At 44.1% G+C, this 141,943-nt stretch overlaps 6 protein-coding genes across 8 annotated transcripts; 3 read left to right on the top strand and 3 right to left on the bottom strand.

Annotated features, from left to right (window-relative positions):
• Positions 1 to 35,882: 35,882 nt before the first annotated feature.
• Positions 35,883 to 55,743, top strand: LOC115054223 (rho GTPase-activating protein 7). Of its 3 annotated transcripts, none has more exons than XM_029519319.1 (17): positions 35,893 to 36,179; positions 43,488 to 43,559; positions 43,633 to 43,711; positions 44,178 to 44,241; positions 44,713 to 45,242; positions 45,705 to 45,924; positions 46,298 to 46,702; positions 46,996 to 47,330; positions 48,430 to 48,606; positions 50,085 to 50,244; positions 50,331 to 50,529; positions 50,835 to 51,048; positions 51,962 to 52,076; positions 52,146 to 52,388; positions 52,828 to 53,057; positions 53,446 to 53,619; positions 54,649 to 55,743. In XM_029519319.1, the coding sequence occupies exons 1-17, from the start codon at positions 36,167 to 36,169 to the stop codon at positions 54,755 to 54,757; spliced, it is 3,339 nt and encodes a 1,112-aa protein (XP_029375179.1). In that variant the 5' UTR covers positions 35,893 to 36,166; the 3' UTR covers positions 54,758 to 55,743. The 3 variants fall into 3 exon arrangements, with proteins under 3 accessions (XP_029375180.1, XP_029375179.1, XP_029375178.1); XM_029519318.1 differs by having other exon boundaries at positions 35,894 to 36,179; positions 48,427 to 48,606; XM_029519320.1 differs by lacking the exons at positions 52,828 to 53,057; positions 53,446 to 53,619; positions 54,649 to 55,743 and having other exon boundaries at positions 35,883 to 36,179; positions 48,427 to 48,606; positions 52,146 to 52,821.
• Positions 55,744 to 57,152: 1,409 nt separating this feature from the next.
• On the bottom strand, positions 57,153 to 68,769 carry rars1 (arginyl-tRNA synthetase 1). Its single transcript, XM_029519142.1, has 15 exons — positions 68,611 to 68,769; positions 67,405 to 67,539; positions 67,033 to 67,221; positions 66,263 to 66,371; positions 65,979 to 66,079; positions 65,783 to 65,904; positions 65,581 to 65,701; positions 65,142 to 65,271; positions 64,955 to 65,059; positions 64,412 to 64,590; positions 63,138 to 63,247; positions 61,672 to 61,777; positions 59,401 to 59,573; positions 58,421 to 58,668; positions 57,153 to 57,419 (listed from the first exon to the last, which is right to left on the bottom strand). Exons 1-15 carry the CDS (start codon positions 68,755 to 68,757, stop codon positions 57,310 to 57,312), a joined length of 2,085 nt encoding a protein of 694 aa, XP_029375002.1. The 5' UTR covers positions 68,758 to 68,769; the 3' UTR covers positions 57,153 to 57,309.
• A 2,925-nt stretch (positions 68,770 to 71,694) lies between these two features.
• On the bottom strand, positions 71,695 to 99,456 carry wwc1 (WW and C2 domain containing 1). Its single transcript, XM_029519549.1, has 22 exons — positions 98,456 to 99,456; positions 89,608 to 89,717; positions 89,291 to 89,494; positions 88,930 to 89,006; positions 88,366 to 88,445; positions 84,804 to 84,933; positions 82,587 to 82,733; positions 82,317 to 82,387; positions 81,988 to 82,233; positions 80,648 to 80,737; positions 78,711 to 79,399; positions 77,470 to 77,587; positions 77,117 to 77,287; positions 76,620 to 76,812; positions 76,086 to 76,229; positions 75,931 to 75,980; positions 75,382 to 75,568; positions 75,123 to 75,293; positions 74,931 to 75,023; positions 74,029 to 74,259; positions 73,814 to 73,932; positions 71,695 to 73,390 (listed from the first exon to the last, which is right to left on the bottom strand). Exons 1-22 carry the CDS (start codon positions 98,572 to 98,574, stop codon positions 73,324 to 73,326), a joined length of 3,507 nt encoding a protein of 1,168 aa, XP_029375409.1. The 5' UTR covers positions 98,575 to 99,456; the 3' UTR covers positions 71,695 to 73,323.
• A 2,983-nt stretch (positions 99,457 to 102,439) lies between these two features.
• Positions 102,440 to 110,203, top strand: arl10 (ADP-ribosylation factor-like 10). Its single transcript, XM_029519871.1, has 4 exons — positions 102,440 to 102,649; positions 104,738 to 104,921; positions 107,838 to 108,013; positions 109,922 to 110,203. The coding sequence occupies exons 1-4, from the start codon at positions 102,512 to 102,514 to the stop codon at positions 110,093 to 110,095; spliced, it is 672 nt and encodes a 223-aa protein (XP_029375731.1). The 5' UTR covers positions 102,440 to 102,511; the 3' UTR covers positions 110,096 to 110,203.
• Positions 110,204 to 113,565: 3,362 nt separating this feature from the next.
• Positions 113,566 to 117,793, bottom strand: nop16 (NOP16 nucleolar protein homolog (yeast)). The gene is made up of 5 exons (XM_029519571.1): positions 117,613 to 117,793; positions 117,245 to 117,353; positions 116,548 to 116,614; positions 115,391 to 115,497; positions 113,566 to 114,009 (listed from the first exon to the last, which is right to left on the bottom strand). Exons 1-5 carry the CDS (start codon positions 117,717 to 117,719, stop codon positions 113,866 to 113,868), a joined length of 534 nt encoding a protein of 177 aa, XP_029375431.1. The 5' UTR covers positions 117,720 to 117,793; the 3' UTR covers positions 113,566 to 113,865.
• A 2,364-nt stretch (positions 117,794 to 120,157) lies between these two features.
• Positions 120,158 to 141,461, top strand: grk6 (G protein-coupled receptor kinase 6). Its single transcript, XM_029518667.1, has 16 exons — positions 120,158 to 120,438; positions 124,116 to 124,211; positions 132,325 to 132,437; positions 134,183 to 134,260; positions 134,811 to 134,911; positions 136,815 to 136,907; positions 138,216 to 138,279; positions 138,443 to 138,583; positions 139,193 to 139,383; positions 139,473 to 139,510; positions 140,095 to 140,184; positions 140,258 to 140,466; positions 140,552 to 140,689; positions 140,775 to 140,912; positions 141,062 to 141,196; positions 141,273 to 141,461. The coding sequence occupies exons 1-16, from the start codon at positions 120,387 to 120,389 to the stop codon at positions 141,321 to 141,323; spliced, it is 1,728 nt and encodes a 575-aa protein (XP_029374527.1). The 5' UTR covers positions 120,158 to 120,386; the 3' UTR covers positions 141,324 to 141,461.
• The last annotated feature ends 482 nt before the right edge of the window (positions 141,462 to 141,943 follow it).

The raw sequence follows: 141,943 nt of genomic DNA, 5'->3' as shown, positions 1-141,943 counted from the left end.
TCAGCCGTGTGGTCTGATCCAACAGGAGAGTTACTGGAACGTTCATGCTGGTTCTGACAGAAAGCTGCCAGAACACACAGAGATCACAGTTTGTTGAGGACTGAAGGATCTGCTGCCAACGTCTTCGTCCGGATCCCCCAGCTCACCTCCAGCCCTCCGGGGACAGGACTAGGAGACTTAGGCAGGTGGCAGTTTTTATTCCAGCTCTGTTTGCAGATAGCTTTGCATTTGAAAGCCAAATAAAAACTCCACTGAGTCCACTGAGACCTTATAGGGATAAATGAGTTTCCACCTTAGGGCTGAACTGTACAACTTTTCTGCAGGTAAATTCTTTTGCCAGATGGGAAAAGTCAGACTCCATTAATGGTCTGAACAGACAAAGAGAAGAAGGCCAAAGTACAGTCGCAGCTGTTTCATGGTTCAAAACCCTCAAATTTTTGATGTGTGTGAAATTTTGGCTCCTCAAAAATCCTTCTGGACGCACTGACCCTGCTGCTTTTTCACCTGATTTTGTTTTTACTTCAGATTCAGCCGTCAGATTACCAAACTTTAGGACTGAAGCCAAACAGAAACAATGTGCCACTGTCCAAATAGTTACTCTGTGACTCTGTGTGCTGACGTCATTCCTGCAATCCCAGCATGCTCCACGTGAAAGTGAGGTGAGCGAAGCTTTTAATAAATCAGTGAGTCTGAGTGAGGCAGCGCTGCGGTGGTAGATAAATGTCGTTTGCGGGCTTGTTAGGTGAGTTTGTGACTAGAAGGTTAATTCGCTGAACTGGCTGGGAAAATGTCAGGCTGACCCCGAGCGCGACCCCTCACCTCCACCGACCGCCGCTGGGAAACCTGAGCGACTGTGTGAATGTCAAGCAGCGAGCCACAGACTGACGTCACCGCAGCGGCTAAAAATATCCGCCGGTGGAGTTTTGACAGCCTGCAGAGGTAAAGAGGAAAGTTTAGAGCTGAATCAGCTTTTCTATCGTGTCTTTCAAACTGGATTCAGAGTTAATCCGTCCGGATTCACGAGTTAGAAAGCTTAAGACAGAATACGATGAAGTTTTATCTCCAAGGAAGCAGCTCATGTCTGCGCTGCTTATTATCTTATTCCATCTTTGTATTTTATATATCATCTTATCTCCAAAGCCACAACCTGGGAGCAGCTGTGATTCTTTTATCTGGGCCGTCATCACGCTGAGTGTGTGTAAACATGTTGGTGACTCTACAAACTGCACTTTCCCAGGCGGTTAAAAAGGTTTCTGGACCTTCAGCGGTGTAAAAGGCCCGCAGAGATGCAGTCCAGACTCACCCGGCGCTGCTGAAAGCTCAGGGAATAATTCTTTGTGTGTTTGTGTGTGTGTGGGTCTGTATTTTGTTCATGTGTGTGACACCTGGCTCCAGCTGTGTGTACGTTTATATCCATGTGTGTTTGGATGAAGTCAGTGAGTGATGTCAGAGCCGCCGTGCTCACTGATTGGCTGAGACACTTTCACTCTGTGAAACCTGCAGCTCCTGATACGAAAACCAACTTATTCCCAACATCAACCCCTGAAATCGCTCATTCTCTGCACTCTGTCCTGATTGGGTGGTTCAGTCTGTCAGTCACACAGTAGCCCCGCCCAATGAACATCATGTTGTATTTCAGACTGAGACCGTAAACTCATCAGGGAAACATTTACGGAGGAGGAGGGACATTTTCCCATAGACTTCAATATAAGGGAGGAGGAGAGACATTTTCCTACTCTGATCCTTTCCTTTCACCGTCTCCGTCTCCTCCCCGTCCGTCCTCATCATCGGCCCGTCCTAATATTTATGCTGCCGTAAGTCACGGCCCAAATATGGTCGTCCACTCGGACCCGGCAGGCGGCCGCTCGTCCAAACACGGCCTCGGCCAGAGGAGCTCTGTAAACTTCAGACGGATCCATCGCTGATATGAACCGCTGACGGTGTCCAGAAGCCGTCCAGAGCTGGAGACATCTGACCAACGTGTGTGAGCGAAGACATTCCTGAAGCCGTGATGATTCCAGAGACTTCAGGAGGAACCGGTTCATGGTTTACGAGGCCACGTAGCGTCTGAGCTGGTTTTTAGAGTTTAAGTCCAATAAAATGTGCCGTTAACCTTTGATCTGCAGCGGACGCTTTCATGGAGTCGGCCTGAATTCACTTTATGTGGTGATTACGTTTAACTGCTCACACGTAGAAACTGTACGACGTTAACAACAACAACAACAACAACAACTGAGATTTTAATGAACAACATAAACTCAGACTGCAGATTTCAGACAACATGGACTTTTTCTGTGAAACGCTCACATTTCTGATGAGAAGGAAGAAATGCCAATTAACAATCTTCTCAACAGCCATTTTGCTTAATATTGTTTCATCTTTTCCTCACTTTTATGGCACCAAACAAATCGCCACGTCGCTCTCTGCTCCTGGAGACAAATTAACAACGACAATACAGATTACTTTCCTTCCAGTTTTAATGAGGTTTTTAATTTGTAAACAGAAGCCGAAATCATGATGATGTGATTTCTCTGGGGGCCTTTAGCGTCTACCTTTTTAGACTGTGTGGACCTTTAAACCTTTAGACTGTTTGGACCTTTTCTATCAGAGCATTTGTCTCTCTAAATCAGACTCAGACAACAAATTGCTGAGTGATTTTACAGTGAAGAGGTTCTCGAGGATAAAGATGATTAAAGCTGAAAATGAGTAAGCGGAGAGACGCCAGGGCTCCGAGCCAAAAACGAGAGGGAGAATCAATGCGAAGGCTGGTGTTTATTCTGCAGGGATCAGACGGGCCGAACTAAGAAGAAGAAGAAGAAGAAGAGGGGGAAAGAGCCCCGCAGAGTTCACACAAACACAAAAACACCATCACAGATACGAGTAAAGACAACGTTGTTGTGTTGAGTTGATGTAATCACAGTCAGCTCCCGCTCTCAGGCTGCAGACCTGCTAAGACCTGCAGACATCTGGCTTTTGTTTCAGTGGAAACAGCTCCGATCAGCAATGAGACCCGGCTCATATTCCTTTTAAATGGAGAGCATACCGGAATAACTGCACTTGTCTGTTTGTGTCATTGCCTCCACTAATGTACCACCTTTTGCAGCTGATGAATGAGGTTTCTTGGCGGATCTTTGTTTTTCATTGGACGTCCTCTTTCAGTCCGGTTCAGGTTTCAGTCAGAGACTCTGGAGTTCACCAGGTGGCAACGACAAATACAGGCATGTGGACAGAAATACGACGTGAGCACGAGCCAAGTTTTGATTATTTCCCAGCTGCTTTCTGTCCTATAGACACTGTCGGCTCCTGGACTTCATCAGTCCTATTACCTCATGCTTTCTTTCTTCAGGAACCCTCTTCTCCCTTTTTCCTGCTGGTTCCTTCTCTGTATTCATGGCAGTCCTGGGGGAGTGCTGAGGGCGTTTAACTATTCTGATTAAAACTACATTAGTGACATAAAAATCCTTCCAGATGTGAAGTTGGAATAAAAAGTTAGAGGATTCATATTTCTCCACTCCAACATGGCCAAAGAGAATATTTCAGAAATGGGTCATTTACAGAAAGGTTCCTCCTTCTGAATGTGTTCTTTCAGATTTCATGAATATTTCAACGCAAATCATTTTTATCAGAAAAAAACAGTTTGATTCCTGAAGATGCAATCAGAGTGGGAGAAGATGAGAATGAAAAGGAAGCAAGCCTTCCTGCCCAGACTGAAAATGAAATAAAAAATGCCTCTTGGTCTGGAAGTGGCTTGGTTTGTTGAGGAAATTCATCAGCTGCGTGCTCCTGCTTCGATATTGATATTATTATTTTTATTATTATATTATATTGATTGATTGATATTCCTATATTCCTCCAGTTGGTGATGTCACAGCCCTGAAAGTGGGGGTGGGTGACTGGAAAGATGCAAAGTGTGCCAGAGTTCGCCCCCCCCCAGCATGTATTGAGTTGGGTTTATAATCTGAATGCGCTCCAGCTGAGATCCAAAATGGCTGCTTTTCTCATCGCCTTGCTGTGGCGTTTTCAGGTGGGGGGGCAGTAAACCAGAGCAGCAGAGCAAAAGGAGCTTATCTGAAATGACTCTGCTCTGTGGGAGCGGCGGGGCGTCCGAAGGGCTTAGGGAAGCCTGTTTGTTAAAGGTGCAACATGATGCTTTTCATCTGGAGGCTCCGACTGTTTTCTCGACTTAAAACCGAGCAAACTGAGACGATCTGTGAGGCTTGTTGAGCTGGTTTGTGTAAAAGCTGCTTCAGACGTATTCAGAAAAGAAAAAGTCCTCTGCTGTGGTGATATTTTGTTGAGTGCGGCTGTTTTGCTTTTGTTGAAGATGAGGATGAAGTCCAGAAGAGTCGGCGTGATTAGCGTAGTTAGCATCTTTTATTTGTTAATTTTTGTCAGCTTTTAACCAAATAAACATATAAATATAAAAATGGATATAAAAAGGAATGTAGATGTGTTGACAGTAAAGTTCTAAATAATCGCCATCAACCTTGATGCGATTTGGGTAATTGTTGGCTTGAAGTCTATGGGAAAATGGCTGTGGTTCTCTTGTGATTAACTACCTCAGTAAACATTTAGCCCAAATCATGATGGTGACCAGAAAAATGTAAGAACTCACAAACTGGGTTTTTCACTTACAACTGTGCAGTTCAGTTTGTTTGTGTTTTTTTTTGTAAAAATACTTTTTTTATTTGATTTAACCTTTCCATTTTAGACACTCATGAATACGTATGACCTTCCACTTCCTCCTCACTTTGCTCTGCTCTTGTACACAGTTGTTTTTCCCTCTTGTACAAAAGTGGAAAGAAAACATTGAAATGTTGAAAGGCTGATTGTCTCCCGACATTCCAAATCAATTCCTGGTGCAGAAGGTGAGCGAGTCATAATCCCAGAACAAACAGAAACCCTTTAAGCTTGAAGAAAAACTTTTTTTAAGTCTTAAGCACAATGCTAAAACTTCTATCTAAATAAATCTCTGTGTCCATAATTAGTTGAGTTTCATCAGAATGAAGGTTATTCTGCGGTCACATGCTTTTATTTGCAGATTTTTGTTTTCAATTTGCACCAAAAAAAAGTGAAGTCCCAAACTGGACGACCTTAAAGCTGGACTGATGATGTGTATTGGGAACATATCAAATCTGCAGTGTGGAAGCTGATGATGAATCAGAGCAGAGAGTAATTTGGAAACACTCTCATCTTATTTTGGGTTGAAAAATGACAAACAAGTTGTTGGAAGTATTTTTTATTTTTTTTTGGAGGCAGACAGAAAGCAGCTGATTCACAATAAACCAGCTCAATACTTTCTGATGCCGAGTAAGAGAACGTATTTGTATTGCTCAAGCAAAGATACAGAAAGAGAAGAGGGAACATTCAAAGGATTAACTGGGAAATGATGCGTCTGTGTGTTTAATATTTGAAGTTTAAGGTCAAACAGTCCAGCTGTTGACCCGTTGACCTGCCAGGAGCGGAGCTAAAGGCGAACAGAAAAATGCATAGACGCCGACGTTTAGCTGCAAGAAAGAGAAGCTAGGCCACAATTTCAAGAGAGGAAAGGATGGAAACATGCAGCACTGTTGGTCATTTAAAAGTTTGAAGACTTTTCACTTTTCACTTTTGATAATGAAATTCTTTATGTCCGCTTCCATTGGAAGGTTTATCCACATCATGTAGCTGCAGCTTTACAGTGCACACACACACACACACATATATATAATTATAGTTATATTCCTAAACAAAACTGCTCTAAGTTAAATGGCTTATAATTTAAATGGTAATGAACAATTCCATCTAGATAATAAAAACTAAATGCCGATGAAATGTGGGAAATGTATTTATGTGGGGTTGAAGCAACAGAAGGGAGATGGAGGTCTGTTCAGGGGCAGCGCTGAGCGAGATGACTGCCGAACCAACACAATGCTGCTGTCCTGCATTGTCACAGCCAATTTGTTGGCTGCGCCGTTATCATGTGTCCTGCAACAAGATTGGAAAAGTAGCAAGAAAAGAATTTTCAGTACAAAAAGTTATTCAACCACAAATATAGAAATGACAGGAGGGCCCGGGGAGTTTTTATATGAAAATGAGCATAACCTCCATTCAGGTAGGCTGCACACGCTGGAGGAAGACTTCACTGAGTGAGCAGAAAGGTGGAGAGCGCTTTCTCTTTTTTTAGCTCCTCTCTCATACCGCACACACAAACAGCGAATTAAACATCCAGACATTCTGTGGACATTGAAACAGGCAGCACACTTCAGCAGGAAGTAGAACGACAACATCACAACAAGATGTGCTAAAGGCAGCCCGAAAAACGATGCTGAATATTCTTCTGCAAAGCAGCAACAAAGAAAAACTGCAGGTCACTTGTATCAGCTAACACAATGATATACAACAATTGTTGCCTTCATAAAGTGTCGTTTTCTGACGGACTTCACTTCAATCTGACTTAGAACCAGTGGAGTCCAGATGGTCATCAGACAGAGTTAAGGTTTGAGGCTCTTCGGCGTTGGAGACACTTGGACTTCACTTTTAGAGTTAGCATTAGCACAACTAGCACCGTGCCAGTGAAACAAATCAAAGATGCTAACTACGCTAATCGTCTCAACAGGTCACATGTGAGCCTGTTTCCTCCTCCCACCATCTTGATACTTTCATCTGTTGGCACGCTGCTGTTTGCTAATTAGCTCTAAACGTGGGGCACAACAGCAGAGGCTGATGGGATTGTGTTTTTCTGCCCCAGCTGACCACAGAAAGTCAGCCATAAGATTCAGTTTAGTTCGCTGTTTCTTGTTTTTGTGCAACGGGTTAATTTAGAGATGTTGACAGTCCAAGAAGCAATAAATGTGGTTATCGTTCCCATAAAGCGTCACCGCTGCGAGTTCCTGTCTTTTGGATTTGTGTAGACTCGTTTCGGCAGCTGACACTCCCACTCCCCAAGGAAGATCTGCACTCTGGCGGTTTGGTGGCTTCTACCTGCCTGTGTCGCTGTCGTTCCCATTATCACAGGACAAAGTGCTTTGTCTGCTCTAATGGCTTCATTCTGAAGCTGCTAACTGATGAGCAGATGCTAAATGGCTCTTAGAAACAGTAAGTGAGCGTCTATATTCACTCTGCGTCTACTGTGTGTGTGTGAGTGAGTGAATGACTGTGAGGGTTGGCTGCCTGACAAGCCGGCCTGTTGTTGAGGAACGTCTTTGCTCGAGTACAAAAGAGCCAGGAGCCTTTTTGGCCCTAAAAGGAGTCATCACGTCGCGGCGAAGATGAACGTCTGTGGTACGGTTTGTGTCTGGATGAGAAGCTCCCACGCGGAACATGGCATCTTCAAAACAAAAGCTTTCCCCGCCATCATTTCTCTGCTGCAGGGTGACAGACGTGTCTGATGTGTTCACTGCGGCTTGTTGAAATGAGTCACATGTAATGAAGGCTGATCGCTATCTGTTTACTTTTTGGAGCCGCATTTTAGACCTTTCTGTTTTTCTCCACATACAGTATTCAGAGTCAGCTCAACTGAATTTTCCTGAGAAAAACAGTGTAAAGCAGACTCACCAAAGAAAAGTTCCTCTTGTGTGTTTGGGTTGTTTCTATCTTTTTCTGATCAGGAGTTCTGCTCATTAAGGATGAAAAACCAGCTCCACAGAAGTAAAGCAGCAGACTGATCCAGATCTGACGACAAATCAGGCTGTTAGAGCTGATTCTGAAGCTTAAGGAGGCTCAAACCATTCCAGAGCTGCTGATTCTTCAACAAATGCAAAAAGAAAGAGAACAAACGAGATCTGACGCTTTTTTCCTCATCTTTTATTTTCTGCGCTTCAAAGTTTGAGAAGCAGAGCTCTTTCATTCATCACCATGTTGTTCTCTTCCCTTCTCTTGGCGTCTCTAAGGGGATCTTCAGGAGTACAGAGACTTTTCTCAGCTCCACAAAAATCTATTCTGAGCTGTCCTCCCCACCGGTGTTCAACACGACAAAACAATAACTTATGGCACAATCCCAAATGCACAAACTCTGGTGGGAGAAACTCTTCAGTCCACAAATTTCTCGGATGGCTGTAAAAAAATATATAGTGTTAAAAGATCCATCTCAGCTTTGGAAGTTATTATAATATTTGCCATTTTTAGCAGCTATTACTCAAACAGGATATTGTGCATTTGTTGGGGACTATTTTCAGCAGCAGATTAATCCACATGTGCTGCTCTGATGAGTATTTGGGAGCTGGGTGATTTATGAGCAATTGAGGTACAACACTGTGGCTCATTGTGTTTTTTTATTGCTTTTGAAAACAATGGAGCTCTATTGCTCAGAGGAACAAGATTTATTAGGGTGTGGATACACACAGTACTTTATATTAGGATTCATGGTTGATAGTTTCGGCCTTTTGGGTTGACTGAGAATTAATAAAAGCAGAATATAGTCAATTTATCCTTTAACCACTTTCAGCAACCGCCACAACAAAGAAAAGTTGAATGAGAATCACTAAAAGTTTGCAACAACAAAAATTCACGCAGCTCATCAGATGATGACTGAAACAAACGCGTTAATTAAAGGCAAACTTTCATTTCATGATTTATTACGGCAGCAAAAAGCAAAGCCAAAAACCTCCGTTGACGAGGCCGCCATCTTTGTTCCCTAAAACACTCCACTGACCGCTGAATTCATTCCAGGCTTCTGAACACCAAATCTCAGGAACTGTTTAAGGGATTCTTTTTAATTTGGCACAAATGTTCACCTGGATTCAAAGATGATTGATTAGATTCTGAGGTTTAGAGGTCAAAACTCAGACTTCACACTTTAATTAATCAATTAATCTAAGAGCTGGAACCTGGAAATAGTCGGTCTAATTCAACCCAACTTTAAAGACAAATCAAGAAATCAACTCCAAGTTACTTTAATTAAATCAATTAATCAAATCAGATCAGATACCGGACAAGTAAAAGTTTGGATTCTGACACAGAATGAATGAAAAGAACTTTAAAATAGTTTCCAGTGACGTAAAAAAAGCAGGATTATTTTCATCGTGAAATCATTAAGTATATTACATCATAAATCTTTCTAACTCCTCCGTGTTCGCTGCTCAGCGTTAAAGAAGACAGATGATCATTTCCTCCATTACATCACATCCTTAATCCTGAAACTGCTGGTTTCGTAACTCTTCATCGCCCAAACCGTCAGTCATCCATAATGAGTTTACTTTGACGGCGGCGGCTGATTAGTCAGAGTTGATCTCTCTGGAAATGACGCAGTAGTTCCTTCCTCTACCTCTATATGTGTGTAATTCCTGCTCTTTGGTTCATTCACAGTAATTCAGGACTTCTGATAAAAGGAGCAGCCAGGAAACTAAAAAATAAATAAATGAAGTGGAGGTCTCTGTAGACCAGGCGAGTCTGGCTCCCACATCAATCCCGGTCCTGATCCTGGAGTCCCTTTAATACGACAGGCGGTGGATTACTCGTTTCTTGCAGCACCGTTGGCTCGTCAGTGTGGCTGGGAACCCCACCGCCGATTCATCTTCAGGCAGCGTGCATGTGGCCTCGGCTGATAAAATGGCGACGTGGCGCTGGTTGTTGCACCTCCGCCACTCGGCGATCAGATGGAGTTTCCTCAGTCACTTGTATTCTTTCTGCCGTCCATCACGCATCGCTGACTCTCCTTCCACGGCCGGCCTTTCTCTTCTTTTCCACTGCTCCTGCTTCTATTTCCTGCCGTCGCTCTCTGCTCCAAAAGGCCGAGGAAGGACCCAAGAGGGGTTTCAGTGAACCCAAAAATATTCCAGTTAAATGGATATAAACCAGATAAAATGGAGTGTTCATCCTGTTTCATGAAGTTTGTTATCTCAGCTTTTTCAAAGATGAGCAAATGTATCTCTGTAGACCAAAGAATGAATTTCTTCACGGAGCCGATATCTTTGGGACAGAAACAGTCGAAATGTAAAACACATACATGAGCAAATAAATAAATGAGGACTAGCGTTGTAAAGGATTTATAATGCATATGTATACGACATTTGCCCCTCATTGCTTCCACTGACGACAACAGTCACTAAAAGTTGGCCAACGAAGAACCAACGGAGGATCAGTTTTACGGCTCTTAAAAGTGGCTCAATAGGCTTTCGCTCAGAAGTCACTTCTTATTTGAAAGTGGCCACTGTTGGGGGCAAGAAGGAGTACGGGGGGGCAGATGGGTGTCTTAGTGGCTGTCTGGTTTCAGTCGGCTGACAGCGAAGTGCTGGAAGATGAACGCAGCTTCAGGACTGCATGACAGCTTCATTAAAAACAAAACAAGATGTACAGCTGAGTTGTGTGTGTGTGCGTCTGTTTGCCATTGCGTGTCCGTTAATGGCATGATATTGTTTTATGGGTTTGTTTTGGATTGTGTGTGTGTTTGTTTGTGGTTACCAACACCAGGCCTGGAGCGATTGAAATGTTCGGGAGGAAAGAAGAGAGAGAAAATTCAGCCAAGACGCTGAATCTGCCAGGGAGGGGATGGAAACAGAGAACACACTGCAGCCAAACACACACACACACACACACACACAGTGTTGCAGTGCTTCGTTACAGACTCACCTCTAATGAACTCTCTGAGCCACAAGAAAAAAGAAAAACAAGGATCTGTGACTGAGGTTTTATCGAAGCGCTGAAGAGGACAGACACACACCTTCTCCTGCAGATTATTCTCAAATCATGAACTAATAAAGATGTCGCCCTTGCATCTTCCTTTTGGGGCGTTGGGATGTTGGAGGAAGACTTCCACCTGCTCCTCGTGGCGTCGCTCACGTCTCCGGACCCCCTCTGTTCGCCAACATTCAATTTGCAGTTAGCCCGTTTTCTATTTGCAGTTAGTTGGCTAAATGTGAGTCTCCGGGGATCTGAGGAGCCGAGTGAGGCTTCATTACTTAACTTCCCCCCTCGCCGAGTCAAAACTTCTGAAGTCAGTGGAGACAATCAGGCCGTGAAAGTTTGAGGTCTGTCTGAACGGTGACCTTCCCACAGGTGGTGTCAATGTTACGGGCTCAGGTCTTCACCCTGTGGCCGCGGTTGTCATGACAAATCCACTCAGCAGAAATCCTGTTCTGCTGAGGAGAGCGAAGAGATTAATAAGCTGCAGCAGAAATTATGTTGAGTTTCAAGAAAAGATGTTATTGTCCTGGTCCAACTCAGTTCGAGGTCCCATGTCGTCTAAAGGTGGGGTTCGTGGTCTTTAACTTCACTGTGTTATTGTCGGACCTGGACTCAGAAACTGAGCCTTAAAACAGTCGGCCATCTTGGTTTGAAAAAACAAACAAACAAACAAAAAAAAGATTGCTGACTGCCTAATAACAAACTAGAGGCTTTAAAATCAGAGGTTGACAAACCAACAGGCCACATTTCATCACATTTGTCTCATTAGACAAATCAGAGGCCCTTTCTTCTTGCTGATCTGTGATTTCTATAATTTTATGGACTAATTCAACAAATAATTTGAACATAAACAGTTCTAGAGAACCAGAGGAACATAACTGCAGCTCTCAGATTCTTGCTTTGTGTGTTTGCGTCTGTTCTCACTTCTGACTTCAGAACTGGCAGCTTATTAAACCATCGCACAAACTCCACCCGGCTGCTCCATCACCACCTGGCCGGGAGCCCTTCGACAACACAACCTATCACTGTGTGTGTGTTCACATCTGTCTCTCTGTTTCTGCATCTTTTAGAGTCTAAGCAGTCGTACTTGTGTGTGTTTTCGTGTTGGAGTGTCCCATTAATTAGAATTATAAATAACTTGGCTCCGTCAAGTGAGGTCAGAGCGTAGAGCTCATCTTGGACGGCGTTCAACGACTCATCATCATCTGCTTTGTGCTTTTACTCCAAATTGAGACATCCAAATTTATAAAAACGTGACAGCACCATTGACAAATTGATTGCTGGTGCTAAAAGCTGGTCTCGTTACCGCAGACACAATTATAACTTCCAGATTTTGGGTTTTTTTGTGTGTGAGTGTGATTTTGCGGGCGGCTTCTGAAAGGATGCAGCCATCTTCATAATCACCGTCATTATCATCCATCTCATCTCTGTCATCTCCGTCTCCAACGTGCGGCAGCTCCTCTCCTCAATGGATGGAGACATTCAATGTAAAATTACCCCAAACGTTGTCCGCCATCTGTTACATCCCCGACTGTCGTCATCATCATCACAATCATCATCGTCAGTGAATAATGGAACTACAAAACAGAGTTGGCCTCTGCCCAGCAGAGCTCCTGTTTTTAAAACACAGACAGAGCTTCACTGAGTCAGAGCAACAACCTGACGAATAAAGGAAGAAAAAAAAATGAACAAACCAAAAAACATAACTAACATCGTGTTGTGTTGAAGACTGTAAACTACAGACTGAGACCATAAACTCATCAGGGAGGAGGAGGGACATTTTCCCATAGACTTCAATACAATCTGATTTCTGCTTATAACCAGTCCCCCTTTTTCTTGATAAATAAATCAATATATATAAATGATGTATGTATAAATAAATTGGGTAACTAATGTACAAATATATGAACAAATCTCTTTATTTTAAAAATAGGATTTTAATTTATTTCTTATATTTTAGTTTCATCTGTTATATTCAAATAGTGGGTGTGGTTATCTCACTTGCTCCGCCCACATATCATAACATAAATCTTAAAAACTAAAAAACATTAATGCATCCATTAGAGCATTTCAGGGGTCTCATTTGATTTGATTCCACCTATTTGTGTGTTATATTATATTATATATTATGATATTATGTAGATATTAACATTTGCCTTTTTTAATTGATTATTTCTACTTTTAATATCAAATTAATTTCATGGCAGTATTCATTTTGTTCTATTTCTGTCATCCTGTTAATAAAACAAAAGCCTCCACTTTGTGAAGACGTGATCATCATCTTCATCATGATAATCATTAGCTTCGCCGCCTCTGGCTGCTGTTCGTCTGTCGCCATGATGAACTCCGGGTGGTAAAACCCTCGGGGGGGCGGCAAACACACGTTAGACACCAAACATATGGCATCATGGGTAATGTGTCTGGTATTTCTTAAAGCAGAGCTCCAGCCTGCTGATGGAGTGAGCGAAGGGAGGTGGAGCGTTTCCAGAGCTGGCTCATATTTGTTGTCTCCTTTTTACAGTTAATAAATTAAGAGAGAATGATCAATTTCCAATTGATTTCAAGGCAGTCTGTGAAGGTTTAAAGGTCTTCAGTGTGGATTCTACTCCGTTTGTTTTAAAGGTGGAACTGAAGCTGAGGCCTCTCAGGGCGGCACAGTGGACCAGCGGTTAAGCTCAAGTCAAGAAGGTTCTAGTTTTGATCCTCTAAAGGTGAGCCCTCTGATTGGCTGGCGACTTGCAGGCTCCTCCCCAACACGCTGTTGGAGGATCCAGTCTGGTTGTAGGAACTGCTTCCTGTTTAATCTGAGCAGCTGTGGCTGACTTTACATTTTCTTCTCACTAATTCAAAAGGCGCTGAAGTGCATTCATTTCTGTGATTATCTGAAAATCCATCAGCAGAAGTTTGCTGTGTGGGTAAAAGATTCACATTAAAACAGCCTCCAAACTGAAAATTTATATCATGAAGCACATAAAAGAGCGAATATAATGTATACAAGCAATGAAGCAGTTGTGTTTTTGTTTCTTTGTGGTCGTCCCCAAATGGTTTCCCCAGTTTGGTGATGAAGGAGCAGGTCCCTGTTCTGGTTTCTGACTTTGAAAGTCAGCTTCAGCTTAGATTTGATATTTGTAAGTGAAGTCCGTGGAGACCACCGCCGGGGTGAGTCCATGTTTCATGGAGGCCGTCCGCCGTCCTGGTTCTCATCGCATTATGACGTGGCCCAGTGAAACCTCGGCGGCGGCTGCAGGGACAGATGTGACAGGCGAGGCGGGAGGCTGGAAAACAATCTGTCTGTGTCTGACTCAGTGACTCGGTGCTCGGCGGGAGCTCGCCGTCTGAGGATCAGAGTTAGAGGCGTGCTGGTGTGAATAATAAATCATACAAATGAGGTTTGTTTTTGTTTTAAGGTTGTCTTTTTTACTTTGGAGACGCCATTTGATTTGCTGCTTGCTTTGTTTCTCTTTCCAGGAAATGTTGCAGTACTGATAGAAAGATTTTATTTAAAGGTACAAATATCTTCTACGTTTTCACACCAGCCAATAATAACACTTACTTACGAGAATATTAGCACACACACAAACATTAAAAGGATTCAGCTGCTTTGGAAATCATTTTGTTTTTCTATTGAACCCTTCCTGCCCAATAACACATATAATACAAAGAAAAGAAAAACTGAATACCAAGATATATTTTTTCAGTTTTGTTACAGCCAAAGATATTTAGAGCATGAGAGGCTTTGGAACTGATTGTTCATCATTGCTGCTCCAAAGAATGAGCAGAACTCCTGATGAGATAAAGATAGAAACAACCCAAACACAAGAGAGGAACTTTTCTTTGGTTATTCTGCTTTACACTTTTATACAGTATATATATATAATTATTATTATTATTTCATTTTCAGAGTTTACAGTAGAGTGCCAGTATGTGTATCAAAACATCAGACCTTCGCCAGCACAGCTTCTGTTCACTCTTTGCTTTACACTTTCTTTATCTAGAAAATAAGGAAACATTCCATTTAAAAATTCGCTGAGGTTGTTCCAGTTCTGTGCAGATTTGGACTTTACCAGGAAATGCACAAAGATGGAAAAACTTATGAAACATTTTCCCATTTGAACTTTTATTGAAAACACTGAAACTCAATCTTTTGGTTAATATGTGAAAAAAATATGGGGAAAAAAAAACAAACTGCAACAACCCAAAATGTTCTATTCTATTCTAATCTAATTCTAATTCTAATTTATTTTTTTACTTTTTACTGAACAAATGACGCCTGCTGTCACGTCATTGAACAACTTTACTGAAACTGCAGGATGAAAGTTAAAACATGATTTAGTTCTGTTGAGTCACATCACAGCTCTGCCACATTTCTGAGTGTCCCAGGCTGAAATCTTTGAGTCATTTTAAAATTTTTCTGCCGCTGCAGTTCATGCGTCAGTGCGGCAGAATGAAGATCTCTGCGGTGTTGACAGCACATGGCCCCCAGCCGTGAAGGAATCAGGCAGCTTTCACTCTCCGTCTTCATCTCAGCTGCTCATGCTGAAGCAGAAACTCAAAAAAATAGCTCTCGTAAAAATAACAGTAGAAAAAAAAGGGTGTTTTTGTTAATACGACACAACCGTATGCTTATTTTTACACCCATGATTCTGTCTTGGTTCCTTCTGAACTGTCAGGGTTAGATTTAAGTCTGACGGGTGGTGTCACAGAGGGCCGATTACAGACTGCTGTCACTGTCTGACATCTGCAACAAATAAAAAACTGCACGTTTCGTAGATTTTCCGTTTACTCGTTAATTGGTTGGTTCTCAGTCGCTCCACCAGTTTTTGGCAGCAGTTTGGGTTTTTTATTTCCGTTTCAGTTTACAGACTTCTGCACGAGAAACAGCATGAACTGTGTTTCCAGGGTGACGCGTTTGCTGCTGAGTTGATACCCTCAAATACAGAAAATAGGCTAAAGCCATTCAAAATAAACTCTTAGTTTTGAGTTTTGTTTACATTTTCCATATTTTCTGACATTTACAGGACTTTGTTGGATTTCACTTTTTCTTTCCTCTTTCTGTTCTGATGAGTCTTCTGTGACTTTATCTTTTTTGAGAGGATGCTGCAGACAGACAATTATAAATCAGGATGCTCTGCCCAAAATGAGTTCATTGATTTTAAACTCTGCATGCTGATATTGACGTGTTGGTGATGATAGGTAACTATCAGGCTGACGGCTTTATCCGTCTGGCTCCAGTTATTCCTCTGAAGATTCACACTGTTGAGTCAAAGCAGATGTTGCATCCATCCAGCTGTTTGTCAGCTCTTTTCGGCCTGTACGTTCACAGGAAGTCATATCTAATGAAGGATGACGTTTTCACTGCGGATTTGCCAAAATGTAAATAAGTTCAGTTAAGAAGCTGTGAGTCTGTAAGTGAGCGAACAGAAAAGAAACCCATAAATCTGAGAATCAGAGTCTCTTTATTTTCAGTGAACAATGAAATTCATAAACAGCTGATAGATCGATAAAAAAGATGACATCACATTCTATAAATATTCTTCAGTTAATTTCATGGTGTTTCAGAAGAAATAAGTGTGTTGGTATGGAAGTTTAAACGAGTTCATTTCGATTGTCAGCGGGTACATGACAAAGGGGCGGGGCTTAGACTAAAGACGTCACCTGAGGGAAACACACCTGAGCTTGAGGACAGGACTGAGAGAAGCTGTGTGACCGGCTGGATGTCTGAGAGGTAAATATATGTTCTGTGTGATGTTTTACAGACTCTGACTGCCCGTTTTAGCGCTAAATGAATGCAGTAGCTTGCTAGCTGTGCAGGTTGTGGACGTTGCAGCTCAGGTGATCCGGAAAGCCCTCCGGACGTTTCCGTCCATTACCATGACGGTCTGAAGGTGTCACGAGCAGCCGGGCATCCATTGTGTTTTAGGGGTGTACCAAGAGTTCATGTGAGTGGCGATTCTCATTAACTACGTTTCAGAAGAGACTTAAAATGTCCCAAAATCAGAAAAAAAAAAAAAAAATCTGCAGGCTGTCTGCCTCCATGTTGTATGCGGGACGTTCTGACGTCACCACGGAGCCGGTTCTGGGTCATACGCATGCGCGATATTCAACCGGTCTTTTTTTTGTTTGTTTGTTTGTTTTTAATTTTGCTATTTATGCAAATGTAACCCCGAGACTGCGTTAAGGTAATGAAATATAGACAATTTCTTCATTTATAATTGAAAACTTTCATGCTTCCACACATTTAAGCAAAAACATAACAATAAAACAATGAAACTTACATTCACAACGTTGGTGGAAAATATCAAATCTACTGTAAACTTCCATTTCTCTTTGGCTACTGACGTTAGCTCAACGTGTCTGAGCTTACTGAGTGAGTGACTCTCGTTTGACTCTCGTCTCTGGTCTAATCTGGTCTGGTCTATTCTCTGGTGAGGTCCCGTCTCTGGTCTGGTGGTCCCGTCTCTGGTCTGGTCTATTCTCTGGTCTGGTGGTCCCGTCTCTGGTCTGGTCTATTCTCTGGTCTGGTGAGGTCCCGTCTCTGGTCTGGTGGTCCTGTCTCTGGTCTACCTTGTTCTCTAGTACCTTGCTTGTTAACCAATTGGTGTTCAGGTGCCCTTCTTATTGCGGGGGGGACAGTGTTTACCACAACACCACTGTGCTGCTCAGGTCACTATACACATTTACATCACCAGTTAACCTAAATAGGTTCAGGTGCCCCCACTGGGATCAGACCACACCCACTACATTCATACGTTCACCATATTCCTTCATTCATTCATTGGTAGGGGGGTGTGTATTATTAGTGACCCCCCAGCTTTTATAGGGCCCTATTTACCGAATGCCCGGGAAGACCAAGCTTTGCAGTGTGCAAGGTTTGCAAAATGAGGAGCCCATGTTTAATGTCACAATGTTTTTTATATGTACAGGCTTTTGTGAGCGTTCAGGTAGTTGTAGATTGTGTAGAGTTCAGTGCGATGACAGCTCTGGGGTAAAAGCTGTTTTTCAGGAAATGCAGTCTCTGCTCTGCCTTTCTCAGCGGTGCCATGGTGTTTGTAGTCCAGGACAGGTTCACCTGGATGTAGGTGCCCAGGAACCTGAGGTCCAAGACCGTCTCCACTCTGACCCAGTTGATGACACGAGGCTGAATGTCTGATTTCCTCCTCCTGAAGTGGACTATCAGCTCTTTTGTCTCGGGGGTGTTGAGGATGAGATTGTTTGTGGCTCACCATGCTGACAGGCTTTCTACCTCCAGATGTTGTCCTGCTCTCTTCCTTCACCTCTAATTCCTCTCGTCCTCTGTGTCTCTCCTGCAGTTTACCTGGCATTTTATCGATCTCCTGCACCTCTCCACGCTTCCTAACCTGGCCGTAAACCTGTAAGCCAGTCTGTTGCTCTTTATCGTCCACATTTCTTTCTCCATCACGAGGAAACTCTGCAAGGTGCCAAACTCTCCGCACCAGCGCCTCCGAGGCATATTCCTGCACATTTATCATACTTGTCGGATAAAGTGATTGTGATTTAGATCTCCCTCTGCACTTTCCTCTTTCTTTCTCAGAGCTTTTCACATGGAAATGGCTTATTGTGCCGAAACCCGCCCCATCTGCACTGCACACACACACAAAGAAAAAGAGACACATTTATCTCCGGGTGGCCAAGCTTTTGCTCCCCTTATTGCTTCTTGTCAGCTGTTTTCTCTCTGTACACACAAGCTCCATCTGACCTGCTTATCCAGCACTATCCGGTGCCGCCGTGCCCAGGGAGCACAGCATTCCTGGCCCCACTGAAATCCATCATGACACCTGGGCTCCTTATCACGTGAAGAGGAGGATAGGGGGAAGAATCAGGGGTGGTCCTGACACAAAGGGTGGCCGGAGGAGGGAGGTGGAGAGGAGGAGATAAAAAGGAAGGAGAGGTCCTGCTGGACGAAGGGGAGACACGACAGTCGGCGAGGACGTGATGCAGATAAGATAGACGACACACTACGAGCATCACGGGGCAAATAAGCCGAGGCAGGGCAGGTTGAGAGATAATGTTAATAACAGGTGAGGGGGAGGTGGGGGGGCAAACCTTTAAAACTGCACCCGTCAGCAGAGAGGAGGGAAAACACTCCGGGATATGAGTCCACGGATCAGAGCAACTCGTTCAGGGATCTTTTTGTGCTCAGCAGCATCGAAACAGAGGAGGGAACAAAATCAATGTGATAAATATCAAAATTAACATATTAATGTGCAGTTACAGCCAGACAGAGTTTTCTACTTCGAGTCAGACCTTCTGTAACTTGGATGCCGCAACAGAGCACTCGGCAATGCACCCTAACCCAACACCTGTTAGGAGCCAGCTTTCACTGCTGAGCCACGTCTTGTCGTCAGTGTTCTGCCTACCCCAACCCTCTCTGCAGTGTGGCTGGGGTCTCCCTGAGAGGGGGTGAGAAGCTCAGTCATCCGTGACGGAGTAGGAATAGATCTGCTGCTCCTTCGAGTGGAAAGTAGCCAGTTGAAGCGGTTCGGGCAGCTGATAAGGATGTCACCATGGCGCCTCTCGAAGGAGGTGCTCCTGGCACGTCCAACTGAGACCTCGGGGCAGACCCAGGACCAGGTGGAGAAGTTTTATCTCCTCTCTGGCCTGGGAGCGCCTCGGGATCCCCCGGTCAGAGTTAGAGGCCCGGGAGTTATACTAAAGCTGCCATCCCCTCCACCTGACTTTGGACAAACAATGTAGGATGGGTGGATGCTTGGATGGAATTTCACTGCATTCAGAAACTGAGCCTGAAAACGAGCTGTCAGGGTGTTGTGATGTCACAGTGATGTCACTGCTCTGACATCCTGGACCCTTAAATTTCCTGACATTGGAGGTCTGACTAACAACATGGACAGTCTGTTGATTGACATCCATTAATTCCACGTGTACACACACACGCATACACATGTAAAAAGACTTAACAGTGTATGGTTGACTGTGCTCATTTGTCTTTTACACATGCACGCGCGCGCACACACACACACACACACAGTGTCAGTGATTTTTCTGCACACACACACTCATGGATTCCAGCCTTTTCCTCTCTCACAGTCATTTAAAGTCCCAGCAGTCCTGATCAGATTTCAGTCAGCCGACTGTGATGATACAGACGAGCTGCAGCACAGTAAAACTGTGTGTGTGTGTGTGTGTGTGTGTGTGTGTGTGTGTGTGTGTGTGTGTGTTTCAGAAAAAAGCTCACATGCCAGCAAAAGTGCCCTCCACCTGAGATGGGAAGCATTAAGCTGTTTAACAGAGCATCAGGGTCAAAACTCCACGCTGCTCTCGGACTTTCAGGTTTTCCATTCAAGAAGTTTTTCTTTTTTTGACAGAACAATGTCAGATTAGAAAATTTTCTGACGGTTTAGGTCGTCGGCATCAAAGAGGTGAATTTACGTGGAGCAGAACAGAAGAGAGTTCTTGATGATAGATTTAACAGACCAGATTTACTGTTGTTGTGTTTTGACGAAGGCGCAGCACTGCAGCATAATGACCAACAAGAAGGTTGTGGGTTCGGTTCCTGGGGCCTTTCTGTGTGGAATCTCCATGTTCTCGCTGCGCCTGCATGGGTTCCCTCCTCCCACCATCCAAAGACATCATGTTTGGGTTCATTGGTGACTCTAAATTGTGAATGTGAGTGGTTGTTGGTCTCTGTGTGTTTCTGTGTGTTGGCCCTATCCAGGGTGACCCCGCCCTGTGACCTGGAAACAGAACAGAGGTAGAAAATGGATGCATCATCTAGTTTTGTCTCCTTTTCTTTGGCTGGGAAAAAAAGCCCACCCACATTTTCAGTGTGCATACTTATATCAGTTTTATTCTTCTTTCTCTTTTTTCGCTGTTATTCTCCAGCGGGGCTAAAACTGACCCGTTTTAAATCGAATGGGCTCTCAGCAGACAATCTGGGACATGACTGAGTGTCTCTGGGACGACGAACAGCAGCTGAGTCAGTGGAACTATTGTTCCTGCTCTCAGCTTCAGCTGAACTGACAGATGACTTCATTCATTTCATTCTGTCTCCGAACATAAACGCTTAAATGAATCGTGGAAGGTCTTCATCTGACCAGACGCTCTGAAAGCCTTCTCAAGCATCAGATGAACTGAATTTTGACCCGATGATGGCGTTTGTTCTGTCCCCAGGAGGACAGGGGGGGACCGGGGCTGGAGCAGGGAAGGAGTCGGGGAAATAAAACTACAAATAAACATATTGATTACCAAAATAGATTAGAAAGTTAAAGAGTTACAATAGAAGCTCCAATAAACAAAAATGAGCGGATCCATATTCTGTCAAATTAGACAAATTAGGTTAAATTAAATACTAATCAAACAGAAAAACGACTAATAATCCAGGGACAACACAACTTCAACCCAGACCCACAACCTGCAGCCACTGCTACTAACACAACAAGAAAAACCCAGCACTAAAACTGAGTGCAGAAGTCAGTATGGCTGGTGATTCATCCAGCGAGAATGTCTTTTAATTTGTACAATATTCAATTTAAGATGACAAACATCACCTGAGGAGCATGAATGTTTGGATGAAATTTCACGGTGTTGGTGAATCCAGTGACGGATTGATGCTACAGTGATGTTTGTAATTAGAGTTAAGCTCAGACTTAAAATCAGCTGTATAAATTGATTTATTATTATTAGAAGTATTACTAATTTTATTTATTAGTGTTATCACATCACTTTTTCTGTGTGATTGCTAAAAACCGGTTTAATTCCAGAAAACAGACTTCTGATTTAATTCTGAGGGACCGATGCAGGAAGCCGACCTTTAATGCTGATTATTTAGATTTCTGAAGCTTTTCGGACGTCAGAAATATCAAAACTGTTTTCTCATGTGAATCCAATTCCAATTTCCTTTAGTCTGTATTTTTCTTTGCTTTGCTGTAGAAAGACGTTGGTAACTAAAGCTGATGGTGAAATGAGGGAGAAAAAATACAGGCGTTAGTGCAGAAACCTCCGTCTGCTAAAACAGTAAACTGTTGGTCCATCTGAGTCTCCAGCCGGATTAAAAACACATGAACCGCTCTTCACATCTTCAGACTCACAGCTCAGCATCACGGTGCAGTGAAGGTCTGCTGCCACTGGGGGGCACGTTAGATTTAAACTGAGAGAATCAGGCAGGAAGAGAGAAGCTGGTGTGACACACACACATTTACAACACACGTGCAATAATGCTCAAAACAATGTGTGTTGTTGAGGCTTCTTTGTGTTTTTACACTTTGTAATGAAACAGACTGAACAGATTGATGCTAATAATGCTAGTCATAAAAAATAGGCCTAATTATATAAGTGATTTGTATATAAAGATATTTTTTGTGGGTTTGGTCCTGAGTCTACGGTTCGGCTCTGTGATTAGTCAGCTGCCCTTGTGTTCGCCGTATTGATTCTTTAATGTTTGGTTGATGGAGCTGCTTCGAGCCCGTCAGCGTTTTCACCAACTGCTGATGGCGTCCGGCCACTTAACTCCGAAACGACATGTGAGAACTGAAATGGGAAAATGGAATTCCTTTTATTTATTTATTTATTTATTTTTGCACACTTGTGTGAAAACTCACTGGAACTGTGTGTTCAACCGGATCTGTGTTTTATTTCATCAGCACAAAGCCACCTACATTTCCCCTTCAGAAGAGCAAACGTCTTTGTCTGCAAAAAGATGCATGAAATTTCCCTCATCGAGCTCCCTGAAGCCACCAAACAGACCTGTGGATGCTGTCTGTAATTATTCCCAGGAATGGTTACAGTAATTACACACCAGCAGGCTCTTATATACTGCAGGAAAACACAATCGGCTGCTGCCGACACGTTTGTGCAGTTATCCAAACTGTCTTTGCAAAAGATTTTGTATGCAAGGCAAGTGTTTGAGTCTCTGAGAGACGTTGGAGCAGACCTGGGCATTTCACGGCCCACAACATATTTTCTTATTTTACCTCATGCATGGACTGAATGTGCAGTGCTTTTATTTTTAAGTTGTGTTTACAGGTACAGGTACGTAAGGCAATGTGCGTTTACTGAACTGATGTTGTCACAAGCAAGTCAAACGACAACTTTAGCCCCCAGAATGTCGACTAAAAAAAGAAAGGTGCATGCTGAATGCTGAATTCAAAACATGGACTGCCAGGCATTTATTTACTGAAGTCAGAGGTAAAGGTGTGTTTGGTTTGTGGAGACCAGATTGCTGCGTTTATGGATTACGAGACAAAACATGCAGAGAATTATAAAAACTTGAGTGATGCTGAAATGGTGCGGATATCGGAGGCTTTGGTAGCTCATCTATAAAAGCAGCAACATTTTTTTTTTGTTGTTTTTTTTAAATCAAGCTTCACACATCCAGGAATGCTAATCTTCATATTAGATTTTTTTAATTGATATATATTTCACAATGAACCTCTGGAGAAGATGAGCTGCTCCAGCAGAGGCCATGATACAGAAAACAAAAACTAAGGAGGAGACATCCAGTACAGAATGAGTTTTAACTGGCAGCCAAACGTCCTTGTGGTTCTTTTTTTTTCTGGCAGTTTGTTGAGTTTGTTTCATCAGTAGACAGAAATATTCTGTTAGCTGCTTTATTGATGAAAATGGAGAGTCAGTCACAGGAAATCAAAGGTTCATTTAGAGAACTTAACACCGCAGACCTTCACCACACAACATTCAATCACCGGTCGACTCTGTGCATGCAGATGTGCTCTGAGTTTACTTTGGTGACCGCCCACATCGATCTGATGGGTTTTCAGCCAGCAGGAGGGGGAGAAAGTTCTTCTTCTTCTTTCTGTGAAGGAAGAACGAGACACCACGTTTTAAATTTCGTGAGTAACAGTCATGGCATGGCAAGTAGGACAATGTGAGGTGTCCCTAATAAACTGGCAATTTAGCGTTCATATAAACTATATTATCACATATGCACAAAATCAGAGTCCCATTACATTTTTATAGAAATATGTAAATTGACAGGTTTTATTCCATATCCCATTTTTTAATTCAGAGTTCAGCTCCCTACAGTCATGAAGGATTTCATCCAAAAGAAACTCAAATCGTTTGCTGAAAATTGAATGATATTCGTAATGAGACGGCTGATCTTTAAGGAAATCCAACGGTTCCATCAGGTTTTCTGCCTCTCATTAAAACTTCAGCTGCAGAAGCTGCAGTGACGGGTTCTGACCCACTTCCTCCTTCGGAGGCAGAAAAATAAAATCCCCATCCATCCAGAGGAGCGTTTGCTCTGAACGCTGCAGGAAAAGAAAACTGGGTCCACATCAGTGACAGGCAGGACAACTTCTTCGCTTCTGGCGCTGCAGTTTGTCTGCTGCTGTCATCATCTGTCGTTAGCCACCGCCGTCAGCACGCCGGCCTCGTTTCACCGACGCTTCACAACCGATTTCATGGCAAGACATGATACTCCAACACACCAAACAGTAAACACAGCTGGGCTCTTCAATGAAGCAGATATACAGATGTTTCATATTGATACAGATATCCAGATGTTTTTGGAAACTGATTTCCAAGGACTGATTTTCTTCTGTTTCATCGGCTTGTGAAGCTCAAATGTATTTTCGTTTACGTTTTCTGATTACTGCGTTTTTTGACTCTCGCCTGTAGCTGAGACGAGTAGCTGCAGCGGATTAAAGAATTGTCCTAATTTCATTCAAATGGAAAGTGTTGGCAGAGTTATTATTGGGGTTATCACAGCTGGGGGGGGGCTGTCTGTGATGTGATGATGAAAACCAAAATGTTTTGTCTGTATAACAATAATCACTGTACTTATTCTAATCCATTATGTTTACATAGATTTGCTTAAGCCTCATTCTGCATTTATTTTTCTGTTGAAGTGTATTTTCGTTGCGTCTCCTCGTTTCTCCTCCCATTATCCCTCCATCCATCTGTTCTCCCCACTGCTGCTCTCTTATGGCCTCTCTGCTCGTACCTTTAATGTCATGATCTTTAGCAGCCAATGATTTTCAATAGTGAAAGGTGGCCTGACCTTTTCGTCAAAGGCTTCTTTCCGAACCCTCCTAATACGAGGAGGCAGGCTGCAGTGAGGACTCCTGGCTTCGGCCCCGGCAGGATGTGAACTGTATACCAAGATGTTATATGAAGTCAACTTTTTATGAAAAGAGGAAGAAAAGTTAGTGGGCTGCTGGTGAGGAAGGTTAAAACCTGCTGCAGCTAAGAGAGACAGACGTTCTGGTCCAACATATGCCCACGTCTGGCCCGTATACTTCCACATCTGGGCACATTTCGCCTGCTATCTTGCTGTTGGCCGACAACCAGAAGATATTTTATGTGCGTCGTGCTGCATATGGGCCAGAAACACACAGATGAAAGCTATAAAATCACCCGTGTCCTCTAAAAGCTGCTGTGGCCTCCATGAAGCGGGCCTGAAGTCGGACCTGATTGGATCTCTGAATGAAACCACGATGAACCACGATGCTTCTGAAACATCCTTTGAAGTTTTTACTTGTGATGCTCAGTCTTGTTAAAGGAAGTATTGTTTGGCTTCAGAGAGATTCAACGGAGCCATTAAAGAGCAGTTAAATGAACCTTTTAGAACAACCACCAGCAGCCTGACCCTTTTATGTTATTGGCTTCATGAAAACACAGACGGCTGACAGATAAATGACAAATCGCAGGCTTCACAATCTAACGGCTGACACCTTGTGTGACAAACCTGACTGGTTGCCTCAGCAGCAAGTGTGATTTTTGCCACAAAAAAAGATCTGTTTGCTGACCAAAAGCCACATTTTCGTCCTGCTGGCGTTTCTGTCTGTGGAAGCTTGGACTCCAGTGACGAATGTCATTTCAATCCATTCAAGCTGCAATTAAATGTCCACGGCTTCGTAATGGAGCCGTTCATGCTCACAAATATTGATCAGGCTACCACAGACTGCAGAAATAAGATGGGACTGTAAATCAAAGGATAAGTCACCATTAAATGATGTTTATTTTTCAGGTATGATCACATTCCACGGGGAGTTCTGAACTTTTTAAAGGTTGTAAATTTGCAAACTCCATTGATCCATTAGCAGCGTGTGAGGGTCCATATTATTGAGTCTGGCATTAAAGGCAAATGTCAGAGGGTTTACAGCACCAAAGCTCCGGTTCTGACTCAGCTTAGCAATCAGGATCGAAATGAATGTATTTTACTGTTCCTCCGAGCCGGACCCTTCAGGTTTCCTGGTCTCATCAGTCTCACAGCAGCTTATTATCCTATCATGCAAAATGGACGACAGCACTAAGACACACTCACAGCGGCATCTGAGGCATCTGAGCCACGTACCAGAGCATGATTGACAGTTTTTATACAAAAGCTTGTGCCTAAATCACCCACAATGCAAAGAATTGACGAGAAGTTTTCTATTCTCAGGCAATCAAACTTAACTTTAAAACATTCAAAGAAATCATCAGGAAAAGGCAGCAAACTTCTCGGAGACGGCTTTTGACTCCATAGAAAGAAGATTTTGGTGCCTTTTTCCTCCAACGGTCCACCGAGCAGGGGAAAAGAGACGAGAAACTGAATCAGAGAGAAAGAAAGAGCCAAGAATTAGACACAGACGGATAGCGATGCTGAATAAAGGGGGGGGGGAGTAAAACCCTAAAGGGAGAGAGATGAAAATAGAGATTGGGAGTGAAAGAGTTATCCACCTGCTGTACATCCAGGTCACTTCAAAATGCTGAGAAAACCCCCAAAACCAAAGCTCCGTCCTGGGCAGATGGCCAAGTCCGACCTGCTCCTCCACTCCTTCCATTAACACCCCCCCCCCACCCACGCCTAAAAAAAAGAAGGCCAAAGCTCAGGAGATTTAGTGCGACTGCAGAAAGTGTATATTAAACATTGGCAGCTTAAATACTGCTCCCCATTAACACCTCAGGAGTGCATTATGAATCACCAATAACGAAGCTGCCTCATTTTTTTCTTGTTCCGAAGTTATCAGTCATCGTTCCCATTAAGAGGTTTACAGGCCCTGAGAGGGAACGCCGGCGCAGAAGTCCGGCTGGAAGTTGGAACCTGAATGTGAAGCAGAATTAAATTAAATTATGGAAAAAGCATGAGTGAGTTGTAGCGAGAGCTTTGTGACGTCCAATCAGAAGAGCAGGATGATTACTTCCACTTACCTTCAGTTTGTTGGTTAATCTGTATTTATCATTATTTCAGGAGATTTTGGATGATTTAGCAGAAAATCTAAACCTCGTTTGATTTGCTGTTTTGAATTTTCTCACTTTAATGTCAAGGTGAAACGCCGACTTCCTCTTTTATCAGCGAATAAAAGCCTCTAAATTAATCGTTCCTAACTGTCCTTCGCAGTGAAGAGGAGAGGAGAGACAAAGTCCACGTCAACAAAATGTGCTGTTCATTTACCATTTCCTGTCAACGCTGGTTTCTTTTGACAAATTTCACTCCCCGACCTTCACCAAGTGATTCTTATTCTGTGACAATTAAAGCCCCTTTAAAATCAGAAATCACTTTGTGTTCGCATTTAAATCTGAAGGAACTTTTTCTTAAAGTTTTTAAGCGTTAAATATATTGAATGTTCAAAAACCACCTCAGTGGAGTTTTACACCTCCTCTCTCGGGCTGCTCTTTGGAGCTCCAGTCAGCCAATCAGAAGAGACATCACCTGTGACATCACAAAGAAGCTCAGCTGGTTTTAGGAGTTAATTAGCTGACCGTCTCGGAGAAAATCCTGTTTGGCTGGGTTCAGGTGGGGGGGCGGTGTCTGCTTCGTTGTGACATCACAAAGTGAGCTGGTTGTGGAGCAGTGAGCATTTCTCTGAGTATTCAGAGCTGATTTATAATCACTTTGCACAACCTTGGAGCGTTAGTGAACCAACAGTTCGGCTTAAAAAATTAAAAACTGTTTGTGTCACTTCCTTTCTGGCTCCCTTCCAGCGGCCATAGATGGCACCTGAATCAATACCTGATGCTGCTCTGCTCTTTTTCACGGACCAAACTCTAGTTCTCAGATTTAGGAAAGGGTTAGGAAAGAAAATATCAAAAATGTATGATAAAAAGGTTTTACGTTTTTGAAGCCCAGAAGACGTTGATGTTATTGACTCGAGCTGATCGACTTACTTTTGGCTCCTTTTATAGCAAAGAAGAGCGAGGCTGGATGAGGAAGGTCATCAGGCAGGAATGCAGAGATGGGCAGACGGGTAATCAGACGGTCGGGTTCAGTTCAGATGGCCGCTCAGGAAGGTCCGGTTAATCACGGGGGGATTTCCTGAGCGGGTGAACAGGATGGAGCGGTCAGAGCGGCGTGCCTTTAAAAGGCCGGGACGCCCCGGTGGATCGCAGTGTGCTGGGCGGGGACTTCCTGCTGTCACGCCACGGTGACAAAGACCCCGAGGTGTGGATGCTGCTGCCTTCACTGAAGGCTGAGAGGCAGTTTTCTTTAGATCGACAAAACGAAAAGACACTTTTGTGTTTTTCCAAAAAGCTTCAATGATCAAAGTTTCAATTAATTCTTAAAATTTTTACCCAAACAAAAACTGTATGGAGCTTTTTAGCATCTATTAGCTTGAAGATGTAGTTCATTTGAACAACAGTTGAAGAACCAGACGTACGTTTATGGAGAACAAAATGGAGGTAAAAGGAGAGGGAGCTTTGAAACACAACTAAATATATCGCTGATTAACAATCTGGGATTGTTGGATGTAAAGCAGAATGTACATTTTACACGTCTTTGGACTTGTAGATACTTTAAAGTTGATAGTTTCATTTGTCACTTTGGCCTCATTTTCTCAACATCAGTTAGACACTTGAACTCCAGTTGGCCAAATGAACGTGTGTGTGTGTGTGTGTGTGTGTGTGTGTGTCTGTGTGTCTGTGTGTCTGTGTGTGTGTGTGTGTGTGTGTGTGATTCCCAGAAGGAGTTTTACGGCCAGTTTGATGGGTATTTTGTTTTCAGGCAACTTCCTTAGTGATGACACACACTCATTCCCTGAAACACGTTTTGTGCAGACAACACTGTGTGTGTGTGTGTGTGTGTGTGTGTGGAGGGGGGTCTTGGCTCTTCTCAGGAACTTTTTTCCAGAAATGTGTAGCTTGATATTTGACCTATTTTAGCAACAAGTTACTGCAGCGAGTAACATTCGAAGCCAGAGAAACTAATTTCTGTGTCTGAACTGGAGAAACCCAAAGCAAACAAAACTGATCTGTTTAAAAAAGACGAGCTTTACGCTAACATTGACACAATAGATTAGATAAATAGATAAATATCAGTATTTATGTTTGAGAGCAGGACGTCCAAATATGTCCCTTGTCCCTCCCTGTCCGTCCCACAACAAAATGCCATTAATTGCCTCTTTGTTTAAAATAAGTTATTTTTGTTCTTGTTATGTCCGTCATTAAGTAAACTTCAGTGAACTTTCAGGATTGTTTGAAAAGAGATTAATTTTCGGATTAAATGATGAAAGCGAAGGCGCACTTTCCTCCACTTTGTCCACGTCTCTCCCTAAAGTCTGAGAACTTTAAGGAGATTTTTTTTATTTTTATTTTTTTTATGGCTGCATTTCAACAAAAACAATTCCAGGATTAACGTTGACCTGATGACCAGTGAGAGGACAGACCTGAGTCTGTGCTGGCATCAGTAAATACTGATAGGTGGAGCGACAGATCTGACCCCAACATAACGAAGCTTCCTGCGCCGTGGCGGGCGGCGGTCTGCTTGTTGTTGGACACGACGTTCCAGCTGAAGAGTGATGATGGAGTCTGGGCATCAGATGGTGAAGCTGCTGGTGGACTGGGACTTCCTGATGGGAATGTTCAGATCTTCGTGACCCTGATCGTGTTTCTATTTGTGGATCTGAAGTGAAAAACAAGCTGCAGTTTGTTTCGAGCAACAATAGCCTGTTTCTATTTGTGACCGTCGCTGTGGATGTTTTTCTCTAATAATATTAATAATATTAGAGGTGACGGTGTCACTAATAATATTGAGGGCAGCTGATGTTAATGGAGTTACAAGTTTGAAGAGAGGTACCATTTAGTGAGGTTTGTAAGTCATTAGCTGGAAAAGACGGTTTTGTTTCTGATGCTGCATTTGGAAAACGCGCTGAATGAATTATTATCCGGATCTATACCTGTATTCAGAATATATTTTTGCAAAGTGCAAAGAAAACACCCAAACTTGTGAAACAGCCCGACAGCACTTGGTGATAAATGAATTTATTGGTCACCTGTGGTGGTAAATAATCCATTCTCATTAACTCCAGATGAACTCCAGAGGAACTAGGCTGACTGTTTGAGGCGTTTCTGGGCGTTTTTACGGCCGTTCTGTTTACTGGGGACAGACAGAACAGCTCCAGGTCTGAGCTGGTGTCCCTCAGCGGTCCTGGACTTCTGTCAGAGGACGATCTCAAACATCACAGCAGCGCCGGGCAGCTGTCACACTGGGTGTTTAGAGGAATTGTGGAACAATAATGGCAGTGAAAGGCTGATAATAACATCTGAACGCGGTGCCAGAGGCTGTGCTGACCCTTGGCAGTGTCTCCGGGTTTCCATCCATTGCCCAGAACAAAACAACACACAACACTTTATTTATAGCGTGGCGTCAACAAGTACAGTTGGACGGCTCAGCCAGGGGGCGTCCCAGTGACTCAGCAGGACGAGGCGTTAGAGAATAAGTAGAGTTTCATGTCTGTTGTCCACTTTTATCATCTCTATTTCCATCACATTTATCTGTCATTGTTTCTTTCAGTCACATTTGTGCATTGAACATCTCACCCATACGGTAATCTCCAGCTGAAAGCAGTAAAATTTCAGCAAACGAATTTTCACATGTACATTTTCGTAATTGTTTTCCTTTTTGTCTTAAATGATCTGTGGAAGTGCAGATATTTACATCTGCCCCAGCTTTAATACACCCACCTGGCTGTTCGTCAGGAAGACAGATGGCTGACAGGATGGTAATGTTCAGGTTTCAGCATGGAAATAAGGGTGAACTCTATAAGAAGATAACAAGATGGCATGAAGAAAGTAATCCATCATGAAAATCCCCAAACAGCCGTTTCTGCTTATATCAACAACTGTGGAAATGAAGCTGAATGGAGCATTTTATACCAACTGCTGCTGCACTGACTCTTTTTATCATTTCATTTTCTTTGTCTTGTTTATTTCGATCATTTTCTCCCAGTTTGGACTTAACGTCACAGCGGAGTGGCAAATAGAGTCAAAGGTATTTTAAAGCCCATAGCAAGTTTTATGTTTTGAAGGTTTTCTCATTTTTTGCTTTCTCTTAGTCTTAGTTTTTATGCACAAAGCTTTTTCTTTTTAAAGTCATATTTTTGGCCATTTTTGCCTTTACTATAGTAGGAAAAGTGAAAATAAAGCACATTATGATAAAATAGGTGACAGCAGTTAAAGTTATAATAGCATCAGTGAAAGTAGTAGCAGTGATGACAGCACAGGTGTGAATAGTAAAAATTTGGAAAGGCATAGATGAAACTAATGAAAGTGACGATATTGTTTAAGTAGTAAGAGTGATGGCAGAACAGGTGAACACAGTAAAAGCAACAATGGGCCAAAAGTTGTGATTCAAAATTTCATAGTTGTAAAGGTGTTATATTAGAACAGGTGAGAGCAGCTAAACTTATCATCAAAGATGACCGCCACAATGAGAGAGAGAGAGAGAGGCGGGACGAGCTGCAGCTGAGGGTCAAAGGTCAGATTTGAACCCAGGCGGCCTTCTCTGTATTTATTCTACCTGATGAGCCACTGCCTGAGCAAACTTCAGGTAATTGGAGTTTCATTTTACATTCTTGTCAATCACACAGTGTCATCAGAGCGCCCCCCCCCCCCCCTTACCCTAACTCCTTACCTTTTAAATATTATCGTTTTATATTGTGTTTCCATTTGATCTTAGTTTTTTAGATCTGTTTCTGATTCTTATATCATTTTACGCCTTCCCCCTGCTGCTCCATCCAACTGGACGATCGGCTGTTCAGTGACGGTCAAAGTCCTGATTCCATTAAAAACAGTCCCAAACTGCACGCATCATTGTAGAGTTCGATAAGAACGGAGCAGACTGACAAAAAGCTCATGTGACCGCGCTCTGATTACACGCACGCACCCGCACTACAAAATGGTTTCTACTTTAAAAAGAAAAATAAGAACGGAGGCATCACCGGTGTTGTCAAGTCAAAGCTGGAAGAGCTCCAGCTCAACATTTCACTGTTTTTGTACAAGTCTGCTTTTGTTCAAAATACCTGAATACAGCTTTATACCTTTTGCTGTTTCATCCGTTTTGCTAAAGTGAAGGCTTCTCATTCATGAATAACAAACCAAAGTCTGAACTTCAAACCTCTGACATTTTCCTTCAGTCCTGGAGAAACGAAGGCTGTTTGCACTTCGCCCCTTTTGGGCAATTGTGAATTCAGATAAACAATATGTTGGGTTTTGTATCACAGGAAGACGTGCCGGTTTTGTAATATTTTCTCCACGATAACTCAAAGATATAGCTGAAATCCTTTTTCTTGCAGATGCAAACTGGAGGGATGTGCAAATGTAACAAATTTTATTCCCCGTCGAAGCCCACAGACGCCTCTGAATCCAGATACGGATCATTTGGCAAAAACAAACAGCAGGTTTTGAATATGACACAACAACACTGGCGCGGAAATAAGGGCCCAGAAAGTCTGCTGTGTTTCCAACCATTGGTTTTAGGAGGTCTCGTCCTCATAAAGGCGGCTTCCAAATGAACTGTGTGTGGACGGCCCATTACTTCAGCCTCTTGGATCATTCCTAAGTGCTAATAAAGAGCATCTCTAATCAGATTCCCAATAAAGTCAGTGAAGACCAGGGGAGTTCAAATCTGCCCCGGCAAAGTCAAACAACACAATGATCCACCAAAGAAGAAGAAAGCAAGAGTCGGCCGGTTTTCTCACAGGAATGTGTTGATTAAATCTTTTGGTTTTCTTCTGATGGCCGTAACGTTCGTACTGTCACTTAAATTACACGGACAGACAGAAGGGGATTCATTACGATGCGTGAATGAAGTCATACGTCCTTATTTATAGGGAGAAAATGGCATCATTCTAATTCGGAGACGTAGCAGATGTGTGTCGGGCTGGCAGCAAAGAGATTTATTTAATTACCTCAGTCTGCTTCCCTGGAAGAGAAACAAAATGACTCAGTGCTGCTTTCTCTGCATAGTTTTAGAGGCTGAAGTGGATTTAGGAGGAAAAAGGATAGTTAATAATAAATATCCTGGTTACGTCTCAGCCGAGCCGCCACACACGTCTTTTTAGAGACTGGAATCATTTTCCTCAAGTTTCCTGGATGAACCCAAACAAAACAAACTTTATAATTTCTTCTCGTCTGCCATGCTACGGCTGATGTTTAGGTGAAAATATTATCTGATCAAGCTTCCTTAAATCTGTATTCTGTATAATGGTTGAATTGAAGTGTATAGGAAAATGTCCCTCCTTCTCCCTGACTTATTAGCTGGGTAAATGTTTTCCTGATGAGTTTATGGTCGACCATTTATAGTAAATTTAGTGTTCAAGAACTTCCACAAACAAGCTAACATCAAATCCACCTATACTGATTTAAAGGACTGTGCAAAATCCACTTTAGATGTTTAGATGCCACAAGAGGATGGATGAAGATAACAAGAATGAAGTAATCCATCAAGTAAGTCCCCAAACAGAAATTTCTGCTTGTTATTTCAGCAACAGTGGAGATGTAGCTGATCTTCATCTATCAGTTAACTGATCAGCAGTCAGTGATCCCATTCTCACGCTTTATTTCGTCTTCAGATGTCTTTTCTCCAAACAGAGAATATTTAAGTTCCACTCAGACATGATTTATCTCCAGTTTGGACAATTTCGGATTTTTGTGGCTGTTTGCATGCTCGAGAATCTGCAGATTTCAGACGTGCACCCTCTGTAATGCCTCCATTGTAGGTGTAAACAGAAAGGCTAACTCTGACGGGTTGTGCAGAGTTTGAGAGGAGAGGTCACTTCCTGTCCTGCTGCATCGGAAATACCAGCCGTGCAGCCTCCGAAGCAGCGCTCAGATCAGACCACAAACACATTCACGTATAAAGTAAACTCGGCCACGTACACGCCCCAGAGCAAACACGCAAACTGCAGCGAACATGCAGCAGGGCGAAGCTCGTGGAGAGTAAACACAACACATCACATCTCCACCGACTGTAGCTGCACGCACATACACACACTCAGGCACACAAAGTCCCATCCGCTGGGAGTATTGTTGGATTCTTCCTCCTCTGACGCCTGTGAGGCTCATGTTTGGGAAAAGGAAACGCAGTCTTGTGTAACCTTTATACACAGAAGAGACAGAGAGAGTCTTTTTGTTGGCAGCGCCAGAGGTCCTGCCCCCAGCTCGGCTTTAATCCTCATTTCTACAGTCGACATCTCGTCAGCTCCAGAGACTGGAGGCCTTTCTCCTGCATGACTTTGGGAGGAGCGTTTGGCCGCTTGCAGATGAATACATTAAGTTTGAGTGCAATCAAAACACTCCGGAGAGAAATGCAAAGGCCGGGAGGTTCTTTTTAAATAGTTTTCTGTTTCACCAGAAGCCTGGAGCCGACGAGAGTTTCCTGCGTTTATTGAATCAAGAATAGGCGATACGGCTGTGTGATGTCAAAGGCGTCAGTTGTGGTTGTTGTAAACAAAGAAGATTATCCAGAAACTGCAGTTTATACTGAGTCTGGGCTATTTGATGTCCGTATTCTGGTGAAAGATGTACCCAAACTTAAAAGTCCACTCTGAAGGTGGACCTCCACTTGGTCTTTCATTTGAGTTTTATTTTAGTAGCTTTGTAGTTGAAGAATTTTAATTTTTTTTTTTTAGAAACGAATTTATGCGGTTGAACATCAAAATGTCACACCTTTACCACTCATGCATGCCTGTTGGTACCTTCGTGGTTTCTCTGCCTTTCCCATGAGTCCCTCTGTCAGACACCTCCATCTGTATTTTCTCAGGCTCTGTTGGTGCCAAATGTCCCAAATGTTTCCATGAATCGCAGACGTTGTAAAATATAATCACAAAGCGAGCATCGGACCTGATAGAGGGGGAAGCTGCTGGCCGGTCTGTTCAGAACAGCTGCTGCTCGATCATTCACAAACGCACACAAACACAAGTCCTCGTTCTTCTGTCTTTGTCAGGAAGGTCATTGACGTCACTTCAATTCTGACTCTCACCCTGAGACCAAGTCTGAACCCAAAGTGGCCTTTAAAGGTAGGACAAAACAAAATGTCCTCTGTCAGGAAAATACTTTCCTTGTTATTTAGCATTTACAAGCACACACAAATTATAATGTGCTTATCATAATTAAATGGAGCTAATTAGATTCATTACGTCAGTATTATTCTTTTGATTGCAGTAAAATGTGGGAAGAACTCGTTGTTGAGGAACTACATCGCGTGCTTGCTGGGTTTCTTTTGACGTTTAAAGCAACTAAATCGTGAATCTGAAGTGGCCTTTCCTCTGAAAACTTCCTTTTACTCTTTTCTATCACTTTCTCCTCTTCCTCTTTGCAGACAGTGGAAAAGTCCATTAGCTGTTTACATACTCCCACTTTCTCCTCCTGCACTTGTGAATTAATGGAGCGGATCGTGCCGACCGCTCACTTCTCCTTTCCCATCCTCTTCTCCGAGGGAGTTATTCACATTTAAAAGCCCATAATCAAACACCTACGCCTTAAATGGAAGGCCATTAATGCTAATGGCATACCTTGGACTGAGCCGAGATGAAACCTTTAAGAACTACACACTGTCGGGGGGGACACTCCAACTTGCTCGATTCGAATACGTCTTCCATTTCATCTGAGGTGATGAGGAGGTCACAGATTGGAGCTGGTGGAAAGTTTTCAATCTCAAAGTGGGGAGAAGTTCATCTTGTTAATTTCCTCTCTTGTCTCTTTGCAAATTTAGCCTCTGAGTGTCGTGATGTGGGGCCTGAGCAGAGGAGGGTATTGATTTGTATTGTCATTTCACTCTCAGAGCAGCCAATTGTGAGGGGGAAGTTGTGTAGTGGGGGGCGGGGGGTTACAAATTGCCGGGTTCGAAGCTGCCCTGTGGAAATCCGTAGTCACTGCTGTGGGAAACCATCATTTCCTCCCAGGGACGGCCGACTGCACTCACCCTTTGCAGATCAAATTTCTAATTTCAAATTTTTTTAGCAGCTTGTCCGTGATTTCTTCCACATCTGAAGTGATTTCAGCCCCCCACCCTCCTCCAACACTCCCACCCCTCAGGCAGGCAGGCAGGCGCTCCAGTGTCTGAAGTGTTTCCCTTTGGGTTATTTTTAGGACATCCCCCTCCTGGAGCTCAGATGGTCCGGTCTGGGCCAGAGGAAGGGGAGTGGCAGGGGAGAGGGGAAATCTCCAACAATGACTTCATTAACACGGTGCCCAACATGAGCAGCACAACTGGACTTCACTGCTCCGACACCACACTGGATATGTGACTTCTCCTTTTGGATTTAAACGTTTAAAAGTCTCTGTTTCTATCTGCACCTACATCAAATCTAAAGGCTGACATGGAAGTCTGCTAAAGTCCAAACCATCTGAGACCTCAGACCTGAGAAGCATGTTGATCACAAGTGAGTCCACGTTCAGTTAAATCTCTGCTGTAATGTTTTATGACGGATGAGGAAAAATGGGATTCTCATGATCTCCCTCTTTTCTTTTTGATGACGATTGATAAATGATGTTTGATGGCATCCATTAAGTTGATGCGATGCCAATTAGCCTATTGAGTCGTTATTAATGAGGACCTAATTGAGCCTTGATTAGAGCGGGTATGGATTCTGAACAGCTGCTGTGTTGGGGGAGATCAAACGTATTCTTTCAGTAAATACAGTAAGAGCGGCGAAGATCGACATGCACTTGGCTCGTTCTCGTTCTGTGACGCAAAAAAAGAATAAAAAAAAGGAATTTGAAGCATCCTGGTATCGACTGAGAGTTCTTTATCGTTTGAAAGTCGTGGGCCTGAAGCGCGATTTTGAACTCTGGCAGAATAAAAGCTTTTTCTCTGGCAGGAAGAGCGTAGGACTCGCTCTGAATGTGTGTGGGTTACTTTTCAAATTTGGCATATAAGACAGAACCAATCACCTGCCAAATACAACAGCAGAAACTCCAACTTTGTTGAATAAATTTGTGTGCCTTAAACTTTAGAAATACACACGTGTGTGTAGATATCCACCTCTGGATATTGAGCAACCTAATTTGAAAGCATTTATTCATCGTTTGAATGATTGACAGATGAAACACTTTCAGATTTCAGCTTCCCAAATGTGAACATTTCATGCTTTTCTCTGTTTTATGTCATTTAAAAAATTATTCAGTCACCTGAATGCTGATTTTGGCTATTTATAGTTTATATTTCATAGTAAATATGATATTTAGGTTAGGAAGGTTTAGGGTTAAAAAATATCAGTCAGTGAGACACAAATAAGACTTTTTTACGTTCAATAGATTGTATTTTTAGTGACTCGTACATAAATTCAATGAAAAAAAAAACCTTTATGGAACCACTTCATCTTAATAGTACATGAGTGGACTTTTGGCCTTCATAAACAGCTTAACTTTGGTGATTCTCCCTCAGCCCCACGCTCATCATGAGCTCTAAAGACGTTTGTTTCTCCTGAAGGGTTAATGAGCTGCAGTTCGTTCTACCTAAAAGCACAAATGGTCCATCATGAAAAATTTAAAACGTCCCCCACCGGGAGAAATTAAACTTTCAGATTGTAGAGGTGAGATATTTACATTGTTGGTGTTTTTTGTTTTTTTCTTTTCTTTTCTGAATTATTTAGCAACGCTTGATTAATAGCATCAAGTTGTTCTTGTTTTGTGCTTTAAAGTTACCTGAGAAAGTTGTGGGGAGAAAACATGACCATCACATTTTTACTTTCAAAGATAACAAAACAAATTAACATTAGAATAATTTTTAAATCATTTAAATCTGTTCTTCACCAAAATACAGAGGAAGCTTCTCATGCTAATGCTAGCTGATGTAATTTTACTAACATGTAGCTCTGCAAGTTGACCAAAGGAAAATAAAACTTGTTCAAACCGCAAACCAGCTTTAAGTCTTTGAAGAAAAATATAGCATAACATTATTAACATTATTATGCTACTGTGGCTAATGTAGCGTCTGTAAACTTCCTTTTTTTTAATACTTAGATATATAACATGGAGGGCAAGTTGAGAAAACCGACAGCTCAGATCTGGCCATTTATTATGAAAGTGCCAGCTAATCTTAAAGGTGCTGTTTGGAGGTTAAAGCTACAGTTAGCATCAATAGCTGCTTGCTTATCACTCCAGCTAAGAGTGGGTTCAGTTTGTTTGTCTGTTTGTTAGTTTTGCATTTAAAATAAAGGAAGTTCTAGCTGCGACTTACGGTGAGCTGCTATCACTTTGAATATGTTTCTACTCACCTTGAGTCTTACTAAACACAAATGCTAACCCTCAGCTTCAGTCTCCACCCTGAAACTAGTGAGCTGAAGGAAACCTTCAGCTGTAGTCACCACAGATGGATAATACTGTGATTTCTTTCCCAGTTTAGTTGCTGTGCTTTTCCAGCTGAACACTAACCTGGTTTTAGAAAACTTTCTGAATAAAATGATGCCAGTTAAATCATCCGAAAGGCGACCACAGTCAACTGCTGAGTCATTTCGTCCGTTTCCTTACTGATGACGTCTGAATTGGAGCTTTCCTGCAGCCAGATTAGTAAAGCAGAACTTATCTGTGAGTCTCTTTCCTAAAAGTTCAGATAATTTGGGCTGAACAAACTTTTTCTTGGCCCAATCCTCAGCAGCTGTTGACAGATGACCTGAGATAGGAAGAGCGGAGTAGCTGAAGTGCTCCGAGATGAAAGAAAATGCCAAAACCTTGGTCTCGCTCTGTGTTTGGCCTGGCCTGCTGACAGCTGGTTTGCTGTGCGTCAGAATGTCGCTGGTCCGTCTCATGTCTGTTTCTACAAAATGCTCCTAAAGTCCGTCCAGTTTGCCTCAGGCTAACCTGAGTGTGATCTGTCGGTTCCTTCCACTGGCACCGTGACGCACCGGGACTGTTGTTAGCAACGGAGGGCAACAGTGTTCAGGAATTATTACAGTGAAGCAAGCGATGAGCTAATGCAGCTCTACAGCCAGCTGAGGGCGAGGCCGTACTCTGTGTGTGTGTGTGTGTGTGTGTGTGTGTGTGTGTGTGTGTGTGTGTGTGTGTGTGTGAGAGACCTGGTCCTATGAAATTTGATGAAAACGCTGAAATCAATTCAAATTCTTTGTGTCGCAGCTAAACCAAAAAAAAAAAAAAAAACCTTGTTGAGTCACTTAAACAAAAAGCTCAAAGCAGAACCAGAACTGTTTGGCTGGAATGTAAATGGACAAGAAGCATTTATATATGATAAGCAGCTCATATTGATGCTGATTTTAAGTGTAAAAGGAAAGTTTAACATTGATAAAAGCCCTCAAACTTTGCTTCCCCTCCGTTTAAAATGTTCTAATTAAATGACTTTAGTAGTTTGATTCAGCAGAAATGTTTTTCTTTCGAATCCGTAAGTTTGCAGACACGTTCAGGCCTTCTGCGGTTCAGAGTTTCGCTCCTGTTCACGTCTTTGCTCGGTGGTGGACGTGAAGCTGTGTGTTACAGTTAGAGTGAAGATGAACTGCACCTTCGGTTCACTTTTCTACGTGACCAACAGGTTGATGTTTCACCTTCCCGTTTCCTCGCTGATGGCTCTCCGTCGGGCGTTTTCTCGTAGCTGTGGAGTTTCTCCGGCTGATCCCGGTCTGCTCGGGTCAAGCTGGGTGACCCGTCGCTCATTTAAAGTCGTCACTTCAGTCAAATTCATCACCGTGTTCGGCCTCATGCTAGATTGCAGTTTTATTTATTCCACTGGGCCGTTTGAGATGGTGAGGAAACTGCAATGACTTTGGATTCATTCGGCTACCAGCCCGGCCCTGTATTGTCTTTTTTTGCCCTTCCATTATTTGGTCTGAGTCTCTGTAGCCTTTTTTCCGAGTGCTTAATGAAATCTGTCCACTCTTGTGTTTGTCTTGGAAAAAAAAGAGAAAGAAATGGCAGCATTTGCAGCACAAACCCAAAAAACTCTCATCATCTGCAGGAATCAAAAGTTATTGGACCTTATGTAATCCCAAGTATGTTTAACCCTTTAACGCCGAAGATTCTAACATTCCACCTGGACCTTTTGTTTATTTTGTCCTGTCAGTGAGCGCTTTTTAGGCCGCTGTTCCCTCCGGTGGACAGGAAGACAGGTAGTTTTGAGGGCTGACCTCTGATCTTCACAGAAGGTCTCAGGCCTCCTCCTGAACTGCAACCAGAGCGGCTCCAGAAAGCCTCCAGAAACCGACATTATTATATTATTATTGATGATAAATCATAACTTAAATCAACTTTAGCCATTTAAACCATTTGATGCAGATGAACATAAACACCCAAACACAAACGGTCCACCGAGCACGTAACCCCCGCTCCCCCACCAACCGTGCCCCGTTCCTCCCAGCATCCAGGTCCAGCGCAGTCCGGCTTCCTGGCACTCACAGGGTGGAGCGGCCCAATCGCACATCCACATCTCTTATCGGTGCCCCGAGGGGCCAAATCACAACTTCCTCAGAGACAAAGTGATTTGGAAAAGGGAAGAGGCTGCTGCCAGCTGCGGTCCGGCTCAGACCCGGACTGATACCATCACTTACGTAAATGCAGAGAGGCCCCCGAATGTGGCGGCTGAAGTCAGAGGCTAGATTGTTGGCCATTGTTGGCCATGATGGATCCAAAGTGTTCACTTCTGTAACGACATCAGGTATTTATTGGGTCTTTGTTGTTTCCCGAAGAAGACTGATTTAATTAAGTCAGTTGTCCTTCAAACTGGACCAGCATTTCATTCCTTAACACTTTTTTTGTGAGGCCTTTGTTGTCAGATAATTACATATCCGACAGTTCTGATGTCACTTTGCTCGTTTGCAGACCTTCAAAGAGCAAAAAGATTTCACTAAAACTAAATGATCCAAAGCGGAAGATGAAATAACTTTTCCACATTTAGTTTGCATTGAAATCATTTTGATAACAGAAAGAAAACTGCTGACACTAATAACCCCAAAAATAAGGAACAACAACAGGATAATATTGTGTTCAAAGTGTGTGCTTTGAGGGTTATTCATGCTATCATGTTTTACAACACAGAAAACTACAAATTAAAGCTAGAAAAGTCAGAAAGCGTTCAGCGTTTATGCACCAACATCCAGAACCAGTAAAAACCTGCAGAGATGTTTCCGTTAAGTCGGCAGGTCTCTGACGGGGAAGAATCCCTCGCTCTGTTTGAACCTCCCGTCGTCTCCTGACATGGACGGAGTCTCCCGTAGAGAAATGTGGGATTCAAATATTTGCTCATTTTCCCTCCGAACTTGTTGATATGCAGCTGGATGTTCGAGCGCTCGTAGGTGAAGGTCGCTCGGTAAACACGGGCACGCTGTGTGACGTTTACTGATCGTGACTTCTCTGACTTCTGCGTTTCAAGGTCTAAATTTCTAATTTGTCCTGGTTGGAGGAAGAAAAAAAATCAACTTTTCTTTTCTTTGGATCTATTGACTCCCCTGCTTTGAACACAGTCCAACGCTTCCAGCTAAACTGTAATCCATTTTTATCCACAGCTGCCCTCCAGTGAATTCTGTACTCAGATAATTCTGTTAACAACAATTATTCTGTTTCCCTGCTCAGATGTTTCCTGCAGGCGTTAACCTCTCTGAGCTCTGCTGCCTCTGATATTGGGCCTTTTAAAGTGGAGAGCTGGTTTAAATGGCAGGATGCTTTTTAACCTCTGACCCCCACGAAGTTGTGAACTGGGAGGTTAAACCCAGTAGTTGAAGAAGGCGGCAGGATTTCTTTGCTTAAAGTTCAGGGCTCTGCCTCACATCCCTCTCTGGATTTTCAGAAGCCAGTCCGCCGGTCTTCAAACGTACTTGATTCTTTTTCTGTCGCAGATGTCACATCGCCATGGTGACGCCGGAGTGCGGGATCGGCGCTCTGATGTTTAACCAGCAGCTGAATGTTCATTCCTCCGAGTTTAACGTCCTCCGCCTGGCTTCCTGACTTTTGGTCAATTCCTTTTTCAGGTTTTTCTTTCTGTCATTCTGAAGAAACACACAGTGTTTACATATCTCGGCCATCTGCTTTGTGTCATCCCAACCCCCCCTCGCCCCCAGGATAAGTTTCCATCCTGCTGTCAAGTGAATATCAGGCCAACTTTTGAGAAGTTTAAACGTGAATTAAGCATCCCTCATTCGTCTGAGATGAATGAATAAACACACAACAGAGAAACAGACAAGGAAGCGTTTGAAGAACCGATCGGTCACGGTCAAACTGCTGCTGTTGTTCTTTAGCGGCAGCTACTGTTGGCCTTATTTAACGCCGTCTTAATATGAAAACAAGAAATGCCCTTGGCGATATTCTACCCACGACGGGCCTCTTCTGCACGCAGAGAAAGAAAGTTTAACATTTCAGGGAGGGCTGGACAAATATTTTGAGACCCGTCAGAAAAATCCACTTCCTCTTTCTGAGCTCTGCAGCCCGACTTCAGTTGCTGCTGAATTTTAATGTCCTGAATCTACAAAACTCCTTTTTATGCTTCAGTGCTCCATATTTTGTTTTGTTTTCCTCCATCCAGCCTTTTTGAAAACTGCTTCTTCGTGTATCCACTGCACTAGAACAAGCGTGAGTTCATCCTGTGTGAAGCACGTCTTTAAAGGTGCTATTAGTAAGGTTTGCTGTCGCTACATAGCCAACGCTGGCGTCAAGATAAGTTAACTTACCAGCTGTTGTTTTGAACTCTATGGATAATTTTCATGGGCCACTTTTTGCGTAAAGGAATTTGAACTAAATTGATACAGAAATTTAACGTACAACTTTTCAAAACCATCATGTTTGTGGAAATCGGAGCCTGTGTTCCCCATGGCAACGAGCGAGGGACACAGTTGCTAGGATACATGCTGGCAGTTTTGGTGATGCCCAACCAGCCAGGGTGTGCCGCAGTCACTCATTATGTTGTTTTAAACAACCAAACAGGTTTCTGTCAGACACTGAATTTGGGTTTGGAAATGAAGCAAAATACATTTAAAGATTTAGACAAAATCAATCTGCAGGAACGGTCTGAACCAAACTGTCCGTCATGGTTGTAATGTGGCGGGAAAATAAGCTTTTATGTAAGCTTTTATATGCAACCTGGAATAAATTACAACAATATATTTATATTATATATTCTTATTTATATGTTCCACATAAATACAAAAGTCTTATTATATTTTAATAAACTGGGTTAGGGTTAGGGTTAGGGTTAGGGTTAGGGATCCAAAGTCGGAGAAACTTTTCCCACAATGTGCAGATTGTATAGAAAGTACAAAAAACGTCACATGTATGTTGATTAATATATCATAAAAACGTACATCTTTACATCAAACATAAATCCAGAGATGGGTAACGTGATGGTAAGATAAGTGATGTCTTTGGTCCTGTCGTAGGGAGTCATTCAAATCAAACACATACACTGTGTGTGTTTGTGTTCAAAGTAAAAACCCCCTTTTTCATCAGCTTCACTCTGAAATGTTAAAACTGAGGAGGGGCAGATGGATCGAAGATGAAGAGGAGACGACATGAAAAAAGCCTCTCTTCCTGTCAGCCAATTAGCAGTAATTAAAATGGCCTCTTTGGCCTCAAAGATAATTAAAAGCCTGAATTCTTTTTCTTTTCTTCTCTTTTTTTTTTACACAAATGCAAATTTAATTAAACTCCATAAACAGGCGACTGATGAAGTGCAAATATTTGGCCTCTCGAAGTGGCCGGAGCATGAAATGACTTTTAATTGAATCAAATTCTGTTTTCCTTCTCTCTGTTTGCAGAGATCGAAGCCAAGGAGGCCCGTGATTGGCTGCGAGCGGCCGGATTCCCTCAGTATGTGCAGTTATTCAAAGGTAAACACCAAGCTTTGTGTGTCCGTCAGCCTGCAGAGTCCGAGCTGTTGTCATCCGTCTGTTTGTGTGTCAGACTGCAGGTCCGTGGACATCGAGCGGGCGAAGGCCGACCACCGCTTCCTGGATAAGGACGCCATTGATTCGCTCTGCAGGTAACTCGTCCTCCACGACGGGCAGTGAACGCAGCACACATGCGTGAGCTTGTCGTGTTAGATTAGACCTTTAACGTGGTCAAGTCCAGCTGACCTGGAATCGAACCTGAGTCTAGTGGGTTTGTTTTATACCCCAGCTCAACAGCTCCACACATTACTGACTCCAAACCTCATTTAAATTAAATCATTTTGAATGTCAGAAATACAGATAATCGGAAAATAATTGAATTTCACTTGAAATAACAGAAGAAGAAGAGGAGGAGGCTAATTTCTCCTGCTGGTCCAGAGTTCTGGTCTCAAAGGCCACAGCTGGAGTTCAAAACCCAAAAACGTATAAAAAAAAGAGATAATGCCGTTTATAGAAAGTCTCAATCATGCACAAACCTCCACGTGATGATGATAATAATCATAGGACGGGGTTACTAACCGCCATGCTTCTTTCTTCTTCTCCTGCTTCCTGTCACAGGAGGTTAAGCACTTTAAACAAATGTTTGGAAATGAGGCTGGAACTGCGACGATCCAAACGGCGGGTGAGTGTTGACACGCCATGAAGTGTGCCTTGAAAACATCAGATGTTTCCAACAGATGATCAGGGTTAGTTAGTGTTAGGTCATTTAAAATTTAAATTCAATTGTTATTTATTTCGGTTCATTTCATACTTTTGCCACGTTATTTCCATTTAACGCCTCAAAGTAGAAACAGTAAAAACAAAAGTTCATTACAGCAGCTTCTCGAATGTGTCATCAACTTAGATATTGAAGAATACCCTCTTACCCTTCAAAATAAAAGACTGGAGACATTATAATACTGACCTTTAACTTTGTAAAAACATTTTGATGTTTGAAATCAATAAAAATAAAATAATTATTTAATCCAACAAACAAACGACTCCATATGAAACCTGTTTGTTTAAATGATGGAAAACACTTCTGTGTGTTTGTTTGAGAGGCTGGTTGTGTTCGCAGACTGTGTTGATGTTGTGTTGTTGTTGTTTCCTGTAGGGGGGGGCCAGTGATGAGGAGGACCTGTGCGCCATCAGCCCCCTCTGGACCTTTGACCGGTCTTCCCGCCAGTGGAGGCGCCTGGACTCCGCGGCTCAGGTGCTCTGTTTGGGCGACGCCCCCGTGGGCGTGTCTCTGTGTGACGTCAGCGAACGCCATGATCTCCACTCCAGCCGCAGCTCCAGCAGCACCGACAGCGAAGGCCAGGACGGACCCCAGAAGGGCCGCAGGGAGGCCGCCGAAGACCGGGAGACCAGCAGGAGCTCCTCCTGCTGCTCCCCCTCCCCGGACACCTCCCTCAGCGGACCCCCCTCCCCCGGAGAGAGCGGCGGGGGCTCCCCCTCCACCGTCAGCCTGGAGACCGAAGGCCGCCACCCGGACAAACCGCCCAGGAGGAAGTCCGGCAGCCTGCTGAAGAGGATGGAGAACCTGAGGCTGAGATCTGGACCCACCCGGACCCGCCACCTTATCAGTGGACCGGTCCTGATCCAGGAGGAGGAGGGGCTGGAGAGGCTGCACTGCCCATCAAGGTGAGGACCAGGACCAGGACCAGGACCAGGATCAGAATCAGGGCCAGGACCAGGATCAGGATCAGGATCAGAATTAGGGCCAGGACCGGGATCAGGATCAGGGCCAGGACCAGGATCAGAATCAGAATCAGGGCCAGGACCAGGATCAGGATCAGGATCAGGATCAGAATTAGGGCCAGGACCGGGATCAGGATCAGGGCTATGGGAAAATGTCCCTCCTCCTCCTCAGTAAACGTTTTCCTGATGAGTTTATGGTCTCAGTCTGAAATACAACATTTTTTAGATGAAGATAAGCCAATCAGAAGAGAGCCTCAGATCATCTCTTCCGATTGGCTGACTGACCTTTTGCTCCCAGATAGAGGCCTGAAAAAGGAAATACGAAACTACACTGAGAAGGTTTTTCTTTCTTAAACCACAAATATATCTTCTTATGGACATTAACCCTTTTGTCTCTGATCTCAGGCTGGACGTCCCCAGTCGTCCCGACAGGCGGACGTCCTCCTCGCCGTCAACTCCTCACACCATCAGCAGCAGCAGCAGCAGCAGCAGTAACAGCCAATCAGAGAGCAGCAGCACCGTCAGCACGCCCAGCCCAATCACCCGCGTCAGGAGCAACTGCAAACGCTCCAACAGCGGCGCCGGGGTCGGCGGTGGACCGCGTTACAACCAGAACCACACAGAGGTCAGTCCAGAAGGTCTGATCCAATGATGACGTCATATGACGCAGCAGTTCCATCTGAGAAACACCTGAGAGGGATGTGAAGAGTTTCTGTTTTTTTCTGTTAGTGACAGACTGTTGCTTCGTCACTTTGGCCTGTCGGTGTAAGAGTCTGTGACACGGAACATTAAAGCGCAGCGTACAGTGAACGCATCAGAAACAGCCTTAAAAGCAGCCGTTAGGACTTCATGAACTTTGTGATCTCACAGCGAAGCAGTCAGCTCCCCCTGAGAGAGATGTACAAATAAATCTTCTTCATGATCTCAACCAGAAAAGTATAGTTCACTTCTACTCTGTATTTGTTTTACATCTTGTTTTTGTTTATTTTCCCGTAAAGGATTACAGCAACCAGGTCAACAACAACAACAGCAACAGCAGCAGCAGCAGCAGCCATGAGACTCAGATCTTCCACATCCCCCACGGACACAAACCGGGGACCTTCCCCACCTCCTTGGCGCACAAACACCCCCTCCTGTCGCCCGTCATCGACGACTCCTCCGTCAACTGGAGGACCGGGAGCTTCCACGGCTGCCGGGGGCGGAGTAGCTGCCGCCGCGGTGTGTCATCACTGGCCTCCGGCAACCAGGAGCCACCGGACTCGTCTTCCTGCGGCCCCAGCACGCTCGCCGTGCTGGATCATCGGTTGAGCATCTACGACAACGTGCCCAACAGCCAGCAGCTGTCAGGAAGTGAAGGAGGCGGCAGCGGGCGCAACGTAGAACGGATGGGGGAGGAGTCTCAGGTAGGCCCACGGCCTTCTTTCACTCTGTTGTAAATGTATTTTCTTTTCAGGGATTTTTTTCTCCTTCTTTACAAATTAGATAACCTGTGAGCCACGATTACAGGTCAAAGGGGGAAATTAAAGGTCCACAAGGGTCAAAGGTCATGATGGCTGATCAGAGGTTTTTTTTTTTTTTTAATTTAAGTTCGTCCACAGAAACCAAAATTCAATCACTTCGACCAGAAAAGATCAAAGTAACCGCGTCCTGCCTGGAAAGTTTTCGCTGTCTCACACGTGATTTTTCTGTCTCTCAGGTGAGTCGGCTGCTGGCGAACGAGGATGTCTTCTCCGCTCTGGACAGCGTCTTGGAGACAATCAGCAACCTCCAACAGATGGTCTCTGCCTGGTCAGAGAACCTGTCCGAGGACGACCGTCAGAGAGGCTCCTCCTCCTCGTCTTCGTCTTCCTCCACCCGGGACTCCCCGGCCCACTGCCCCTCGGCTGCCTCCCTCTGCCCGTCCTCCCCCAGCCACATTCACCTGGAGATGCAGCATCCAGAGGCGGAGGAGGCGGAGGAGGAGGAGAGCTGTGAGAAGGCACCAGCGAACAGGAAGGAGGTGAAGTCCAGATCACCGCAGCCGAGGAGCAGGTGAGAGAGTCAGGAGAACAAGAGGAATGAAAACTGAACATTCATATATCAGAACAAATATAATTTAAAGTGCTGGTTAAGAATAACTCAAAGTTATGAGAACGATAATTCAAAATCCAGTCTGACAAATAAAACCCATTTACAGTGAAAGCAGCTCTGGACATTTGGAAGTGTAAGCAGGACACTAAAGGGGCTTTTATTCCCAAAGAAAGACTGAAGTTATTGGGAAGCACTTAAGATGAAGTGTTGTGTAGTTTAGATTGCTTTTTTTTAATAATGCTGCTCTAATAACTGTTAGTTGTTGCACATTTGTTCTCAGATATGAGCAATAAAAAGTTATGAAGCTTCTTCTTCGGTGTAAAAAGCAGCCACATCATCACTGTTCGCTGCTGCAGGTTGCTCTTTAATATAAACACACAATTATGTGTATTTATATGAACTGTTCGCACACCCTGGTTCATCAAAATGATCAGAGGCATTAATACTGTATAATTTAAATGCAGATGAAGGATTCATCTTAATTATTAGTTGGCTTCTAAAGCTCAAACTGCTTCATTTCAAATCTGACAGTGCTAAAGCTTCGTGTTTAACATCTGAATATTTTTATTTTTGAAATGTAAATATTGTGGGTGACAATACCAAAGAGAAGATCGATAAAAATCAGAAATATTAACGAGGATCAATCAGGCGTCCAATAATTTAGCCATATTTCCTGAGTGGATTTAATGTGTGCGGCTGAATACTCAGCAGACTGGCCTGTTTGGCAAACATCACATTCAACAGGGTTTGAACTCACTGCTCTTTGTGAACGTCTGTTTCAGATGATAAACTCTTTGGATCCAGGCAGCAAACGACTTTCAGACAAACGCTCCACATTAGGAGGGAAAACGGTTGAATGGATAAAAAAGAAAAAGTGAAGCACATTAGAATCTTCCGTCAGTCAGCACTTTAATAGATCTGTTTGTTGGAGGCGTCTAAACAGATCAGAAGAGTTTGATGGTTTCTGAATGAATTCATTGACAAGCAGCGCTCAGATGAACCGTCCGTATTCACATCGGTGTGTTGCGCTCAAACGTCCCGGTTGTGTGTCGTCCAGCAGGGTGAGCCAGCAGCCACACTGGTGCAGCGAGCAGAGCCTGCCCCCCCGGCCGCCCGGCGGTCCGGGGGTGGACAACCAGACCGTCTCCCAGTTCCTGCTGCTGCAGAAGCTCTCGCTGCTGAAGCTCACCGCTCTGATGGACAGATACTCCCCGTCCAGCAAGCAGGGCTGGAACTGGTAAGAACTGTTGTGCGTTTGTGTGTCTCTGTTTTGAAGGATGAAAATCATAGTGAAGGCTCAGCAGAGGTTGAGCTGCAGAAACAAAACAACGGTGCTCTGCGATTATTTTCCTCCTGGAGAAAAACCTCTTCAAGGAAAGGAGGGCAGGTTGGGGGGTAATTCATTCATTGTTCATGAACTTTAAAAGGTGTACCTTAAATAAAAAAGAGCTCCAGCAGCAAACCATGAGGGCCGCCTTCTTTAATAAACCGACTGAAGCTTGCCGGATGTTTTCGCTCATTATCGACACACATCGATTTAACGAGATCACCGTTTTGCTTTTTTAAATTCTTTTCAGAATAAGCTCTACAGCAAAATGGAGCCAAATTCATTTTTAAGAGAAAGGTAACATTGATATTATATATTCTGCCCGTTTACGCTGCGGATGATTTGTGTTCTTATTGTGCTCCATGTAAACACACAACCTGCTAGTTTTATGCTTTGCTAGAAAAACCAATTAGATTTTTTGCCAAGCGTGTTCCACTCAGAGAGGTCAGGCCACGCAGCGAACAGAAAACCATCCTAATGAAATTATCCTTCGTGGATATTTTCGGATTTAATTTTCAAACGCCTGCTCTGCAGCAGCAGCAGCTTCCTGTTTTTTTTAGGATTTCAAACTGCACCGTTTGACAGTCAGACTTCAGTGAGCCCCGATGAAAGCGAGGGAACGTTCAGCTTCTGACGGGAAAAAAGGAGAGAAAGGCCGACGCTCGCTGGACAGAGCCGGAGTTTGGAAAGAGCACAAAGTGTGAAGTGCAAATGATCTTTTTGTGAACAGTGTCCTCGCCTCAACACGATGACGACAACGTCCTCGTCCTCTGGCTGAGCGGCAGGTCGAGTCTCAATTTAAGACCTACAGCTGGTTTTTCTGACAGACACACTTAAAAGTTTAATAAATAACGTGATCACGAGCTAACTGAGTTCATGTACGGTGGCTGTGAAGGACAAATGGGGAAACAACAGAAACACAAAAGACAATCAACGTGGAAAAACACAAACACAACAGTGATCTGAATTATAATCTGTTCTTTTGGCTGAAAAGGTCATTTTCATATTTTTTATCTACAAGGAAAAAGAAACGGAGAATCCGGATCTCTTGTATTTGGAAAGGAAATAAAAAAGAACTCAATCAGTGATGTCGTTTCAGAAACGTGAACAAGCTTTCCGTTTTCCTGCAGTGTTGATTTGAGCACGTCTGAGCGATCACTGGGGATTTATGTAATCAGAAAATGTTTATTTGGCTCTTCCTTCAAAAGAAACCAGATCCAGCAGCAGCCAAATGGAGCGTTACAAATTCCCAAGATGTTTGTGGAAAAAAAAAAAGAAAAAAAAAAGCACTTTTTGAGCAAACATCCATCTCCAGAACTTTCCCCTCCGTGACAGTCGCCTGAAATAAAACATCAGCCGAGCAGATTCTGAAAGTCTGTCTCCTGCAGGACGGTTCCTAAACCTCGGAGGAAGACCAAGGTGACGGACACGAAGGACCGGCGGGTGTTCGGGGTTCCTCTGCTCCTCAACGTCCAGCAGACGGGAGAGCCGCTTCCTCCCAGCATCCTCCGGGCCCTGGTCTACCTGAAGACCGAATGTCTGGACCAGGTGAAGACTAAAAAAACAACACAACAACACACAATTAAGCCCCAACATCCAAACTTCTTCAACTTATCTGTCGTGTTTTCTCTCAGGTGGGACTTTTCCGGAAGTCCGGGGTGAAGTCTCGGATCCAGAACCTCCGTGAGCTGGTGGAGTCCGACCCCGACGGCGTCTCGTACGGCGGCCAGCCCGCCTTCGACGTCGCCGACATGGTGAAGCAGTACTTCCGAGACCTGCCGGAACCGATCTTCACCAGCAGGCTCTGCGAGTCCTTCCTCCACATTTACCAATGTGAGCAGCTCGAGCACCCAGAAAACAAACGGCAACCTTTGATGTTTGATTGTTAAAGTGTCGTCTTTATTTCATGGAAACACAACTTTTTTCTTTTTGCTCTTCTAAAACAACTCACTAAAAATGTGTTAGGATTGGTGTGAATATTAGTGTGTCTCCTAACACACAAACAAAAGGCGAGTTTTTAGAATTAGCCTCCATCTTAGCTGAAGAACGGGTAGGAATGTTGAGGACTTATTTGCTTGGAGGCTTTTTGATCTCTCAGCGACGTCACGAAAAATCTCTGGTTTCTTTGCCGTCTGTAGATTTTCCCAAAGATCAGCAGCTGGTGGCGGCCCAGGCGGCCATCTTGCTGCTTCCTGACGAGAACAGGGAGGCGCTGCGGATGCTGCTCCTCTTCCTGCGGGACGTGGTGGCCTGCGTGGACGAGAACCAGATGACGCCGACCAACATCGCCGTCTGCCTGGCGCCGTCGCTCTTCCACCTCAACACCCTGAAGAGGGACGCCAACGCGGCCAGGTGAGTTTCACGTAACAGCCGCTTCGATGTCAGACTCCGGTTCAGCTTGGCTTCCTGGTCATCCGGATGTGTGTGTGCGTTAGTCGCTATCCGCCACTCGCTGCCATTAAGGTGCCACGCAAACATATTTTTCTTCCTCCTTTTGTTGCTTCAGTGGACGTTTCGTTTCCAGAGTTTCCAGTTTCACACATGACATCAGCTCTGGATCAGACCCAGCTGCCCCCCCAACACACACACACACACACATTTGTGTGTGTGTGTTATGAAACGCTGTCAGCACAGTTTACTCAACGACCGCATTACATAACTTCTACCAATCTGCATCTGGCCTCGGCTCAACTCCCCGATCTGACAGATAGTTTCTGGCAGCTTGTTTGGACAGGAAGTCCAAAAAAAAAAACGGTTGGGGGGAATTAGAGACGGGTCAGATAACCGCAGAGGACAGTAACGCTTCTACAGCTGCTGGTTTGGATCATTACGATATCAACTTAATTATTTGGGGACGCTCCGTCCCATCAGCCATTAATCCGAGCTCCAAGTTTGAATTAAAGGGGACGTTCAGGAACAGAAAGGACAGCTTAGTCTGTCTCACCTGCCTCAAGTACAACGGCTGTCTCAGATACTGAAGAACGGGGCCGTCCCTCCTTTGTCGTGCTGCAGTGGCAGCGATGCTGTTCGGCTCCTCTTTGAGGGTGAACATGATTCTAAAACAACAGATATCAAATATAATCGTCAGGAAATCAGCTTCTAGCTGCAGTAATTCTGATTCCTGTCAGCGGACGCTGAATTTATTCGGTTCTCTCGTGTGAAGTTCCAGAAAATAATCAAAGGTTTCGTCAAAATGCACCTGATGATTCTGCTAATTAGAGGAAACAAAAGAGCTGAACTTGTTGTGGTGTTGTTGTTGCTGCAGGTCCAATCACAGGAAGTACAGCTTGGGCTGCCCGGATCAGCGGGACCTGAGTGAGAACCTGGCAGCCACTCAGGGTTTGGCCAACATGATCACCGAAGCCGAGAGCCTCTTCCAGGTCCAGAAACCAGATCAGGTTTTCATGTTCTGCTGTCGGGAACCGGGTTTGTAACGCTCTTCTCTGCAGCTTCCAGAGTTCTGGCCCGGACAGAGTCTCAGTCCGACCAGCCCCAACGAGGACTCCTTGTCTGAAGAAGGGTGGAGCCCTGCGTCCCCCGGCCTGGGTGGGGGTGAGGAGGAGCAGCAGCAGGAGGACAGACGGACCAAACTGCAGCAGATCACCCAGCAGCTGCTGAAGGAGGCCAGAGAGAAGAGCCGAGGCTGGGAGAGCCAGCCGGCGCCGGAGCACCTGGAGCTGGCCTTCAAAAAGGTTCCTGATCCTGAGGAAGGCATGATGAAAAGAGAAAATATAGGAAGAAGGAGGGAAAATACCACACTATATAAAAAACAGTAAAAAAAATAATGACCGTGAACTTATAAAACCAGAATACGACCAATTATTGAGACGGAGATAAAGAAAAAATAATGAGGGGGTTTTTTTAGGGCGGTTGTCCAATAAAGAAGTGATGAAAAAGAACATAAAAAGAAGTAAAAGAGACATTCAGACTTTTTTAAGAGTCTGTTTTATACAGAGCCGAGCAGAGACGGGACAGACGTCCACGTGAACTGAGACAGACCTGTGAAAAGACATCTTTTATATTTATGGTCGCAGCTTTTAGTTTCAAGTTTTTAAATGATGTTGAGTTCAGGACTCAGGACTCGGTCATGGTGATATAAGCTCCCAACCGTCCTTCTCCTCGTGTCTTCAGATGGACGACGGCTGCCCGCTGTGGATGTGGCGAGCCTCGGCGGAGGTGGACGCCCCCCAGAAGGAGCTGCTGCACCGGCTGCTGAGGGAGCCGGAGCTGTGGGAGGGAAGCCTGCGCCGGGCCGCCGTCATCCAGACCTTGTCCAAGGACAGCGAAGTCTACCAGTACCTCCTACAGAGCCGAGGCCACGGCCTGGACTCCCGGCCCCCCCAGGAGCACCTGCTGCTGAGGTAAGAGGCAAGGCGAGCCCCAGGCTTCCAGCAGGCCTCTGGGTCTCCTGAGGACGCAGGAGGCGGGCGTGTCGGTCGGTTCATGTTAGCAAACAACCGAAAACTGTCCCTATAGTCACTTCCTGAAACAGCTTCGAGCTGCCTTTTCCCTCTGTGAGGCGGATTAATCCACATTAGGTGTTTTGGTCCGAGAACCCTGAAGGCTTTTATCCTCAGTAGAGACCCCAGACCTGATTCACGAAGCTTCGGCATCTGTTGTGATCATTTATCTTTAATGCACATATTCGTCTTCGTGGACGTAACTTTTGTTTCAGGACATTTCAGGATTTTACTGCCGTCTCTGAGTAAGCTGGTCTGGTTTTGTTCCCCCCCCCCCCTCCCGGTTTAGGACCTGGCAGGCCGACCCGTCCTCCGGTCCCCTGTACGTCTCATCTGTATCCACCGAGCAACCCGAAGTCCTGATGGAGGGGATCCGGGCTCAGGTCCACTCGTGTCTCTACCTGCTAGAGCCCACAGGAACCAGGAAGACGCGGCTGACGCACCTCTGTCGAACCGACACCAGGTGAGGACAGACACCCCCCTTATTAAAGAACAAGGTGCTTTAAGATGAGACGGGAGTGAAAACAGGGAAGTGAGACCGTGAGAAGAATATTGAGAGAAATATTGACCTCTTTGACCTCTGCGGCGCCATTACAGCCGCCCTGTAGGTGAGCGTTGAAGCCCTTTTCAGGAGAAGCTGCGTTTTCTGCAGCTGACGTGATCCATTTGTCTCAGCTGATTAAACCAAACGAACCTCGATGCCACGAAAACAGGTGGCAGCCAGCGCTGGCACGGCGGCCTGGGCTCTGCCATCAACACACTGGAGGGGCTTTTTTCTTTTTAAGCCCCGCCCCACCCCGACCATGAGCAGGAAAAGACTGTAGGTTTGGTGATTTATAACAGAGGCATCCTCGAAAAACTGACTTAGATACGAGTAAAAAATGTGACATCAGCAGTAGAAGGAGGGAAGGAAACCTTCCTAAAAGCTTTCATTTGTACAGTATCTTCTAATCTGAATGTTTCTCACTTAGAAAATAAAAAAATATGCTAGAACAAGTTTGTGAAACTGTGTTTTACGTTCAGTTTTCGTTGTGTATTGAAGCTGAAATCAGTTTGATGTGATGGTGACGAAGGAAAAGACCCAAAATGAGAGCTCGCTCTTTGTTTCCGCGTCGCTTCTTCTCTTCTTTAATTTCCTCTCCCGACAGCGCTCCGGCTGATCGTCCGTCAGCGTCTCGCCGCCTTATTTGCTGTGACGTTAATTTTAAGTGCTTGTTAGATCTCGAGGCAAAACAACAGATCCACAGCAGGAAGGTCAACCAGCTCTTTACAGTACAGGCCTGAAAACGATCCTATCGCCCGCAGAGGAAATGAAATACGTTCGTCAGACAGGAAGTTCAGTTTGGACTGAATGTGCAGAGAAAAATCCAGTTAAAGGGCCGCACGGGCCAAAGTTAGACATTATGGATATCAACCCTTCAAAATAAAAGCCTGGCCCTGTTAACATATGGGATGTTTATGTTGAAAAGTTTGAACTTTTCTTCTTCCTCAGGGGTCGCTCTCAGGAATGGCACTGCAAAGTGAGCGGACATCTTCTGGTTTCCAGCCTTCAGTCCATCAGGGACTCCTTCAGTCCGGGCTACAAAGAGACCAAGATCTGAGGGCAGCAGAAGCTGAGGCTTTGGATGAAGTTCATTGGACTGCCGGCTGAGGACCAGGATGCAGCGGGCAGACAGGGTGACCTCCGGCGAGGATTTTTCATCTCTTCTTTTGGAGCCCCTCTCTGCTTTTTTTTTTTTTTTTTTTAAAGCAACCTTGTGGATTTCCAGCAGCGATTGTTGAACGCTTCACAATAAGAAACACAACTGACGTTGACGAGCCGCGGCCTGATGTGACCTCTGGTCAGGATGAGGCGAGTGGACAGTGAAGGAGGAAAAGTATTTCCTGTATCTGCAGCAGGGAGGAAACACATGGCAGAAAAAAGAGACAGGAAACAGGCTTTTCAGCTTCGACAGAGAAAAGAGAAAACCGTGCTGCATCAAACCTGCAACCAGAAACAAAGGGAGACACGGCGCCGCGTTGACAAACAGAACTGAACTCAAATCCAGCCGCCCTCCGTTTAGACGAGGCCGGATCCAGCCGTGACGAGGAATTAGCACGCCGCCTGCCCTTTTTTTGTTTTTGTCGGTGTGAATTCGACGCGCTCTGCAACAAAACGCACGAGTGAGACAGTAGAAAGGCGGCCGATATCTACCTCTCCACAGGACGGCTCCACGGTTGCATGACTTTGAAGAAGCGCGTCAAAGTTGTGAATTGATGGAGGCCTCACTGCACGGCGGGAGGACGACGACGGCTTCCTTTTCATGACTGTGCGTTGGAAGCTGTGACGGATGCCCGAGCAGAACTTCGAAGGTTTTGTATTTATTCTTCCGTGATGTCTCGGGGCGTCGCTTCATTTCCAACGTTAATGTTGATTTAATCCATCACATTTCAGATTATTTAATGTTTATCTAAAGACAAATTTCTTATATAACAGATACGTTTATTTAATTTTGAGCTTTCAGAAAATCTTATTTTGTGCGTGTATGTGTGTGAAATCTAAATTTATCAGTTGCCAAACACCTAATTAAAGCGTTTATTTTGCTCAGACTGTTTCCTGTTGTTTTTCCCAGTGACTGTGCCCCCCCCCGGCTCCTCGTCTCTGCCAAACAGATTACTGACTGTAATTTGTGAGGAAGCCGTGGAGGGGGGGGGCAGCAGCCAGTGTGAGGATGAGGAGCCACACTGTGCCTCTGAAACACAAGAGATTAATAACGCCCACCGCCGACGCCACGACTCCCACTTGTGTGTGATTTGCTTAAGACTGATTTGCATGACTTATCGATTCATCTCCGAGATCGACTAAAATCACTCAGCGGCAAATTGTGAGGTGAAAATACTTCCTGTGGCGAGGACGATGTACCGCCATCTAAACAGGATTTGAAGAAAGTGGAATTAATTTATGCAAATTAGAAAGAACAGAAGCACATCAAAGAGCCTGCAGGCAGCTTTAATTCCTACAAGTCTGTTCTTCCCATATGCTGCGAAAACAGCGTGAACTGAACTCGGGATGAATTTGAGGTCAAAGGTCAAAGCCACATAGTCTTATGTAAACGTTTGACTCCCGCCGCTCGTCTTTCTGTTTCTGGTCATTATTCAACGCAACGCAACGCCGCCATCTTTGTTTCCTGAAACCAGGTGAGGCTGAGGAAGACTGAAGTTTGCACACTTTTACAGGAAAAACGAAGAAGGCTTTCACTTTCCGGAGTCTCTCCGGAGCTCCACGTTTGTTTAACACTTTGGGTCGTTTTCCTCGGATCCATTTTGGAGCAGGTCCAAATCTGTGGACCGGTGAAGACCTCTTCTGTTTGTTTCTGCATCAGGACCCCCCCCCCCACTGTGCAAACAAATTGGCCTCACTGAAATTAATGAGAAAGCAACAAAGCGCTGCAGTGTTCCCTACAAACAATCCGTTTGGAAGAAGCCTTCCTCAAAGATGGCGACAGTTTCAGCCTTCGCCTTCCGTGACTTGCGAGAGAAGACGGGTTCTGTGCGAGGCAAACAAAGCCATCTGATGAAGTTAATTATAGATCGCACACTCGCAGGCAGCCTGTAATTGTTCAGGCTGCCTTCACCCATCAGACAGTTGTGTACTTGCTCCCATATTAAAGTTGCATGACTCCAGAAATCACAAGTCGTACAGTTGGGGAAGACGCGTGTGTGATCCGTCTCATCTCCAGTCCTCTTCCTGCTCTTGTTGAAGGACGCCACCTCAATGACACGGATGGATTTCATCACCCCCTTCCTTCTTCTGTCTCCGTTTGGGAAAGACCAGATGTAGGTCAGCACACATCCAGAATCAGTGTCAGCTGTCCGATGCTGCACTGATCAATGTTTGATATGAAAATTGATTCAGCTCGTCATTTTAACTCTGACTCTTCCTCCAAATACGGTTTCAGAAAACAAAGATGGCCGACAGATGTGACTTCAAACAGCTTCTGTCACACAAAGACAAGGTTTTGGTTTCACGTTGGTTCTTTAATAAAAAGATCCTTCACATGAGCTGAATGAGAATAAAGTCCAGGAGTTTTGGCTTCAACCTGAGAGACTCAGGAGCATCATCATCATCATCATCCTCTTCATCACCTGGAGGGAGGTGGGGCGCGCCGTGACTTCACATCCTCTGGACGGGGTTGATGCCCAGGATTTCAAAGCCTTTAGCCATGATGATGGCCGTGGCCTCGCAGAGCAGCATCCTCCACATGTTCACCTTGATCACCTCACCTGACAGAGAATCGCATCTCAGATTAACAAGAAATAACAACCAGAGACACACAAAGAACCAACCTGGCAACGAATAAGTGACAAATACGAAATTAGACATCGAGATTGGAACTGATTTCTGACAAATTCACAGGTAAACATAAAGCTGACAGAAAAGTGAGGGGAAAACAACAAAAGGTCAAAGGGCACATTTAATCATGACAACATGAAAAAAGTTATTCTGTTAAAAGTCTGATTATACTCCGACATGTGAGTCTACTTTAAAGGTCCATCTGGTCTCTGATCCTGGATCAGATCCAGGTTCTGTATTAATCCAGTTAAAGTCTCAACGCTCACAGTCTGGACTCAGAAACTGAAAAAACCAGCCATCAGGACTTCTGGGACTTTGTGATGTCACAACAAAGTAGGCCCCACCCAAGCCCCATCTACCTAGACCTCAAACCTTCATTCTATCTAATGACCATCAGTGGAACTCTGAGAAATGGTCTCTAAACAAACCTGGACCACTGCAGTCTGGACAGCAGTGCGCAAAGCACCATGTGGGTGAAAGTGGACGGATGATTTTTGTGTTGTGGAGGAGACGGAGAAAACAAACAACCCTCTTCCTCTGAAACATCAATGTGTCGCTTTAATCATCTGAGTGAAGGCTGCGTTTGATTTATTCTGACTCACTTTCCAACAGTCTGAACTGTAACTTTCTAAAAATGACATTCGAATAATAACCTCCAGCTGAGGTTAGTGCTGCAGTGCTAACCGCGCATTAGCATAATTAAACTCGAAGCCTGAAGTGGCACCGCAGGGATAAAACGCTCACACTAACAAGTGGAGGGCTAATGGCGACCCTCTCAGAGTCTGACTTCCTGTTGACTCCTGCTTATTTTGCAGCTTTGGCCTGGATGTCTCTCAAAACCGAGAGCAGCATCTTTTTTCTGCACGAGTCTGTGAGCCTCAGGTTACTTTACAGTTCAGTCTGTCAATCATCAGTAGCCCCGCCTCGTTACCTGTCTGCCTGTCCTTCTCCACGCAGTAGCAGCTGTCGTAGAACTCGGTGAAGGTGGTGGCGAGTTCGTACAGGTAGTCGCAGAGCGTGTGCAGCAGCAGGTCGTCCAGGATCTTCTGCAGGATCTCAGGGAAGCGCAGGATGCACTTCCCCAGCTTCCACTCCTTCTCGTGGTCCAGGATGACCTCCGTGGTCTCCGCCGCCTTCTTCAGCATGGCCTCATCGATGTTCGCCAGACGAGCGATGGACCTGCGAGAGGCATCCATTATGGCATTAAAAAGGATGCAACGCTGTTCCTGCTCGCTTTTAATCAGAAGCACCAAATTCAAAACAAACATGCAAAATTAAGAAGAGGAAGAGCAGGATTAACAGAAACTAACTGAGGTCTGATGGGCTGATTGAGCCACATTTAGAAAATGATTAGAAAATAATGAAACAAATCAACTGAGGATCATTTTTCTTCACAGTGGCTGCTTCACTTATTGTGTTAGGACGGCCCCCCAGGAGAGAACACCACAGCGATGAGGTCGCTGCTCTACTGACTGAGTGCAGTGACATCCAGTCTTCTCACCCCCCCACCAACTCCCAGGCGCCATTCAAATCCTCCCTCCATGCTGAAAATGGACAAGATCAATCTCTGCCGGGCTCTGTGCCACCCGAGTCCAACTCAGACGAAGAAGAGAGAGAGATGCTCACTTGATACGGAGGATAAGGGGTGAGAATATCCCCCAGACTAATCCTGCACCACAGATGTGATAAAGGGTAACAGAAGTGTATCGTGCTGCTGGTTAGGGGGGCTCGATTTAACTTTAAAGATTTTTATTTTTTAGCATCAGACGTGACTTTGAAACTCAGCATTGATGAGTCTGGACTGTTTTTGGGACATTTGAAGGTTTGCTCGCTCTCAAAACAAAACCTATGAGAGTCCCTTAAAGTCCGTTTCGAAGCCTTATTTCTCTTCGAGAAGCTGAACGTCCTCACCTGATGCGGGTGAAGGCGTAGAGGAGGTACGCTGCTGTGTTGCCTCGGTCGTCCAGCATCTTGTCGAAGGAGAAGATGTAGTCGTTGATCCGGTTGTGGGAAAGGTCAGCATATTTGATGCAGCCGAAGGCGACGGCCCTCTGGGCCTTCACCAGCTCCTCGGGGGTCAAGGCCTGAGGAAACACAGTCGAGCCTCATTAAGAACAGGTGTGGAGGGAACAATCGCCCATCATCACTTCCTCTAAAAACTCTTTAAGGCGTTAAAGCTTTTGATAAGTGCGGCCTCAGTCGGACTGTAATTACTGCAGGCGGCTCGTGAACTTCTGCCTCCATCGGTGAAAGCAGTCGGTTGAATTTAATCTGAATAATGAATCAAATTTTCTAACCTCAGGCGAAAGATTAAATTGACTTATTAAGTCGTAACGTTCCCTTAAATCTGCTGTGACGTGTCCGACACCACAGGGAGCGAACAGAGTTTAAAAAAAAAAAAAAAAAAAGGCTGAGGGAGTGATGAGACAAGACAAGTGAACATTAATGGTTTGGAATGAGACGTATGCTAACAAACAAAAAGACAAAGCACCAAAATGGTGGCAGGATGATTTATTACTTCATATTAAAATCTCCAACCTGCTCCGCCGCAGCAGAATCAGGAATTTATTCAGACAAAAAGAGCTCCAAAAAAATGAAAGAAAAAGAAACCTAAAATAAAACCGAAAGATCTTAAACTTGTTTAAGACCGAGCAGCCGCACTGAAGGTCCGAAGAGCTCGGCTGTGGAGAAACAGAAAACACCTTTAGTCAGATTATCAGCCCGAAAGACTTCAGATCGATGATCATCAGCTACAGACGCACAACAGACTAAAGAAGAGCGGCGGCGAGGATCAAAGTGGGCGGGGACTCGTCAAGAGAGCAGAGCGGCCGGCTGGAGGCGCCTGCAGGAAAACCACGCTGGCACCGATTTCCCACAATCCCCTGCTACATGAAAATCAGGTCAGGTTCTCCTGCTTTCTCTGCCTCAACACGAGCTGGTGGAGACTAAGACTTCTAACATGCTGCACCCGAGCCGTGACAGAGAACCGACATCATGAGTTTGTGTTTGCTGCCGAGAAAACACGGCTCATCAAAAGATTTCCAGAGCAAAGGAAGGTGGTGGGATCTCACAAGAGAAACAGCTTCCACCTTACCGACGCTTCTCTCACATTTCTGAGGCTCATCTGTGAAACTGCTGTTGGTCCAAATCAAGACAGCCTTTAAAATTTGAGCTTTCCTGCAACTCAACAGATTCTGATTGGCAGCAGGAGATCGAATTGATGGCTGGCTTAAAGGTTCGGAGGAGCAAAAGTCCTGATGAGATTAATGAAACCAGCTCCTGAACAACACAAACAAACTTCCTTTATCGGAGCTCAAACTGTGATTAAAGACCTGGATGTTTATTTCACTGTTTAATCGTCAGCTTATGAATTAAAACTCATCTCTGGATCGAATCGACAGTTTGCTGAAATAAAGTTTCATCTTAAAGCGTCTCAGGGGAAATGTTAGCATAGCTGCTAACCTGCTAAAAGGCCGCTGACCAGAACAGGATGAACTGAGGGAGGAAGAGCGGAAAGTCTGGTGGGGCCTCCAGTCTCGGTCCAGGATTTGGCTCGTGGAGATTTAATGGAGACTGCAGAGGAGGGCGGTCGTTACTGTAAAATCAGCCTTGTCAGGGTGAATGGAAAGCCGGCGTAAAGTGGAATAATGAGCTGCTCTCCGGACTAAAGACTCCTCAAAGATTAAACATCAAACACTAAATATTTATATAAAATGACTCTGAAACTAGTTGAAATATTTGTGCTATATTCTGCCAAAAATGATTCTAGTAGGGTGTAATGGAGGAAAGTTTCTGAGGAGAAATTAGAGAAATAAAACTGATGATTAAATATTAAACAGCAGCAAACTGGATATAAATAAAGAGCTCAGAGTTAAATATTCACAGCAGCCACGTAGAGCATAAAAGGCTTAACATAAAACCGCAGAACCCCCCGAGGTGCTGCAGTCAGGTTTGACTTTGGTGTTTCATTGTTGTTTGGTCCTTTAGCAACTTCCTCCTCTGCAAGAACCAAAACACACATTCATTTTTCCTGATTTAAATCCTCCAGCGTCATCTGAAGCTCAGAGGGTCAAACGATCATCTCCACCTGGAGGACTGTTAAACTGGATGTGGTTTATATTCAGCTGAACGGAAGCAGCTGGTTTAAGGCGCCATCTCCCCCCAAAAACAAAGACGCCTCACCTTGTCTCTCTCCTTCTCCTTCAGCTTGTCCATGGACCTCTTCAGTCCCTCCTCCAGCAGGTCCATCAGCCTCACCGTGTCCCCGGACCGGGTCTTAAACTTCTTCCTGAGTGAGACGAAGCAGAAAATCATTGAGAGGACGTCACTTCCGACCGGGACAAGAAACAGAAACTTTGCATTTTCATTAGCATGACAACAATCAGGTTATTTCTGTTTGCTGTTGCCTCGGGCAGGCAACATTTGTACAATCAAGCAAATCAGATGAGAATTGCAAACAGAACATGAACCACAAATTTAATCACACCTCCCAGTCGCCTTTAGTTCCTGTTTACTTTCAGCTATAACCTTCTTCTTCTCCTGACAATGGACACGTGAAACAGAAATCTCTGCTCACTATCAGAGGAAATAAATAAGACAGAGGAGGCCATGAACAGACTGCAGGTACAGACGAGACAAGCAGAGATTGTGGGAATAAAAACGATATAAAGCGTCTCACCAAGTGATGAGGAGGAGAGGGAGATGAAGAAAAGGATGTAAAAGAGGAGCTACTGTAGGAGGCAGAGGGAGGAAGAGGAGGACGCAAGTCCAACAGATCCCACGAGTCATTGTGAAGCAAAAAAAACAACAGATACCCAGAAGATTCTTCCCTTAAAGGTCAGCGTTGAGTTTCAGCTGTTAAACCCCCCCCCCAAAAAAAAAACAAAAAAAACAATGTGATGTGACGGAGTTGACAAAGGACCAGACCTTTGTAGACCGCTAAGATGGCCGACAGCCAAATTTAAACCTGGTGGCTTCAAAAATGGCAGATCACAAACCTCACGGAGGTTTGGCCTCCTCAGCCCCCCCTCCGCCGTTTGTGGAGCAGCGGCTCTATATTTTCCTTTTCTATTCGTGGATGCAGGTTTTATTGTTTAATAGTAAATGTGATAAAACATGAAGCAGGTTGGACGTGCTGAGGGAGGCTGGGGTGATTACAGCGTGGTGGCCGAGGCTTCAGGGGGCCCCGATGGTTCCGAGTTAACTCTTATTCTGCACGAGTCCGGACTCAACGGGCAGCTTCTGAGCCGCTGCCTGAAATGTCTGATATCTGAGGAGCCAAAAATTAAATAAGAATGAAGAATTACAGATTATCAGCTCTGCTGAGCATAAAGACGAGGAACAAGTGGCCTAAAATTACGCTTACAGAGAAACCTCATGGCCAGCTTTCATGCTAAACTGAGCGAACCAGCTACAGACAGTCAGGCCCCGCCCCCCGCCGGTCTGAAGGTGGACCGCTGTCGGGTCTCTGGTTCTAAATCAGGTTAAAGTATCAGAGAAATGCTCACAGCCTGGATTCAGTAATTGAACTGCCATCAGGACTTTTGTGATGTCACAACGAAGCAGTCACTGCGCCCAGCCCTTCCATCCATCTGATTTGGTTGCTCTGAAACGGAGAATGTGTGGATGTTTCTGTTAAGTGGACTCACTTGTCCTCTCCCAGCACCACTCCAAAGCCGGCGTGCTCCACCCGGGTCACCTGGGGATCGTACCAGCCAATCATCTGAGCCGCAGCGAACACCACCTGGAAATGTGTGGCCTGAAAAACACAAACACAAAACGTGTCTGACAGGAACACTTGTTTACGTCATGGAGCCGAGCATCATGGGTCGCCGTAAGATGTCATCCATGTCTTTGTATGTTGAAGAGGCGGTCACCTTGGAGATGCTGTGATGCATTTACTGCTCGTGGTAAATAAAGTTTCATCAGACTAAAGTTTTGGTGAACCTGTCTGCCCCCCCCCTCCCATCTGCTGAGGACGATGATGTCTGTCTCTTCATAACAACCTGCATAACATTTTAAAGCCCAGCCTGCTGTCTGCGACACAGACGGCGACTTCTCAAAGTTTTCAGCCTCCAACTTCAGTGAGAAGAACCGACGGCTGATTTAAAAAAATAAATAAATGAAGAAATAAAATTTAATTTACAGCTTACTGACGTCCTGAAGCTTTTCATGTACGTGAGGGTTTTTTTATCTGCAGGAGACCAGACAATGATTCATCTGAGCTGTCGCTGCATCAGTGCTGAAGTTCTTCTGGCTGAGTTCGGCTGAATTAGAGCGAGGAAGAGGAAGTTTTAGTGCTCCTCTGTGATTGGACGAGAAACAGGAAACACTGCTGGAAGTTGAGCAAGTTTATAGAAGAGGAGTGAGAGAATCTCCAACTCCAATGGTTGGAAAAAAGAAGTCAGAGGATCGTATTGAAGTCTACGGGAAAATGTCCCTCCTCCTCCCTGATGAGTTTATGGTTTGAGTCTGAAATACAACATGATTTTTAAATGATGCTCCATTTAGAGGAGAGGTTAGGGGGCGGGGCTACTGTGTGACTGACAGACTGGACCCCCCAATCAGGATAGCAGGTCAGATCCACCTTCTGCTCCAAATACGGTTTATACTACTACTACTAAAAAACCAAGATGGTGACATAAGTGACGCCATGTTGGCTACATTTTCCTCAGAGCTAAAGCTGAATTAACTTTTTTGGGAAAAACTGTCTCCTCCCCCGGAAAGGGAAACAGGGACAGAAAAAAAAGCTTCGTGTAAAAATCCTGTCTTTCCGTTGACCTAATTTGCTGAATTACAGGATACATACTGATAAAGTGTCCATCAGCTGTTCGTCCTTGTTGCCTTCTTACCAGTTTAGAGTTTGATTAAAAATGCGAGCTTAAAGATTCAGTGAGTTTTATTTTGACGGTCTCTCTCTCACCTGTCCGCTGTCTGTGACGTAGATGATGATGTCGGCCTTCTCCTCAAAGAGCCGCTGGCGAATGGCGGCGAGGTCCGACGTGTCGTAGGTGTAGCCGCCGTCCGACTTGACGATTGTGAGGGGGATGGACTGACCTGGGACGAAGACGAGCTTACGGCCTTCGTCCATCTGCGTCAGGCCTGAGAGGGAGACGACAAAGGCGGGAAAGAAGGCAGAGAGGAGATCATGAGTGAAATGGTGACGAATCAAAGTGCTGAAGCAGAGATTTGAGAGTTAAAAGGAAAATAGTCAACCACAAAAAGACAAGAAGAAGAAACAGGTAACTGAGTGTGATGGGGACATTTATGGTGAAATGCTGCCCCCAAGTGGTCACATCAGGATGTGTATCAGGGACAGAAATTACATAAAAGATCTGAATCATCTTCATACCCAAGGACACCAGTTATTCTCAAACAGACCAGAATCCTTTTAGTTCAGAGCAAAATAGGTTTCTGCATTTTACTGTTAAAAGATCCTGAAACAGATTTAGAGGCCTTTCCCGACCTTTCCCATCAAACTCCTTCACCACCTCGGTCATCAGTTCCTGATAGTAGGACTCTCCCCTCTCGATGAGCTTGATGTCCAGACAGTCGTAGACCTTCTGAAACTCTGCAGCACAAAGAGGAGCGTCAGGTTTTAAGGCGGAACGGCCCTTTAAGGCCAACCCCAGGCGAAGACAGATCTGGTCTACCTCTCCTGGACACGTCACAGATCAGGTTCCAGCCTTTGATGAAGTCCGGCTCTTTGCTCTGCAGCCTGACGACACACTGGTACGCTCGTTTCTTGAAGTCCTCGTCCTCGTCAAAGCGCTTCTTCGACTCCTGAGGAGGAGGAGGAGGAGGAAGGAGGGAAACAAGCAGAGAGGACAGACAGCAGCCATGAAGGCTTTTTCTCATCATCTGCCATTTTCTACTTTTCCGAGTGCAGCGGTTGATTTTAAACTGTGAATATAAATTGTATCAGGAGACGTAAAATGAAGCAAGATCGACATCAATAGAACAAAAATCCTTCACTCTGGCCGGAACAGACAGAAAAGATCTGATGAAGTCATTTTGATTTGTCACACAAAGCAGACTCTTTTTCAACGGCTGCATTTACTGTCCAAATAAATCCAACACAGACAGACAGACCTTGTAGAAGGCCTGCAGGTCGCTGATGGGCGGAGACACCGTCAGGTAGTCCGGGAATTTATCCTGCAGGTGAGCGATCAGCATCCCGAACTGAGTCCCCCAGTCGCCCACGTGGTTCAACCTGCAAAGGTTCATACGAGAGTTCACCGCAGCGGGAAACTAAACAGAGCTCTTTCCCATGATTCCCTCCCCCGGCGCTGACCTGAGGACGTCGTAGCCGAGGAACTCGAACAGGCGGCTCATGCTCTCTCCGATGATGGTGGAGCGTAGGTGACCTACGTGCATCTCTTTGGCGATGTTTGGGGAGGAGAAGTCCACCACCACCTGAGCACACAGGTCTCACTTCAGACTCCAGGAACCACAAAAACATGACAAAAACACGACAAATAGCGACAAACCTTCTTCCTGGCGGCCAGCGGCGGCGGCTGAGCCCCGTTGATCAGGAGGTGACTCAGCAGTTTGGACACAAACGTCTTCTTCAGATGGATGTTGATGAAACCTGAAGACAGAAAAGGCTCCTGTTAGAAAAACATCTATTCAAACAGACTGACGGGAAGAAAAATGCATTTAAAGTTTTTTAAAGTGTTCTACGGATGTAATAAAAGATTTAGAGTCCAGGTGTTAAACCAGGCTCAGTCTCCTAAGAAATCATTCTCTGATTATTTTCGATGATTCTGTCTACCTGGTCCTGCGATCTCAGTTTTCTGGACCAGTTCGTTGTCTGGAAGGTTCTGGATGATCTTCTCAGCGATTTCACGGGGGCTGACTTTGAGGCCCTTCGCCTTCAGCATCTGGAAAACGAGACAAAGACAGTTGGTTTTGTTCGGTCCAACAACAAATCGAGATGTGTGAAATGTGATTAGGTTAAAGCCTTTTGATGTTTTGTGGCTGGCTGCCATTTTTATTCCTGACAGCTGCAGTTTGAGGACAAACACCTGTTATTTATCTGTGTGTTGTAACGGCCGCTCGGGGAGACATTAAACCTGGAATCACACAGCTGACGGCGTGAGGAGAGACACCTTCATCAGACCAGCTCGTTTCTGAAATCTTTTTTTTTTTTATAAAACGGACCGATCGTCACACGTCAGAATCACAAACTGATTCATGACGAGACGTGAAGAGAAAAATCCAGATACAAACAGAAAGTGGGATGAAATTAAAGAAAATGAGGGGTTTACTTCCTCAGTCAGCTGTTGGCTTGCGACATGCTGTTTTTGAAGCCATCCTGGTTTTGGGAAACCAGAAGAAACCATTTTGGATCTGACCTGCTCTTTAGCCCCGCCCCTAAATCCACGCCTTGCTTTCTAGTCTTGACCATAAAATCATCAGGAAAACATTTACTGAGCTGAAAAATCAGGGAGGAGAAGGGCCATTTTCCCACAGCCTTCAAGTTTTTGGCTTTACTTTACAGGCCCAGAATCTCAACGTGTCTGGGTCTGACTGTGGTCTCACCTGAGCCATCGCCATGGCGCTGTTGCACTGGTAGTCTCCGAACTTTGGCTGCTGGTTTGGCGTGACGGCCAGCGGAGGGTTCTCCAGCTCGGGGCAGGAAGTCCTGATGGCCTCGCCGAAAATCTCCTGGAGCTGCTGGTTGATGTTCATCGTGGATTTCCCGCAGTGAGTTTTCTCCTCCTGCAGACTCTGAGGACGCACGACAGACAGTTTTAGATTTCAACTAAATCTTTTTACTTTATCTTTTGTAAAATGTCAGCTGATTTTTTTTCTCAGCCTGGATGTGTTTGTTGTTCTCGTAGAGTTCTGATAGCTGATGTATGAACTCTGTGATTAAATTTAAAGAGAATTCTTTGCTGCTGTGTCGCTTACCCTCTTGAGGATGTTGAGACGATATTTCAGCCGGGTGTTTTCCTCACGCAGCTCATCCAGACGTGGAGACGGATTCAGGTTCTGTGGGTTCTTCAGACTCTCAATCTCTGCCGACAGATTCCGGATTTCCCGCTCCTGGAAAAGCAATTCTTTAGTAGCTTGATGGAGAAAATTCAAGAAGGAGATTTGTAACGAACTAAGGATTCACGTCTAAATGACTCGAGGACTGGAATAGAAAAAACAACTAACTATCTTGCTCATTTATGTTAACTTACAGAATTTAGATACATCATAAGCCGAGTTTTCCCATTTAGACCTGACAAAGAGACAACCTGTGAGCTTTTACAGAAACGGTCGCTGTCTAAGAGCTTACTGATTATTTTATCAACCTTCCTCGATTATATATGATTTAAGAAAGTAAGTCAAATTTTGTTAAGCTCAAATTGATGCCAATTTTTCTGATCCAATTCACACCACAAATTAAATAATCTAACTCATTATTAAATAATAATTACTGTTAGACCAAAGAAACTTAACAGATGAACATAATGTTCAACATCTGCTTTAAGAATTAAAATAAATGTTCAGAAGTTAAACCAGGAGGTCTTCACTTCACTTTAATACCCACTGATTACACTTTAAACTGTAAAATTAACATAATATGAAGGAACGTTTAGTGTAAGAGTCACACACACATTATAATTCAGTGTTTAAACATATAGTTTAGTGTTAATAGAAACTCTCTTCATACCAGATTCCATTTCAATATCTTCACATTTAGCATTAACTTCTGTTATCGTCCAACTCTAAACTCTCACAAGTTGTAATGAAACAAAACAGACAGAAAAAGTCGCAAAATCATCAACTTCAACTAAAAACACTTTCATGAATAATAAAAATGAAAATTCAGATAAGTCACATTTAAATATTTGTCGTCAGTGAACCGATCAGTCTGATGTGCGACGACCTGCCGAGTAAGAAGAACCCAAAAGAAAACTTCGTTTTTTTTAAATAACGATAATAAAGCTGTTATATCAATTAGCCGAACTTCATAGACATTATTACCAAATTGAAAAATATTAATACTTTTATCGGCTTGTGCCGGATTGAGTTAATTTCAGTCCAAAACGCCTTTAATTGGCAGATTTCTCGGGGAGGGTCGGGTTAGCCTGGTAGCCGAGGTTAGCCTCTCCACCGGGTGGTCACCTGCTGCTGCAGCCGGGCAGTGTAATCTGTCACCGGGTCTCCCATCTCCTGAAGCTCCGCAGAGAGGCAGCTGATCTGTGGAGAAGACGTGAATCTGCTGGATGATGAAACGAACTGAGAAGGAGGAAGAGACGCCAACGTCCACATGCGGTTCCGGTGCCTTCTTCTTCTTCTGCTGCTACTTCCGCCTCCTCCTCTTCTTCTTCGCCTTTAATGTGGGCGCAGCGCCGACGGCAGTTTGGAGACTTAACTCTTTTTGGAAAGTTTAGTTGGTTTTGTTTTTTTGGTTTATTTACATATTTGTAAGCCAGAAAAAATAAAACACTCGTGAGCTTCTAAAAAAAGAAAACGTTATAAATGTCCAGTCCAAATAAATTAGACAAAAAAAGTAGAAGAGAAGAACTTTTTTTTATTTGTTGTGAAACTACAAAACATATTGTTGTTTGTTTTGTGCTGGTGAAATATTTACAACTCTGGTTGACAGTACAGTGTCTGAGAATTCAATTCACAGCTTTTCGGGACTTTCGCGATAAAAAAGAAAAAAAAAAAACAAAACAAAAAACAGGAAAAGCACACCCAAATCACAAAAGTGCAATAAATACAAGCTGTATGTTTGTCATATCCGTCTCCGTAGACATTACCAGGTTCATCAGCAGTCAGAATACAAACAAGATTCATTAGAATAAAAAATAATAATCAAAACGAGGAAAAAAATGTACTTAAAAACAAACGAACAAGAATTGTATCACAACCTACACGATGAAAAAATAATAAAAATCAGCATTTGTTTTTTTCTCTGAATGATTTGTGATTTTTCTCGTAACAAAAAATCCTGCATCCCTTCATCCAGACGGTGATGAAGGTCGAGTGGACGTCCTCTTCCTCAGAGTCTGACCTCCTACTCTACTCTCTACAGCTTCTCAGCTCAGAAACTGACGCCAAGAAAAGAAAAAGCACAAGTTCCTCTCCAAAGGCTCTCTCTGTTTTCGTTCATTCGTTTCACAGTCATCCTGCTACAGTAAAACTCCCAGAGTGCACCGCTCCTCTTTCAGGAATAAAGTGTCGAGATGTTTTACTTTCCTCAGTCTGAACAGTCGGATCGAAATTCTGCTGCTCAAGTTTGACACGATGCTTCATGTTAGCAGGAAATTTAAGTTTGGAGCGTCAAAGAGACGACATCAACATCTGTGTTTGACTCTCTCTCCTCCTGTTTTATGACACTTTGGAAATAAAAGGCACAAAGAAGAAGAAGAAGCTCTGATAGAACGGAAGTTGTTTTGTTTTTCTTTGGGAAGTTCCTGATGGAGTGAAATCAGGAGGGAGTATCTAGTCAGCTGATGAACGTGATGGTCAAATCCTCAAAACGATAAGGAAAGGAGCTTCATTGCTTCCTATTTTATGTCCTTCAGCTCGACCCTTCCTTTATGAAAGGAAAGAAGGAACAGCATTTACAGTGACGGCCAGAAGGGAGCCTTAAAACAAGCCCTAAAGACTTCCGGAACTTTGTGATGTCACAACGAAGCAGCCAATAAACACGTTAACCAGAAAACCAGAAAACCACAAAACCGACAACTCAGTGAAATCAGAGAGAGAGAGGGAGGGGAGAGAGAGAGACAGAGAGAGAGAGAGAGAGAGAGAGAGAGAGAGAGGGAGGAGGGAGGAGTAGAAGAGAGAGAGGAGGAGAGAGAGAGAGAGGAGAGGGAGGGAGAGAGAGAAGAGAAGGGGAGAGAGAGAGAGGGAGAGAGAAGGAGAGAGAGAGAGAGAGAGGAGAGAGGAGAGAAGGGAGGAGGAGGGAAGAGAGAGAGAGAGAGGAGAGAGGAGACAAGAGAGAGAGAGAGAGGGAGAGGGAGGAGGGGAGGAAGAGAGAGGGAGGAGGGGAGGAAGAGAGAGAGGGAGAGAGAAGAGAGAGGAGAGAGAGAGAGGAGAGAGAGGGAGAGGGGAGAGAGAGAGAGAGAGGGGAGAGAGGGGGAGAGAGGAGCGAGAGAGAGGGAGAGAGAGGACGAGAGAGGAGAGGAGAGAGGAGAGCAGAGGGAGAGAGGGAGAGGAGAGAGGAGAGAGGGAGGGAGAGGAGAGAGAGAGGAGAGGAGGGAGGGAGGAGAGGGAGGGAGAGGGGAGGAGACAGAGAGAGGGGGAGAGAGGGAGAGAGAGAGAGAGAGAGAGAGGAGGGAGAGAGAGAGAGAGGAGAGGAGAGGAGAGAGAGAGAGAGAGAGAGAGGGGGAGAGAGAGACAGAGAGAGAGAGGGAGGGAGCAAAAAGAGGAGGAGACAGAGAGCTGAGAGAGAGCGAGAGGGAGGGAAGGACAGACAGACAGACAGACAGACAGAGAGAGGGGGACGTCGGGATGATGCGTAAGCGTGTCCGTCATCCGTTCCGGCGGTTGGATGTTGGTCCCTGATCTGGACTGTTCAGACTGAGCTCAGGTGTAAAATCATCACGACCCTTCAGCCTCAGCATCAGATTATTTTCCGGCAGCTTTCACCGTCTTCGGTATAAAATCTGTTTTTCCTCCGTTGGAGGCAGATGAATCTTGGTGTTGTCTGATTGTTACATTTGAGGGATTTTCATCATTTCTCAATACGACATTTGTGCAAAATATTCCTACAGCTACCTGAATGTGTCCTGACACCAAACTTTACACTTGTTATTTCCTGGGAAACAACTGATTCTGACTGTTGGGACGTTTTGGAGGTGAGTGACAGTCGGCCATGGGGCAAAAGAAAAAGGAAAAAGGAATCAAAAGGGCGACACCACAGAGACCCAGCAGCAACAATCTCCTGAATGAACGTTGTGACTTCCTGCCTCGGACACAGCAGGTCATCTGTAAAATCTGTTTAACCAAAGCGATAATTCTCAGGCTGAGTTTGGTCTCCACCAGCTGCTGGAGGAGACATTTGGCTCTTGAACGTTTTGGTCCGGACAGATAATTAAAAACAAAGAGGTGACAGTAGGTGCAGTTTTGCTGGGTCACCACGTTAATGAGATTCAAGGTCCAGTTACAGGAAAAAGAAAAAAACTGACTACTCATAATTTACATGGGGGGGTATTTTAACCAGCCAATCAGAGTGAAGCTCAGGAATAAGGGGACTTTTTTTTTTTTAACACTTCCAGTCTCACAGCCATACAATCAGTAATAAGCTCACAGTTGTCAAAAATACATTTGAGCTCTGCTTCCTGTGTGTGTTTCAACAATCAGTAATCATTCCAGCACGAGGCAAAGGTTCCAAGAAACCCACATCAAACTTTTGCCTCAAGTTTCTTAAAGTGCAGACTATCCTATCAACTACCTGAGTGTTAGTGCTGTTTCTACAACTGTGTGTGATGAGAGACAATAACGACGACTTGTAAAACGAGGGGAGTCTCATCTCAGACCTGCTGGTAAAAATCAGATCCAGTTCACGTAGGAACGTTTGTGAAGACACAATCTGAGTCGGACAGAAGGAAGTTCTAATCCTTCAAGTCTCAGTCCGGATTCATTTGGCGTCACTGAGTGTACCATCCACCAGGGGGCAGCAAACACTGCCAGGAAAACTACCAAAGAGGAAGAGCTGATAAAAACAGATCATATTCTGGGTCTGAAAAATGAAGTCTCTTAAATCTGCTTTTTATCTAATGACCAAGTCAGACTGTGTTGAAGTCTATGGGAAAATGTCCCTCCTCCTCCTCAGTAAACGTTTTCCTGATGAGTTTATGGTCTCAGTCTGAAATACAACATGATGTTCATTTTTTAAATGATGACTTTCAAAGAAATCTTAAAGTGGGCCAATTAAAGCTTCTGAAAATCACCGACCATAAAGGTTGAACATTTTCTGTACAAAGATTAACCTCAGATGTCACAGCTTCACCTTTTATGACCTCAGACTCGAACCTTTGACCTTTTTGAACTGAAGCGCCACATGTTCTAATTAGACATCAACATCATGACGGCCAAAACATACGACCTCACAACATCACACATCACATCTGCTGCTGTCAGACTGTCGCCATGATTAGTATAAACGTGGGTTTGAACGTACAACTGTCTGAAGGATTATAACTTCCTGTTGGACTTCCTGTCCCGCCTTCTGTTGTCTGCTCCTCTTAAACAAACTCTGTACTGACTTCAGCAGGCGGTCATTAAGTACAGAGCCTTTTGTCAGTGTCTGCACAGTAAATTGCAATGACAAGAAAACAAAAAAACTAAAAAATGCAGTATGCTTGTATGTTGTGTTCATCCACATATAAAGTTTTCAAGATGCTCAAAAACACATTACATGAAGATCAGTATCAAACAGATATGTATTGTTGTTTTATCACCAGCTTTAGTTGCTTATTGTCCTCTAGTACCGATGTCAGTTTGTGCTGTGCTTATATACAGATATCATTTATGTCCAGATGTGCCATTTTAGAACACAACTCTTTGTATGCACGTGTGCGGTTGTGTGATTTTCTGCTGGAATGACTTTAAACACCTAAAAAGCCTATAAACAGCCTGTTAATGACAGAAAGGCAAGTGGAAGAACAGAAGGTCTAACAGTGCGGTCACTAATTTTACAAATGAACACTATCCACATTAGAAATGCTGAGCTGTTGAAAAAGTTGTTGGTTTTTTTCTACTAAACATATTATTATTCTCATTGATATAATTCTTCATAACACCGCCAAACATTTGCTTCATTTGTGAGGGAACAGCAGGTTAAGACTGAGGGGGCGGAGGGAAATACTTTGAAATGCTTCTCTACACGCTGTCAGCCGGCAGGTCGGGGATGCTGCTCTTTGCTCGTGTGAAGAACGCCATCTTCTCCCTGAAAGCACACAGGAAACAGAACGTCGACGCTTTAAAATTCTGTTATTGCTACATAGCTAACGTTCGGACTAAACCATCGAGGTGGAAAGAAACTTTTTTTTTCAACCGAAGTTAGCATGTTAATCAGCTAGTTCCATGTCATCTTGCTGCTTTCAGACCAGAGTCACTGCGGTTTCCCAGCAGCCCTGAGGGCGGTTTAAACCAGCTGTCGATACTAATGTGAGCAGCACAAATAGCAGCAGAAGCTGCTTTAAAAACAGCCTCGAGGCAAAATTAGAAGCTGCAGCCTTTAAAGGAGCAGCTCGTCACAGTTCTGTCTGTTTGTGTCTCAGTAAACAAAGAAAACCCCGTGAACAAAGCTGCACTTGATGGGTGACAGTTCCTGCTTCACATGTGAGACCTGAGTGGTGGTTTCTCCTACCTGAAGGTCTGGACCTCAGGGACCTCTTTTCGACTCTGGCCCCTGATCTTGTGGACGTCCTTGGCCGCTGCCCTCATCATCTTCTCCACTCTCTTCTCCTGCAGCTGCTCCTCTCGAGTCTGATCAGGGCAGAAAGACGTTCAGTTCAGAGAAGATCTTGTGTCAAACAGACCTGAGCACCGAACCTAAACTGATCTGGACGTGGTCTTCCTCACCTGTTTCTCAGCCTGTTTGAGGAAGAGCCGGAATCGTTCGTCTTCCTGGACCCAGCTGGGCAGCTCTCTCTGGCCCTGCTGCCTGGCCTTCTCCAGCTGAGCCTCCAGCTCCCGCAGGACCCGCAGCTCCTGCGCCAGCCGGGCCTGCCGCGTCCGGGACACCTGCAGGTCCAGCTCCAGGTCCAGGGAAGTCTGCAACAGTCCATCCAGACCTTTGACCTGCACAGGAGGCTGAGGAGAGGAAAAGAATGAACATGGTTCAGAGCTGCAGACACAAAAACATGCAAAAGATTTGTTTAATTACAGCTGAAAATAACAAGTTCCCAGAATCCCACCTGATTTCTGACAGACGGAAACTAAATTTAATGTTTGGGAGACATTAAATTCACAACTGCTCAATAAATTAATTGCTGCAGCTTCAGGGCATCAGACAGGTGATTAAAGATCTAAACTGAAAGATAAAATGCTGCTTCCTCAACTTTACCAAACACCAAAATGTGTGTGAGTACAGGACACCAATTAAACTGAAATTTTCAAAGCAAAAAGCTACAAATTAATTAAGAGACTCCGCCCTGCTGTTGAGCCCCGGGAGAGACGCAGATGGAGCCAGATTAACCAAAGCTGCCAAATGTCAGAGCAGCATGAAGCATTCAGCAGCCCACTCAGGACTTCAGTACTGGACTATTAGGATGTTCAGCCAATAACGGGAGTCACATGACTGATTCAGATAATGGCTGAAAAATGTGTGATCTGAACCACCAGAAGAGCTGCTGAAGAAGTTCACGCTGGTTCTGATAGAAAGGTGCACGGATCACCTTCAGAGGTCTAGGGGAGTCCAGACCTCGTCTGGTCTGATGTTTTAATAAAAGCTAACAGAACACACAATTGAATTTTTGCGTCACCTTCTTCATGCGCATGCTGCGTCTCTCTGAGGCATTTCTGACGAATGGAGACTTCTTGGAGAGGGTGGAACTGTCGCTGTCGCTGCGGTTGATCTGAGGAGAACACATTTAAAAGGTGAAGTTAAACCTTCAGTGTTTCTGACGCAGGTTTTGTTGCACTGTTTCTCAGCTCAGGTCTCAGGTCTCAGTTACCCTGCAGATGTACTGGCTCTGAGGTCCGGGTGAGAAGGTCTTGGAGCGGATGATGGTGTTCCCCCTCATGAAGGGGTTCTGCTGGTGAAGGTCCGGCCGGCGCTCCTTTGGTCGGACCACAGAGAAGTGATGTAACGACGGCAGGCCGGTCATACTCGTCTCCTTGTTCACCTGCGTGAAGAAAGAACCAAAAACCTCCATAAGGAGGAGAAGAAGGAGTCTACGATCATTGCTCAGCGCTGGTTATACAGGAAGTTACCTTCTCTGTGATGGCCGCTGCTGCTGGTGGAGGTTTGGTCACCTTCACCTCCTCTTCCTCCTCCTCCTCCTCCTCCCATTGGCTGTTTTGATAAAACTCCTCTTCCTCCTCCTCCAGAGTCCCCACCCCCTCCACGCCATTTCCTTCTTCATCATCAAACAGGTCTGCCTCCAGCAGGTCACCGGGCCTGATGGGGAGTAGATCAGAAACTTTAACGGCAGTGAAAGTCTGAGGAGAATCCAGATCCTGGTTCCTGTACGTAGCCTATCTCTGTCTGAGGCCACCCTGAATTAAACTAAAGATGTTTGACTTCAGCGCTTCAAACTAAAGGCCAAAAGAGGCAACTCTCAGGTGTAAATGAATCTGTAACAGCAGGGCCAATCAGGTGTGTGTGTGGCATCACACAAATATTCAGGTGATAACTGACTGCTGTTGTGTCGAATTGAAGAATGTTTACTCATAAATGTCAATAAAAAGCTTTTATTGTGGAGTCCTAATCTGGACCAGCATCTGTAGAGGAAAGTAAACTAAAAAAAAAAAAAAGCTCACCACTCATCTTCCTCAGGAGCTCCGACTGTGTCGCTGCTGGACACACGAGTCTGAAACACAAAACACACATGTGAGGCACAAACGCACTCATCTGTGTTGTTTGTTTCAATATATTTTTAGGTTTAAAGGTCCAGACAGTCACCCCCCGCCCGTACCCTGTCAGAGCCCGGCACTGCCGCTCGCCTCTCCTTGTCCTTGCTGCTGATCTCTGACATGTAGACTCGGCTCAGCAGGTTGTACCACTTGGTGCATCTCTCCTCTGAACAGCTGACATCAGCCAGACTGATCTGAGCTCCGGCCTGCAGGAGGAGGACGGAGGAGGAAGGTTAAAGAGCAGTTCTGAGACCCGGAGGAGACAGAAATATTTTACTCCTGGTGTTCAATTGGTGTCGACACAACCAGAGATCTGTTTGATGCCTTTATTTCTCTATTTCCAGTCAACTGAGAAACAGGACGTACAGAAAAGCATCACATACAACAAAGTCTGGGAGCTGGAGCAGTTCTGTGATCCACTTTGATCGTTTATCACAAAAGAAATCAGTGACCAGTGATTTGCTTTATCATTAATGTGTATTTGATCCCAGCTCCTGTGTCTGCCACCACAATGACACCAGAAAGAATAAAAATACATCTCAACTAACGATGAAATGAAAAGTGTGACTGATTTTGTGTCTTGGGTGTCCACTCACCAAACACTGCTCGTGGCCCGACTTGCTTGTGTTGCAGACGTCGACTCTCAGGGTCTTCTGCCGCAGTGCACTCTGGGATATCTGCATGCCGAAGACCTCGTTGACCTCGGTGGTGTCCTGAGGCATGAAGCTGCGCGTCCGGAAGAGGCAGCGAGTCGTTTCCATGCAAGGGAGCACCACAACACGCACATACCTGCAGAACACACAAATGAGGGTTGTTTGGTCACACGATGCTGACAGGAAGTCTTTAGGTCTCTATGTTGAGGGTAAACCTCACAGGACTCATGTTTCTGGGCTGGACACACACAAGTCAAAACCAGGAGAAAGCTCAAACCATCACGGAGAAGTGACGTTTTTGGAAGCGTCTACAATCCTGTGAGTTTAAAAGTGTTAATTAAAATGAAACGGGAAAATGTGTGTCTGGTGGTGATGATGTTGATAACCTGCTGACTTCTTAAAAACAATTTTAACGCGTTAAAAGAGGCAACAGCTCGTACATTTTCTGGTCTGCCGGCAGACAGAGGGCACCGCAGTTGGACAGCTGCATGACGTAGACGGTGAAGCGCTGGTCTCTGGACTCATGGCGGAAACCAAGCTGCACCTGAGAGCAGCCGAGCGCGAGACGCTCCTCGTACGAGCCCAGGAGGAGGTCAGCAGGGAGGCCCGGTCTGGAGGACACACACACACACACACACAGGTCCTTGGAATTAGACACAAACTTTTCAGATAATAAATATTAGATCGGTGATACGATGAAAACTAAATAAAAAGCCAAATTTGTGCATCACGGGAAAATATTCAACATCCAGAGTCATGCGAAGGTTTTACTCCAAACTGAATCCCTTCGTACCTGCGCTCTGAGGGCTCGTACACGCCGCTGTCACCAGCCACCGATTCGTCAGACACAGCCGAGGTCACGCCAATCTTCTTCGGCCCCGCCCCTGTCCCCCGCAGCTGAGGAGCCGAGTCTGAAGACAACAGGAGAAGGAAGAATAAGGTGGTGATTAAACATCTGATCCCTCTGACTGTTTCACACTGACACACATAATTAACACATCACGTAAAAGGATGCTACCTGTGATGCAATAAAAATATCAAAGTTTGTATTGAGTTAAACAGACAGTAAAGACATCAGAACAACTATATTTTCTCTGGATGAGCAGCTCATTAGATAAAACGTTGTGGGCTGCAGGGAGGAGGCCGGTCTGTGTCGGTCCTGACAACAAGGATGGAGAGTGAACAGGAAACCAGACACCTCGTCCACCTTTCACCCTCGGCTGCAACAAGACGCAGAGTCACGTTCAGCTGCAGCTTAAACTTCAACTGATCCTCTGAATACAAACTACTGCTTCTTATCAAGGCCACGGTGAATAATGACTTTCACTCAGACTATAAGGTCCATACGGTCTGAAGATGTTAAAGCATCAGATCCTCCCCTCTGATTGGCTGACTGACCTGTTCCCGGCGCTCCAGAGAGAGATGTAAAACTGCACTGAGATGGTTTTCGGTTCTTAAAACTAAACAAAAATAATTAAAGCTCCCCAAAACACAATTCAAACATGAGTACACACACACACACACACACACACACACACACAGGTGACCCAGCTGTCATCCAATACCTTCTCTCTTCTCCCACCGGCAATCAGGTTTCACTCACAGTATTAAATGTCTCAAAACACACACACAGTATCCTTTATAGAACTATTGTGACACCATTATCTCATCCTCTCCTCCTCATGAAGGTTTTTCAGTTTTAAAAATATAATTTCTCTATTTTTCACTGACCTCATTGAAGCTTTTAATCTCTTTAATTTGGTATTATTAGTTTTCTAATATTTCTTCCTTTACTCTGTTAATCTCTTTGAATTATGTCTGTGTGTGTCTGAGGAATTGAAAATAATTTGTCTCACATGTGGATTTCATTTTGTAGCAGAGTTGAAACAGCATGCTGTTTGGGATTGACAGAAACCAGAAACCAGATACAGACACAGTTCCTCCAGTCTAATTCTTCTTTTGATGTCTTAATCTGGCGGGACAGTGTGACAGGAAGTGTGGAAAAAGAGAAAGAGAGGCGTGGTGGACGCTCACCTTTGCCGTCCTCGCCCAGCCTGGTGTTGAGGCTCTGCTTCTCCTCCAGTCCACCCGAGCCTCGGTCCTGTTGCTGCCCCTGTGAGTCCAGGCTGAGCTCCAGTTCTGCCAGCCTGCTGTGGAGCTCCAGGTCCAGGCCCAGTCCACTGGGCCCCGTCTGGCCCGCGAACGTCTCCCCGGACAGGAAGACAGTGTCCGTGACCAGCGGCGAGCACGGCGGAGACAGCGAAGAGAGAGACGAGCGTGGAGATAAGGAGTTCATGGAGTGAGGGGTTTCTGACAGTCTGAGGGCCTGGATCCTGGCTGACCCCCCCTCCAGTCCCAGACCCCCTGCTCCCACTCCTCCTGAACTTCCTCCAGCAGAGCACCCCGTGTCTCCTCCCACCCCTCCCGTTTTGCCCTCTGGCTTCCCGGCGTCCCTCCTACCACATCCCGTCACCACTTCGTGTTCATGGATGGTGGTGATGGAGCTGGAGGGCCGGTAGCCCCCCTGGCCCCCCTCCTGCAGCAGGCTGTCCAGCTTGTTCTGGAAGTCCGGGTCTGCAAGCTCGGGCTGCTCCAGGTAGATGTCGGTGAAGCTGAGGGAGGAGGTGGAGCCCAGACTGGAGGTGGTGGCCAGGGAACCACGGCTGGACGTCAGAGAGCCTCGGCTGCTGCCGGAGGAGCAGGACAGGGTGCTGGCTGAGAGGCTGGGGGGGCAAAAAGGACGATGTTAACAAGCTATTAGATACATTTATAAATAAATAACCCCACTGTACACAAACTACTGTTAGAATGATGTCAACTGTATGTGAGGTGGCGGCACATTTTTGGTAAACACTAAAACAGGTGGGCGGGGCTTCTGGGGCGGAGGTGCTTTGCTGTGACATCACAAAGTTCCAGAAGTCCCAACTTGAATTCCATTTCTCTGTGCTTGAGACCTTTGATCCTTTCACTGTATTGATGGAATAACCCATTTTTATAACTGTATGGACTATTTAACATTCAAATCCAAACTGGGACAGAGACAGAAATTAATAACATTTCTTCGTTTTACAGTTGTACTATCTCAGAATCTGCTCTGATCCTTTAACACAAAGAAAGAATAACAGAAAACTTGAGCAGAATGAATAAAAACTAGATATTAAGTTCAGTATATAAAGAAAAATTTATGCACGTTTCAGTTTCACCAGATTTCTATAAAATTGGGAAATGAGCTGCTGTATCACTTTTTATCGTGTCCCAGGACAGACACTGTTTATAAACCTGACCAGAATATGTGTTTAATATCTGTTAGATTCACTCAGTGGTTATTAGACGGCAGGCGGTTTGAGAGAGCTGAGCTGTGAAGTGGAGACTGAGAAATGTGGAGCAGCTTCAGTATTTAACCTTTAATAACCAAACATTTGCTGGCAGACTGAAGCCATTTGCTCTCGTTGCCTTCGTGACTCCAATAATGATCTCTTGGTAAATCTAATTCTGCAGCTCAAACCAGAGCATGTGATGCAAAGCCTGTGTAAGAGACACACTTATGAAATATTCAGAAATTTCACCAGTGGAATCTCAAAGGTTTCTCCTCCTGCTCTGACAAACTTCAAACGTCTCTCCTGAAGACAGGAGCTCCGCTGTGTCTCCAGTAATGAGCTGCTCAGCATTAATTAAGAGACTGACACAGAGTCAGGTGGACAAGACTGGAGGACAGACAGAGAGGGCCTGAAGTAACCAATAAAACCACCGAGACATCTTTGTTTATAGGGCCTATAGACTGTCTGTCCAACGTCCATAGACCTCCATGTGATCTTTGATTCTAATTAAGATTTAGGTCTAATTTCCTTTTTAAGTTATGACAGAAATGGGAGAAAAAGAGGCAGAAACAATCTGACAGTCTATCAGTGATCACTATCAGCTGATGATGGACAGAACCGTCTGAGGAAACGTCCTTTAGGACATGAACGGACCTCTTGAGTTGAGTGTGGAGTGACGTGGCCAGTCGAACCATCTCCTCCAGCTCTCGGACCAGCTTGTTCCTCCTGCAGTGAAGTCGCAGCCTGAAATAAAGAAACAAAAACAGAAACAGAATTTGATTGACACTTCGTGGTGACATCATGCTCCATTTCCAAGATATTTCTAGCAGCCGTGTTGCATTCAGCTGATGGCAGTGACCCCTGTTTGTAGGGAAACAGGCCAGTGAAGGGATCAGGTCACCAAGGACGCCTAAAAACTGACAAGTTGTTTATTGTTTGTTCCTGATTTGAATTGGTTTGACTTTCTTGTTCTTCTTGGTTTAGATATTTACATTAATTTATATTATTATTATTATATATACATCAACTTTTTTCAACCTGCCACCATCTAAACACAGACATCACATGGCAAAGTCTGCGGGAGTGCAGCCTTTAAAAAACGCCACAGAACTACAAACTTCTTTGAGCTCAGAAATCCTGATTGTGACATTTTCAGAAGCAGCTAATGCAGAATTCCAGCATGACAACAGTGTGTAGGTGGATGAACAAGGGGTTCCTTTTGTGGCCGAGCTCCGCAGCATCTCAGGTTACAGGAACAGGAGACAAGACACAAAGAGAGACTGAGCTCAGGTAGAGTCTGACCTGAACGCAGAACAACAAGAAGCCTGTTGGAGAGGGAGAGGGGGAGGGAGAGGGAGCTCTGCTATGAAGGAAAGAGAACAAAAGCAAGGAAGCAGTAAATCATTTTTATCCAAAACAGCACAGTTTGAAATCAGCTGATTCAATTAGACAAAGTCTTAATGAGCTGCAGAGGGTGAAAACAGAAACAAGTGGATGAAGTTAATTTATGTTGACAAATTAATTCATAATTAATAGTAACTTGCTTTAAATATGCCTCCTGCACAGTCACACTTTGGTTTGATCAGAAAAGAAACATCTCTGATAAATACTGAATCTTTGTTCACAGGAGGAAGAGGACAGAAGAAGATGAGGAAAGGATGAGGAGGAGTAGGAGAGGATGAAGAAGAGATCTGTCACATTTATCTCTAAACTCTAAACATCATCCAGGAAGTTCGATTCTGAAGGTCAAACTGAAGCAGAAGGTCGGACAGATCTCATCATCACACAGATGCCTCTGTGATGTTAACATCTTCACCAACACAATGATATTCGAGTTTCAACAGTGAAACCTGATCTGGTAAATCTGTGTGAAACCAGCTGGGAACTAAAAGAGGTCTTTCTAAAACCTGGATCCTGGAGCAGCTGATGAAACCCGATCGTGGTTTATAAATCATGAGGCCTGCTGGGGGACCGAAGGGGGCCGATCGGCTCACCTCTCGGTCAGTGCTTTGCTCTGGTTGTCTCTGGCGGCCTGAAGGTCTCTCTCCAGGCGCTTCTTCTCAGACTCCAGCTTCTCAGCGTCGTTGGGCTCCAGTCGCTGACGTGGGCGGACGTACTGCAGCTCCTTCAGTAGCTCCTCCTTCTCGTTGATCAGGATCAGCCGATCTCGCTCCGGGTCCAGCAGCCCCGGCCACGCCTCGCTGTCCAGTTTGGCGATCTGCACTTCGATGGTGGCGATCCTGTGACACAGTAGGCGGGGTGGGTGAATGTGTAGAAACAGAAACACAAACATGCATCGCTATCCACACATAGTTAAGTCTACCTTCTCTTGGCTTCCTCGTACTTCAAGCTCAGACGAACCTTCTCCGCCAGTTTGTTGGAGCTGGTTATGAACTGTAAAACAAAAATCCCATTTACGCCATGACGTCAACACACATCAGTCACTGATAAATGAAGGAGTGAGGAGAGGAAGAGTCCGTTGATGTCATCCATCAATTTATGAGCTGCTGCAAAACAGCATCTCACAAATCAACGGTTGGTGCTGACAGCAGCAGACCAGAGTCCAGCTCCTGACTCCCTCTGTCGGACTCACCTCGGCAGAGATGTCGGTCTGAGAGCCAGCGTCAGAGTAGAGCCGAGGGATGGACAGCTCAGAGTTGGCGAGCGAAGGGCTGCTGCCCCACAGCTCCTGCTGCAAACCCGAGTCCAGCTGGAAGCCGTCCTTCAACACCGCCAGTTTCTGGACAAACAGAGCAGACAAACAGGAAGTTATTGCCTCAGAAATCATCCAACATCTGCCTGATCGAAAAAAGAATCAAATGTGCCTGAAAGGGGCCAGAGTAAGATCACTGCTGATGATTTTCTCTTATCTTTTATTACTGCTACCGACAAACTAAACTGTAAACTGTGACACAAGAGCTCCTCTGTGTCTGCTGCCTGTTCCCCGTGAGTTACATCACTGAAGCTGCCGCCACGACACTTTCATCTTTACGATGGTGATGAATATCTTATGCAACTCTGCGGTAGGTTTTGAAGCCCATTGTGGAATGAAGTTTATCTTTGTGTTTCAGATGGGCTAAAAAATAACACACCACCTCTGTGATAACTCTGGAGTAACCAAACAGTGTTCCTCCTGTTTCTGCACACGGCTCATTCTGCAGCCACAGATTGGTCTTTAGGTTTATCTTTTATTGTCCCACATCGAACACTTTGCTTGGTGGAGCCACATTTCCTCAAGCACATCATCTAGTTTGGATTCTTCTCCTGACCATTTCACCTGCAGGACCAGATCCCGGACCTGGTCCCAGACTCCTGTTGAACTTCTTCATATTGCAGAGACGTGCACAAAACACTTTCTGCCATGATGCACAGACTCCCAAACCATGAACAGGCAATCTGACGGACTGAGCTGTCAGATCCAGATGGTCAAGGGGGGAGGAAGGAGTGGGGGGCAGTGACAAGTGCACAGAACAGATTATATGCCATTGAACACACTTTCCATCCTCTACACTGAAACCAATCAGCAGAGTCCCTGATAACACCTGGTGTTTTACGTTTGTATAGGGGTGGATGGAGGAACGGGCTGTTTGTCAAACTAGCGAGCGGTCAATAAAAGGTCAGCACAAATGTTTTACAGAACTGTAACATATTAGAAAAAACCTGGAGAGGAAAACCAGGAGTGACAAATTGTCACCTGTGGACACACTCCAAGTCCCATCATGCAACATGGCAAAATCAGCAGGGGAATTAGACTTACTGGAAGATACTTTTGCTTTTTGATACCCAAGCCCCGTCCACCCGGACCCACCAAAGGACCTTTCAGGATTTGGTTTCTTTCGCATGAAATCTGCCAAATTATTATTGGATAGCTCAGAAAGCAGCTGATCTATCCATCAAACCAGAGCGACATCTGAGAGAGGAGATGTAAAACTCCTCTGATATCTCAGTATCAAGACACACAACATTTGACCCGGTCAGAGGGTGCAGCGGTGCAGCCACCAAAAAAGGCCTGTTGTCAAGACTCTACCCTGACTGGACCTTTCAAAATAAAACTTATCGCTGGGCTTCATTTTTCCCCACTGCTGCATTTAATATTCTTATTTGAGAGTAAAACCGATGGTGACGAGGCCTTGCTGTGATTTCTGACATGATCCACGTGGCTCTCTGTATCAGGTGTCAGGACGTGGATTATGTGTCTCCTCTTTCTTCTTCCTTTTGTGTGTGGAGGAGTGGATACCAGAGCTGACAGACTCGACATCCTCCTGCCTCCAGCAGCTTTTAAACAAAGCTCAACTTTAATACCCAGAACAAAATCTGACTTGCATCTTACTCTGCTTTGTCAGAGGTTAAAAACATTTGTCTCATCACAAGAACAAAATGAATGTATGAATTAGATCCACTCAGTGAATTTCAGTTTAGATTTGACACCTTCTTTAAAACCTACTCTATAAACAAGGAGAAATGACCTGCAGGTGATTCTGAAGGAGATGTTAAAGGTCCATACACATCAGACTGGATCCGAGATGTCAGACTATACTGAGATGGTTTCTGGACCTTAAAACCACAAATATATCTTCATATGGATGTCAACCTCTCAAACAAAGTGCAGATAATAAAATAAATATCCCAAAATGTACCTGAGGACCATCTCCTCTGCTGAGGTGACCACTCAACCTGAATGGGGCCTCATGGCCCATGTGAGACATCAAAGTATGACTACAGACTGAATAATCCAGCACTTTAATCTTTTTAAATCCTGACTGCAGGTTGGGATTAAAACAGAAATAACATTTTCTTTTTTATTTTTTACCTGTATGAGCTCCTGTTTCTCCTTCTCCCCAGAGCTGATGGCATCTCGGATGGAGCGCACCTCGCTGAGAATGGCCTGCGCCTCCTGCAGCTTGTAGCCGTACGGGCTGTTGGACACTTTCTGGTCAATCCTGGAGGTCAGGAGGAGGACAGAGACAAGCATCCTTTAAAAACTGGCTTGAAATGAGCTGTGCTGGCTTTTTTCACATTCAGTCACTCTGACTCAGCATCTCCCCTCAAACAGGAGAGATGATTAGACCCAGGACAGAATTATGACAGGTGCCAAGAGTTGGCCTATTCTCAATTACATATTTGAAGAAGTGCTGGTTTTTCCAGCCATCCATTGCCAACATATCCTCTATTACAACATTTTATTGTTTTATCTTCACTTGTCTTCATCTTTTATTTTGTTTTTAATTGCCATTTTTTTAGAGTATCATGTTATATTTGACATAGTTTCTTTTTTCATCAATCTTTATATTTTGCTTGCATTTTTATATAAAACCTTTTTTGTTAACTGATTCATGAGAAAAAAAAAATGAATGAGAAGAGAAAGAAAAGAAACTTTCATTGTAAACGGCTCAAACGCCACCAAATGGTGATAATTTTCCAGGTCAAACAGGTTCTCACATGTTTAACAGTAGATGCTGTCTTGATTGTAAAGAGAAGACAGATCGAGCTGTGTGTTCGGCTGCAGGTAACTGAGCTGAGCCTGGTTCTTCGGGCTGCAGGGAGACCCTGCAGTAAACAGCCATGAGAGGCAGCAGCAGCTATGTAAACCCTGTCATGCATGCATCTGAATAACAGGTCCTTCCAGATTCTTCAGCGAGGGGAGCGAGGGGGAGGGCGGCGCTGATGGAGGGAGAGAACCGCAGAAAACAAGCTACAGAGAGAATGAGGAAGTGAGGGAGGGCGGGCGGGCGGCACTTGTCTGTAACAGGCAGAGAGAACAAGTAATCCTCCCTAAGTCCTCCTCAAACATGGAGTTAAAACTGTGTTTGCAAACATTTTTAGAATTCAAATCTAAACAATTACTTAACTGCCATGCAGAGATGCTGAGAGAGGCGGCAGTGTTTCACCGGCCACTGTCACTGCAACGGTTAAAGTTTAACCATTTAAAATGAGCTTTGACATAAATTTATTAGACTGTTCATTTCGCTGAGGGACGCACTGAAAGTCTCTTTCACCAAAATACTTATGTGGTGACCTTTGACCTAAAATTCCAGTTCTATAGATAGAAAGTTTGCCTTTCTTACTGACTCAGACTCATTCATGTTTATCTCTGACACGGTTTAAGTGTCATGACGTATCATGCTCACAGCCAAAGTATGTGGACAACAAAGATCATTGATGGTGATAGCGAGGAAATAAGATTACATCATTTTGATCATTATTGGTTTCGGTAAATGGCTTTCAGGTGAGTTAGATATGAGCTTAAAAATAGCTGACATGGGCTGGACTCAAACATCGAATACCACCATGCTAACAATATGGTATGTGCTCAGGTCCATATATTTCCACATGGGTGTAGAGCGCAGCTGTTATGTTCTGTTTGTGGAAGTAGCATCTAACAATCATCCTGTATATGGGCCGTGGAACCTGGAGAGTCAGCTTGGACCAGAGAGAACACAAACATAGAGCTGGAGAAAAGGCCAGATGCATCTTTCTTTCCTGGTAAATCTGCTGGGTCGCCCCCCAGGTTAGGAATGTGAAAAAATCCAATTGGTATTTAGTTTTAAAGGCTCTTTTAGAGACACAGACAGCTCTACAAACCAACAAATATACTTTTAACCACACTGGCAGTTTTATACAGTTATTTTTCTGCTCTAGACTAAAAAAGAAAACCCCATCTCTGCAGCCACAGGACGTTGTGAGATCTTATCATCAGCCAAGTGTGCGGCTGCATTCCTGTCTGAGCCTATTCATATTTCTGCTAACAGCCATTGGTTGATGAATGGTGTCTGATGACTGTAACAGGAGAGGAAAGTCACAGAGGAATGCCGTCCGACCGCTCTGCCTCAGCTCCTCTTTAATCCTCCTGACACTCTCCCTGTGCTGCAGACTGTACATTCCTCCTCAAATTCAGGTGAAGCAGCGGCTCCACTTTATAAAATGCAGAGTTTGAGATAAACAACAAATTTGGAAGAGCCAGTTCTTTTCAGATTTGAATGTACTGACTTAAGACATTTGATCTAAGCAGCTATTGATCCCAAGGTGGAGAACTAGGTCAGGTAGACGGGGAGTTTTCTGTCAGATCCACATTCCTGAGCTGTTGTTCCAATGGTGCATTTATGGAGGCGTAAAGTGTTTAATGATCAGATGGAATGTGTGATAATCCTGAAGCAATAACTGAGGCGATAACAGCACTTTACTGTGCTCATGTTTCTGCACAACTGGCTTCACATCCAGCAGCATTTTCATATTAACACTTTGGTTTCCGACCACACTCTGCCTGACAGGGCAAATTCCAACAGGGTCTTAACTCCTCCGTTCACATCATGAATGTGAATCCGATGACGGATCAGAGCTGAGTGCAGAGAGAGAGCTGTCGTCATCAATGTATCAATATACTAATATATACTCCAGTATATATAAATATACTATACTAAGCTTATCTACAAATATAAGCTTTATATAATCAGCCTGAACATTAGAACCACTGACAGGTGCAGTGAAGAACGCTGGTTGCCATGGATACCTGTCAGTAGGTGGCGTCTATCAGGCAGCAGGCAAACAGAGTGAGGACGAGTCAGATCATCTCCAACTCTGCAGCTCTGAGAAATGATTCTGGTCTGCAGGGGGCAGGACCGAAAACCACTACACCATCAGGTGTCAGGAATCATTAAGTGAAGCCCAGACCGTGTGGTCTGATCCAACAGAAGAGCTACTGGAGCTCAACTGACTATCTGCTTCAGACCGGTCAGGTTGTCCATGATGACCCCAACCCTTCACCACCAAAACCTCCTACAGTGGACCAGCTGACAACAGAACTGGACCACAAGGCAATGGAAGAAGGTGGTCTGGTCTGAGGAACATTCATCAGCTCAAGGGGCTGGCTTGGCTCCAAATTCTCCAGATCTCAAGCTGGGTTGAGCCAACAAGTCCAGATCCATGGAGGTTCCACCTTACAACTTCCAAGATTTGAAGGATTTGCTGCTAACATCTTGGTTCAGATCCCGGAGCTCAGGTTCAGAGGTCTGCTGTGGTTTATGTAAAGTAAAAAATGTACGGTAATGGGACCAGACCATGTCCTATCATATTTTGGATACATTTAAGTCCTGAATCAATAAATCAAACAGAAAGATTTACTACAGTAACCTTCAGGGAGCTGACTCAGGAGTTCCACACTTCAGCCTGAGGGAAGGTCACACTTTCATTTATTATTCAAGTCAAGACTCTGACCGTGTTGCTTTGCTCGCAGAGTAAAAGGGGAGGGCTGATGTTCAAATCCTCGTATTGACAGATAAATGTGTCGACGAGCCCTTCGGCCATGATTCAGGCTTCTATAGACAGCAAACACAAAGACTGATCGAAGTGTGTCAGTGTTTTGATGCATCACTTACTTTCTGAGCGTCTCAAAGCCTTGTTCTTTGTACTGCAGCTCCTGCTTCATGCAGGCCAGATCACGCTTCAGCTTGTTCACCTGAGAGAAGACGAGAGACAGTCAGAGTTTGAAACACTGAAACCTTTCGGTTGCGTTCCTGGTATTCTCAAAAAGGAAAGCCAACAGTTTCTCATCTCAGAGAAGAACTCCTTGGTTGGATATGTGATAAAGATCACAGCTTCAGTATGCATAACGCTGGATGGTAATCCATTTAATTTTATCACTTTTGAACTCATATAAAAAATAAAAAAAACATCTTTAAAAGGTATTAATAAAAATATAGTTGAAAATAGAAATCAATCTGTCAAAACTTAAGAAAAACGTCCAGACCTTCTCAAAACCAAACACATGGTGGTTGTCTTTATTTGAAACTTTTTTTACTTTTCTTATGAAATGATTCATCCGTTACTGGACACACTAATGAGAACCTGCTGTAGCCATGAAAATCAGATGCTTTGTTTGGTAGAAGAGGAATCTGTCCAGTCATCAATGACCAAATGAATCAGGAAGCGGTGGGTCTTACCCGACTCTTGGCCGTGGCGATCTCTGCTTTCAGGATGTCGGGGTCATATCTGCTGGAGGAGGATGATCTGGAATTTACTGCAGAGGACAAAAGAGAAAAAGAAAATATTTTAAAAATGTACTTTTTCTCCTGTGTTACGGGAAGAGGATATGTCTGCTGAGTTGAACTGGTGAGAAGGTGGAAGGTGGAGAGAAGCCTGAGGAGAGAGCTGCAAATTTCCAGTGAATCTATTTGACTGCAGCAGAATTGGTTAATAAAGTCTTTCTTTATTCTTCGTTTGTTAGTGTCCTAACTCCATTTCTCTTAAGTGTAAAGTAAACTAAGCAACACCACATGTGATCTGTCCAGGTCCAGGACTCACGGCTGGTCTGTGACGTGGACTTGTCCCTCCAGGCATCGTTGAGCTGCCGGTATTCCTGCTGCGCCAGTCGGAGCCTCTGTTCCTTCACCTGATAGATCTCCTTCTGGGCGCTGAGGGCGTCCCGGGCCACAGCCAGGTAGTCCCGTAGCATGGCCTCCTGCTCCCGCTGCCACTGGGCCCGTGGGTCCTCCAGCTGGGTGCTCTCTACAGGAGGACCAGGAGAGAAGGGGGTCAATGTTTACAACTGAAGATGTAACTTATTTATTTGAGGCTGAGTTTTTTTCAGCAGTGGTCGAAGCAGCCTCTGGTGAACTCACTGGTGTTGTGGTCGACATAGTAAGCTCCAACCACGGGGTCATACGCCTCCTCCCACCCCACCGGCAGCTCCCCTCCGATACAGTCGGCAAACGTCAGAGGCTTCGTCTGCCTGAAGGAAAAACAGAACCAGAAACAAATTCAGACGGACTCCACTGAGACGGGGCCGCATCAATCCAGGACACAGAAGGTGATCACAATATTTGCTCTGAATACAAATCTATTCACCAGCTTAGTAGTTACACACATGTAGTTACACACATGTACGATATACCTGTCAGGAAAACATGAAGGCACATGTGTGTGTGTATATATATATATATAGGAGGCCATGCTACGGGACTATTTTTATATTTATAATATAAAACTTTATAAATATAAAGTCATTCATTCTCATTATGTCTCCATCATTGTGTTTTTGTACCATGAATGTGCAACTGAAACATCTCAGACTTAATAAGAGGAAAGTAAGAATCCACTCACTCCCACAACCAGCCTGAGGTTTAAATGTGAAACTATTTAAAGTTTGTGTGTAGAGCTTTTTCTTTTTTTATTATTTTTATTAAAGGTCCATATAGTCTAAAGGTAGGCATTGCAGGTTCACACATCTCAGACAATTTAACCTTAAATAAGATGATTTTTTTTATTCTAATTCATCATCTTTCAGTCACATTATTGCACATGGTCCCCTGCTATCCCAGCCACTGAGGGGTATCTATGGCAACTAGAAGTCTGTGGTCTGATCGTGCACATGTGTTCCTTAAACTGAGCTTCAACACAATGAAGTAATGAAGCAATTCTTATGTTTACATTAGATTCAGATCAGAATCCGGTCTGGGTACAGACAGGATCCCGGCTCCCCCTGAAAGCTGGCTCTGGAGGAGGCTGGGTGAGTGTGTGTGTTTGTGGGGGGGTGGGTGGCCTGGTGTTTAACCGAAACCTCTATTCACCTCAGAGGGGGGATAAGCAGAAAGGGGGATGGGGGTGGGTCTCTCTGGCCGGCCACAATAGGAGGAAACCAGCCCGTGACATTCCACAAGCAGCGCTGACGCATCGCCTGGAGGTTTCTGGGGCAACCCTCAGCCCAACGGTGGCCCGACGGCGGCCCTGCAGCGGCCCTACAGCGCCTGTCCTGCAGTCCGATGGTCACATGGGACGCGTTTTCATTTTGTTTAACCAATCTGAGTCTGCATGTTTCACAGGAACAAAGATTTCACTCCCACCTGCCCTGCTCATGATGCTGATGTTCAGTATAATTTATTTATGTTTACTTAATTTGGCCCAAAACCTTCTGTCATGTTTTCACATTTTCAGTCCGACTGAACCAGTCCACTACGATCCAGATCAAATCCTTTGTTCCAGACTAAGACGAGACGCTGGTGAAACACTGTGCTGGTTTTATTTATGACAGATTGGATCACTTTCCGCTGAAGTAACCCTCTTGAGCCGAAGTAGAGAGTCCTTGGATTCATCATCTGTGGATCATGAATGTTGCTGTAGTTTTTGTTTTTTTTTTTTGCACTCTCCTGGACCAATTACTGCTCCAAAGAATGAGCAGAAATCCTGATCAGATAAAGATCAAACCTTCAAATCAGCTCTAGAACAATAAACGCATGAGAGGAACTGTCTGTGTTCAACTTTCTTTGGTTATTCAAGAAAATAAGGACTTAATGTCAGATTTGTTGTATTCTGAGCTACAGACTAACGCTCAGTTAGTGACAATGAAATCACTTTCTGAGGTCACCAAACTCTGGTGGTTGCTTTGAAAAACAATAATCTTCTTCCTTTTGCATGTTTGACAGTAGATAAATATTTAAACAAAGGACTTGCCCCCTCACCTACCCCCCTCATGAATATCCTTCTGTAAATATTGCATTTCACTATCGTTTCATTGACTTTGGAGCATTTAAACTCGTCCTCCATGATTGTTACTGTTAACAGAACCATCCAGCTCAAAAGCCACAAATGTAATATAGAGCAATAACCTACATCTTTACCATCAGACCAAATCCCCTTTAACACCAGCTGGCTCTTTCTTTCACTCTCACATGGTACAAACAAACTTTTGGGACCGCTCACTGATGAAATCATCAGAGTAAAAAGTGAAGACTTCTGTGTTTCATTACTGCAGCTAAGAGCCGACGGCGAGCAGAGACACTGAACTGGGTCCTTTTTCAGCGGATGAATAATGAAAGGGGGCCCGCTGAAGATCCCCTCGGCCCTGCTCTAAATTTAGCTCAGAAGAGACACAGGGAGGTTTCTGCCGACCGCCCGGTCGGTTTGCTGCCGGAGAATCCACATCCCATCACCAGGCCTCCCTGTAACAGTCTCCCCCCCTGAGAGCAGATGACCAGCTGTCAATGCCACCCCCCCGACTGGAAACAGGTAATCTGGACCAATCTGGGACAACCTGAGCTGAGCAAGCCAAACTAGGGACGGGATGATATTCGAGTTCATCTCATTAAAAAACATTCAAAACATGTGAATGTGTGATTGATTCTTCATTACCGGGGTGATCAATAACAACGTGACATCAGTGGCTTGGAGCTGTTGTGGACCAACAATTGAACTCCTTTTTTGTTGGTGAAAAAATCCACCCAGATATGGAGAAAGCTACAATCTGCAGTCAGTCCCAGGTCACATGACTGCAGTCGAAGCCGTTATTATCGGGTTTGGTGTAAACACAACCGTCAGGTGACCTTGTTAACTGTGACAAACCTGTTACCTGTCCAGGTAACACAAACATCACTGATACACCGAGTTAAAGGAGAAACAACCGGACTGATTTTATCAGCTGACGTCTGTGCATCAATGGGCTTTAAAAAACAAATGTATTCATGGTCACTTTAGTGGAAAATATCCATCATTGGGACAGTTTAATGTCTGATTTACTTTTACTCTTTATATTTTTGTTCAAGGTTGTTAATTTGTCTCACTAAAAGGGAGAAATTTGATTGTTTTCTTCCTTAAAAACAACTTGTCCTGTCTGTGATTCAATAAGACCATTAGTTTTTATTAGGAATGTCAGGTTAAGTGGCAGATTAAAATGGTGTAAAGGAGATTTTCATGATTACAATAACAAAAATATGAATCTGAATTATTTGGGGCCAGGATAATCCGGACATGAGACCTGAACACCACCCCCTGTTGGTTTTTATCCTTTGTTATTTTTATTAAAAATATTGAATGTTGTTATTGAGTCTTAGCCAGGTCCTGAGTCCCAACTTGGTGAGTTTTATGGATAACCCCTTCAAAGAACAAACAGTTCGCTGGTTTAACTGGTTCGCTGTGTTAGCCTGACTCCACAGAAACCTGATGCAAATATGTACCTTGTTTGGAGAGAACCAGTATGATTAGTTCAATATTCCAGGTTTTGGGTCGTTAATGTTTAATCCTTTTCTTATTGCTGCTGTCTGAGGACACGTAAAGACTCATTTAAACACATTCGGCTGCCTGATGGAGGTGGAGTTGGATGTTTGTTTAATTGTCTTTGGCGGAGCCTCAGCATTCAGACTCCTGTCAGAACAGCGTTCACTGAACTGCCTCATGACAGATTTAGTTCTTGATTCTTTGTGATAATTAGTAAAATTTTCCAGACAAACTGTCATCTGAAAGCAGAAGATCAGCTGAATCATTTTTGATCCAACAGTGTGGAAAAAAATGTCATTTTTGTCCATTGGCACTAAGGGGGAATTTCTTCAAATGTTTGAGGATAAACCAATAAGAAGTATACATTTCATGGACTTAAATGATTAATCAATCACCAATGCTTCATGCCAAACAATCTCTAGCTCCAGCTTCTTTCATACGAAGGTCTGCTACTTTGAGTTATTCCACCATCTGTATTGTCGGCAGTTGGTTTTTTATGTCACATGTTGTTCTGGATGGTTTTGGGTTTTTTTTTTTTTTAAGAAGCTTATCTGAGGCTCAAACTGAACACTTGGTGATGGTTTGGCATCAAAAAAATCCATTTGCAAGCTATTAAATGGGTCTTTAAAAAAAGCCAAAGTTCAGCAGAGTTGACACACACACCTCCACGGGTTTCACATACCAAAGTAAACAGCCTGGCCAGCCCCGGCCATCTAATGCAAACTGACAAAGTGAGCGGCAGAGTGCAAACACACAGGGAGGCGAGCTGCATAGCTGAGCGGTGAGTCAGAGCGACGCTCATTCAGGGCAGCATATACATTCCTGAAGCCCGGTTATGAGCCTTTTAACTGCATTTCATGGCTGCTCAAAGTCCAACACACTCCCTAAATGAAGCATGGAAGAAGACACCGTGAATTCATCATCAAAAAAAAAACAAAGATAAATTACAGAGGAAATGAGCCTGTACACACGATGGCAGCGTGTTATCTGGCAGATAGCATTCCTTTCACCTGACGATACGATTCAATGCGTCACTGCAGGGGAGGACAGATGATGTTGCACGCTGAAGAATTTATAAGGACCACAGACGCTGATGCTTTTCGTTGAAAACATCCCGAAAGCTTCTCCTTCCTCCATCCCTTTTTCAGCGCAGCTTTTTCTCTTTCAGAGGAATAAAAAGTATCAGAACGAAAGAAAAGGAGCATTTGGTTTCTAATGAAATTCACGTGAAATTAACGCTGCAATCTGGAGTGTGGACATCCTGTTGAGCTACATGAGCTTGAGTGCCGGGCAGGATACACAAACACACACACACAAAGTTCAATGTCAAAGTCAGGCTTGCTGTCTTTTTTCATTCCTACATGGCAGCTGGAACTGGGGGGGTTCTCATCACAGCAGCTTCTGCAAACATGTCTCAGAAGATGAACAGAAAGAAAACACTTTGATGATGCTGCGATCAACAAAAAACACAAATAACCTGATCATCAATGACCTGAGACAGCAGCAGTGGGGAGGCAACGAAGGATAAAGTTACAGTAACACAATGACCAAACACACAGTCTCTTCAGCCTCTTAGGGTCTCTAAAACAACTAAAGATTCAGACTCTCTCTTCTGATTGGCTGATGTCAAACTTTACTGAGATGAGATTTGGTTCTTCAACCACAAATGTATCTTCTGGTGGATATCAACCCTATTAAAATATGGGACCTTTGAGTTAAACCGCCAACTCGCTTTCAGTTTTCTAAACTGCTGTTACTTTACTGCTGATGTCTGACAGCTTTTATTCTTATATTATTTGTCTGTTAATCCCAAAGCGGTGCCTTTTGTTGCATCTGGTTGAAAGTTCTCAGCGAGCTGCCACTTATCAATAAGTTATAATGTGTTTGGTTATGTATTAAAACACACTGACTGCACTGCAGCGGCGGCGGCTGGACCGATTTCAGCTTGGAGCCTAGTTAACAGTTTGCAGGGCCTCATGCTGCACTTTGACCCCATGCACCTTGGCAGGCAGTGAAAGGGATTTCAGATGAATCAGGCCTTTGGCTGGTGAGCTTGTGCACTGCTCGGCCCTTCACGTTGTGTGTTTCAGGAATGTGTGCGTTGTTTTTCAAGGACTGTATTTGGGAAGGCTTTCTTCCTGCTCACATCCTCTAAATGTCTGAGTGTAAAACAACCAGAGAGAGAGAGGTCTTGAATCCACCTGCCTTCTTTCAGACAAATGCTACAGTGACTTGTGTGTGCGCAATCTCGTTAACAGGCCAGAAACGGCTGTAGTGGAGGCCTACAGCCAATAAAATACTGTGAATGAAACAAAGCTGAAGCTGCTTCTCCTGTTTTTATCATCAATTAATCGATTCCTTTCATTGTTTAAATGTCTGAAGTAGTGAAAAATATCACCCACTATTCTGCAGCATCAGCCTCATTCAAACTATATCACTTTTTTTTATTCCCTATAAGGTCAAAATTTCTAAAAATGTTTCCACTCACTCAGAATGAGTTCGACCCCAGCTAAGTCTATCAGTGACTCAGCAAAGAAAACACAATTAGCTAAAAACACACGCTGAATGTTTCCTTATTTATTGGATAAAAACTGTGTAAAGCAGAATAACCAAAGAAAAGTTCCTCTTATGTGTTTGGGTTGTTTCTATCTTTATCTGATAAGGAGTTCTGCTCATTCTTTGGAGTAGTAATGATGAAAAAACTACTCTTAGGAATTTCTTTAAAAAATTAAAACTTTATAAGTAAAAACACAAACGCATCAAAAGTTTGAATGCAGCTCTAAAAGTGTTAAAAGAGAAAAGAAAAGTAGGATAAACTACAAGTTTATCTGAGCCAAAAACAAACTAACAAACAAAAAACTAAAATTAAACTAAAACCATTGTCAGCAACAGTAAAATAAATAAGTGGCCATAAGATTTTATAAGACAAGCTCATTAGTATTTGATGTCAGACAGTAAACAGCCCTGAGAACTTTAGAGAGCTGAGGACAGAGGAATATTGTTAGTGGATAAATAGCTCTGACTCATTCACATCGACTGGTTGTTTTCTTGTAATGTTGATGAATGAGGAACTGCAGCTTATTGTTCAGCTGATTCATTGCCCCTCTGGATAACAGCCTCAATTACATACAAGGCATAAAACACGTAAAACACAAAGCAGACCTAATGCAATAATAAAGGAGTCCGTGCTGACACTGCCGCACAGAAAAGACACAAACAAGCCCCGAGCCTCCCGAATTCCACATATAAGCCATTAAGGGCTTTGGTGTCAAAGTCCAAGGTGCCTTAAGTAACTGGGAAAGATGAAAAAACAAACCAGCCCCCCCAACGGCGGCTGTGGCTGTACGGCTGTATAGAGTTGCATGTTTGGCACATAAGCCTATTACGCTAATGGATTTCTAAAAAAGACAGAAAAAAAACAGGGCATCGCACACCTGATTTCTAATTACAGGGATGTAAATGAGCAAAGTGCACCCTGGGAGAAAAACAGCATTTCCACCTGAGCTGCAGGAGAGAGAGAAGCCTGTGGAACACCTCACCAACACTCCAGACAGCCTCAGGTGTTCACGTTATTTAAAAAAAAAAAAAAAAAAGATGGGGGAAGCCCCTCGGCCTCGATGTTGGAGGCGGTCAAAGTGACTTCACTTGACTGTTTGTCAACAGGTAATAAAATCTAGTTCATCACGTTCTAGCTTGGACATTTTTCATTCATCTACCTAGAAGATAGCTGCAGTGAGAAATGTTGGCTCTCGTTCAAGTGTCTTTTAACGCATCACCACAACAACTGTACTGTTCGATTATTGTGTGAAACTGGACTAAGAATAAGCATCAAACATGAAATATTGGCCTTCTCATGCAAGGATGAAATCTGTGAGTGTGTTTATATTTCTTGCTCATAAAATAAATGGAAACAAACAGCTGGCTGGAAGTTAGGAAAGAAGAGACTGACGATGTACTTTAATGATGTCAACATAAAACTACACTGAGATGGCTCTTGGTGCTTAAAACCACAAATAAATCCTCATGTGGACATAAAAACTTCTAAATAAATTGAATGTCTCTGAGTGTTTAATCAGCTTCAGTCCTGAAATGTGTACAGCACAACCAGACTGAAGGTAGCTTTACTATCATCAGGGTAAAGTTATTGACAGCTTCCCACTCAAGGTAGTTTTTCTTTTAATTTATAGCATGAATAGCTTTTAAATGGCGGAGGTCATTCCTTCTGTTTATTCTCTACCCAATGAGAATCACAGCACCATCGCCAGCAGAGATCTGCTCCATGTAACACTGAAAGAGAAGCATGTCCAGCATCAAGGTCACATTTCTACCTCCAATAAAAAAAAACAATCTGTACGGCAGAGTCCGGTCCGTTCTCTCATCACGCCCTCTTAACCCCCAGTGTTCGCCAGATCATCTGCTTCTGGATGAAAAGCATGGACATCAGAGGGAGAGGAGCTTTGAACCTCTAAGGGAGCGACAATTAGACGAGCAGCAGAAACCCTGATGATAGTTTAATAACAGCTGTGTTAAATTTGCTGGAATTGATGCTGCTCAAGTTTTATTTTTACGCTCTGAGAAGGAGATGGAATCAGTAAAATAACTTTCATGGTAACTGATGATGGAAAGGACAGTTAATGGATAATCAGAAACGTGCTCTCACAAAAAGGATTTTGGAATTCAAAGGAAAAAATTTAGCTTTCTTGTTCATCAGATTGTTTGTTTGTTCTTTTTTTCAATTGTCATTTATTTGTGTGTTGGAAAATTTAATTCTTCCCATGAAATGACTAAACATGTGATATGTTAATATGTTGTATGCACTGAACTGCACTCCAGCTAAAAGTGAAGAGCCTTAAACAAACTGCACTGGTTGTAGTCAGAGGTCAGGTTGTATTGAAATCTATGGGAAAACGTCCCTCCTCCTTCCTAAACATTTTCCTGATGAGTTTATGGTCACAGCTGATTCACACTGTTAATGTCTTTGTAGAACTGTGAATTATGCTGGGTTAAGATGTTTTTATTATATACTGTTGTATCCTGACGTTATCTGTCTAGATTCTGTGTTTAACATTTGTGTGACACATTGTGCACTTTCCCTCTCCCCATTTGTTGCTTTCTTCACTTTGAGTTGACATAGAAAAATAAAACTAAAACAGCCTCCAAAGACATCCTGACTTCCTGCATCTAAACACATTACACTAACCAATTGTGTGTTAGCTGTTGTGGGTTTGTGTTGTTTATTGTATGAGTAGTGTGCAGAAGAAGAGGAGGATAATAACAGAGGTGTTGGAGTTAAGCAGCATTTGACTCCTTCATGATCCTGAACTTGGATCCGTGGAGCCGGTCTGGACTGTCCTGGTCCAAAGATCCCAGAACTGATCTCAGACGCAACAGTTGTGTGTGGTTGATTTAGCGATAGAGCACAATGCTGATGCGTTACACCCACTTCCAAAGCCAGAGTTCAGAGGTCAGAGGTCACCCTACCTGTCTCTGGGGTCGATCCAGCTGGTGCACTGGTTGATGTGGTCAATGTAGTAGACTTTGCCATCAAAGTCTCTGGCTTCCTCCCAGCCGTCAGGTAGTGGCAACTCCTTCCTTGGCATGTCAGGCGAGTCTCCATGTAATGGATTCCTCTATACTCAAAATCATAACGAAGGGCTCTCTGTCATCACCATCACCATCACCATCATCACCATCATCAGCAGCAGCAGCACCACCTATTCCCAATATTCCCTGTCTGGCACGCCTTGGATTGGGGAATAGTAGTAATAATAATCCATAATAATCCTCAGATTACCAAAGAATCCAACAAAAGAGGGGATCCTCCAGTCAGATGGACTAAAATGAAATTAGATTAAATTCTATTTAAACTATTGGGTTCGTGCTTCTTCCAGATGTGAGCTCATGTTTTATTTGACGACTCTTCTGTCTCTGTGTTTTTCTTGAAATAAACTTGCTGGCTGGTTTTCTGGAGGAAACTTCGGAGGTGAACTCTGCCCGGTGCTCGGCAGCCGGACGGTGCCGCTCCGCCGCCGGCTTCACCGTCAACACATCGGCCGCCTCAGTTCCGCGGAGCTCCGGGAAGAGAGCAGCCCGAGGCGGGGAAGAGGGACGGACGGAGGGTGGGTGATGTGTCCGACAGCCTTTTTGGAAACAACTTAAATCCCCTAAAATGCCCGCTCCGGGCCGGCCGCTCCGTGCTGCCCGCAGGCCACCATGTTTAGCCGCTGTAACCGATGCTAACCGTCAGCCGCCGCCGGGAGGAGGGAGCTGCTGGCGGAGGGGAGTCGAGCTCCGGGCACCGCCGACTGGACCGGACAACAACAACAACAAAAAACAAGCCGGTAAAATCCGATAAAATCCCAGTGAAACTCGGCGTGTGGTCCCAGTCGGACGGCCCGTCTGGTACCGGACGGGGAGCGGAGCGGCAGCGGGGAAAGTCTTCGCTCGGTCCGGATCACTTCAGCCGGCCGACCGCTGCCAAGCTACCAACGTTTAACCCGGACCAGCTTCCGGCCGCGACTCTAAAGAATAAAACCAAAATAAAAGACTTCCGGTCACGATCAAGTCACTGAATTATTAACACTCATGTTTTTTTATTATTATTATTATTATTCTCCACTTTAAACAAACTTATAATATACACATATTAACACACATATTAATATACACATTTTGTCTAAAATATCTATATTACACTTCTTTTCCAAAAAAGCTTTTATTTCAATATTTCCACTCACCTTAATTATGTCTCACTTTGTACCTTGTACTCATTTTATATCTATCTATCTAACTTGTGTACACTTTTCTTATAATATTTTCTATTTCCTTTTCTATTTCTCTTCTGGAGCAGCTGTAACAACAAAGTTCCTCTGAGGATGAATAAAGTATTTTGGATTCTGTCGTTCTCATTGGGAAGCCGTCTGATCACACTCATTAATTTGTTCTCACAGGCCAGAAGAATAAGGAGTCCTGCAACAGATGGCCTGTCCCCCACCTCCCACAGAGTCCTTATCCCAGCATCATGGCTCTGGGACCTCATGGGGAGACGGGGGACAGACTAAATCCTACAGAAGATGCTGGAACCACCTGCCCATAAAGTACCCAAGTACCTGTGGAGGCTTCAGAGGACAACTGGTGCTTGTTGAAAGGCAAACACTGGCCTAATTTATCTTTATCACACTTAAAATAAATAAATAAATGAATAAAATTAGCTGTTGGATAGTCTACTACAACCTAAAACATTTGCACAGAATTGTGTCTAATGTCTGTAACTTCTGAATTTGTTGAGCTTCATGTGCTGCTGTTACTGTTAGTTAGGTTCATCCTTGTGTTTATAATGTCCAAGAGGTTAAAGGTCATTCCTCAGCCGTATTATCCATTTTAAGATCTTTCTGTTGATGAGCTGTTGAGTCTTCTGTTATTTTCATGGTGTTCTCTGTGCTGGCAAACCTACGAGCTCACAGCGCCCTCCAGAGGTCCAGAGGGAGACCTGTCCAAAGCAAACATCTGCTACACCTGCAGCATTAGAGGTAAAAAAAAGACACAAAGTCTGGATCTGAAGGTTCAAAAGTTTGACTGTTTAAGTCCGACAGTCAAACCTGAATCCTCTCACCTGCTCCTGATTAAACATCTGGCTGACAGATTGTCATTGTGTTGCTGCTCTGGTTGTTATCAGACGTGCACTTTGCATGCTTTTAACACTGATGTCCTCCCATGTAAATTATCCTTTGAGTTAATAATGTAACCAGAAGGCTCGGGTTGCAGCGATGACGCCGATCTGTTTCATTGCTGTGAGCTTCAGTTCAATGAGCTGATAAGTTTGTGACAATAATGCAATAAATTGCAGGACAAAACAAAACAACAGCTGTTTATTTGCTGTGTTAGTTTAGATTAAAACAGCTTTGGGCTTCAGAGACGCTAACTGTTAGAATAATTTTGTTCTCTTTGTCTCTGTCATGGATCAATAAATTAAAATAAATTCATATTAATTTAAAGGATAATTCATTAGAGGACAAGCCCAACTTCAGAACAGATGCCTTGTCATTTTCTTGCTTTTCTACATAAATATATAATCCTTGAAAAATTTATTTCCTAGTATTTACATTAACTCGCTATTCTACATTTAGTGTCATGATCAAGAGAAGTTTTGTGTCTAAATTCTTTAAAAGATCAAAATTAATGCAATGAAACACTAAAATACGACCAACATAAAACAGTGCAACTTTCACCGTCTCCAACATTTTAAGTAAAACAGCGCTTCTATTTGTAATTTCTGTAAATTCTCCATTCTCCCGTGGACAAAGTGAGACTCCTTTAATGTGCTGATGTTTGTCAGAGAATGTAAAAGTGTTGGAGAGGAAAACTTGGCCTGACTGCAGATGGAGCTGTTTCTTGTCTGTCTGCAGGGCGGGGTGCTCCTGGTGCCTTCAGGTGCTTTGGGAAAATATAAGAGAGGAGGACACCTCAAATATAATAACAATATGAATAATAAATGTAATATAAATGGTCACTTTAAAAGTTTTTTTTTTTTTTTTGATGGCCCGTTAATACTGTGTCTTCCTTTTCCTGTTAAATATTAGGGGGATACTTCACTGCCCAAATTATCCCATGATTCATTGCAAGCCAAAAAGGCGGTCAACAGAGAGCCTGGGGGTCAAACTGTTAAATCTAAATATTAGATTTTAGCTAAAGGTTCAACTCTTCTGGTTTTCAGATATCTTCCACTTCTCTTTTTAGAGAAAGTTAAGAAAAATATCCAAATAGGAAGCTTTAAAAAAAAAAAAAGACAGCAGCAGCTGGTGAACTTATACCAACCATTTCACTCAGAAGACGGTGGAGACCAAACATGGAGCTAAAAGACACTGCACAGTTGGACATCCTGACAGATCAGCAGGAACGTATTCATGGATCGAATAAATTCACCGCCACTGCTGAATCTTTCAGTTTGCATAAAAATGTCACATTACTTTCACCATTTTCTGTTGACGAGAAGAACGGGACTCTGAAGGGCCTGTCAGTTTTTCCCTGGTATTTGTTGCACATTTACAGCTAATGAATGAGATTTAAGAAGATTTAATGCTAAAGATTTGGTCCTTTTCTTTATTTTTCTTTTTTTTTTTTTTTTTTGTGGATTAAGATGGAATTTGTCTTTTTGTGTTGCCTAAATGCAAATAAAAGAAAGAGGCAGGTGAGTATTAAAATTAAAATGAAGTTTGGAGAAGTGATGTTTCATCTGTTTATCAATGAAAACACATCAGATTGTCAGTTTAAGCTAACCAGAAGCAGAAAACATCAACATTTAGTCCTAAAAAATAAAACAAACAGGCCTGAAGGTGTTTTTAACACACATATTCACAGCATTCCATGATCCGGTTTTGGATTGACGCGCACCAGAAAGCTGCGCTACTTTCCGAGCCGTCCGTGAACGCAGCGTGTCTGGAAACAAAAACAAGCTTCCGGAGCTCGGTCACATGTAGAAGCGTCCGGACCGGAGACCGGAGCCCGGAGACCGGAGCCCAGCGGTGACTGACCCCATCCATGGTTCTCCTCCGGCACATCTCCATCGCGCTCACCGCCGCCGTGGCCGCTCTCGGCTCCGCGCTCTTCATCGCCCTCAACTACTTCTACAGGCGGAGGATGTGGGCTCCTCAGGCGGACTACTGCACCATCAAGGAGGTGGGAACTCACGTTCACCGGCTTTTGTGTTGTTGTTGTTGCTGCCCAGATGTTTCACTTAAACAGCTGATGCCACATCTGGCTGAGCTGAGGATGATGAGGACGATGAAGAGCCTGTCATGGTGCCTGCTGCTGATGAAGATGTGAATGGACCGATGATGAATTACTGACGTGTTAAAGATGTCATGATGACGATGATGAAGATGCTTCTTAAAGGACAGTTGTTTTTAATGATGGTGAGGATGATGATGGTAGCTTTGAATGAAGAAGGCTGATGATGAAGGTCAACACTGAAGATGTTAAAATAGTGCGGATGAAGATGAAGATGCTTGTCAAAGGACAGAGGAGGAGATGATGGTGATGGTAGCTTTGAATCAGTGTTGTGATGATGATGATGGTAGTCATGATGACTGAATGAAGAGCTGTAAGTAGTGAGGATGATGATGATGAAGATGATTATGGTGGTGAAGGCAGAACTGTTTAAAGAGATCTACATAGAGTGATGATGATGATGATGATGTTGAACTGAAGTGCGATGAAGACTTTTAATAAGATGTAGAAAGAAGGCGTGGACGGCGCTGTGATTGACAGACTGTACCACCCAATCAGGACAGAGTACACAGCAGGTCAGATTCACCTTTGGCTTGATTTAAGAAGCACCGTCTGATTACTGACTGAAGAAGAAGCAGACGAGCTGGATGTTCTGTGACAGAAGGTTTGTAGTTTCCTTCACATCGCTCTCTCTCAGTAAATTGCTTTAGGCGAACTGGCTGATGGGTAAAACTCTGAAGTCTGCCTCGCTGGAGTGTCCTTGAGCAAGATGTTAAGTCCCTCCCTGTCAGATCCAGCAGAGCAGATCTTGAAGTTGAGCGTGGCTTTTTTCCCTCCTCCCTGCAGAGCAGAAAAAACGCTAGAAATCACTACAGCATCTCAGAGTGTATGGGAACTGTCAGGAGGGCGTTTGAAACCTAAAAGAAAAAGTCTGAAGAGTCAAGCCTCCAAATGGAGCGGGAGATAAAACAAAAGGAGGAACCAGTGTTTAAGGTTTGGTTTGGATCCCCTGTGTGATCCAGGTCCAGCCGAATCAGACGACACCACCGGACCCCCAGAAGTGATCCTTCTGGATAAAAGCTGCAGCTGCAGCTCTATCTGTCCGGGGATCAAATTAGAGCCGTGCTGAAGCTGTAATTGTGAAAATGTATTCATCTTTAAGGCTCGATCATGCATCTGCAAAGTGACGTGTGATCTTTCTTTGGATAAAGAGGCTAAAAACGGGCTGATATGAATTGCTAATTAACTTTGCGCGCCTGCAGACTACATGATGAAAGACTAACCTTATGTGACTTTTAAAACGGGGATGGCTGACGTGTGCAGGAGCACCAAAGGTTCCTGAGTCTTTTCTGTCTCAGCAGCTCTGACGTGAAGCTTCAGAAATAACGCTCAGGGTCATTTGTTCTTTATTAAAGTGTGATATCCGGAGTTTTACCTCCAGAGGTTTGCTGATGAAGACTCTTCCTGAGCACCGTGTAATTCCCGAAACAGAATGATCATCTTCATTATTTATTCAGCATTCATTTTATAGTCAAATCTTCAAAATGAAAATATCTGGCCAGCTGAGTGACGTCCTGCTGGTGTTTCAGCTCGTCTCCTACGTCTGAATTGACAGCAAAGCTGCTCTCACTGTCAGCTCATTGGGGGAAAGAAAGACAGAAACCACCAAACAGATGGATTAAAGACAAAGACCCAGCTGTGAGTTCAGCTGAATTCACTGAAGAACTACCAGAAAATCCTTGTTATTGTGGTGTCAGTGAACGCCTCGTTACCGTCTCCAGAAGTTGCCGCCACTGTCTGTTAGCTCTGATTCTTCTTGAAAGAGCAACAACCAATCAGGAAGCTCCAACATTCCGCCAATGGCGTCAGTTTACTCATCAGGACGTCCCACGTCCTTTAATGTCTCATTCAACAATATAACCAGCTTTTCCTGTTTTGAGGGTCCACATCAGACTCAGACCTGATCCAGGTTCAGGTTCTGAACCTGATGTGGACCAGATTCAGACTGATTAACCAACATGTGGTCTTCGCCTGCAGGAGGAGGAGGACCGCGGGAAGCGGCAGGTCCTGGTCCTGGGACTGGACGGGGCCGGGAAGAGCAGCATGCTGCTGGGTCTGTTGCCCGGACAGCCGGCAGCCAGGAGGGGCCGCTGCCGACCGACCCGGGGCTTCAACTTCATGAGCCTGAACGCCCCCGCCTGCCAGCTGGACTTCCTGGAGAGTAAGACCCTGAAAGACCAGATCTGAAGTAGCTAGCTAGTCTGTTTTATTTGAAGGGTTGATAAGAGATATATTTGTGATTGACCCAAAAACAGTCTCTGTGTAGTTTAGGACCGCCTCCTTCTCTACGGAGCCAATCAGAAGAGAGGAGGCTCTGATCCTGATGACGTCTGGTTTTAAACCTCACTTCCTGAATCCAGTCGTTGAATCGGGTTTACTTTGTTAAGTTCAGCTTGAAATCGGAAACATATGGACTCTGGGAAATCTGCAACAAGCCTGAAGGTCGAACTCGCTCACATTCGTGGTGATTTTATACCACAGCTTATATAACCACTAAACGCTGACACAAATAAAAGCATATCCAGCGGGAGACGATGAAACAAACATCATGTTTTACTGCAGAGAACAGCAGGAAGCTGCTGAGCCTGAACGCTGCACGTCTGTAATATAAAAACTCTCCCCGAGAAGGAAAAGTAAATGTTAACAGAATGAATTTAACATTTCGGCCAGAGGGAGTTTGTTCCTGTCACTTTCCGACAGCTTGGACAAAAAGTTTGAAGTGTTTGTTCTGATGAAAAGTCAGTTTTCTTCCTCTGAGAGCCGTTTCCTGATTTCTTCCACAGAGGAGTCTCTGTGTTGATGAAGAGATGCAGATCAGATTAGTTAGAGAAGTGATTCAAACTTCTGGTTCTGTGCTAAAGGGAAGTTCAGCTCAGGACCAGGAAGAGGTTTCTCATCGTTCCCAGTTTCCCGTCGTTTATTCTGAGTTTGAAGTCCATCAGATCTGACTTTAGAGGCACAGACCAGATCTTCCCCTGATCTGGACCACAATAGATCCTCCGTTTCTGTGAAACAGAAAAATGGAGTCCAGACCTTCAGGATCCAGATTGACTTCATGTTTCCAGGATTCTCTTCACATCGACAGAGAAACTGGAGGAAAATGTAAACGAGCAGCTGATTATGCAGCAGACTTCATGTATAAAAACATGAAATGATCAAACTTCAGAGCTGAGAGAGCAACAATTATGACTTCAGCGCGTTTTGGCCGCTGATTCTTTATTCCATATTCAAAGCTAAACTTTCTTAAATTCACATTTTTATACTCCGTCCGATGATCACGACTCTCAGTGCAGTACAGCGTGATTTTTTAAATGATTTCCTCCTTAAACTGCAGAATCAGCTGATCTGTCCAAACTGATCAGATCAGATCAGTCTGACTCTCTGACTCCTTCTGTGTGTTTATCCGTCCATTCTCATCCTCCATCTTTCATAGTGACATCTGGAGTAACAGAATAAAGACAATCAGATATTTGGAGCTGATTTTTCATCATTAATGAGCAGAACTCCTGATCAGATAAAGAGAGAAAGGACCCAAACACATGTGGAGAAGAAGGAAACATTCAGAGTAAAACAGAAGGATCCAGGGAGGGCGTGCCGAGCGGAAAAGCACAGATCAGTGTGTGCCGTCAGACGTCTTTGGGTCAAAGTTAAACGCAGTTGGACTTCGGTCGGTGTAAACCTGCAGTCTCCTGCAGTGAGACCTGAACGACCGGCGAGGACGAATCAGTCCTCGGTCATTCACACCAGTCCGACTCAGCGTGACCAAATGTGGGCGTGAATCAGGCTGAGATCCCTCCCACTACAGAAGCACAAGCTGCTCGGGACGCCGCCCTCTCCGCGCCTGGCCACATGAACAGGTATTTACTGCTGCCACATCACATCAGCAGGGTACATCACAGCCCAGTTTCCTAGCAACATCCTCCATTAGGCCGGGCACTAATGAACTCTTTGCTGAGGCGTGCTGGATTCAGAGGTGGCGAGGAAACTGGAGTCAAACGCCGCTGCTTTCAGCAGGAATCATGGGAAGTTAGAGCCTGAGGTGAACGTGAAACTTATTCCCCCACTGAAACAATTCAGACGCACACAGCAGTTAATTTAAAATTGGGTTCGTTTGGTTCACTGATCTGATCCTCCTTCTGACAGAAAACATCCTGAATGAATCACTTTTCTTCACGTTGGTCAGCAGAAACAGTTCACTTCCTGCTCCTGCTGCCTTACACTGAAATAATGAAACGCTCGGAGTAAACAGAGTAAACATCAGATAACAAACTGCTCCTTCGTTATTACGGCCTCATTCAGACTTCATCTACCTTCAGACCGTCCGGACCTTTAAAGTGTTTCCTTTAATTATGACCTGGTACGTGATCATTAACTGCAGTGAAATTACTCAGACGTGTTGTGCAAATGGAAGCTGTGTAGACACACAAAGACTCCCACACTGTGGATCTTTACTGGAACTTTAAAAGATTTAATTCAATTCCACCTTAAAAACACCTGATGAAGGTTGCTAAATGAATTCCTGTGTGGGTGTTTGGTGTTCTGACCTTGGGAACACATCTGTGACACCAAAAGCTCAGATTTTGCACCGTGAATTTAGTTTATTCAGAGAAGCTGCTCGATTCTGTTGAAAGGTTTAGAAAAAGCCAAAGTGAACCGCAGGCTTCTAATATTTTATCACAGATAAAGCCTGGAGCTTTTACAAAGCGCTCTCAGACCAGTCTTACCCTTTTAGAGACCGAAGGAACGAGATCGAGGATGAAGGCGACTAAATGGAGTTCAGAGATAAAATAAGAAATAATCAGCTCAGATGAATCTGAGATCTGAGGACGTCCAACTCAGGTGAAGGACGACAAGGTCGTGGGAGGACGGATGGAAATCTGGAAATGACACAGATGAAATGTGGAAAATGTCAATTGAAACAAAGGCAAACAAAAGACTCTGTTAACTCTTCACAGTTAAACTGGTTTCAGTGGAACAGCAGCGAATTGCGATGTCCTTAATCAAACGAACAAGCAAAGAGAGCTTCCTCTGCTGCACACGCCTGGAAAGTGAAATGACTCTTCTGTTTGTGCTGCAGTTGGCGGCGGCGAGGACCTGCGGCGCTACTGGTCCGACTACATGAGGAGGACTCACGTTCTGGTCTACGTGGTGGACTCGGCTGATCGGAGCCGCCTCCCGTTGGCGAAGGCGGAGCTGCACCGCCTCCTGGGGGTGGGGCCACAGATGCCCGTGGTCATCCTGGGAAACAAGCAGGTAAACCAACTTAAAGGGACAGGACTTTGAGCTATGAATTTACATTAACGTGCTGCAGTGGAGGGTGATTTCCGGTTGTAAAAAAAAACTGACTGTATTGAAGTCTATGGGAAAATGCCCCTACTTCTCTTTTGATTTGTCAGCTCAGTAAACATTGTTGCTAGTTCCAGCACATGATGTTTACCAAATGAATCTTTAGTTTAAGAATATTGTTAAATATATACTAAACAAAACAAACTAATATGGTGGTATGGTCCTTTAGTTATTTCCCGTGGAGGGTTTGGAGCTCAAACCTTTAAATTTCAAAGGAAAAATGCAGAGTTTAACATAAATTAGGCAAAAAACTCTCAAATAAATCTGGACTTAGTGGAGCGAGTGTCATTCCCTCTTCATTCATCCAGCAGAGATGATCCGTCGCACTCCTGAAATAAACATTTTCTATATTTCCTCCTCGCCTCGTATTTCTCCTCCCCACCCGGCACTTGTGAAATTATACATGACCTCGGAGGGGAAGGGAGAATATTTGTCACAGGAACTGTCAGAGCTGCAGCTTTCATCCGCTCAGCATTGAGGGTGAGTCGAATTATCAGTGAGGAAAGAATCTGAGAGAAGCTGATGTAAAAATCCACTTTACAGTAAACACAGCGTATCGAGGTCAACCTGGACCAATCAGGAGCCGCTTTATACAACTACAGGTCTGAAACGAGCACTCGTCTTTCCTGCCTTTTAAAACCGTCCCATCATCTGCTGGTCTCTAATCCACATTCTCCTTCAACTTAAACTGTTGCTCTTTGGAAGGAAATTAGCCCGATGCCATCACAATACATTACGAGGGACATTTTCCCATAGACTTCAATACAATCTATCCACCTGTGATTCACGTGTCTCGAAGAAGAGCAGAGGTTTTGATAGTGGTGATACTGATTCATCTGAACAGCACTGAAACAATAATTAAGTGAACTTGATGTAGAAAGACGCAGGTGAGACAAAAGAACACCTTCAGTGGGCGGAGCCTTTTCTGACAGCGATACGTCCTCCCGCCCCCCAACACGACTTTGTTCTCCGCCTCCGTGGAAACAGTACAAAGGCTCCTTCAGGCAGAACCTGCGTGTTGGTGCGAAGGAACGAGGCGGCTCTTTGGGCTGCAGCCTGAGTTGAATGGTTTGTGTGGGAGGCGGCGTTTGCTTCACTGTCTCATCAGAACTGAGACTTCCAGCACGAAGAAAGTTAATGCTGATTTATTTCCTTTTTCTGTGCTGGAATCCATTTGTTGGTATTGTGGGTTATTTTCAGGACGAGGTTTTGCTTGGAAACGTGTTACCTTGTAACGTTACCTTCACTTTCTGAAGGCCAAAAAGTCGGAGCTTGCTTCAGGTTTCAGCTCATTTTACTGGAAGGCCAGTTTTTTATACTCAGTTTGTTCCTGATGGGCCTGAATATCTGCGGTACCTCGTGTTCCTTCGGGGAAAATTCTGTGGCACTTGAAGGATATTTCAGAGCATCACATAATACAGAGTTTTATTTTACCAACATGATGTAACAGTAAATTTCCACATTAGTTTGAGGCCTGTGTGGTATTTGAAGACATGTCAGGTTCTGAGAAAAAGCAGATTAGGTTATGTAATAGCCATTTTTATATTAAAATATAAAAGGTCACTAGCTGACCGATAAACTTTAACCACAGAAAAAAAACTAAAACAACAAACAAGCTAAAACAATCATCATTTCCACCAAACTGTAGCATAATATAGCAGCACAGCTAACTGAGAAAGAAACTCTTCTGTCGCTTTTGCAAATATTTTTAAGTTAATTTGAACACATCAGCAGATATTTCGGGGCTGGACAGATAGTTTGTTGGTCTTTGTTTTTAAAAACAGCAGCGTTTTGTGGTGTTTTCTTGTTTGGCAGGATAAACCGGACGCTGTCAGCGTGTCGGAGCTGCATGACGCCTTGTCTCTGAGCTCGGTGACCGAGGACAGGAAGCTGTTCCTCTTGGCTGCCCAGCTGGGGTCAGAAGGAGCCCTGAGGAACTCCTGCCAGGGCCTGGACACCATCCAGGACCTCCTGCTCCAGCTCGTCTGAAATCAAGTCCAGATGGAGGGCTGGAGACGAAAGGAAGGACGCTCTCCTCCTCCTCCTCCTCCTCTTCCTCCCTTTCCTTTCATAAGCACGGTCTTATTTGAGGCAGAGGAAGAGGAGCTGATGATGAAGGCCTTTGAGACTGATGGACAGGAATTGTTTTTTTTTTTTAAATAATAGAAGACATTGAGAAGACGAAGATGCCTCATTAATTCTCTTTGTTCTCTTCATACGTCAGCTCCTCCTCGAGGAGGACTGAGGAGGAGGAGGAGGAGGAGGACAGAAGGATGAAGGTTGAGTCACAGATCGCTGACTCAGAAACACAAAGTTCACCTGCTGCTGATGACTCAGGCTGAACGTCTCCATGTCGACCTGTGACAGGTTTATTTCAGCATGTCCATGACGCTGAAGATAAAATGGGAACTGAAGTGTGTTTGTGTTTGGTTTGCTGTTTTCAGAGCAGAACAGGCAACACTCTACGTTGCCAGGTTGGAGGCCCCCCAGGGGGCTGAGCCTGCACCAGCTCTGTGAACTGGGTTTAATGGGGGATTTAAAGGGACATCGTTTGACATTTTAAAAAGCAGCAGAATATTTTTCTCTTCGACAGCTTGAGAGTGTTTTAAGATTCCCTGTCTGAAACCAAAACCGGATGGAGTCTCCACAACGAGGAGCTGAAGCCCACTAATGACCGAAAGCTCATCTCATTCGTATTCCCTTTTCATGAAGTGTTTTCCTGCCAACACACAAACCGTACAACGATGACGATGTAAAATCAAAACCTTCCGTATTGAACACCGTAAACTCTTCAGGAGGGACATTTTCCCATAGACTTCAGTACAGTAGAACACAGGCTGCAGGTTTAAGGCTCGACAGTACTAACGTCACTTTACAGGCCCAGAGTCCAGGTCCCCTGACATGAGGATTTAAATCTCTAAAAATATTTGATCATGGCTTTATTTCTATTATTGTTTCTGGGGACTATTTTCTGTGGCGGATGAATACACATTTAAAGCAGGCGTGTAGGATTGAGATAAAATAACCTCTGTGTGTGTCTGTGTGTGTTCGTAACAATGAAGCAATGTGTCGGCTGAGTGACTCACAATGTGTTTTCAGTCTTTTTTTTTTCGTCGCCAATGGAGCCACACCGATAACGTCCCTTTATCGGATGGATTAATTGTCGGTTTTGGTCTTTTTGTGCGACATGTTGACAATGAGAAAAACACAGATTATCACCAGCTTTATTCTTTTTCTTTTTCTCTTTTGTTGTTGTTGTTGTTGCTCGTGATCGAGCCAGAAGAGAAACTTTTAACTGGGATCAGTCAGATTCTCTCCTCTTGTCTCTTTTCCGGCATAATTCGGATTTCACTTCCTTTTTGTTGAAAAAAAAAAACACTCTGAGTCCAGAAAGACACACATCCTGAAATGAATCAGTGCAGAAGTGACTGCTGTGTGTTTGACTTTAAAGCTACTTGTACAGATAAACTGCAGCCTGATTATGTTGATGCTGTTTGTTCATGACGCACAACTTTGTGATGAATGTGAAGTTTTATTCTATTTGATGTTGTGTTGTTTTGGCAGCAAGGCTGGATTTCTGTGCACGGCTGCTTTTCCTGTTCAGATGTGAATTCATGCATGTCTCCATGTTTTTGTCGTTAGCTTTAAAACTTTTAGATCATCATCTCAGTGTGTGTTTTTGTTCTCCGAACAACGTGAACCTTTATTGTGAAACTCTCAGATGAAAACTTTTAGATTTTGCATGAGACCAGAGTTAGGGTTAGGGTTAGGGGGGGAAAAAAGAGTTACGCAGTTGTGTACACAACGTTATCACAAAAAACAACACAGGCAGATCTATTTAACACACAATGCAGGTCAACATAAACGCAAAGTTGGGCAAAGTACAACAACTGGTTATAGGTTATAGTTGGTGTGTGTTTATCCGTCCATTCTCATCCTCCATCTTTGATAGTGACGTCTCCAGTCACGTCTCTACATCGGACACTCCCAAACACACGAGAGGAGCTTTTTATTGGTTACTCTGCTTTACACAGTTTTTATCAGGAAAACACGGAAACACTCAGAGTGTGTTTTAGTTAGTTCTTGTGTGTGAACTGATCAGACAGAATCAGATGTTGGAGAAAAGCGACATCGTGTAGCTTCAAAATGAAACCATAAATGGTGAATAAGGTGCACTCTGATTTACAGCAACCAGGAAACTCCAGCTCACATAAACAAGTTCAGCTGAACTTTGTCCAGACCCACACAGTTTCAGTTTCACCAAAAATCCAACACAACAGAGTTTACTTTACCGAAAACCTGATGATGAAGGCAGATAAATTTTAATTTAAAAATAAAATTGGATATTTATGTGAATAAATAAAAGTGGTCTTACTAAACAAACCAGGTTTGAGTTTCTCATTTTTGTCAAAGCTTGTTTACGAGACGTGTTGACAGGAAGTTTCTCTCCAAAGCTCCTCTTCACAACATCAGTTCAGTTCTCAGCAGCTTCTCGGGCCCAAATGTCGCTTTAACTGGAAGAATAAAATAAAATGAAATCCCTCAGTTTGACTCAGCTGAGGCTGCGTTTGAAGGTCGTCGTCTTCTGACGTTTTTTTTTTTAAATGTGCGTCCACTGTTTGTTTCCATCCTGACACTGTTGCCGTGGCAACAAGCTCGACAGGGTCACAGAGGAGCGAAGTCATGACGGCAGATGTCACGTTCACAGACACAAAAGTGTTGATTGTATTTTAAAGGAACATTCAAGTCAACTGGGAAACGTCCCATTCGTCAGACCAATACTGACTAATGGCAGCTTTTATTGAGAATGTTAACAGAACACCAAACGACGTTTATGTGTGATGATGGAAGACAATTAAATTTTCCTGCAGGAGTTTCTGAGCACAAACCTTTTTTCTCATTTCAGACCTTTCTGTGCACAATGACATGAAAATAGACCAGCTGCCTTTATAAATACCCAAATCTGGATCCCTGTGGACCTGCAAACAAGCAGGGTTTGGTCTTATTATGGGATTTGTTGACAACGAGGTTAATATTTAAAGGTCCATACAGTCGAAAGGTAGATGAACGTCATTGAGAGCAGATGGTTCTTTTTGGTTCTTAAAAGCACAAATATATCTACTAATGGACATCTAAAATAAAATGCTGGAGAGGTTAAACTACGGAGCTTTGGAACACAGACCTTCTCACTGCTGATTGCCATCTTCTAAAAGCAGAGCGCTCAGCTCTCAGCCTGTTTTCTGCCTCTCATGGTGTTGAACCCTTTTTTGATTAAACCGACCTTCGTTCCCTGAAGAGACGCTCAAGCTGGTTGTTCCCCCCCATCCCCCCAACATCTGTGGGGATCATCTGCTCAGAATCTTTAACAGATCAGTACTTTTAAACGTGGGAATTTATTTAGCCCAGACAAAACTGAGCACCCATTTTAACCTCATACTGTTCAAATAAAAAGGAACAAATTTAGATACAGAGAAAACTTTATTAAGGCATCAACATGTAAAAACAGCGAGTTTAAAGAACACAGAAAAGAAGTGAAAATGCCATATTTTTATTTACCATGGAAGGAAATGAACTCAGATTTGAACTGTGTTATTGTGACCCGACTCCTCAGAATCCAGTCACATGAACTGGGTCAACTGGTTTTCTCTGCGCGTTAACGTTTCCATCTCTGCTGATTCAATAAAAACAACATTGTCTCAGTCCCATCAGGACTCTCAGTCACAGTCTCATGCAATCAGGTCCAGAACAGAGTCCAGAGTCTACTGGCCCGTGGGCTGTGGGGGCGCTAAAGAGCTGATGAAGGCTTCGTACTCCTTCGGGTGGCAGCGCTTGTACTCGTCGATCTTCCTCTTGATCTGTTTGGGCGTGTCTTGGTAGTAATTCTTCTCATCTCTGGCCATTGCCTGAAACGACAGCAGGGTCAGAACCCAACACCCTTTAAACCTCAGTACAATATGACAAACAAGGTGGTTGATGGTTATAATTGGCCACCATTAATTGCAGATCCTGTGAATGTCGGGAAAGTCTGACTTTCTTGGAGAAGCCGAGTCAAAAGAGAAATGGGGCTGATGCTGATCGCAGCTCAGGTCCATTTTCTGAACCCTGAATCCTGAACCTCATCCAGTCTGATGTGTCCACCAGAACAAGGAGAATTTTAGAGGGCTGTTATTTAACAAAATGTCACAGTGATGCATGTGACCGATTTAGACTGAGTGTTGAAAATCCATTTGAAAGGGGCGCTTTTCTGATAAAGGCTCGTCTCATTTAAAGCTCTGAGTGCGTCCTTTCAGCCTGATGTCAGGAGGAAAACGCTGATCAGCAGCCGTGACAGAAGATGATGGAACTGAACTTTATTTGTCTTTCGGCTTTGTCTTTCGGCTTTTGTCCTCTGTCTTTCGACAGAGGACAAAATTTTATCATCGGCCGTTCCTGAGATAAAAATATTCGCCTGACAAATCAAGTTTCCCACTAAACAACCGAGCATAGAACAGAAGGTCTTATCTGCATAGAACATAGCGTAGAATAAAACAGAACAGTGTCCTTGAAAGCAACAACAGGGAAACTTTTCTTAAACAGCCCAAAAGGTGAATTTCTAATATTAAAGGTTAAAAAGCTGCAGATGAAAATTACGTGCCAACTGATTTTACCCTTCTGATGCCAGTTATGCTAATAATGCTAATGATTCCCTGACCTCTGACCTCCTCAGCTGACAGTGAATTTTCCTCCACTTTCTTTTTTTCCCACCGTCAAAAAACCCCAAAAGTCTGAACTGACGATTTACACTCAAAGCTGATGGTTTGAGACGGTTTTTGTTTGATGAGTCCATCCGGTTTCTCGTGTTTCAGGTGGTGTAGGTCGCCCAGCTGGTGTTTGGATAATAGTCTGTTGTGCTGCCATGTTGTACAATCGAAGAGATTCAGATGAATCATTCATTTTGATTGAAATTTAAATTTTACTTCTACACACTAAGTGAAACCACAAATCCACAAAGACGGCTCAGACACTGAGACCTTTTCAGAAACGGGACCCCCCCCCCCCCTCCGAGCTACAGTCTGAAATCTGAGGTCCGTGTGATTCTGTGACCATATCAAAGAGGCATCAGCTGCAAAAACCCAGATTCCTTTTTTAGAGGCTTTTTCAGAGGAAAATTATATTTAAAAAAAAATCCAATCTGTTCCATGTCATTAAATTTTAATAATCCCATCATTAATCAAGCATATTAATCATCTGATGCCCGAGCAGCTGCGTTGCCGCAGCAACAACATCCCGGTTGGTCGGTCTCACCTTGTGGTTGTCGCCGTGTTCTTGGATCATGTGCTGGACGTAGCCAATCAGGTCGGAGGATAAAGTCTTGGTGCTTTTCGACGGTCGACTCGCTTCCTCCTCCATTTCTGATTAAAACAGGACAGAAAAACTCAACTTTTCTATTTTCTCAATCCTGACTGTTTGAGGGTTAGGGGCTCCTTGGGGTCCTGTCTCTCAATTAGACACGCTGATTGGCTGTGACATCACCCACTGGAGCCAATAGGAGCGTCCGATGTAGAGACGTGACTCTAGACGTCACTATCAAAGATGGAGGATGAGAATGGACAGATAAACACACAGAAGGAGTCTGATTCAGATCTGATCAGTTTCAGATTGGACAGATCAGCTGATTACGTTTAAGGAGGAAACAGGATGAACAATTTCTCTGTTTTTGTGAGAATATAGAATTTAAAAAAAGCCAAAAATCTGTTTGTGTCAAAATGAAAAACATCAACACAGATCAAAGTTTTCTGTCTCTGCTGCTGGAGGCAACATTAAAAACATTTCACTCATATCTAATTAGGCTTCAGACACAGCGAGCCAACAGATCCGAGGGGAGAAAAAGACAACATGAACTTTAGTGAACTCTGACGTGAGACTTTGTGCTGCTAACGAATGTAAAATGATGAGCAAGAGTCCAGAGAGGGCTGAACATTTACTGGTGAAATGAAAAGACCCAAAAAAACCACAAAGGCCTGATTTAAAACCACATTAAAGAGCCACACATAAGCGCACACACACACACACACACGCCTGCTGCCAGAAAAGCTTCAGCACCAAATGTGATTTAATCTGCAGCTGAAAATAGTCGAATGCTTTGTTTCCTCCCGTTTGTTTGCTTTGGATTTAGGTTCTACACTTTATCTATATTTGCACAATTAATTGAAATAACAATACAACCCAGTTCATTATCACAACAGCAGCAAGTTTTTTGAAGTTAAAATGCGTCTCAACATTGAATGTTGTGAGTATCATAAGTGTTGTTGTTGTCGGCATAAAATAGAATAACCACAACTGCTACATCAAATAATAATAAATAATAAAACAGGTCTAATGTTGTTTTCAAGTGCAACATTCATTAAAAGCAGCAGCTGCAGACTTCCAGTCCTAAAGATAAAGACGATGAAGTGACTTACGGTTGAGAACGTAGGGTTTGGTGACGACTCTGACAGGAGCTTTCATCTCACGGTCGTCTCCGAGAAGCTGCACATGTGAAGGAAACAAGAAGACAAACCTAATGAGGGAATAACGGAGGTCAGGTCTTTCTTTCTGGGTTTATGGGTCGAGTAGGAAAACAAACAAAGGGCTTCTTTTCCGCAGATCGTACACTATCATCTCTAACCAGACACAAGTTCAAAATCAATCAGCTGTCATTATTGAAGAGGTGAAACTGCAGGAAGAAAGCTGCTGAGAAAAACATGTCCGTGCTGATGTTACAACACTTTTCTGTTTATCCCTGCTTCTGATTCACACATTTACAACTCATTTATTCATCAGTTTACTTCTTTTTAACATCATTTATAAACTTTTACTCTTAAACTGAAGTGAATGTTTCATGCTTAATCTTTAGCGCTCTGTTGCCTCCATCTGGCAAACCCAAAAAACTACAGGCACATTAGGAGACCTGTTACACATTATTACTCAGTTTATATAGTAAAACGTGATTTATTACTGTGGTCCAAAACTTCCCAGAACACCTGAAGGCAGCAGAAAGTTGTAATGGATTTGACTATTTATTAACTCTTATTAACAGTTTCATTCCTACTGGAAGGTGACAGTTAAGCTGTGACGGGACTTTTCAGGGGTCAGATTCAGGTGGACGTCCAAACTCACTCTCTGTTTCTTTATGGGCAGAGACCGGTTCGGGTCAAACGCCAGGCCCATGTCCAGCAGGTTCCTGGCCGTGGACTTCCTGTTGTCCCAGGCATTTCGAATCTGCTCACTGAGAAACGAGAGGAAGTCACAGAATTAAAAACGGACCGTTCCTCCCCTGACACGAAGATCTGGAGCAGAATCCTCTGTTGACTTTCATTTTGTGGTCAAACTGGACTCAGGTTCTCGTGTGGTGGACCTGGTTGAGCTCGAATCAGGTTTAAGTTGAACAGGCTGTGAAAGTCAACCAGGTCCACATCGGCTCTGCAGGTCTGGAGCAGGTCTACGTGAAACGTGTGTTAGCTTTAGCATCGTTAGCTCGGACTCACTTCTCGATCCTCGGTTTGTATTTCTTGATAAATTGTTTCTTCAGCTTCTTCCGGTTCTTTGTGTAGTCAAATTTCTTCCTTTTACTCGACTGTTTTGTTTTCGGCATCTTTGTGTGTCGTTGTGTTGTTTCGTTCCCGGAGAGAGTTTGTGTGTCTGCCTCAACGTGCAGCTGTAACCGGAAGTACGTGTGTTTTTTTTCCGGTCACGTGAGTACAGACCGCGCCTTAGGCTTGCCTTTGACTTTTCCGGTTCTTTTTTCATTTAATTTAATTTTGTTAAATTTGTGTTACACTATACACAAACCATACAACACAACAGACATTAATTAAACTAAATTAAATTAACACTTAAAAATTACATTATTATGAATTATAAGTTGAAAGCAGCTGCAGTTTTTATCCACCAGATATCAAAATGGATTTAAAACATTCATCATCGCCTCAGTTTGATTTCAGTCACAGTTTTTAATAAATGTAAATATAATAATTTCATATTTAATAAACATTGTCTGAAAATGTGGATCAAGATTTTAGTTGATCTCATTTATCAGCAGCAACAATTCATTTCAGCCAATTTAATTAATTTTGTGATCTGTTTATTGTAAATAATCAGTCATTACATTGTGACCACCTGACCATCGCCGTCTTGACTCGTCTAGACATCTGAAGGCCTGGACATTGTGAGATGGACACTCCATGGATCCAGCTCGTCAGGTCTGGATTGGATTGAGGTCTGGGGGATTTGGAGCCAAGTCAACACCTTGAACTGGCTGTTGAATAGTGTTTCCATGAAGACCTGGAAAACAGCACACTATCTCCAACAGCTGGTCTTCTTCCCATAATGCATTCTGGTGGCGTGTCTTCTCCAGGTTAGAGACCTCCTTCTTCCGTTTTGGTGCTCGTGTGTCCACTGGAGAAGGTTTTGGTGCTGGACAGGGGTCAGCAAGGACACCAAGACCGAGCCAGCATGAACTTCTTTAGCAGTTTGAGCTACAGGAGCTCTTCTGTTGGGCCAGACCACACAGCCCATCAATGAGTTTTGACCTTTGACCCTGTAGTCCAGTGGTTTTCCTTCTATAGGCCACCACTTCTAGGTTCTGACCCCTGCAAACTGGGAACATCCCACAGAGCTGCAGTGTTGGAGGTCTTCTTGTCTTGGTTTGTGAAAGAGACTCCTCATCACGCGCAGCTGAGGACAAGGACGGCCGGCTAAAGGAAGTTTAGTCGAAGGAGCAATTTGTGAAAGCCAGGAGATGCAGTCAGAGCAACAAGAGCTGATCAATAACTCTTATCAACCCCCTGCATGATATGAGCTGCTGTCACCAGCATGCATGACAAAACAGTATGAGTCTTTCTTAATGTAGCTTTAATGCACCGCGGTCCGTTCATTGATCCATGAAGGGAAAGATGAGCCACAAAGAGCAGCAGCTCTGGAGTCAGGGATCTATTGATTTTTGTAAATGTAACGGCGCATCAATCTGAAGTATATGATTGATAAAACCAAAACCTCGCTGACCCGTAAGAGGAATTGAATTTCAGTCATAGTGTATTGATTTAAATATTGTGACCTACGTCATCATGAATCACAAATGTAGCTGATGGGAATGTTTTTCATCAGCTACATAATTAGCACATCAATCAATTACAGAAATGTGAAAGCAACACAGCCAAGCGTTTGGTAATTCTTCATTAAGACAAACAAAATGTACATTTATAAAGCCAACAAAATCCAAAAACATGAGAGAAAGGAGTAAATACAACAGATCAGAAAACCCCTGTGTGATTTTCCCCTGTGTTCCTAATCAAAGGTTGAACCCCCAAAACTACTGTTATTACCATTAATGGGTTAAATAACAATGTAAAATAAATGTAATCATATAAATCATGGACATGTTCTATATTCATTACATTTATTCTTCATCAAACATATGATTATATGATTGAATAATAATCAATAATAAGAAAATCAATAACTTGTGCTCTCAGTTTTTCTCAATATAGAGAAATAGAATGTGTTTATGTTCATTTTGGTGCAGGAATTTTCTTTCTTGCACCATGTGTAGCACTTCTTGAATGAATAAAAAGAAATATACATATAATCTATATAGGTAAAAATCTAAATAAACAATACATTAATACAAATACAATACATTTTTAAAGTTTCTGTGTCATATAATATTTTCAGTTGGAATTAAATATAATATTGATATAAAACTTTTTATTTCTGTTTATCAGATCAGATCAGAAGATTAAAGGTTCTGTTTTCCGAGCGGAGTGAGACGTCAGTCCGACTCCGGGTCCAAATCAAAGTCCAGGACAAGGTCCCAGTCCAGGTCTAAATCCAAGTCCAAGTCCAGGTCTTCTTCGGGCGGAGTGGTCCAGGTCCAGGTCCAGGTTCAGGTCTAACTTTAGGGCCAGGTCCGGCTCTTCTTCGGGCGGAGTGAGTCCTCTGTATGTGTTGCCTATCTCTGCCAGCGGCTCCTGGGCGGGGAGACGACCGCCGGAGGAGGAGGGGGAGCGGGGAGGGGAGAGGCGGGGCTCGGGCTGTCACCGGACAGCGCCGAACCCAAACCGACAACCGGGGAGCTGCTGTCACCTCCTCGGCCGGGCGGAGGGAGCCGGCGGTCGGACGGTGTCTGGAGAAAAAGGCGGAGAGGTGGTGGAGCTGGAGGAGCTGGGGGGAGGCGGACCAACCGACAGCGGAGCCGCCGCCGGGGAAGCCGGGAGCCGGAGCCGGAGCCGGGGCTTTCTGCTCGACCCCAGACGGCATCGACATGGAGCTGGAGAACATCGTGGCCAACACGGTGCTGCTGAAAGCCCGGGAAGGTGAGCAGGGAGCCGGCCGGGGAGGACGCCTCCGCTCCCCGCCAGCTGCCGGAGCGCTCCGCTTCGGCGCTCACCGAACGAGCCGAACCACGCGTGAAACTTTATCTTTTTAAAGTTTTTCCGGGTTATTTGGGACTTTACCTTGCTTGTGCTCACCGTACAATGCTTGTGCTCGTTTCGTTAACAAATGGCTTCCGAATCGGCCTCTAAGTTGTTTTTATTAGATTCGCCCAAAAGGCTGAATTTTGACCCTTTTTACGGGGTGGTGGGGGTCCGCCGTGCCGCCGACACGCCGGTCATCGGTCCATCTAGTCCCGCCGACAGAAGGCAGCGGGGAAGCCAAGCGCGCTGTTTGGTCCGCTTTACTCTTCACTGCGGCGAACTTGTGTTTCCTGATGTATGCCGAGTTAAAAATGGCTCTCAGTCGTTTATAAAAGCCTAGTCGGTTTCATTGTGCACAACGTGAAAGAGCGAGGAAATACACAGGCGCGGGAAATGTCATCTTTCTCAAACCGAGTTTGGCGTGGCTCCGAAACGCCAAGTCCGGAAGGAGCTGCAACGACACTTCGGGTTTCCCTTTGCTGATGTTGCAGCATCGCCCTGAACGTTTGCGAAACAGGATGTTGAGGCAGAGCAGCTGTGTGTCTCTGAGGCTTTTTGTACTTTGTGCACACGATTGTTGCGCTTCAGGGTTGTGTTGTTTTGGATGGGTGACCTTCAGGTGAGCAGGTACACGTTCAGTATGTGACATCACAGCAGCACCAGACAGGACCTGCAGGGCTGATCTCACTGTGAGGGACGTAAACATCCTCGGGCCTTCTTCTGTGATTGTTGGTCCAAACAGGAGACAAAGGTTGTGGTGACTCACCGCCGACATAATCCTGCTGCCGTCTGCAGATCGACACCACAGGATGAGAGTCATCCCTGACTGGGAGCTTATCTGCTCCATTCAGAGAGGAGGCGGCCCGTTGACCTCTGACCTCTCCGGAGCTGAGAGGATGCTCTTTTAATCGTGGCTATAAGTTTGACTTCACTGTGACCTGTCACAGCGGATTGTGTCCTTACAGTTTTCCTGGACCGGCGACGTGGACTCGAGCAGACAGGGCGGTCCAAAGAAAAGTTCGATCCAGTTCTGCCGTGTTTGCTCTCTGCAGGATCCACGGCCCAAGTCTGCCCCACATGCAGCATCACTGTCCACATCTGGACCAGTTCTGGCCCTCACAGAGAAAATGTTTCGTAGATCCAGGATGAGCCAGATGTCTGATCTTGGTCCTGAACAGGAACTAGAATTCCTGGACTCTGGGTCTTCATATTGAAACCAAAGCTGAAGAGGCTTAAACCTTCTCTCATCAGGGGGCAGCTCCACTGGCTTTGTCCTGATTTTAAGAAAGGCTGATTTAAATGAAAAACCTGTAAACGTGACAAAGATTTGGACAAAGTTTACGACAGATGTACGTTTTTGTGGATGACCTTTAATATTTGGTTAATGTCTCAGATCCTGTTGTGATGAAGCCTTTTAATCCTTTCTTTAACTACAGTTTGCTCATATATCAAATTACCAGTTTACTTACAGACCGATGTCCGGCATTCTAGGAAGCAATTAGTCCTTCCCCGTTTAATTCAAATCTAATTGCAGAGTTGTGAAAGTTGTTTGAAAGCCATCTGCAGAGTAATTATTCATTATTCATAATAAACTGGACTTGTGCCTCCGCTAACTTTGTGATTCATCCTCACTCGGAGCCAGTGGAGTTTAGCCTCGGTGTCTTTTCCATGAGAGCGTTCATCTTTTAAAAGATGTTTTTCTTTAGCTCTAACAGCTCAAAACTGTCTTTCCTTTTTTTCACACAAGAACAGGAAGTCTCCAAGAAAAAAAAAAAGGGATCCCAAAGTTATCAGAACAAGCAGCTGAGCAGATTAAGTGGATTCTTGTTTAGTCCTGTTGGGTCACATTAAAGGAGCTGAAGAGATGCTGACGCTGACAGACCAACTCACAACTGTCAAGGATATTATTTTTGACGTTACCGTAATTAATCTGGATGATTTTCAGTTTGCTCAACAAAAAAGTCTCATTAAATAATGGAAGAGTTTTGTTTGTTTTTGAAGAAACGGTGTTCATGTAACGCTGTCATTTACAGCTGGTTTTGTGGAAAATTACAGTTTCTGTGTATCAAATTATTTCATCCAATTTTGTGTCAGTGAATTAGAAAGTGGCTGAAAAATCAAACGAACCTGAGTCAAAGTCTGTCACTCAGAGTAATTAAATGCAAATTTGGAAGAAACTACTCTGCCTTGTTACACTTTTGACCCGACTCTAGATAGACACCAAAGGTCCTTTTTGAATCTTAAAAACAACAAAATCTATCTGCTTACGGAGATCTACACTTAAAAATAAAAGAAATTAACTAAAGCACATTTAGTAACATCTGTGAAAAAGGCAGTGGTGATTGCAAATAATAAATAGTCATAATTTATCATGTCAGGACGTTTGAACATGAGCACGTTTCTCACTCTGCTGGGGTTTTCCTTTATTTCTGGTTTGTCATCATTTCTGACCTTATGTTGCATCACAGAAAGGATGTTCAGGAAGCATTTGTTGACTGTACTGAACCTTTAAATCAGGATTTCTGTGATGAAGAGAGTTTCAGGAGTGTGAAAAAACAGGAAAGCTGGTGGTTTTTACTCCTGCGTGTTTCGATTATTTGATAAAGTTAATTAAATTGAAGCTGCCGTCCTTTTTTCTTATGTTTAACCTGTTTGGGTGTAAAAGGTTTCTGAAGAAAACGTTTTTATTTTTTTTTTATTCTCTGGTCAGCTTTGACTCGATGATCAGTCTCTGTAATTATTTGTGTTGACAGCTGGGTGTCCTCGTGCTGTTCGTCTTTATTTCTATTAATACTCTTGTCTCTTCTGGTATCAATGAACTCGGTAATGCTGTTCTTGATCCTATCTCCCCTGTTTCCTGGACACAAGCAGAACATGCTGTTTGCATTGTATCTGCAGCAATAATGCTCTTTTCTCATGTCTGAGTAGCAGCTGGCTGCAGACAATTTGAATAGCAAATCCAGGCGCGTACCACCGACCTTCTCCTGGTCGAAGGTGGGACGCCTCACAGAGCTGATGCTCCATGAAATGAAAGGATTCCTTCCCGGTTTGAGACCAATCGGAGCTCATTTGTGTCTTTGAAGCTAAAGACAAAACGAGACTGAGCTGTTCAGATCAACAACGTCAGTGAGACATCCACTGCAACAACCAACCACAAAAATAAACAACATAATTTAACAGCAAAATCAGATTAAAATGGAAGTAAAAGAACATAAAAGAAAAAAATCAGGTAAAATGGAGCCTGACAGGAAACAGATGATGGCCTGCAGCGTGTTTCTCCAGCAGACGGTCAGCCTGCAGGAGCCTGAGCTCAGCGGCGTTAAACTGAATGCACCTGAAGCTGCAGCCGTTTGTGAGTCAAAGGAACTGAACAGGAACTTCCTCTGGATTGTCTTTGTGCTTTGGTGTGATGGCTCATCCGCTGTGTGCTCTTTTTAAGGATGCTTCACACAAACCTCCATCTCTTAGAAAGCAAACGCTCAAACTGGTGGAATTACTCAAATAAATTGATTCTGAAACTGGGACGTAAACAGACAGTGATGACCTTTTCTAACTCAGACCTTTCTGTTTTACAGGAGGAGGCGGAAACAGAAAAGGAAAAAGCAAGAAATGGAAGCAGATGCTGCAGTTTCCTCACATCAGTCTGTGTGAAGAGCTGCGACAAACTACTGGTAACACAAACGCTCCTTTTGTTGACTTCAATATCACACAAGTCTTATTTGGTCATTGAGTGTCGGCCCTTTGGCTGGAACTTCCATGTCGTCAAAATGTAGTTGGAGAACGAGACTCCAGCTACTTTTTCACCGTTCATTGGCCATCTTTGTAAAGGAGACTAACTTAGATGATGTCATTTTAACAGGTTTGGACTTCAGTTCATCTCAATTTACAGCTGCAATCAGAGTTTTTGTAAGTAGAAGTACAGATTTTAACTTCTCCAGTCTTACATTTCGTTTTTTTTACGAACCAAACGCCAACTCAGTGTAGTTTTACATCTCGTTGGGGGCGTGGCTCAGGGGGCGGTGGTGGCTGCTCCGTTGTGACATCACAAAGACGCAAAAGTCCAAACTGTCAGGGCTTTAAGGCTGTGGGGTCCGCATGGAGGTCTACCTCTACCTTAAATATTTATATGATTTTGTTTCTATATTCAATAAAAAGTAGGCAGAATTGCCTGAATATTTTTTTCTGACTGGATCTCTTCCTGGTTTGGTTGGAATAGTTGTTGCAGTATCTTCCTGCCTTCTTCTTTTATTGATGTGAGAGCGTTGACTTCTGAAGCTGCAGAGAGTCCAGCTAATGTTTCCTAATAGAATCTGGGCTGCACTTTATTGTAGGAGCAACATGTGAATTATATTTGATGGATTTTTTCTTACAAGTGGCAGCAGCTGACTCCTGATCTGCTTGTTCTTCTGTGGAGGGAAAGTCCCCGCAGTGGAACCTCCAGACATTACTGTATAATTCAGGACACGGTTCGGTTCTATGTATAGCTCTCTGTCAGAGCTCTCTTTGTTTCACCGACACTTAGAATGAATGGCGTGTTCACATTCACAGCAGTGTGTTGGATTCAAAAGGAAAGTCAGCTGTGAATGTCATGGTTGAAGATGTTTATGTTGGTATGGTGGCCCCCAGGTGTCCAAAAATAAGTCTAGGAAGGATTAAATGTGCCGTTTAATGCAGATTGGTTGTCGTCTTCGGGCCCTGATCTCACCACGCTGTCATAGCTCAGTATTATTAATGTAGTAGACTAAATGGCCCATGTTGATTTTTCATTTCCTGTGTGGAGCGGTGATACTGTACGCAAACAGACCATATCAATAGTCTCAGCAGCCAAGCACGGATCATCGAGGGGCCGCAATCGGAACTAGAACCAGAACCAGACCCTGTACTCAGGGATCGAATCTGGTTCAGATAGACTGAACGGATGAATACGCTGTGACGAGTCAGGAAATAGTTCCGGCTTGTGTTTGGATTTAAAATGCTGGCTGTTACTGATAACTCTATGCACTGCAAATATGACAGGATGAATTTCTAGTATGTGTCCATTATATAAAAGTACATTGGTAGAAATTATATTTGAATCCTTAAACAAAATTTTATATGTTGTCGGCACATACAAATATTTTTGTTTACTTAGAAATTTGTCACGTGAACATATGATGATACTATGATACATTAGGGATTAACAGGAAAAACATAGAAAAGTATATATACATTTTATATGTGTCTTATCTTCACATAAATGAATTACGTATCATCAGTTTTTAGACCATCGAATCATCATCATCATATTTTTGTATACACATCTTCAAATGTTATTTATTTATTTATGTATGATGGAAATCTACATAATCATAGACATGCTTGATATTCTGGATAGCTCTTGAGATAAAATGGAGAGCTGTGTTAGAACTGTTGCCTCACAGCAGGAAGGTTCTGACTTCAGTTTGAACTTCTCTTCAGCTGACTCTGAATTTCTTGTGACTGTTTATCTCTAAAGTCTCCTGCTGGTTTGTTGCTTAATGTGGCGTCTCCTCCCATCAACAACAACAACTTCTAGAAGTTGACATTGCTTCTGTTTTTGCTGCGTTCTTCTAACATCGATAGCATTTGGCCTGTTGATAATGTGACATTTTAAAGTAGGAACTCTGGGTATAAAAGCATTTGAGTCACATGGGAAGTTGGAAAATCAAAAAGCCGCCAGCAGCACACATACTTAAACAAGCCAGCTCTAATTTCCCGTCATATTGTTCGTACTTTTTAGTCAGAACGGGTGTGAAAACGATCCAAAGCTGCATTTATCATGGTCTTAATTTGAACTGACGCTAACCTGCAGACACCCCGATGAAGCACAATAAGAAAAGCCGCAGGCCATGTAAAAAAAAATATAGATGGCAATAACAGTTGGTCTGAACTCGACTCCGTCTTCATTGATCCTCAGTTTGTGGAGCGCGAAGAGCAGTAAAAAAAACTACATCTTGCTCAAATGGCACCAGGGAGGAAACTGTGGTCGGCATAGAAAGAGGAAGCAGATGGCGGTAACCAGTAGGTTAGTTAGTTTCAGTTTATCGGCAGACAAAAGCTGGATTTCATACCAGACGAACCAGTCGGGACAGAAGTCAAAGTGCAGGGACAAGGCCCAAATGTCTCGTCTGGGACGGAATTTAGACTGAAGGAAAAGGCAAGCTGGAGGTTGGAGATATGAAAATAAACTTTAAATAACTTTGTTGTCTGCGTTAGATGATTGAGATTTGCCCTGAAGACAAACAACATCAAAATGGCCACACTAACAGAAGGCTTTTAATGTGAAGGTGACGGAAGGACTGTTGAGTTTTCAAATGAAGCTCCAAACTATTCATGTGTTGATGGAAGTTTTTATTTTTGTTTATTCAGTTGGTGTTCTTTGTTGTGCCGAATGATAAATGGATTTTATTGATTAATCCGAATTTGCAGTTTGGACTCCCTCAGATCAGGCTGAGCTGGTCATTACTTGATATGTCAGGTCCTCCATCGTGAACAGCTACGAACAGCGAATTGACGCTTTGTCGCTTTGACCAAAAGAGGAAAATTTAATAAAAATAAAACTTGATTGAAATAATTTCAGGTTTTATGTCTAAGCTGTTGATTTTTTGTTTGTTTGTTTGTTTGTTTTTTTTCCAGTTTTGTGCAGATCAGCATTTTTATATATGGTTATAATGTCGACCGCTGATGTGGCTGCCGTGTGGCAGGAAGTGAAAAAAAGTTTCAGGGCAGAGAGAAGAAGGAAAAAGTGTTTGGGAGTTTGAGTCACGATAACTCCCCAGGCAGCTGCATGTTTTAAGATAAGTCTTTTAAATTGAAAAAGACATCCCTGAGGTTCTCCTTTATGCCCTTTAGCATGCAGAGCTCTTCTGCTGATGACCTTGGCACAACCGGTCCTGTGTTTCTTTCTATATGCCTTTTCATGCTGACGTCTATATTTGGTGCAAACCTTGAAAGACTCAAAAGACTTGAGGATGTTTTTTTTTTTTTTTTTTTTATTTTTCACACTTTTGCATTTTATTTTATTTTTAGTCCGTTTCTGAGTAAAGCATGACAACTTCACCCTTCAGCCGTTCACTGAAAGTCAAACCCCGACGTCATGATGTCGTCGGGGTTTGACTTGTGGACATTTGGTCTGGATCTGGTTTTTCCTTCTCTTCAGTTGGATCTGTTCATTTAGACTTTCCATGTAGAAACGATTTCCCCCTGAACTCGATCTTATCTCCCAACATCAGAGTTTCACCTCAAAAATGCTCTTGGGGCTCGATCCCTGAAGCCCATGTTTATCTTGACACTGGTGTAAACTGGTTCGGTGGTCTGACTCCCACCTGACGTTAAGTGCAGTAACGTGATGGGAATCTTATCACCATCTGTATGTGGAGCAGAGATATTTATGTGTGGAGACAGTCGTTGCACGGAGCCTGTTGGCGATGTACGTCCGGCTGGGCAGAGTAAACACACAGACCACATTGTTACTGAGGCATCCATTAAAGAAGAGGAGACACTGAGGCCCGGCTGGTCGTGACCTTTGGTAAAGTGTACACTTAAACCGGCCTGAGGCGCAGCACGGCATCAAAGCCCGGAAGGATGTTTTGATCTCAACACAACGATCAGCTTATTTGCAGCAGTTTTCCAGAAAAGATGCCTCGAGGAATAAATCGGCTTCTTTCACCTAAATAACTTTTCACAGGCTTGACTTGTTTCTGAGCTGGGCTGAAGACAGACAGTAAATTTACCCAAATGACCCTTCACTTCAATTTCCTTTCGGTCCTCCCAAAAAGATGCATTCACTGACCAGTTTTTACTGCCAAGTTGAAGCTGAAAGATATCGGAGGTGCTTTGAAGTGTCCTGGTGGACCGGACCCCAAAAGCTCCGGTGTGATTCACGCTGTGAGCACATCTCATAACATTTTTATTAAATAAGTTTTATTCTGTCCATTTATCAAACACAGTTTTTAATAATAATAAGAGAAAAAATGAGAGTTAACAGAAACTTTAGGTGCTGAAATAATTCAGCACCAAAAGCACTGACTGTCTGTCGCTGAATGTAGAATAGTGGAGTTAAACTCCAACTCCAGTTAGATTGTGTCGAAGCCTATGTGAGGAGTCTCACGGCCTGCAGATGTTTTTACCTCTGCTTCTTTTTGCCCCCATTTAGAGATCAAACCACAATTCGACTCTGAGCTAAGCTGACATTTTAATCCGTGACCTGGTTGGCCCTAGATTCACTCGTCAGATAAACGGGAAGCATAAACAAGGATGTTGGACGTTAACATGTTGATTTGTTTCCTGTTTAATTTTTCTTGGGGAAAAATGTAGAATGAACTTCAGCTGAAGCAGCTTTAATATCCGTGATCAGCAGCAGATGCTTTTCCTGGAAGGTGAAGTACAAATAAAATCTGATTTGGCTCAACTTCAGTCAAACATGCCGTCCAAACGGCAGGAAGTTTGAGCTTCACACGTTCTGAAAAACTGACAAATGTGATGGAAAAGGGAATGCGAGAATTAGAAAGTTGGAGAATAAAAACAGAGAGGACGGAAGAAGAGATCAATAATCACTCAACTCAGAAAATGTTGACTTGGTGTAACAGTTTTTTCATCAGACCAGTGGAGGGGACTCTTAAGAAACATTCAGGAAATCGTCAACTTCCTCGTTTGTCATGAGCAGGTTGTTCCTTTCCACATTTCTTTGTTTCTGAGCTGCATCAAATGCAGCAAACTGAGCAAACTTCTACTGCTGTCATCTTTCAGTTTTAATCAAAAGCATGAATATTTAATTAAGTTTCACGTTTGAGACGCACTGCTAAAATAAATCAACTAATAAGAAACAAATTTTAGTTTCATTTAAATGTCTTTTATATCATAACCTGTAAAAAGAAGTGTTCAGGTCATGGCAGTAATCTGAAACGGGTCAAAGCGGACCAGAAATCATTAAAGGGCCCATATTTTTGTTTTTTCAGTCCTCTATTTTGAAAGGTTAAAATGTGTTTTGGGTAACAGAATCCATATTAGTGTAGTTTTTATCTTCCTGGAACAGGCTCATCAGAAGACAGAAGGCTCTGACCAACGTCGACCTTCCATGTGGACCTTTAACCCTTGAAAGCAGAGTTACTTGGAAAAAAACTGATTATAGTCAAATATTTCCCACCAACGTGCAAGTAATGAAAAGCTAGTCTATAGAAACAGAGGTTAAAGGTCATATCCTGGGATTGACGGCGGGATGGCCTCAGAACTCAACAGATCATCCCAAACTTCATTTCTCGCTGGACCTGCAGGCCTGGTAGAGTCTGTGAGAGTTCTCTGTGTGCCGATGTACAGCATGTTCTGTACAGCCTTTTGAAAAAGTCCACTGATCCACAACCAGATGATGAGGGATGTTCACGCATGAGCAGCCGGTGTGGAATCCACCAAGTAGCTTCATGAACTCTAATGAGGCCAATTTTTTTTCATCTCTTTCTTCATTAGTGACATTTATTTCAATGACCGAAGTCGACCCGACGATTCTCGCTGCATCTTGTTGTTCTCATTCTTCATCTTCAGCCCTCCACGTGTTTCTTCATCACGATACGAAAGAAGGCTCGTCGGGCAGACACGTGGTCATCACAGAGGCAGCTGAACAAAGAGGACGAGCAGCAGGGAGATAAGTAGAGCAGAAACAACCCACAGTGTTGTAAATCAGAGCAGAACCTGACAGGACGAGGCATCAGTTACCATCAGTCACTGTGTCATCTGTAGGAAACGGATCTGTGCAGCGATAAGACACAAGCAGCACTCATCCTGAAACAATTAAAGGGCCACTCCACCCATTATTTACTGTGCCAGGCAGGGAGTGTCCGACCCAAAGATGCTGCTGGTGGCTCTGTGGGAAACGCGACATCCACCGCAAAAGTTAGAGTAACTCCATTGTTACCGTCACTTTTTTTTTTTTTTTTTAGAATACAAAATGAAAACTGAAGGCGGACCTCCATGTGGTCCTTTCAGTCCGGTCCAGGCTCTACATTGTCCGTTGTTTTTTGGTCTGAAATCATTGGTTGGTCCACTGATTGGTGTTCTCAGTGGTGTCTGTGAATGAAGCAACCTGAATTGGGAGGAAACGTCAGTTGAGCCAAAATGGGCATGAACAAAACAAGTTTCAAAATATTTAGTTGAGTTTTGCAGATGTTTCCTGAGAAAGGAAACGAAGAACTGAAGCATGTTCGGGTGTGAAACCTGAACTTTGAGCACATTTTCAAATCTTTAAGTTATTGTAAAGGATCAGCGGCCCAGTTGCGTTGACATGACGTGGTGTGATTGAAATGTTCGCTCTGACTCACGTTTGTTTCTGCGTGAAGCTTTCTCAGCTGCTTTGAATCCAAATGAGTCATGGATGCAAATCCTTGTTTGCTTGCTGCTGTTGTGTCATGAAATGCAGGCCGCATGAAATAAACCGCATGTGGCCTGCGAACCCCAAATCATCACAGCCAGAATTTATGGTTCAGAGTTTTGCATGTTTGGAGGAAATATAACTGGACCTGACGCACCTGCTCATAAAAAACTGCTCAAGCAAGACATTGTGTAACTCCTGACAGTTGGACTTTAGGATTATTTCCAGTGAATCTGCATTTTATTTTCATAAATTTATTATTTGGTTCATAAAATACCAACACACAGTGAAAAACGGACAAAATAACGACTCTAACTGCCTCAAACTTCAGTTTCCTGTGAGGAAAAAGTGAATTTGCTGATTTGAAGGATGAGTAGATTATCGACATTGTGTCTTTAGATCGAGGCCCACGAAGATCTGGTCCTTTGTCTTCTTTGTAGACCCTGAGACCGAATCAAAATGAGTGTGATCATCAGACTTCCTGTCAGTGATGTTAGCCACCATCTTGTTTTCACAATGAATCATAGGATAGGTGTATCTGCTCTTCTCCTTTGTAGTTGCTGTAGATGACATGAAACTTTGCGTCACCAGCTGTTTCCTCCATTATCACTGCAGCTACTGTTGTGTAGCCACAAAATGACCACAAAACATAACTTTTTTTCTCACAGAAAAGATTTAAGGCTTTTTATTGTCATTTTGTTTTTATTACTGGCCCTCGGAGTTCTGGTCCTTGGTAGTCTTAGCCGGGCCCCATTTCTGGAGTACGTGGTCTCAGAAAGTTCTGGTCCTGTAGTCATTGTAGACGGCTAGGGCGTGACCAAAATGTGTATGGAGGAGTTTCACTTTTAATCAGCAGCTCTTCCCGCCTTCACCCCTCTGTTGATAATGTGCGCTACATTTAAAGGGCCACCTGAAATCTCTCTTTTGGGGTATTTTTTAACTGTCGGATAGTTTTTATTGTTTTATATCTCAGAACCACAACAAACAACTCTTCCTCTCACATCTGGAAGTTTCAGTTATTCAGACTTTTGTCAAACTTTTTGTAGTGTAGTTTCATAAATGTCAGCCTGCAGCTGTTGGAGGCCATCGCTTTTAATAAAACAATAAAATGTTCATGAAGTTTATGCAAATATCAGTGCTGGTGTCGAACGCAGCAGCTGATATTTGAGTGCATCAGCGTCATTCTCAGTTTTACTGTGACTCTGATTAGAGAGACAGCAAAACAAAGATGGCCGATAGATGATTAAGACTCAATGAAGCAGGACTCAGTTTAACTTTATCAACGCTATCAAAACCGCAAACAGGGTCAAAGGAATTCTGGATGGATTATGCTATATTGGAGACCTTTGCAAGTTTAGTTTGAAACAACTCATTGTGTGTATTTGTGTGTGTGTCTGCGTCTGCAGAGAAGGACTACAGCAGCTTGTGTGAGCGGCAGCCTATCGGACGGTTACTGTTCAGACAGTTCTGTGAGACCCGACCTGAGCTGAGACGCTGCGTCAAGTTCCTGGATGCCGTGGTAAGAAGAGGCAAAGTGTGTGTCATTGTGTGTCCGTTAGTGTGAAGCAAAAGACCGGGCTTGATGAAGAAGGGGAGGAGGATGATATAAAAGGTAAATAAAATAATGGTGGAAACTCATTGGCTGCGACCTTATATCCATTATATGGAGCTAATAAATCAAAGGAGAAGTGGGGAAATTTTCCCATTGACTTCAACACCATCTGTCCTTACAGTAACAGTTAAATTGAGGCTAATCTAAAGCGACTGACAGGCTGCTCAGTGCAGACAGGAAGTGAACCAGTCACTCCTGTGGTTAACCAAACGGCGGTAAACCGGTTAGCTGCTTCTGACATCGAGTCTCAGATGAAGGAAGTTTGATTTTTCTGAACGGACGCCAGCATGTGAAGTGTGAGATGAGGAAACCGACAATCTGTTTGACAAATTGTAGCAAGTCTCGATTTCCGGGAGCGAAAGACAACAATGCAGACTGTCGTTGTGTGTCATCACACACACAACCCTGACGACCTGATCCGTGACCCCTGACCTCGCCTCAGTCCGCCTCAGTCCTCAGTTTCAGGCCGACTGGTGACTTGGACTCAGACTCAAACTCTTCTTTGGAAACTTGGCATCAAACTCGATGGCTCCTCGTACTTCCTGTCTCTGACCCCAAGCGGAGTCGCGTCGTCTCGGGCCGGACCGGTACGTCTCCCAAGTCGGACCTGGTCTTCGTGAAGGCAGCGAGGCTCCACTCTGACTGACCAGCTCAGCCAAACTGCTCTCCAGCTTTCAGCCGTTCGGCAGATGCAACTCACATCGAGGCAATTAAGTTCTCTTTTACTCGACAACCACTTCCCGTCTCTTCTCTGAGAGCTCAGCGAGAGGACGAGGTGGAGGGGGGGAAATGAGATTTGAACTGTCTCCGCTGTCACTTAGCATTAGTTTACAGTCTCTGGCTTGTGAGAGCGGGAGAGGAAGCACTTTGGAGTGTTCCAGTCAGGCTCGTTTTACTGCAAGTCATTCAGAGGGCTGGCTGAAGCTGTCAGTCCATCCCGTCCGGCAGCAGAGGGTGTGGACCAGGATCCTCAGCTCCTCACTCACATCTCAAATTGGGTTTTCTGAAGGTCGTGATTGGACATGCAGAGAGGCAGTCATTCACTTTCAATGTTATTTACTCATCGCCGCACATTCATTGTAGTACAGAAGGCCCGGCGGCGTGAATGAGCTGATTGAAACTCTAACGAGCCAATCAAACCACAGGCTCCCCCGCTGACCTCTGACCTTTTCTGCGTATCTTATATTTCAGTTTTTTCATTTGAATCGCTTCTCGTTTAAAGTTGTGTTGAAGTAACAAAAGCTGATTTACAGTTTTATTTCAGGCTGGGTGGGCAGTAAAAATGGTTCAGTTTAAATAATTTTATTGAATGCTTCTCCAAATGTGTGTTCACGGCTCTGCAGAGCAACGAAAACGAGAAGTCAGAAAGACGTTTTTGATAAAAAACTGAGAGGATGACATAAATGACCTCTGACCTCGTATGTATTTCATTTTGACCTCTTTGCGTTATAGTTATAGTCGAATACACTCATCAGGCTGATGTTGAGTGTCTGACCACTTTTGTATAAAAAATGTAAAAATCACTGATTACATTTATTTTTATTGACTAATATTGAAGTTTCGGAGCCGTGCCGCCTTCACGAGCTACACGTCAGTCAATACGAAGAACTCAGCGCCCAGAGCTGATGTGTCCGTCATGTGTTTGTTTTCAGGCAGAGTACGAGGTGACGCCAGATGAGAGGAGGAAGGAAAGCGGCCAGGAACTCATCGACAAGTACCTCAACCCAAAGGTGGATGCTGAGTGAACATTTTTTCACTTTTTTTCACTTTTCATAACTATTTTCTTGCAGATTTTCATGAAAATAAATGAAAGAAAAGTTCCTTAAAGACAGCACACAAATATAAAGCAAAAATAGTCCAACGTCAAATTAAATTACAGGAACATTGATTCTGTTGGAGTGTCAGTGAACGCAGCACCGAGGAGACTAAACACTGACATACTCATTACCGCAGAATAGATGACAGGAAAATAAAAATCTAGTCCTCCAATCTGAAACCGCTGGAATGATCCTTTGAAGAAAAGCAGATAAAACCTGCTGTGGTCACAAACTTCCTGCTCATTTTACACCAGAAAGACAAAAAGTCAACATCATGATCACATGAAGCTGCCGTTTCCTGATATTTCTGTCTTGTCTATCTGCGACTGTGCAAGTCTGAACCTGCAGAAGATTATCATCCAGCAGCACTTCCCCAAAACCTTGTTGATCTGGATTTCCTCTGAATTTACTGTCACCGCTGAGTCATGTTATTTACCTGGACGTGGTTGGTGTGTTTCTGCAGTCAGAGGACTTTGTGCCGGAGGTGGAGGAGGCCATGATGGCTCAGTGCACGGAGAGGCTGCAGCAGGAGGCCTGCAAAGAGCTCTTCAAGGACTGTACCAAGTAAGGCAGCAGGGTCCAGTCCACTTCCTGGTCTTCAAGCCCTTTCACTCTGACAAACTCTGTCTCTTCACGTTTCTGTTTTTTTTGCATTTATTTTCTTATACCTTCAGTTTAAAATAGTCAAATTAATTAAAGGAAAGGCAAATTTATATTTATAGCACACACGTCCAATGGCCTGATCGATAGTCTTACATTTCTAAACATCTTATATATAGTATCAAGATTTTAACATTCTTTATGAGAGTTAGGGATTAAAACATTGATTTTTAAAAACCATTTTGTTGTGAAATTAATATATAAAATTTTCTATTAAATCCTCAGAATATTGAACAGAGTTTGGTTGAGGTTAAGGTGGTTGTGACATCACACAGGCTCAGTGTCTGAATCCTGGCTGTGAGGATTTCTCAGACCACATGGACCTTTAATGTTGGTATTATAATCGATAGACAAACCTCTCAGATGGCGCGGACATCCAGAGTTTAATCCTTTTGCCGTGAAGTAACCTGTTAATTTCTGATAAAGGGTGTCAGTGTCGCTCGTCTCTGTTTCTGTTTTCAGGACACTTTTCAAGAAACCCTACGGTGCAGCTACAAATATACACTGAAACAGATCAAAACCAGCTGCTGTCGGGCCCGGCACAGAGCCAGCTCCGACCTGAATGTCGGCTCTGTCTCTGCCTCAGAGTTCAGCCGAGCCTAAACATTTTAAAGTCACATGGCTGAGGTCCAAGTGGAGTCACAAGTCATCATCTCTGCTATTAAAGTCAGTCAGTTTGTAGTTTTGTAGTTTTCCGTCCTGTTTTCCTGGAAATCTCGGTGCAAATGTTGACTTTGACAGACTTTGGTGGTGAAAGTTGGAAGGTCAAGGGTCAAGGGTCTAAGAATTCACATGGAATGATGCTGCATGGGTTGCGTGTTAGTTGCTCTTCATATGTGTTGGACGGATCGGTGACTTTAGAGGAAATTCCTTCCTCTGATGGATTCTGTTTCTCTTTATATCACAATCAGAGAACATGTGATGAATGCATAAAATGTGCTGCGGTGTTCAGGATCAGACTGGAGCCTTTCAACCTTCTGGGCTTCAGCAAACAAAGGTTTCATATTATTTAGTGTTTGAGAAATTTAGTGCATCGGTAGTTGGACTTTTTAGCCCTAAGGTATGTTAATAAAGTGTTCTTTTGTTTGAGGATTGTGTGATTGACCTTATAAACAACGCTCACACATTGAATAATATCCTCTAACGGCATTGTTCAAGCTTGTTGTGTAGGCAGCACGGAGGACAGTTGTGTTTCTTCAAACCACAAAAGTACAAGATGTGAGTAATTTACTACAGCTGAAGATGTCAGATGAGATCTGAAGGTCAGATGATCTTCTTTATCTGTGTCCCATCAAACTCTGGGACTAACTATTCTGATGAGACATAAAGAGTCTCTTTTCTGTTTCAGCCTAAAAGAGAAACAGAAGGCAGATACTGATTCAGTTTACAGTTTAAAGTTGGATTCCAAAAAGTAAGTAAAAAGTCTGAAGGTCTGAAGGTTTAAAGGTGTAAAGGTAGACCTCCATGTGGTGTTTGATTCTAAATTAAGTCTAGGTTTTATATTAATACAGAACTGGAACTTTGTGATGTCATAACGAAGCACACCTTCAGCCACACCTCCAACATGGCCTATCTAAACTTGCAGGATCAGGATTTTTAACTGAAGTCTGCTTCATTTTCATTGGCTGACTGACGTGTTGTACCTGCAGCTGCAGAGAGAAGCCTGAGAGAGGAGATAGAAAACTACTGTGATGGTTTTTGCATGTTCTAATGGATATCAGCCCTTCAAAATAAAAGACCAGATTCTGCTGAAATCACCACGTTTGACCACAGTTGGCGCCGTTTCTCTTTCCTGTGTCCTCCCCAGATTGATCCACGACTATCTGAGCGTGGCGCCGTTCGCAGACTACCTCGACAGCATGTACTTCAACAGGTTCCTCCAGTGGAAGTGGCTGGAAAGGTACAGTCGGTCTCACACACACAAGCGTGATGTCAGCTCGTAGAGTTTAAGTTGGTATCCAAAGAAAGGTCGCTCTGTTGTCTCATCGGAGTCAAAAGGCAGAAGAAGATGTTTCCTTTTCAGGTTCATTCAGTTCAGCTCAGACTGAGACAGAAACAATTCAAAACTAAATTTATCAGGAAAACATAAAAAAGCAGATGCCTCTCCGTTCTGCCGGTCAGACGCTGTGTTAACAGTGAATTAACAGTTATGGAAATGATCTGAAATAACTACAAACAGAAACCTCCATGTGAGCCCAGAAATCTGGTTTGAAGGTTTTAATGGTGACGTCACGTTTCAGTCCAGCTGCAGCCAAAACATTCCCACATGTAGTTTTTGTGGAAGGGAGTAGCAGATTTTGGGGAGATTTCCCAGCAGGCAGCAGCTTGTCACTTCCTGTCATTGAACGCACCCGTAGAAGTGTTAACATCGTCATAATGGCTGTTATGAGCTTCCTCAGGTTTGTTTACAGAATGTTTTGGCCCTGCGAAGGTTCCCAGAGTCCACCTCAGTCAGGATGTAAACAAAACCTCCGTCAGCAGACTGACGGTTTAGGTCTGATGGATCCAGGCGGAGGGATGCCTCAGACGTTTTCACAAACCACAACAGACGACGTCTAGTTCTTCAGGTGGACTCTTTCACTGGATTGATCTAGAACCTCGATGTAGAATCCACGTGGAGGTGGAACAGTCTGCGGGTTAATGCTGCGATGAGATACTGAACCTCAGAACCTCATCGCTGTGTGAGAAAGTGTGTGTTTGTGTGGCTTGCCGGGCTTCACCTTCCTGTTAAACGTCATTAATGGAAGAGTTCGACATGTTGAGAAATATAAACATTTTGTTTGTCAGTGATAGAAAAACAGATTCGGCCTCCTTCCATGTCTGTTAAATGTGAAACACAGCTGTAATCTGATTTATTTCCTGATATTCAACACTTGGAATGACGAGCATCCGTCTTTTCACGCCTGGTCTGAAGGACACTCGTAAAACATGAAACAGCAGCTGAAAGCAGGAGTCTTGTCCCATCCTGCCTCTGGCCTGAAGCCAGGTCCTGGTCCATGAAATCCCCTGGCATAATATTCTCCATAAATCCAGGTTATGACTGAACATTGCTGTCTTTTGCTTTAGTGCAGTAATAAAAAGCAAATTTACAAAACACAGTTAAATCCACTGAAGTATCCGGGGTCGAAAACTCCTCTAACTGTCTGAGCTTCCTGTCCGATGTCATTGTTTCAGTTAAAAAAATAAATCCACTTTTCCTCCCAAACAGGCAACCGGTGACGAAGAACACATTCCGACAGTACAGAGTTTTAGGGAAAGGAGGCTTCGGGGAGGTGAGCAGTTTCTATTTCTTCTGTCTCATCCAGCAGTCTCATTTTATTCTGCTTTAATTCGTCTCCATTCGCCTGTTTCTCATTGTGATGAATTGAAATTAACTAGTCTCCTTTTGTAGTCTTTTGTGTGTTCATGTTGTGTGTCTGCTCGTCCACCTCGTAGGTTTGTGCGTGTCAGGTACGAGCCACTGGGAAGATGTACGCCTGTAAAAAGCTGGAGAAGAAGCGGATAAAGAAGCGGAAAGGAGAGTCCATGGCGCTCAACGAGAAGCAGATCCTGGAGAAAGTGAACAGCAGATTTGTGGTGAGTCTTTATTTTACAGACTGTAAATTATAAATATCATATCTGCAAAGTGATAGAAGTCTATAAACCAAACAGCCTTTGTTCATTTTAGTGTGTACACAATCATTTTTATTGAAAAGACTTTATCTCCACATTCAGATGGGCTCAGGAATGAGTCCAAAACTACTTTCGAAACATACCAAAGTTTTAGTTGTCCGAAAATAGACATTTGAATCATGAAGCGCTTCACTTCTGTAGTTTGTTCTGTGTGTGCGTCATTCGGACGTGATGTCTGCGACATTAACAACTGGACTAATTAAAAGACAACACTGTGGTTTGTTCTGTCTCTGGTTTGGGCTGGCTCTCTGCCAGATGACCTGAGTTCAACTTATTTGATTTGGATGGTGCTCAGCGGGTTTGCCGGGCTCCCAGGCCTGAGCAGTCCCGGAGGATTCGGGGTAACGTCCATGTGAAAATACACAACCGCGTCACAATTTTGTAGGCCTTTTTTGGCAGCAGGCTGAGCGCTTTAGAAAAGGTGCCGTGCCGTCTGTCATCGTGCCGTCCTTTCACTTCAGGAGAACGGAGGCGTCTCCACGTGTCGTGCCTAAGAATGTCCTCCATCTGCAGGTCAGTTTAGCGTACGCCTACGAGACGAAAGACGCCTTGTGCCTCGTGCTGACCATCATGAACGGAGGAGACCTGAAGTTCCACATCTACCACATGGGCGAGGCCGGATTCGACGAGACGAGGGCCGTCTTCTACTCGGCAGAGATCTGCTGTGGGCTGGAGGACCTGCACCGGGAACGCATCGTCTACAGGTCCGAGTGTTTCAACCTCAGAGACGCTCTTCCTCTCGTCCTCTTCGCTCGCTGTTTCTCAATCTGCCTCCTCTTCCTCTGTCACACAGGGACCTCAAACCGGAGAACATCCTGCTGGACGACCACGGTGAGTCACAGCGTATGCCCGGAAATTCATGACAATCCCCAAAGTTTAAAGGTCCATACAGTCTGAAGGAGATGTTAAAGGTCTTTTTTAAAACTATTCAGTCAGTTCATGGATAAATATTTTTCTGGTTTTCTCGAGGAAGCCACCAGAGGGCGCTCTGATTCTCTGACAGAACTTAAACGGTCTCAATCAGACCTCTTAAAAAGAAGAAGAGCAGACAGTTAAAGCCGCAAACATTCAGAACTGAGTTAAACCTTCAGATTCCTAGAAGAGATGTTTCTCAGTCTGAAGCTCCAGAAAATGTACGATCTGGACTTTAAAACTTTGGATCAAAGGAAACAAATGTAAACACGTTTCTGTCCGACTTCCTCGTAAAGCTGGCTGCCATGTCATCACTTTGACTGCAGGTTCAACAGGATGAATGTAAAATCAAACAAACTGGAGTTATTAAATCTACGGCACAGCAGAAAATGACGGACATGTTTGATTCGAAAACGTTGATCATTTTCCACAGAATCAGAAAATGTTTTCATTGATATCAAAGATTAGAAAGAGACACTGAATGAATTATTTCTTGTGTTTAGGTCACATCAGGATATCAGATCTGGGTCTGGCGGTTTACGTCCCCGAGGGCCAGACTATCAAGGGACGGGTGGGGACAGTCGGGTACATGGGTGAGTGACCTCTGACCTCAGCAGCTGAGTATGAGAGTGAAGGCCGTGTTCATCAAACGAACGTCTCCTCCAGCTCCAGAGGTGGTGAAGAACGAGCGCTACACCTTCAGCCCCGACTGGTGGGCGCTGGGCTGCCTGCTGTACGAGATGATCGAAGGCCAGTCGCCCTTCCAGCAGAGGAAGAAGAAGATCAAGAGGGAGGAAGTGGAGCGGCTGGTGAGGGATGTGGAGGAGGAGTATTCCAGCAAGTTCTCCGAGGACGCCACGTCCCTCTGCAAAATGGTGGGTGGACGGGAGAGCGGCCGGAGCGGGTCTTCCTTTCACTTTTCATGGTTTAAATGATTTTGTTGTTGTGGTTTACTTCCAGCTGCTGGCCAAAGATCCCGCAGAGAGGCTGGGCTGCCTGGGGGGCGGAGCCTCAGAGGTCAAAGCCCATCCCATCTTCCGCTCCATCAACTTCAAACGGTTGGAGGCGGGAATGATGCAGGTGCCCTTCATCCCTGACGTAAGTCCCAACAAACAGACGGACAGCCGGACAGGTGAGAACAGAACATAGATAACTGACTGGTGTCACTGTGTGTGTGCTGCAGCCTCAGGCCATCTACTGTAAAGACGTGCTGGACATCGAGCAGTTCTCCACGGTGAAGGGCGTCGAGCTGGAGCCAAAAGACGATTCCTTTTACAGCAAAGTGTCCACAGGAAGTGTGTCCATTCCCTGGCAGAACGAGGTGAGGACGCACAGTTATTCCACCGTGATCCAGATAATAAACAACAATCACAAGTTATGGGAATGTTTTTCTCCTGCAACATAAATTCAGTGTCAGTCAGGTTAAACCACCAGGAAGAAATGTGCTGGTTGTGTGTCTTTTTGCTGCAGATGATCGAGACTGAATGCTTTGCCGAGCTGAACGTTTTCTACCAAGACGGGACGGTTCCCCCAGACCTGGACTGGAGAGGACAGCCGTCCCCCCCGCCCAAACAAGGACTGCTGCAGCGGCTGTTCGGCCGACAGGTGGGTGGAGCCAACCATCACCATCATCATCACCATCTTCCTCCTCTGACTCTGTGCTCTCTGTCTCCGCCTGCAGGACTGCTGCGGTAACTGCAGCGACAGTGACGAAGAGCCCACCAGGCTGTGACACAAACACACACACACACACACAGAGGATCTCATTTGTTTACAACTTTTGCACATTTGTATTTTTGACAGTCCTCTCTCTCTCTCTCTCTCTCTCTCTCTCTCTCTCTCTCTCTCTGTCTGTCTCTTTGTCTCTCTGTCTCTCTCTCTAAATGTCAGAATGTATATTTTCAGCATAGCCATAAAGTTTAATGTTATTTAAAAGGTGTGAATGTCGGCGGGAGAAGAACTGTTTCTGTTTGTTTGTTTATTTTGTGTTCATCCCGTCCTCCTCTACATATCCACGTTAATCCTATTTGCAATCTGCCGGGAGTCGCCGCTGAAACAATCGCCTGCTGTAAGTGCCTTGCTCGAGGGCAGCACAGTGACGGTCGGTCACGAAAGGAGGACCGAGCGTCCCTGATGTCTCTTATTGTCCCACTTTGTCTGGGGATCAGACTTTGTTGACCGCTGCCCTTCCTTTGCCCTCCGCTCCACAGCATTCCTCCTCTGTTTGCTCGATGTCTGCAGATATTTTTATAACAAAGTTCTTCTCTTGTTCTCGTGATGGAGACAATCGACTCATCGTGTCTGCGGCTTCGGTTGCTCTCGTCCAGGTCACGATGCAAAAACAAGCTGAGG

The sequence above is a fragment of the Echeneis naucrates genome, chromosome 14, assembly GCF_900963305.1.
Source record: "Echeneis naucrates chromosome 14, fEcheNa1.1, whole genome shotgun sequence".
NCBI classification, from domain to species: Eukaryota; Metazoa; Chordata; class Actinopteri; order Carangiformes; family Echeneidae; genus Echeneis; species Echeneis naucrates.
This window is presented reverse-complemented; position numbering and strand designations above follow the sequence as displayed.

Coding starts and splice junctions, on each gene's coding strand:
- arl10 (XM_029519871.1), top strand. CDS start 102,512: ATGGTTCTCCTCCGGCACATCTCCATCGCGCTCACCGCCGCCGTGGCC. Junction 102,650..104,737: donor ACTACTGCACCATCAAGGAG/GTGGGAACTCAC, acceptor CTTCGCCTGCAG/GAGGAGGAGGACCGCGGGAA. Junction 108,014..109,921: donor TCATCCTGGGAAACAAGCAG/GTAAACCAACTT, acceptor CTTGTTTGGCAG/GATAAACCGGACGCTGTCAG.
- rars1 (XM_029519142.1), bottom strand. CDS start 68,757: ATGTGGACGTTGGCGTCTCTTCCTCCTTCTCAGTTCGTTTCATCATCC. Junction 65,060..65,141: donor CTGTGACGTGTCCAGGAGAG/GTAGACCAGATC, acceptor TTTGTGCTGCAG/AGTTTCAGAAGGTCTACGAC. Junction 58,669..59,400: donor TACGCCTTCACCCGCATCAG/GTGAGGACGTTC, acceptor TGCCTCTCGCAG/GTCCATCGCTCGTCTGGCGA.
- nop16 (XM_029519571.1), bottom strand. CDS start 117,719: ATGCCGAAAACAAAACAGTCGAGTAAAAGGAAGAAATTTGACTACACA. Junction 116,615..117,244: donor TGCCCATAAAGAAACAGAGA/GTGAGTTTGGAC, acceptor TCACATGTGCAG/CTTCTCGGAGACGACCGTGA. Junction 115,498..116,547: donor CAAACCCTACGTTCTCAACC/GTAAGTCACTTC, acceptor TGTTTTAATCAG/AAATGGAGGAGGAAGCGAGT.
- grk6 (XM_029518667.1), top strand. CDS start 120,387: ATGGAGCTGGAGAACATCGTGGCCAACACGGTGCTGCTGAAAGCCCGG. Junction 124,212..132,324: donor AGAGCTGCGACAAACTACTG/GTAACACAAACG, acceptor CTGCGTCTGCAG/AGAAGGACTACAGCAGCTTG. Junction 138,584..139,192: donor AAGTGAACAGCAGATTTGTG/GTGAGTCTTTAT, acceptor CTCCATCTGCAG/GTCAGTTTAGCGTACGCCTA.
- wwc1 (XM_029519549.1), bottom strand. CDS start 98,574: ATGCCAAGGAAGGAGTTGCCACTACCTGACGGCTGGGAGGAAGCCAGA. Junction 82,734..84,803: donor AGAAACAGGAGCTCATACAG/GTAAAAAATAAA, acceptor CTGTTTGTCCAG/AAACTGGCGGTGTTGAAGGA. Junction 80,738..81,987: donor AGCAAAGCACTGACCGAGAG/GTGAGCCGATCG, acceptor TCTTTATTTCAG/GCTGCGACTTCACTGCAGGA.
- LOC115054223 (XM_029519318.1), top strand. Junction 50,530..50,834: donor CTTCCTCCACATTTACCAAT/GTGAGCAGCTCG, acceptor TGCCGTCTGTAG/ATTTTCCCAAAGATCAGCAG. Junction 51,049..51,961: donor AGGGACGCCAACGCGGCCAG/GTGAGTTTCACG, acceptor TTGTTGCTGCAG/GTCCAATCACAGGAAGTACA.